The sequence below is a fragment of the Tasmannia lanceolata genome, unplaced genomic scaffold, assembly GCF_043159265.1.
Source record: "Tasmannia lanceolata isolate RefF3 unplaced genomic scaffold, GAP_Taslan_0.1 ptg000019l, whole genome shotgun sequence".
NCBI classification, from domain to species: domain Eukaryota; kingdom Viridiplantae; phylum Streptophyta; class Magnoliopsida; order Canellales; family Winteraceae; genus Tasmannia; species Tasmannia lanceolata.
This window is the reverse complement of record NW_027518696.1, coordinates 9,597,611-9,718,746: the sequence shown is the minus strand read 5'-3', so window position 1 is coordinate 9,718,746 and position 121,136 is coordinate 9,597,611. Positions and strand designations below refer to the sequence as shown.

Genomic DNA, 121,136 nt, shown 5'->3' with positions numbered 1-121,136 from the left:
ATGTTTTGAAGAATATTCTGCCAAGACATCCTCGTGCACAAGGGACCTATAGTGGGATACATTTTCTATAGTTGAAATTTGCTGGTAATCCTTACCACTAGTCAGAGAAAAAGACCTTGCAAATCTTTTATTTTTAAAGGGAAATGATTTCAGCGCTCCATTGTTTTGATAAACATGCGCTCACTTATTTGTCATGTAGTATTTAAGGGGCTTTAAGAGCTTTTTGAGAACCGTAATATCCTCTGACATCCCTTTAAATGCTACACGACAAACAAGTGGAGCGCATGTTTATCAAAACACTGGAGCGCATAAATCATTTCCCTTTTTAAATTATATTGTTTTTTATGTATTTGTTTAAATTAGTTTTTGAACAGGCAAAAAAATTTAGAAAATAACTAAAATGTCTTAAAAGGGCGTACTTTTTTAATGTGAAAAATCGGCAACTATCGGCATAATAAGTGTGTCCTCTCTCTTCCCAGGAAAAAAAAACTAAGGCAGAATTCCTTATTAAAAATAATATATGATAAAATGTATTTGAAATTGAAACATGTCGAGTTCGGGTTCATCACCATTGAAACATGGACTCTTCACACGGTTGGGGGCGTTTGGGCCAGACCCACTAGCTAATTGGACCCAAAACTTCTAAGCGAGCTGGACCCGATCCAATATATTCATTTTATGGTGGCCGTTTTGAGTTGGCCCCATTGGCAACCCGAAAAGCTTATACGATATGTAGTTATATGTCAGCCAATTTATTTACGTCATAAGGTTGTGTAACACTTGATTGGACGCATAAGAAAACATTTTTTGTCATCATATATTTATCACACGAGGAATGATAGATGCAAGGGCCCTCTTTATGCAAGGGCTGAAGAAGGGCCCTTGAATAGATCCACGCCGTTAAGTGTAACAGAATTCAGTTTATCAACCGACTTTAAAAATGACGTGGATATCTATTCAAGGGCCCTTCTCCGGGCCGTGCATAAAGAGGGCCCCTGCATCTATCATTCATCTTATCACACACACGCATGCAAAATATAATATGAAACAAATATCTATGAAAATTTAATTATTTACTTAATTTTTGCATGCCTGCAGTAAGAAAAAAAAAATCCCATGAAAAACATATTTGCTCTCTATTGTATCATTTTATATTTTGAATGGTTATAACAAAAAAAGAGCAGAATACAAAACATTTAATGGTGTCCAATGAGGCTCAAAAATAAAAGATTTATGCGGAATACAACCATATTTTCCTTGGTTTTTAACTAATTTGTGGACATTAATATTTTGTTTTATGAATCGTAATAAATTTATTCTTATGGGAGGAGGTAGAGAAAAAAAGGAATAGAAATCTGTCACGTAAAGGAACATTAAAATGCCTTCTTCTTATTCTAGTATAGCTATAAAGTTATTCGTTGTCACATTTTCTATACAAAGAGACGTGAAGAATCGCTTATAAATGAATTAATAAACAAGGGATAGCTGGCATGTGCTATGCACGTCCAAAGAAGAGATTATGGGGATAGGCAAATCCCCGGTAATTAATTAGGGTCTAATAGTTTTTGCAAATACTGTGCTAGGCGAGGGGCGTACTGAGGATTAATGTAAGAAAAGTATGCAGTGGGGTTCATTAAGAAAAATATGTAGTGGGGTTCCAATCGATGATCTGAACCATCCAATTGTTGGGGACCAACACAAATAGGTCGGGCCCAAAAATGATCTCCATAGAAGGTCCTTAAGCTCCGAGATGTCTGAGAGGGATGGCGCATTAAAGAACCCCTGAGGTCTATTCACGTTGGAGCCCGGCAAATGAATGATCTGGATTATCGAATGGTGTGGGTCCCATTCTATTTTTTTTTAAATAGTAAGTGCATGTGCATGACCGTGAGGACTATATAAAATTCATGATGTAGACATGGTGAAAGTTAGCAATCAATTAGAAGGTTCGTCTCGGATTATGATAACCGATGGTGAGCCCAATACCGAGGACTGTAATCGGTTTGGAGGCTCGGCGTTGGTTGCCATAATCTCAAACGAAAAGGGTCTAAGTAAATTGAGATAGTAGATATCCGTATTTTTTGGACAGACATGACCCACTATCATGTGAACGATCTCGTCCGTCGATCTTAAAATCAGGCATTCATTGCAAATCCAATCCATTCTAGCAAGTCCCAACGCGATTGATGATGCTTGAATCCGGCAAAGTGTTCGGACGGCTGCGATGGTGTGATCCCGCCCAGGGGCAGAGCCAGGAATTTACACTTTGAGGGCCGGACTAATTTACACTTTGCCTACATTGGTCTTGGCGGACTGGTCGCTGTTAACGCCGGTAAGACTCGTTTGTGATGTAGTGGATACAAGGGATTTTGCAACTCATTGGGATGGGGGGCGTGGCCCCCCTACCCTATATGCGGCTCTGCCGCTGATTCCGCCTGCAGTCAGCTTAACCTGCAACATGCGCCCGCAGAAAAAAGGTTTTGAACCGCCCGGTGTCTGAACTCCGAGGGAACCCTCCAACTCTTAAGTCAATTAAGGGATCAGAGAGCTCGACACAGGAAGATAGCGTGTTACCTCGGAGTAGTGATTTTGGTCTATGGGGAGCCGATACCCCTTTCTTGATCGAGGGGAGGGTTCCCCTTTTTAAGAGGAACGGGAGCGATGTGACAACAGTAAGGTGCCTTATATATCACTGGAGGGATCTTCGAGATATGATGAAGTATGATGGGTCAATGGTGGTGTGATAAGGTCTGCCACTGGTGGCGTAGGTGATGGCAATGGATAGGGTACGGACCGTCAACGGCTCTAACTTTTTCTCATTCAAAGGAGCTTGTTGGTCTAGGTGTGCATAGGGTGTGAGTGGCGGGCCCAAGTGCCCTCATCCGGTGGATTACTCAAGTTTTTACGCCCATCAATGATCAAATGATCTTCGCACCCCAAACCAAGAAGTGATTAACCAAGAAATTTGAAGTTTTGTTTACCTAATTGGAGTTGGTTAAGGGGGGTGGTTTTTATTTATCATGGGACTTAAAAGAATAGTATCACCCAATGGTGGACCATCAAACGAGTGCTCTAATCATCCAATATGTACTGTGTGTAATATGGATTAGAGTTGTTCTAAACTGAAGGGCGCCCCCATCGGCTGCTAGGGACGGCTGTGCATTTAATGCACTTTGCCTTTCAATGGGGTGCCCTTTCACCCCATTCCTACAAGGGCGCCCATCAGTTTAGAATGCCTCTATGGGTTATGATCATTTAAATTAATTTGGTCGTTTAGGCTGCATTGTTTAAAAAAATCTGGAGACTGGAGTTCCCCACCCCAGCCCATTCCACCATCTCTCCAAATCTTCGTCGAGAAGTAGCTTATGGCAGTATGGCACTGTTTAAACAATCTGTTTCCTTAGAACGAAACAGAGTCTGTATGCGTGATTCTGTTATGCCCGCGCCGCTCCGAAAAGTATAAATGGCGAAGCATTGAAGAAATTGGCCACCCTTTTCTAGCATTTCACCCATGACTTTACTTTCAAAAAAATAAAATAAAAAATTAAACAAAATGGGGAAGAAATGTAGTCATTATAAAGAAAAGACAGAAAAAGGGTGAAAATGCTAGAAAAGGGTGGAAATATTATTTCTTTTTTTTTTGTTTTTGAAAGATAATGTTTCAGGTTAAACAGACAGCAAGCGGGGTGACACCATCGCAGCCGTCCGATCGCTTTGCCGGATTCGAGCATCATCAATCGCGTTGAGACTTGCTAGAATGGATTGGATTTGCAGGAAATATTATTTCATGTACCTAATAATCAGATTCTTCGGCGATATTAGTAATTTGATAAGCTTCTTACTGAGAAGTGAGCGCTAGCATTCAGCAAGTAGATGCTTAAGAATGGTTAGGCTTTTTTTTTTCATTAGAGTAATTCCCAATAAATGCCATCTAAAGTCGGGATCCTTTGAAGGATCCAAGTCATGCTGATGTTATGTAGGGTGGATCGCGACCAAAGTTTCATCATGTGCATCTCTCTTAGAAGCTACTCATTCAGTCTGCCATTCAATCTGCCTTTTTTTTTTTTTTTTTTTTGGGGGGGGGGGGGGGCACTCCCACGCTATATGTGGCTCCGTCCCTGCTACCTTAATAATAAAATCCAGTGATATTAGATAAAAGAGAGTACATTCTTAAGAAAAGTTGTTCAAAGTACATATAGGTAAGCGCTAATACTGCTTAATGCATGTGCTCTATGTACTTCATGTAGGTACAGAGAAAACATTTTTTAGTCTCTTCGGTGAGATCCATGTTGTGATGGTCCCAGTAGCTATGAATTTTCTCGCCGGATATATAGATAGATAGATAGAAAACATGGTGCACCAGGAATGTGGGTAGGGCAATAACAAAGAGTTGGACAAAGGTGGCGCGACTTTCCTAGAGATAAAGGGCGGGAGGCGAAGTACAATATATATCTCATTATTAATACTCTTTAATATACATTATATAAAATGCGCCCACCGGCAATAATAATTATTGGGGTCCCAATTGTACTTCATGCATGCAATACAAGTCATGCCAGAGATAGAAGGGGAAAATGCTAGTGAAATGCTATTTCAATACGCCAACAATGTTGACATGTGCGTGCGCATTAGATCCATCTCAAGCATGTCGTGGTATCATGGTTTGCCACACTATTTGCACAAACCATGACAATGCCTCGGAGACCCTCGATATGGATTCCTCGCCCCAATCGCATTTCTCAAAATACAAATTGTGTAGCGGTATGTTATGAATAAATAATACAAAGAGGTAAAGGCCATGTTTGGCAACCAAGAATTTTTTTCCATGGGATAATAGTTTACTCAATGGTGAGTGTTAGGCCTAAAATCGGTAACAGGTTATGGTAGGACTGGGTGGTACGGGCTAACGAGCCACGGCTGAATAGCTGGTTGAGTCCTGCGCTGCACAGAGTACAGACAAGAAAGAAAAGGGTCAGAGGACCAACCCGGAGTGATACTCCGGACGGGTGCTTCGACACTCAAGTCAGTATGAGCAGGAGTGTAGAGCAATGTCAGAGCAAAAAGCTTAGAGTTTTGGTTCTCAGATTTTCAGGACCCTCACCTTAGAACAAGTGAAGGCTATTTATAGTGATTCTGAGCCACCTGTCTAAGACAGGTGGTAGTTGTGAGCCAGGTGGTGGCCTCTGTATGGACCAGGTTTCATACCTAAGGAGGGCAGGTGGAGGTCCCTGATTGGTCCAGGTGTCACACCTAGGGGAGACAGGTGTTGGCCTTCCAACGGTCCTTGTGAGGGCCACATGCCAGAAGCTAATTGGATGCTGAGTTCGGACCCCTCAGTGCTGAGTCCGGATTGCTGAGTCCGGATCCCCTCAGTGCTGAGTTCGGACCCTATCAGTTGCCCCCTGGTTCTTCAAGCCATGAAAGTGGCTAGAAGAAGCAAAGAGAAGGTAAAGACAGCGTCGGGCCGGCCTTAAGACCTCCAGGCAGCTGAGGCCGGGCTCAGACTCAGCTAGGAGAAATAGTGGCTGGACGGGAGACTCCTGCGCCCTGGCCTGGCCTTGGCGTTTAGCCTGAAGGAGTACGGCCGGGCAGAAGGCATTCGACTATCCAGCATGGCTGAATTTTTGACCAGGGGCCTGGGCGGCCAGGGGTCCTGGACATCCTTGGTTCAGGAAGTCATGGGGTCCTGCTCGGCTAAGGCTGTGAACGGCCAGCCGGGCAGGTCTTTGCTGGTGAAACTTTTTGTCGCCTAGCGCTTTTGTCGTCTAGCGAACGCGCCATATCCTGTCCGGACAGCCGGACAGGTCTCTTGTCTTTTGAATTATCCTGTCCGGACAGCCGGACAGGTCTTTGTCCTCTTGAATCATCCTGTCCGGACAGCCGGACAGGTCTTTTGTCGCCTAGCGCTTTTGTCGCCTAGCGAACGTGTCATATCCTGTCCGGACAGCCGGACTGGTCTTTTATCTTTTGAATTATCCTGTCCGGACAGCCGGACAGGTCTTTGTCCTCTTGAATCATCCTGTCCGGACAGCCGGACAGGTCTTTTGTCGCCTAGCGCTTTTGTCGCCTAACGAACGTGTCATATCCTGTCCGGACAGCCGGACAGGTCTTTTGTCGTCTAGCGCTTTTGTCGCCTAGCGAACGCGTCATATCCTGTCCGGACAGCCGGACAGGTCTTTTGTCGTCTAGCGCTTTTGTCGTCTAGCGAACGCGCCATATCCTGTCCGGACAGCCGGACAGGTCTCTTGTCGTCTAGCGCTTTTGTCGTCTAGCGAACGCGCCATATCCTGTCCGGACAGCCGGACAGGTCTTTTATCTTTTGAATTATCCTGTCCGGACAGCTGGACAGGTCTTTGTCCTCTTGAATCATCCTGTCCGGACAGCCGGACAGGTCTTTTGTCGCCTAGCGCTTTTGTCGCCTAGCGAACGCGTCATATCGAGTCCGGACAGCCGGACAGGTCTTTTGTCGTCTAGCGCTTTTGTCGTCTAGCGAACGCGCCATATCCAGTCCGGACAGCCGGACAGGTCTTTTGCCTTTCGAATGCCCCATATCCTGTCCGGACAGCCGAACAGGTCTTTGTCTTTCGAATGCCCCATATCCTGTCCGGACAGCCGGACAGGTCTTTGTCTTTCGAATGCCCCATATCCTGTCCGGACAGCCGGACAGGTCTTTGTCTTTCGAATGCCCCATATCCTGTCCGGACAGCCGGACAGGTCTTTGTCTTTCGAATGCCCCATATCCTGTCCGGCTGTCCGGACAGGTCTTTTGTCTTCTGGCGCTTTGGGACCTGTGCCTTGTATTTAATGCAGGCGGCGCATTTAATGCGAGCGGCGCATTTAATGCGAGCGGCGCATTTAATGCGGAAGGCGACGTGGCGCACTCCGGCTGGCGGAAATGGGCGGGATTTTTCCCGCTCTTCCCAGCTTCTCTATAAATACAGGAGTTTACTCTTCATTTCTTACTTTTCATCTTTTACTCTCCTCCTCTTCTGTTCGGCTGCTCAAGTTTTCTGCCCGCTTCGGATCAGTGAGCCCGGAGGTCCTCGTCCAACACTCCAGTTCGGTAATCTTTTTTAGCTTTTAGCCTTTCTTTCTTTTTTTTTGCTTTTTATGTCTAGCACTAGTTCGGAGACGGACTCCAGTTCAAGGGAGTCCGGTTCGACCAGTACCGCATCGGGGTCCGAGGCATCAGAGAGGGCGGTTCCGGCCTCACCTATAGTGGAGGCCGGTGTTGAGGGCGAAGAGCTAGTGATCATAATAGACGAGGAGAGCGGTGAGGAAATGAGTGTGGACTTAGACACAATCCCGGCCTGTGGGGACGGACCGGATCGGGTAGAAACCAGCGACGATGATGAGGACGTCGAAGCGGCAGTCCCTCAATCGTCGCGCATGCCAGTCGAGGTGATAGCGGAGGCACAGATGGAAGCCAACCCGCAGTATAACATCGGGGCCCTATACGAGGTGAACCATCTGTGGCCGAACAGGCTTCAGATCGTCAGGGACAAATACTGTATTCCTAGCCGGTACATTCTGAGGGCGGCTGTCGAAGGGGATCGGGCCAGCAACGATAGCGCAGACCTCTGCGTGTATGAGGAGGCCTTCCGGGCCGGGCTTAGGCTCCCCTTCCACCCCTTCTTTGCGGATGCACTGAATTACTACGGGCTGGCAGTTACACAGGTCGTCCCGAACTCTTGGAGGACACTGATCGGCTTCTTGTACCTTCTTGAAGTCCGGCTCCGTAGGAACCCCACCGTGCCCGTCTTCAGGATGTGTGCGCACCTGAAGAGGCATAAGGACGGCGGCTGGATCTACATTAGCCAGAGGCCTGAAATGAAAATGATCACTGGGATACCTTCTTCCATTCACACATGGAAGAACAGGTTCTTCTATGTAAAGGACACCGCGCCGGGCTCGCAGTGGCCGTTCTCATTACAATGGAGAACGCCAGACACTCGCCGCCTTAGTAAAAAACCAGCTCTCGAAGACTATGACCATATGACCTTCGCTCTGATCAAAGAAGAGCTCAAGCGAGGTCCAGTTCACTGCTCAGAGTTCGAAGAGGAGGCCGAGCTGGTCGCACTCGGGGTCAGCCGTGCGACGCCGGCACGTACGTAGACACTATAGGATAGCATTTATTTTTCTGAAGTATTTTTCAACTTTCATATTGCTGACTGCGCTCCGTTCTCTTTTGCAGAAATGGTGAAGCAGATGTCCCTCTTGGACAGAATCAAGCAGTCTTCGGGCGCGTCTCCAGCGCAGGAGCAGCCCCAACCAAAGGGCAAGAAGAGGAAGGTGCCGGAGTCGACCCCGCCGATGGTCGCGCTGGCTAAGCCTCTTAAAAGCAGCCGGGCGACGCATAAGCTTGCCCTATCTAGCCGGGCAGACACCACGGGTCAGAGCTCCAAGTCCGGAGCGGCGACGGGGTCAAAGCACGGCGGGGCAGTACTGGGTATGCCGGCTACGGCAACGGTTGGAGGCGACAACGTCTTCCGCCCGAACTGGGCCGTGCAGAAAACGGACACCGGCCTGGGGGATACCCGGGTGGCCGCAGAGTTGATGTACAAGGGTGTCCTCGCCCGCGACCGGCTAGCAGTCGAAAAAGAGGTGCCGGAGACCTGCGAAGCGGCAATCAGCTGCGCCCTCTATCAACTCCAGGTGTACTCAAGGGATATGGCCAAGAAGCGATATCTCTTCTCTGAGACGATCACAAGGATCGAGTCCGAAAAGGCCCAGCTCCAGAAGGAGAACGGCGAGCTCAATGAAGCCGTCCAGATCAAAGAGGCCGAGCTCAACAGCTTACAGGACGAGCTGCAGAGGGTCAAAAACCAGGCCGTGCAGGATCTCCTGAGTGCGGCTGAGAGGGCCGGAAGGAAGGAAAAGGCGGCCGTGGAGGCGGCCGTGAAGGAAACTGAGGAGAGGAAGGATGCCCAGCACTTCGACTTAGGCCTCCAGGCCTACAGGGCGGGTTTCCTTCTCTGCTCCGAGCAGGTGAAGAGGATTCACCCCGGCATCTCCTTGGACGCGCTAACCATCCCGTATGCACCTCCAGAGGACGAGGAAGGTGAGGAGGAAGACGAACCGGACTCCTCCCGACCTATTGAGGTGGATGCGGAGGTGACTGTGGCCGCCGTCTCCTCGGCGGAGGGTGGCGAGCTCGCAGCCCTCACTCCCGAAGGGGTCGTCACCGAGGTGGTGGCCGACGAGGAGGCCTGAGCAGCAGCCTTCTTTCTTTTTTTGTTTGCACAGTCGGTAACGCCTATTCTTTGTAAGCCAGCTCGGCGAAGAGAGCAATTTTGTAATGCGAACATGAATACTGAATACAAATACATTTTTTGTTAAACTGTCTGTACAGCATTCTTATTTTTTTTTGTACGTATTATTTCTGTGCTTCATCGAGAACCGAGCTGGGAATATTTGAAGTTGGTTTCCACCACGGGCATCCTGGCTGGAACTGATCTCCAAGCCACTAGGACGAGCCGGAGTGCACCACTGCTGCTCGTCCTAAGTCTGCGAGAGCCGAGCTGGAAGCTTGGTACTCAAACACTTAGGAAATATTTGGAGGTGGTTTCCACTGCGGGCGTCCTGGCTGGAACTGATCTCCAAGCCACTAGGATGAGCCGGAGTGCACCACTGCTGCTCGTCCTAAGTCTGCGAGAGCCGAGCTGGAAGCTTGGTACTCAAACACTTAGGAAATATTTGGAGGTGGTTTCCACTGCGGGCGTCCTGGCTGGAACTGATCTCCAAGCCACTAGGATGAGCCGGAGTGCACCACTGCTGCTCGTCCTAAGTCTGCGAGAGCCGAGCTGGAAGCTTGGTACTCAAACACTTAGGAAATATTTGGAGGTGGTTTCCACTGCGGGCGTCCTGGCTGGAACTGATCTCCAAGCCACTAGGATGAGCCGGAGTGCACCACTGCTGCTCGTCCTAAGTCTGCGAGAGCCGAGCTGGAAGCTTGGTACTCAAACACTTAGGAAATATTTGGAGGTGGTTTCCACTGCGGGCGTCCTGGCTGGAACTGATCTCCAAGCCACTAGGATGAGCCGGAGTGCACCACTGCTGCTCGTCCTAAGTCTGCGAGAGCCGAGCTGGAAGCTTGGTACTCAAACACTTAGGAAATATTTGGAGGTGGTTTCCACTGCGGGCGTCCTGGCTGGAACTGATCTCCAAGCCACTAGGATGAGCCGGAGTGCACCACTGCTGCTCGTCCTAAGTCTGCGAGAGCCGAGCTGGAAGCTTGGTACTCAAACACTTAGGAAATATTTGGAGGTGGTTTCCACTGCGGGCGTCCTGGCTGGAACTGATCTCCAAGCCACTAGGATGAGCCGGAGTGCACCACTGCTGCTCGTCCTAAGTCTGCGAGAGCCGAGCTGGAAGCTTGGTACTCAAACACTTAGGAAATATTTGGAGGTGGTTTCCACTGCGGGCGTCCTGGCTGGAACTGATCTCCAAGCCACTAGGATGAGCCGGAGTGCACCACTGCTGCTCGTCCTAAGTCTGCGAGAGCCGAGCTGGAAGCTTGGTACTCAAACACTTAGGAAATATTTGGAGGTGGTTTCCACTGCGGGCGTCCTGGCTGGAACTGATCTCCAAGCCACTAGGATGAGCCGGAGTGCACCACTGCTGCTATATACTGATGGCTAAATGAGTTACTCAAAGAGGGACAATTATTTGGGAAACTTATTTTATTCATTGCAGAATGTGGATGATTACAGCAGTTCTTTACAAGCCTATGAAGGCAAACAAAATTACTGATAGTAGATCCGAAGATTTCTAGAATTCCAAGCATGTGGCAGCATCTGTTCGTCGAGGGACTCTAACCGATAGCTTCCTGGGCGGATGACTTCCTTGACTCGGTATGGTCCTTCCCAGGTCGGAGAGAGCTTACCCACGCTTCTTGGCTGGGAAACGGAGGCTTTCCTCAGGACTAGGTGGCCAGCGCGGAATTCTCTTGGTCGGATCTTGACGTCATGATATCTGGATACTTTCTGCTTATAGGCCGCCGACCTGATCTGAGATTCCTCACGGACTTCTTCAAGCAAGTCAAGGTTGGCACGGAGTCCGTCCCCGTTGAGCTGCTCACTGAAATGGACGATCCTTGGGGAGGGGACGCCGATGTCAACCGGGATCACTGCTTCTGTTCCGAAGGAGAGATTAAAAGGCGACTCGCCTGTGGCCGTACGCGGAGTAGTCCGATACGCCCAGAGCACATGATACAGTTCGTCTGCCCAACGCCCGGCCTTGCCATCCAATCTCTTCTTTATCCCCTGCAAGAGGGTCCTGTTCGTCACCTCTGTTTGCCCATTCGTCTGAGGATGTGCCACAGATGTGAATCTTTGCTCTATGTGCAGGTCAGAACAAAACTTTCGGAAATTCCTCGAGTCGAACTGCTTGCCATTGTCCGTTATGAGGACCCGGGGGATCCCGAACCTGCACACCACCGATTTCCAGAAGAAGTTCTGTACATTCTGCTCTGTGATCTTGGCCAGAGGCTCTGCTTCCACCCACTTGGTGAAATAATCAATTGCGACAACGACGAACTCACGGCCTCCTGAGGCCGGCGGAAAGGGGCCCAGAATATCCATCCCCCATACTGCGAAGGGAAGAGGACTGATGATCGGGGCCATCGGAACGGGTGGCTGGTGGACGGCTGGAGAGAACTTCTGGCACTTCTCACACTTTTTCACAAGGCTCAGCGCGTCCTTCCTCAGCGTAGGCCAGTACAGCCCTCTCAGGAGGATTTTGATGGCCAGGGCCTTGCCCCCGAGGTGCTCTCCACAGATTCCTTCATGGGTTTCCTGCAGGGCTAACAAGGCATCACTGGGGCGAAGACACTTCAGATACGGGAGGGTATACGACCTCTTGTATAGAGTCTCGCCATCCAGTGAAAACCTCGCTGCCCTCTGCATGACCTTACGGGCTTCCTTTCTCTCTCCCGGGAGCTCTCCGCTGCGCAGATACCTGATTATCTCGTCCATCCAGCACGGTTCATCGTCAATCTGCATCACCACGACGGACTGGGCGTCGATACTGGACCTCTTCAGGAACTCCATGCGAATTTCCCTGAGGGCGGTGTAACCTGAGGCTGCGAGCTTTGATAGCACATCTGCCTTTACATTCTCTGCTCGGGGGATTCTGACGACCTCAAAGCTCTTGAAATGAACGGCAAGACTGCGAACCCTCCCCAGGTACTTGATCATTCGCTCTTCACGGGCTTCATATACTCCCTGGATCTGACAGACGACGAGCTGTGAATCGCAGTACGCCTTTAGCCTCTGAGCACGGGTCTGCACAGCAAGATTCATCCCGGCGATGAGCGCTTCATATTCTGCTTCATTATTGGACGCACGGAAACCGAACCTCAAGGCATAGTTCAGGACGAAGTCCTCTGGTCCAGTGAGAACTAGCCCTGCACCACACCCTGTCTTGTTCGATGACCCGTCCACGTAAACTTCCCAGAGCGGCTCTTCATCAAAAACTGGGTGCGGGATGACGGTCTCAGGCCCGGGGGGCGGTGATGCTCTGGAAACGTCCCGAGGATCTGGCACGGCCAGCTCTGCTTCTAGAGATGGAAATGCTACCAGCCCGGGGTCTGGGTCCGGAACTGTGCACTCGGCTATGAAGTCAGCGAGAATCTGAGCTTTGATCGCCGGCCTGGGTAAATATTTGATATCAAACTCACTGAGCTCAACGGCCCACTTGACAAGTCGGCCCGAAGTGTCTGGCCGGTGGAGGATCTGTCTGAGAGGCTGTCCTGTCAAGACCTTGATTGTGTGCGCCTGGAAGTACGGCCTTAGCTTCCGGGCCGCCGTAATGAGGGCGCACACGAGCTTCTCTACTCTCTGATATCTGGTCTCTGCATCATGGAGGACCTTACTAACATAGTAGATCGGCTTTTGCTGATTAGATTCTTCTTTGACCAGTACTGCTGCAACCACCAAGGGTCCCGCTGAGAGGTACAGAATCAGCTCTTCTCCTGGCTCCGGCGTGGACAACAAGGGAGGGGAGGACAAATACTGCTTCAGCTCCTCGAACGCTGCTTGACATTCCGGAGTCCAGGGCGCGGTTTTTATACCTCTGATCGCATTGAAGAAAGGGAGGCATCTCTCGGCGGATTTTGAGATAAACCGCCCCAGAGCTGCCACCAGCCCGGTCAGCCGCTGTACTTCTCTGATAGTGCTGGGAGGAGTCAGCTCCATTACCGCTTTGATCTTCTCCGGGTTCGCCTCTATTCCTCTCTGGCTTACCATGAAGCCCAGGAACTTGCCCGCTCCGACGCCAAACGTACATTTGGTCGGATTAAGCTTCATGTTGTGTTCCCTCAAGACTTGGAAGGCCTCTTCGAGGTCGGAGACGTGGTTGGAAGCACTTCTGCTCTTCACTAGCATATCATCAACGTAGACCTCCATGTTCCGGCCAATCTGATTTCTGAACAGCTTGTTGACGAGACGCTGGTAAGTGGCTCCCGCATTCTTCAGTCCGAAAGGCATCACCCGATAGCAATACGTCCCCTGGTCGGTAACGAATGATGTCTTCGGGATGTCAGACTCGTACATTCTGATTTGATTGTATCCCGAGAAAGCATCCATGAAACTGAGCAGCTCGTGACCTGCTGTAGCGTCAATGAGCTGGTCTATTTTTGGAAGTGGGTAGCTGTCTTTTGGGCAGGCCTTGTTCAGGTCTGTGAAGTCTATACAGGTCCTCCACTTCCCGTTGGACTTTTTTACCATTACCACATTCGCGAGCCAGTCCGGATACTGGATCTCACGGATGAAATCGGCCTTCAATAGCCTCTCCACCTCTTCTCTGATGGCTCTCCGTCTCTCCGGTGCAAAGTGTCTACGCTTCTGCTTCACGGGCTTGCAGGTCTGATCGACACCGAGCTCGTGGGTGCTAATCGACGGGTCAATGCCGGGCATGTCTGAAGGAGTCCAGGCAAAGACATCTGCATTGGCCCTGAGGAACTGAACGAGATCCTGCTGCGCGGCTTCTGGCAGGGCAGAGCCGATCTGGACAACCCTCTGTTCGTCATCGATGTTCAATTGAATAGAGATGAGGTCCTCTGCGGGCTGGTTGACTGTGATCTGCGCTTCGTCTCTCAGATCGTACAGCTCGATTGGAAGAGACTCAGACGCATTCTTCCCTCTCAGTGCTGCCGCATAGCATTGTCTTGATTGGGGCTGATCCCCTCTGACTTCACCTACGCCTCCTGGCGTAATGAACTTCATCTTCTGGTGATAAGCGGAGGGAATCGCTCGGAGGAGGTTCTGGCCAGGGCGTCCTAGAATGGCGTTATAGGCCGACTTGGCCTTAACCACCAGGAAGGTCACCATTGCGAAGGACTGGCAGGGCGGCTCCCCGATCAGAACTGGAAGCTCAATCTGCCCTTCGACCTTGACAACTTCTCCCGAGAATCCGAACAGATCTGAGTTGGCCGGCTTCAGACGGTCAGCTCCGATCATCATCTGTTCGAAGGCGTGGTAGTAGAGGATGTCGGCGGAGCTCCCGTTGTCGACCAGGATCTTCTTCATTTCCCAGTTCGCCACTAGCATTGTGACGACCAGGGCATCATCGTGCGGGAGGATCAGACCGTCCAGATCTGCCTCCGAAAAGGATATCTCATTTTCTGGTTCGGCCCTCTTGCTGCAGGCATGGACGACGTTGACCTGCCGGGCATAGGTTCTGCGGGCCGATGAAGAGGTCCCTCCCGCGGTCGGCCCTCCTGAAATGGTACCAATAACACCATGAGGTTGGAGTTGAGGTTGAGGTACCTGAGGAGGGAGAACGGCCGGGGCTGGAGCCTGGATGCGGTCGCCCAGGGGTTGGGCGTCTCGAGGACTTCTGTCTCTGGGTCTCGGGTTGTCCTGGCGCTCCCTTCTATTGTCGTTATTTTTTAAGTACCTCCCGAGGTACCCTCTGCTTATCAGCTGCTCGATTTCCTCCTTGAGATGAATGCAGGCGTTGGTGTCGTGGCCGTGGCTCTTATGGAACCGGCAATACCTGGACATGTCTTGGGTGCCTGCCTCCGACGTCTGCTTCTTCGGCCACCGGATGAAGTCTTCTTTCCGGATGGCTGCCAAAATTTGAGCCCTAGACGCGGTGAGGGGCGTGTAGCGCTCCCTCGCCGGGGGGCTACTCTCCTTTCGAGGCCGGGGGGAGCTCCTTTCCTTCCGGGACGGACTGCTCTCCTTCCTCTGAGGTCTGTCATCCCTACGCTGCTTGGCGGGGTTCTTCTCCTCTGGTCTTCTCTTGCTGACGGAATCCAGGGCAGCGAGAGTCTCCTCGACGGAGATGTACTCTTCCGCCCCGGTCATCAGATCTGCCAAGGACTGCGGATTTCGCCGGGCGACTGCTCTTCGGAAGTCGGTGGACCGGGCTCCGGCCAGAAGAGCATTCGTTGCCGCGGAGGGATCCAGGTTGGGTACCTGAAGGGCCTCCCTGTTGAACCGGCCAACGAACGCTTTTAAGGCCTCACCGTCTTCCTGCCTCAGGGCCATTAGTGAAGCCGTCGTCTTTCGAGGCCTCCTGCTGCTCATGAAATGCCGGGCCAAGTCGTCCCCGAAGTCGTCGAAATTGTCAACGGACTTGGGCTTGAGCCGTGAGTACCAATCTCTTGCGGCTCCGGTTAATGTGGTGGGGAGTGCCCTGCAAAGTGTAGACACCCACATTTTGCTTTACTTTAACCAACAATAACCTAATATATGTTTTAGGTCATTAATATCTTGATCTGACTTTACGGATCATCAATCGGGACAAAATAAGATAGGGTCACTTCATAGCCCGAACCCTGATTCCATTCCGAGACCCGATTTCCGTAAATCGTTAGATCAATGGCAGATCTTGACCTGGGTCTAACCATCCAAAACCACCTAACCTCTCCTCTCATCCTAACCATCCAAACCTCACCTAACCTCACCTAACCTCTCCTCTCATCCTAACCATCCAAACCTCACCTAACCTCACCTAACCTCACCTAACCACCTAACCTCACCTAACCTTACCTAACCTCACCTAACCTCACCTAACCTCACCTAACCACCTAACCTCACCTAACCTTACCTAACCTCACCTAACCTCACCTAACCTCCTATCCCATTCTCCTATAAATACCCTCTCATCCCACCATCCAAAAAAGAGAAGAAAAAGAACCCCTCTCTTAGAAAATTCATCCCTCTCCCTCATCTCTTCAAGGGTTCGGCCATCCTTGCCGGATCGGGTGATTTTATACGTTGGGTGATATATATCAAAAGCAGTCATTATCAAGCAAGGAATCATCTTCAAGGAATTACCATCAAAGAAAAATCAAACACAAAGTGGGTTTCCAAAGAGGTAGGCATTTATTTCAATTCTATGTAGGGTCTGTTTTCATGCATATCTTTTACTTTAAAAGAAAAACCATGTTAGGAAGCATGTAGGGTCTGTTTTCCCCCTGGTTAGCCTCTGGTTAGACCCTGGTTGCACCCAGGTTCGCTGCTGGTTGCACCCAGGTTCGATGCTGGTTGCACCCTGGTTCCCTACTGATTCGCACCCTGGTTCCCCTGCTGGTTGCACCCTGGTTCCCTACTGGTTGCACCCTGGTTCCCTGCTGGTTGCACCCTGGTTCCCTACTGGTTCGCACCCTGGTTCGATATTGGTTCGCACCCTGGTTCCCTGCTGGTTCGCACTCTGGTTAGACCCTGGTTGCACCCAGGTTCGCTGCTGGTTGCACCCAGGTTCCCTCCTGGTTGCACCCTGGTTCCCCTGCTGGTTCGCACCCTGGTTCCCTGCTGGTTCGCACCCAGGTTCGCTGCTGGTTGCACCCAGGTTCCCTGCTGGTTGCACCCTGGTTCCCCTGCTGGTTCGCACCCTGGTTCCCTGCTGGTTCGCACCCTGGTGCACCCTGGTCCGCACCCTGGTTTGTACCCTGCTTCCTCCTGGTTAGACCATGGCTAGTCTCGGGTTTGCTCCTAACTTAGACCCGACTCACTAAACCCCATACCCATAAGCCTTAAACCCTATAACCATAGCCACACATCAACCCAAGCCATACCTTTGTCCACTCACTGAGGCACACCATTTATCCATAAATTTGGTTACATTAAATCTAACCCAGCCAGGCCACCTGCAGCTTAAGTCAAAACGCCCCAATACAATCCAACCAAGTGGGATCCCAACCCAGCTCAACTGAATCAACTCTAGCCAACCTCCCTAGTCGAGTTGACCCAACTCTCTAGTCGAGTATGCTCAACCTCTTTAACTAATTGGACTCTCCCCTTAGTTGACTCAATCCAATTCCTTAATCAACCCATCCCAATGCAACCGAGTCACATTCGACCAAGTTGCGGCCTTCCATGTCACAACCGAGTCATTCCCCTATTCTACTAATGCCCTTTTACACCTAATAGAACTTCCTCCCTTTTGCCTAACCAAGTCATATCCCAACACAATCTGAGTCGCATGTTTGAATCCATTTGGCCGAATCTCATAATCCCGCCCATTTTGAATTCCCAAAATTCAAACCCTTGATGATTCCTGTATGCTCAATTCTTTGATGCAAATTCCCAATTCCAAAATCTCATTGCTAAATCAATGTTTCTGAATCTCAAGTCCAATGCTCAAATACAAACCCGATTCCTGATCCAAATACCAATCTTGTTTTCCAAAATCCAAGCAACCTCCCCAGTGGAACTACGTGTGGCTTGATCCCCATCACGGGGTACGTAGGCAATTTGGCACTCCCAAGTTCAGTCGCACCTTTCTCTATCTTTCCCATTCCCTCACACTATTCATCATCTCGATTCATCTCGTGTCTCTCGGAACCATTGGATTATGGTTTCCGTCGTAAGGACCCTTAGAGCCCAATTTAGGAACACCGGTGTCGTGTCGTGTCCTAAGTTTTAGGGAGTCTTAGGTTTTAGGGAGTCCTAGAGTTAGGAGTCCAGCCTCATCACGGACGTTTGCTATGTATAGCAACCGTGCCATAGGTCTAGTTACACTAGTCACCCAATCTTTCCCTAGGACAAGCCTAGTAAACTAGGATGTAGGCAAACCTGCATTAGTCTAAGGGACCATTTGCATTTAGATGAGAATCATATAGCATCTTAGATGAAATCCTAAGATAATAAAATCCTCAACTTGAATTAAATAACTTCTCCTAAAACTGTTGAAACAGTCAATCCCGTCTAGGTCGGTGTCCTAGTTGAGTTAGGCATAAGTAGCTTAGCTTAGGTGCACCGAACTACGTCGACTCTGATCCCAGTGAGGCTTGGGTACGTAGGCAGCCTGGATGTCTGATGGCATACCACCCGCGAGTCGGCACCACAAACAAATTGTGGTGTTTTGTATATTAATTTTCTTGTAAATGCTTAATCAAATCACTTAGGATTTTCCATGAAATTAGAATTCTAGGAGAACTTTCACTTAGATTGAATCCAGACAAATTAATAAATCAAGATACACATCTAGGATTCACATTGAAATTAGATCATAGGATGCATGCCACTTAGTTCGCACATTAACATAGAGTTGAATGAGCCATTTAAAATAAATTTAAAAGAGTTAGCTTTTGGAATCGAAGACCGATTATCGGGCAGGAATGGTGCATGTGGTGGATAACTCCCCATACCTTCCATTCTCGTAACCAGGTAGCGAGTCTAGATTTCTGGTTAATTTCGGGTCCTAGATCCCACATCTAGGTGGCGACTCTGTCAGTCTCTTTCGTGTGGAATTCGGATTGCCTTAGTGATCCCAAGTTCACATGAAAGACGAATTCAAATCAATAATTAAATGCACACGCCAATCGCGTGGGTACGGGAGACCAAGAGAGAGAGCGCGGCGGCTCGCGCCCCACCCCTCTCGCGGGATCAGGTACCACAGTCTGGCGACTCTGCTGGGGACCACCTAACTTCATTAAAATTTCAAAAGATAATTCATTTGAATTTAATTTAACTGGCTCATAAAAACTCTATACTTGTTAGATTAGTTTGTCTTGTTTTATTTTCTCATCACATTTTACTCGAACTTAACCTAACAAAACCTGAGGGCATCATAGATTGCGCAAACATATTGCACACACTTACATCACTTGCATCTAAACTCTTGCATCTCACGTGCACACACGTCCTATTTTAGGAACCCGGAGTGTTATATAGCATGGTTGACTGGGATTTCATCACCTGGTGCCTCTGTGCTAGAGAAGCATTCCACCCTTAGCCTGGTACCTTTATGGTACGTAAACGGATCTCTTGTTCACGTACTGATACGCCGGACACTGGTACAGTATATCGAGCAGGGATTCGCGCTAAGGGAACTCTTGGCCTTACCCCTAGATTAACCCACACATGCATGTAGTATACGAACACATGTGCATCACGTGTGTGAGCCTAGTTTAGGATATCCTACCCATTGGTGTCTAGATTAGGCCGTGGTCCATCTTCCAATGGTCACGATCGGTCCTTATATACACGAACAAAGTCATGAGTCGAGATTCTCTCTCCACTCCGATAGATTAGGATTAGGGTTGATGCCTTCAGGTAACACTGATAAAATGTGAAAAAAAAATAAAAAAATTTCCCTTTGGGTTAGGATATAAATCCCATAATTTTCAAAGATCTCATAGGATTAGTCATTCATGATCTATCCGTTGAAAGCAATCTTATGCTATCTCATCTAATCTTTTGATCGTGCGTCTTTCGTTCTTCTGTCATACGATTCGATCGTATCTTCATGCCATCCCCTAACTGGCAGATGCAGAATCTCACAATCTTTCGATTATGCGTTCTCATGATCTGATCATGCCTGGTCCAGATAATCCAATCTTGCTTGTACCCCTGGTCTGTTCCTCCTCTAGGGGCTACCTTTTTCAAGATTATTTTGCTAAGTCCTTCAGAGTTCACTCTCAGAATCATTGAGCTAGGGGCATTTCCCTATGCGAATCAGTCATCATTGTCCAAAATTGAAAGTATCAGCCATGATGATGTTCAGAACGAACCAGCCTTCGCCGAGCCTTCAACGCCAAACAGTTGCAGCAGTTAAAGTTTTAGTCACTTACTATTTTATGTTGAGTCAGTCATCATGGTCAGTATAATTGTTGAGTCCGGTCTTACAGTTAAAGGTCAATGCCTAGTCCAGGCAAGTTATCTTCTGTTTCTCTTTCTTATTTAGAGTTGTGAATCGTGAGCATGTTCAGGATAGGTCGTCTGATGTAATAGCTTTTCTTTAAATAAAATTTCAGTCAGTTCCAAAAAGTTCACTTGTGTCTGTTCTTAAGTGTGCTTCTGATCTTAAAATAAGACTCCCTCCTCAAATGAGGACAAAATTGACGAAACTCCACTTGAGTCACAGCAATTACTTGAACGAGAGGAGGAGCGCCAATCCCAACCTTTCAAAGATGAAATTGAAATGATAAACACTGGCACTGAAACTTTGATTCAGTGAATGCCGATTGAAAATACATTACCCTCTAAAGAGTGTGAAGAATTGATAAAATTATTTCAAGAATAAGAAGATTGTCTAGAAAAGCTACAACCGATACCAGGGGCAAGACATAGATGGAAAGCTCAAAGAAAATGAAGAAAGTGAGAAGATATATGCTATACAAGGGGCATAGAGTGGAAACAACTTTCATATTTCCAATCAATGACCTTGGTTCTCAAATTCATAAAGCCAACAAATTCAAGATGAAAAGTTCAAAAGCAAACAATGAAAAGTGATCATCAGATATCGAGAGTACGAATCCATAGATGGAGGATGTCAAAGAACAAGTTTCGCTCTATGAAAGTCAAAAGCACGTATTAGAATCTTGAAAGAAGAAGATCCATTATCTCTTACCTGGAAATGCCGTCAAACTCCGCGAAAAAAAAAAAAAACAAAAGAGAAAAAAAAAATAATCAGTACCAGAGGGACTCTAGTAACCTAGATCGATTCCCAATCTGAACATCGAAAGGCCTCCTTTGGCCGATTAAATCCCAAAATCAAAACCCAATGTCAAAAGAATACCGATTTGCAAACCCTTCGAGCCTAAATCAAATTTTCTTGAAAACCCATCAAACTTGGGGCATTTCCCCGAACTACGCGAGACCTGATCCCTACATTGGGGTACGTAGGCAGCTCGGTTAAACCGAGTTCGGACGATTCAAAGAAAAAAAGAAAAGAAATTCAATCGTTTCAGAAAAAAAGAAGAGGGACAAGTTCCAACAGAAGAGAAGTCAATCATTCCAGAAAGAACGAAAAAAAGGAAAAATCAATTAACCTTCAAACAATTTATCTTCAAACTAGGGGCATTCGCCCTGAATTACACACGACCTGATTCCTACATGGGGATATGTAGGCAACCTGTTCATAGGTTCGGTCGAAATCTTTGTCGAGCCTTAAGCCATTCTTTGTAAAGCCATATCCTACCTATGAAGTCCTCCCGATGTTCAGAACTAATGATCTAGGTCTCGAGACACGATAAGAAAAAAAAATGATGAATAAGAAAAAGAACGGAGTTTGAAGATCTGCTAGACTGAAAACCTGAAAAGGCGGTTTAGGCAAAATTTAAGATCATTCCCCTGCTAAGTTGAAAACCCGAAAGGACGGCTTAGGCAAAAGCTAAGGGGACAGCCTGCTGAATCGAAAACCTAGAAAGGCGATTCAGGCAAAAGTTAAGGCTAGCACGGTCCGCCAAGTTAAAAACCCCAAAAAGGTGACTTGGTCACGGTAAGAGAATCATTATAAGAAGGCCACATCCGATATCAAGACTGAAGATTAACTGAAGTTCAAACAAATTCAAGTAACATCCTCAAAACTGGGGGCATTGAAGCTAAGCAATCTTAGGGGTCGTAATTAAATCCTTGAGGCATTACTGTTTTAAGGAAAAGGTCCAGTGTTTACCAATTGAAAAACTATTCCTCGGAAGGATAGACTTACCAAACAAAATATTAACTAAGTCAGAAGCATCACTGTGTTTGTCAGTATAGTCAGTCAATCTTTGTTATTCTAAGTTCACTCCTTCAGGGCTGCTCAATCCTTTGAGTAGTGCCTTTCATCTAAGTTTTCTCTTTAGAAAGAGTCAATCGTCGTTCCTATGTCCAAATGATGTAACTGTCTTGGTGAAGGAGGCCCGGCCTAGGCAGCTCCCTGCAATTATACCTGAAAGGGTTCGAGAATCTAGTCAAACAGCTACATTTCAAAGAAGATCAACTCAGAAGAGTTCAGAAGTAGAAACATCAGAAAGCCCAGCTTCCGTAAAAAGATCATACCCCAGGAAGGCACCTTAAGCTTGGAAGAGCCCCAGATGCAATGGTGGTTGAGCCAATTTCTCAGAAAGATGAACCATTAAAATTCAGAATTTCCTTCCGGTTAGTTAAATACTATCCTGGTCAAGAAATGTTCATCTAAGCACCTGTCAAAAAACAGATCCCGCTTTTCCATGTTAGAGAGCCGTTGTTCTAAATTACCAATTTCAAGTATCTTGTTCAAGGTTTCAGTTATCAAAATCCCCAGAAGACAAGACCAACAGTCTCATTGAGAAAAATCTTGTTGAAGTTTCATAAAAGTGTTCCTAATCCATTCTTGTTACTAATGGTTCTTCGTTCATAAGGTTGGTCGTCTCATCATTCGTCAAAGTCTTGGTTTCCAATATCTTTACTGGGCACGATCTATAATGTCCCCGATTTCATTGAGTTCAAAAAAAAAAAAAAAAAAAAAAAAAAATCCAAAATTCATCAAATCCAATCCCCGATTCAAACAAATCCAATCTTACGTCAAATTCAAGTTCATGAAAAATCTCATGTCCTCTTTGAGCCCTTTTGTGAAAGGTGCCTCATTTCTCGAGTCCATTTGTGAATGGTCTCGTCTTCTCCTTGAACCCGTTTGTGAACGGTGTCTCATTCTCTGAGTCCATTTGTGAATGGTCTCATCTTCTCCTTGAGCCCGTTTGTGAACGGTGCCTCATTTTCTGAGTCCATTTGTGAATGGTCTCGTGTCCTCTTTGAGCCCGTTTGTGAACGGTGCCTCATTTCTCGAGTCCATTTGTGAATGGTCTTGTCTTCTCCTTGAGCCCGTTTGTGAACGGTGCCTCATTTCTCGAATCCATTTGTGAATGGTCTCGTCTTCTCCTTGAGCCCGTTTGTGAATGGTGCCTCATTTCTCGAGTCCATTTGTGAATGGTCTTGTCTTATCCTTGAGCCCATTTGTGAATGGCGCCTCTTTTCTCGAATCCATTTGTGAATGGTATCGTCCTCCTTGAGCCCGTTTGTGAATGGTGCCTCATTTCTCGAGTCCATTTGTGAATGGTCTTGTCTTCTCCTTGAGCCCGTTTGTGAACGGTGCCTCTTTTCTTCGAGTCCATACAACTATGGTCTCTTATCCTCTTTGAACATCATACATCTATGATGTCTCATTTCCTTGGAATCCGTACAAATACGGTATTTCATTCTCTTCGAGTCCATACAACTATGGTCTCTTATCCCCTTTGAACATCATACAACTATGATGTCTCATTTCCTTGGAATCCTTACAAATACGGTATTTCATTCTCTTCGAGTCCATACAACTATGGTCTCTTATACCCTTTGAACATCATACAACTATGATGTCTCATTTCCTTGGAATCCGTACAAATACGGTATTTCATTCTCTTCGAGTCCATACAACTATGGTCTCTTATCCCCTTTGAACATCATACAACTATGATGTCTCATTTCCTTGGAATCCGTACAAATACGGTATTTCATTCTCTTCAAGTCCATACAACTATGGTCTCTTATCCTCTTTGAACATCATACAACTATGATGTCTCATTTCCTTGGAATCCGTACAAATACGGTATTTCATTCTCTTCGAGTCCATACAACTATGGTCTCTTATACCCTTTGAACATCATACAACTATGATGTCTCATTTCCTTGGAATCCGTACAAATACGGTATTTCATTCTCTTCGAGTCCATACAACTATGGTCTCTTATCCCCTTTGAACATCATACAACTATGATGTCTCATTTCCTTGGAATCCGTACAAATACGGTATTTCATTCTCTTCGAGTCCATACAACTATGGTCTCTTATCCCCTTTGAACATCATACAACTATGATGTCTCATTTCCTTGGAATCCGTACAAATACGGTATTTCATTCTCTTCAAGTCCATACAACAATGATCTCTTATACCCTTTGAACATCATACAACTATGATGTCTCATTTCCTTGGAATCCGTACAAATACGGTATTTCATTCTCTTCGAGTCCATACAACTATGGTCTCTTATCCCCTTTGAACATCATACAACTATGATGTCTCATTTCCTTGGAATCCGTACAAATACGGTATTTCATTCTCTTCAAGTCCATACAACTATGGTCTCTTATCCTCTTTGAACATCATACAACTATGATGTCTCATTTCCTTGGAATCCGTACAAATACGGTATTTCATTCTCTTCGAGTCCATACAACTTTGATCTCTTATCCCCTTTGAACATCATACAACTATGATGTCTCATTTCCTTGGAATCCTTACAAATACGGTATTTCATTCTCTTCGAGTCCATACAACTATGGTCTCTTATACCCTTTGAACATCATACAACTATGATGTCTCATTTCCTTGGAATCCGTACAAATACGGTATTTCATTCTCTTCGAGTCCATACAACTATGGTCTCTTATCCCCTTTGAACATCATACAACTATGATGTCTCATTTCCTTGGAATCCGTACAAATACGGTATTTCATTCTCTTCAAGTCCATACAACTATGGTCTCTTATCCTCTTTGAACATCATACAACTATGATGTCTCATTTCCTTGGAATCCGTACAAATACGGTATTTCATTCTCTTCGAGTCCATACAACTATGGTCTCTTATACCCTTTGAACATCATACAACTATGATGTCTCATTTCCTTGGAATCCGTACAAATACGGTATTTCATTCTCTTCGAGTCCATACAACTATGGTCTCTTATCCCCTTTGAACATCATACAACTATGATGTCTCATTTCCTTGGAATCCGTACAAATACGGTATTTCATTCTCTTCAAGTCCATACAACAATGATCTCTTATACCCTTTGAACATCATACAACTATGATGTCTCATTTCCTTGGAATCCGTACAAATACGGTATTTCATTCTCTTCGAGTCCATACAACTATGGTCTCTTATCCCCTTTGAACATCATACAACTATGATGTCTCATTTCCTTGGAATCCGTACAAATACGGTATTTCATTCTCTTCAAGTCCATACAACTATGGTCTCTTATCCTCTTTGAACATCATACAACTATGATGTCTCATTTCCTTGGAATCCGTACAAATACGGTATTTCATTCTCTTCGAGTCCATACAACTTTGATCTCTTATCCCCTTTGAACATCATACAACTATGATGTCTCATTTCCTTGGAATCCTTACAAATACGGTATTTCATTCTCTTCGAGTCCATACAACTATGGTCTCTTATACCCTTTGAACATCATACAACTATGATGTCTCATTTCCTTGGAATCCGTACAAATACGGTATTTCATTCTCTTCGAGTCCATACAACTATGGTCTCTTATCCCCTTTGAACATCATACAACTATGATGTCTCATTTCCTTGGAATCCGTACAAATACGGTATTTCATTCTCTTCAAGTCCATACAACTATGGTCTCTTATCCTCTTTGAACATCATACAACTATGATGTCTCATTTCCTTGGAATCCGTACAAATACGGTATTTCATTCTCTTCGAGTCCATACAACTTTGATCTCTTATCCCCTTTGAACATCATACAACTATGATGTCTCATTTCCTTGGAATCCTTACAAATACGGTATTTCATTCTCTTCGAGTCCATACAACTATGGTCTCTTATACCCTTTGAACACCATACAACTATGATGTCTCATTTCCTTGGAATCCGTACAAATACGGTATTTCATTCTCTTCGAGTCCATACAACTATGGTCTCTTATACCCTTTGAACATCATACAACTATGATGTCTCATTTCCTTGGAATCCGTACAAATACGGTATTTCATTCTCTTCGAGTCCATACAACTATGGTCTCTTATCCCCTTTGAACATCATACAACTATGATGTCTCATTTCCTTGGAATCCGTACAAATACGGTATTTCATTCTCTTCAAGTCCATACAACAATGATCTCTTATACCCTTTGAACATCATACAACTATGATGTCTCATTTCCTTGGAATCCGTATAAATACGGTATTTTATCTTGCCCAAGCCCATTCAAAAATGATGCTGCATTTTCATTAAGAATCTTTCAAAAGTCATCCATTATTCTCTCTGAGACCATTTGAAAATGACGTCTCATTTCCTCTGAAGCTGTTCAAAAGCGATATTCCTTTCCCTCCGAAAATCCATTTGAAAATGGTATCCCATTTCTCTCGTTGCCAGCGGCACCGCAGCGGGTTTGTTTTATTGCATTCCAATTCTAGGATTTCATCTAAGGTCTTGCATTATATTAGGTTGCATTGTGTTTAGGGGGTTCCTTTGTCGATTAAAGTTACGCAAAATGGTTCTGTCATTTTAACTTTGGTATTCGATGACTACGTCGTCTCTACCAAAGAGGGGCATCTGTAGACACCCACATTTTGCTTTACTTTAACCAACAATAACCTAATATATGTTTTAGGTCATTAATATCTTGATCTGACTTTACGGATCATCAATCGGGACAAAATAAGATAGGGTCACTTCATAGCCCGAACCCTGATTCCATTCCGAGACCCGATTTCCGTAAATCGTTAGATCAATGGCAGATCTTGACCTGGGTCTAACCATCCAAAACCACCTAACCTCTCCTCTCATCCTAACCATCCAAACCTCACCTAACCTCACCTAACCTCTCCTCTCATCCTAACCATCCAAACCTCACCTAACCTCACCTAACCTCACCTAACCACCTAACCTCACCTAACCTTACCTAACCTCACCTAACCTCACCTAACCTCACCTAACCACCTAACCTCACCTAACCTTACCTAACCTCACCTAACCTCACCTAACCTCCTATCCCATTCTCCTATAAATACCCTCTCATCCCACCATCCAAAAAAGAGAAGAAAAAGAACCCCTCTCTTAGAAAATTCATCCCTCTCCCTCATCTCTTCAAGGGTTCGGCCATCCTTGCCGGATCGGGTGATTTTATACGTTGGGTGATATATATCAAAAGCAGTCATTATCAAGCAAGGAATCATCTTCAAGGAATTACCATCAAAGAAAAATCAAACACAAAGTGGGTTTCCAAAGAGGTAGGCATTTATTTCAATTCTATGTAGGGTCTGTTTTCATGCATATCTTTTACTTTAAAAGAAAAACCATGTTAGGAAGCATGTAGGGTCTGTTTTCCCCCTGGTTAGCCTCTGGTTAGACCCTGGTTGCACCCAGGTTCGCTGCTGGTTGCACCCAGGTTCGATGCTGGTTGCACCCTGGTTCCCTACTGATTCGCACCCTGGTTCCCCTGCTGGTTGCACCCTGGTTCCCTACTGGTTGCACCCTGGTTCCCTGCTGGTTGCACCCTGGTTCCCTACTGGTTCGCACCCTGGTTCGATATTGGTTCGCACCCTGGTTCCCTGCTGGTTCGCACTCTGGTTAGACCCTGGTTGCACCCAGGTTCGCTGCTGGTTGCACCCAGGTTCCCTCCTGGTTGCACCCTGGTTCCCCTGCTGGTTCGCACCCTGGTTCCCTGCTGGTTCGCACCCAGGTTCGCTGCTGGTTGCACCCAGGTTCCCTGCTGGTTGCACCCTGGTTCCCCTGCTGGTTCGCACCCTGGTTCCCTGCTGGTTCGCACCCTGGTGCACCCTGGTCCGCACCCTGGTTTGTACCCTGCTTCCTCCTGGTTAGACCATGGCTAGTCTCGGGTTTGCTCCTAACTTAGACCCGACTCACTAAACCCCATACCCATAAGCCTTAAACCCTATAACCATAGCCACACATCAACCCAAGCCATACCTTTGTCCACTCACTGAGGCACACCATTTATCCATAAATTTGGTTACATTAAATCTAACCCAGCCAGGCCACCTGCAGCTTAAGTCAAAACGCCCCAATACAATCCAACCAAGTGGGATCCCAACCCAGCTCAACTGAATCAACTCTAGCCAACCTCCCTAGTCGAGTTGACCCAACTCTCTAGTCGAGTATGCTCAACCTCTTTAACTAATTGGACTCTCCCCTTAGTTGACTCAATCCAATTCCTTAATCAACCCATCCCAATGCAACCGAGTCACATTCGACCAAGTTGCGGCCTTCCATGTCACAACCGAGTCATTCCCCTATTCTACTAATGCCCTTTTACACCTAATAGAACTTCCTCCCTTTTGCCTAACCAAGTCATATCCCAACACAATCTGAGTCGCATGTTTGAATCCATTTGGCCGAATCTCATAATCCCGCCCATTTTGAATTCCCAAAATTCAAACCCTTGATGATTCCTGTATGCTCAATTCTTTGATGCAAATTCCCAATTCCAAAATCTCATTGCTAAATCAATGTTTCTGAATCTCAAGTCCAATGCTCAAATACAAACCCGATTCCTGATCCAAATACCAATCTTGTTTTCCAAAATCCAAGCAACCTCCCCAGTGGAACTACGTGTGGCTTGATCCCCATCACGGGGTACGTAGGCAATTTGGCACTCCCAAGTTCAGTCGCACCTTTCTCTATCTTTCCCATTCCCTCACACTATTCATCATCTCGATTCATCTCGTGTCTCTCGGAACCATTGGATTATGGTTTCCGTCGTAAGGACCCTTAGAGCCCAATTTAGGAACACCGGTGTCGTGTCGTGTCCTAAGTTTTAGGGAGTCTTAGGTTTTAGGGAGTCCTAGAGTTAGGAGTCCAGCCTCATCACGGACGTTTGCTATGTATAGCAACCGTGCCATAGGTCTAGTTACACTAGTCACCCAATCTTTCCCTAGGACAAGCCTAGTAAACTAGGATGTAGGCAAACCTGCATTAGTCTAAGGGACCATTTGCATTTAGATGAGAATCATATAGCATCTTAGATGAAATCCTAAGATAATAAAATCCTCAACTTGAATTAAATAACTTCTCCTAAAACTGTTGAAACAGTCAATCCCGTCTAGGTCGGTGTCCTAGTTGAGTTAGGCATAAGTAGCTTAGCTTAGGTGCACCGAACTACGTCGACTCTGATCCCAGTGAGGCTTGGGTACGTAGGCAGCCTGGATGTCTGATGGCATACCACCCGCGAGTCGGCACCACAAACAAATTGTGGTGTTTTGTATATTAATTTTCTTGTAAATGCTTAATCAAATCACTTAGGATTTTCCATGAAATTAGAATTCTAGGAGAACTTTCACTTAGATTGAATCCAGACAAATTAATAAATCAAGATACACATCTAGGATTCACATTGAAATTAGATCATAGGATGCATGCCACTTAGTTCGCACATTAACATAGAGTTGAATGAGCCATTTAAAATAAATTTAAAAGAGTTAGCTTTTGGAATCGAAGACCGATTATCGGGCAGGAATGGTGCATGTGGTGGATAACTCCCCATACCTTCCATTCTCGTAACCAGGTAGCGAGTCTAGATTTCTGGTTAATTTCGGGTCCTAGATCCCACATCTAGGTGGCGACTCTGTCAGTCTCTTTCGTGTGGAATTCGGATTGCCTTAGTGATCCCAAGTTCACATGAAAGACGAATTCAAATCAATAATTAAATGCACACGCCAATCGCGTGGGTACGGGAGACCAAGAGAGAGAGCGCGGCGGCTCGCGCCCCACCCCTCTCGCGGGATCAGGTACCACACAAAGGAACCCGTCCGACGCCCCTTGGAGAAGCATCGTGGTCCTGAAGGTCTGCAGATGATCCACGGGGTCGGTGGTCCCATCATACTGCGGGATCTGTGGCATCTTGAAGCCCAAAGGGACTGCCGCACCGAGTACCCGATCTGTGAAAGGGGGATTGCTACTAAAGATCCTTGAAGCAGGGCGGCCATGATCTCTAGCCAGCTCCTCGATTCTGTTATCGATCTTCTGGATTCTTAGCAACATCGGATCATCCCTCTGTTCGGCCAGACGGGCAGGTCTACTTCTTACGGCTGATGGGCTCCTTGCGGATCCGGACTGGCTGAGGGGACTCCTTCGCCGGTGCCGCGATCCCTCTCCGTGCATAGGGTCTCTCTTGCTGCCCCGCTTCTGCACGGAAGGAGATCGTGACCGGCGATGCTGTCGACGAGGCTCAGGACGCACGCTCCTGTCCCGCGAGTGGTGGTTTCTTCGAGTGGAGTGACGAGTTTGGTCGCGGGGTGGAGACGCGCGTTCTCTGCGGGAGCTTTCTCCCCTCTGAACAGGTCGAGAAACCTCGACGGGGTGTTGCTGGAGTGCGGGAGCCGCATTCCTGAACTGCGCAACTACAGCGGTCATTTCCTGAAAAAGGGCCCTCATCTCCCTCGGGGTCGGGGTGGGGTCTGAACGGTCCGAGTGGGGCGAAGTCCGCTCCACGGCCGCCCCGACCTCCACTTGTGAGGCCAGACGCTCACTTCGTCCTTCACGGGGGGCCGTAGCCCGGGTAGCCCGAGAAGTCGGAGGTGCTCGCTTGCCGGTCTGTCCTACCATTTTTATCTGGGTGAGATTTTCGAACAGCTTTTTGTTGCGAGGTCCCACGGATGGCGCCAAATCTGTTAGGCCTAAAATCGGTAACAGGTTATGGTAGGACTGGGTGGTACGGGCTAACGAGCCACGGCTGAATAGCTGGTTGAGTCCTGCGCTGCACAGAGTACAGACAAGAAAGAAAAGGGTCAGAGGACCAACCCGGAGTGATACTCCGGACGGGTGCTTCGACACTCAAGTCAGTATGAGCAGGAGTGTAGAGCAATGTCAGAGCAAAAAGCTTAGAGTTTTGGTTCTCAGATTTTCAGGACCCTCACCTTAGAACAAGTGAAGGCTATTTATAGTGATTCTGAGCCACCTGTCTAAGACAGGTGGTAGTTGTGAGCCAGGTGGTGGCCTCTGTATGGACCAGGTTTCATACCTAAGGAGGGCAGGTGGAGGTCCCTGATTGGTCCAGGTGTCACACCTAGGGGAGACAGGTGTTGGCCTTCCAACGGTCCTTGTGAGGGCCACATGCCAGAAGCTAATTGGATGCTGAGTTCGGACCCCTCAGTGCTGAGTCCGGATTGCTGAGTCCGGATCCCCTCAGTGCTGAGTTCGGACCCTATCAGTGAGTGAGGGCATGAGAGGAAGAGACCTGTTAGGGCGTGAATGATTGTGAGGTGAGAAAGGCTGAAAATTAAGCAGGGAAAAAAAACTCCACTCAATACGATTTATTTTTCCCTAATTTTAACCCTTTTCTCATCAATTCCTCACCCTTGCCCTCTCAAGTCTCTTATTCTCCCACCCTCCTTACGCTTCTCTCACAACATTATAAACTGATATTTTCCATGGAAAAAAAGTCATGGCTGCCGAACATGGCCTTAGAAAATTACAACGGGGTATATGTTTTGTATGCAATGTTTAATTTTGAGAAGAATAATGATATACTAACCGAGTCGGAACCGAACAAATAGCCTTTTCACACGTAAGCAATCCTAGTTCCTAGAAGAGTATTGCTCATGGGTAGATGCTTGTTGCCATAGAAAAAGAAAATGAGCATTTAAACTATACTTATCAGTGATATATTATAGACAATGGGGTCTATAATATATTATACTAGCATCTATGGGAGATGCATAGTGAGCCTAATGGCCAAAAAAACGAAGCCCTCACGTATACTATCCAATAATCTATTAGTAGAGCTACTACAATGGAAGGCCCGACGCCCAAAAAATAATGGGATAAATGAATGAATTAGTGAAGCTTACAAAGAGGGTCTAATGGATCCCAAATGTATACTAATCAATTATAGAGGGCCAAGATCAACCCTCTAATATTCAGTCCCTTTATTGATCGGAGGGTTATGATCAACCTATGGAAATGATTTTTGGGGCACAACCTATTTAGGCTGTGGCCCATCTAATGGACGGTTTGGATCATCCTATGGTGCGGGCCATACTGTACTTTCCCAAATTAAAGTGAGGAGTGCGATCATCAAAATACGGTAGAGTTGATATCATTTCCCAAATTAAATTGAGCTATAATGCTGAATCTGTGAACAAAGACAATGCGGTCTGTCGAGTTCTTTCATCATTTAAACTAGAAAAGCTATTCGTCATTCTAACTTCTAGTGTGTGAATTCAGGTACGACCTGACACATTTGCAACATGTTGTAGGGTTTCTAGGTAAGCAGAAGGCTAAATGAAGGGGGTGTTATTGCAGACAAGGAGTGAGAAAAGAGTAGTTGTTTGATGATGTGAATCCTTTCTCCGAAGTAAAATGACCCAATTGCCGTTTCTGATGAAAGGTGGTAGATATTGATGTATTTGATCCTATAAACTATACTGCGAGTTAATTTTTCCTACTTCAACATTTTTATTGATCGATGATCATTCGAAGGAAGCTTTTCTTTTCTAATAAAGAAGAAATATAAAATGTCTCATGAGTCGAGTCTCAACAATCCACGCCAATTCGGGTACAAATATTGATTAACTCAATAAATTTGTATCGGCATTTCTACTCTTACTCAGCCTTTTCTTTTATATGGCTACCCTGGTAATAAACTTACACCTCAAAATTTGATGATGTTATCGTCTCATACATTTATCAATAATCTTTTTTATTTCAAATAACGCCGTTTTGAACCCTCAAAATGGCGTTTTGCAAATGGAGAGGGGGAGGTCCGTTTGCAAAACGCCTTTTTGAACGGAGTTTTTGGGCTATGGGTTTTTACGTGTCTGCCCTCACCAAAACCCATTTTTACACCTTTTTTTTTTACCTTAAACCCCCCTCTCTCTTTGCAACTTCCCTAAAACAATGCCCTTTTTGGTCATTTTACCACTAAAACTCCGTTTTGGGGCATTTGCAACAAAACACACAATACCTCCATTTGCCATTTAAAACGCTATTTTGATCTGGCCAACCAAACATGAAGACGCCGTTTGGCAAAACGCCGTTTTTTCAAACGCTATTTCAGACGGTACGCCAAATAGGGGTGGACATGGTTCCTGTTCGAACCGAGGAACCGAACCGAACCAGCACATATGGTTCGGTTCGGTTCCATATTTATATGGTTCGGTTCCGGTTCTGATATCTTGGAACCAATGGAAATTCGGTTCGGTTCTGGGTTTGGGATCCCGGAACCAAAAACCGAACCGAGAACCGACCCTCACCTTAAAATCCAATGCCTCATCGCTTGATAACATCACCCCACCCCCCTTTTAATTCACCCCTCTTTAACGTGTTGCTTTGCCTTTAAAATTTTAATTCACCCCCCCAAATTTGTGCTTGATTATTCCAAATTTGTGTATGTTTGTAGGTCATATATAATTTTTGCATTGGCCAAATTTGTGCAAATTTGTACCTGATTATTCCAAATTCATGCATGTTAGTCTTTGTAGTTCATATATAAACAGGACCGAACCGATTATAAATACGATTAGGCAAAATATCTACATTTGATGAAGGTTGGGTAAACCCATAACCGAACCGAACTGAACCGATTATATATGGTTCTGGTTCGGTTCGGTTCCAAACATATATGGTTCGGTTCTGGTTCCAATTTCAGGGAACCGATTATATATGGTTCGGTTCTGGGTATACCCCAAAACCGAACCGAACCGAACCATGTCCACCCCTAACGCCAAACACACCCTTTGACCGTTCATCTTGTGAGCGCTAACATCTCTCTCAGGTGTTGCTAGAGCTTCTTATAGATTCTTGATCAAATGGTTATGATAATTCAATGTCTATCTTTTAGCTTATTGTATTCTGTATGGGCTCCGTCAAATAAACAATCATGATCTTGCTAAAAGTAAGATTGGCGGGCTCAATCACATGACTAGCTGTATCTCATGCTGTATTTCCAACAAAAATCATCGGAGAACATTACGAATATGGACGCGAAGATTTCCCAAACCTCCAACTTAGTAGTAACTTTCTATGAATAATAGAATAATTCTTGAAAAAATCTCAAAATTTTAATTCCCATTTGAAACTTAAAAATATGTTGAATAATTAAAACAAAAGCCTTGCATTTCTTGAATTAAATGCAAATCGTATAAGTTGAAGCCAAACATATATTATGATTTAAACACGAATTTAACTAATAGTTATTTAATTTCCCTATATATATATATATATATATATATATATATATATATATATATATATATATATAATTTGTAATCATCGCAAGAAACCCAAAACAAAACTGAATTCATGCCCTAATCTAGCAAAAACTCATACTGCAATCTATTAAAACAGAACTTATCATTTCAGCCTGCTCTGTCTTTTCTTGAGACTGGCTTTATTTTCATGAAAAATACATAAAAAAAAAGAGGGCATGTGTTGTTATTTCTAGGAAAAGACAAACAAAAGGGGTGGAAATATCATTTCCTACACTGGAAAGGGTCAGTTGGTTTGCCTAACTTGCGACTTTAATATTAGCCTTTCGTATCTCCGAGGAAGCTTGTTGCCACCCACTTCTTTGGGTATTTCCCACCCTGCAGTTGGAAAATAACAAAAGAAAGTGGGTAACTTACCATATCACTGTCTTCCATCTTGTATCTAAGCTGCTGCATGGAAGGTGTGCCCTGGTCGTGCAAATTGGGTGTTGAGGCCCAACCCGAGTTAGCATTACCTCAATCCTAACTCAACCCTACCCAAGTCTCGGGCGAGGAGGGTCAACCCGAACCCAACCAGCCTCTAAATCTCTCAACCCAGGATTTTACAAATTGGACTGGGTTGAGTCGGGCTGGCCCCATTCAACCCCAACCCAACCTAATCCGAGCCTCGGGTTGAGGAGGGTCAACCCTAACCCAATCAACCTCTAAATCTCTCAACCTTATCCCAAACGGTCTAACCCGATTTACGCTGGCCTAGGCGAAAACAAAATAGTACCCAAAAAAAAAAAAAAAATACAGTCATAGCCTTGAGATTTTGAAAATCGCGATAAAATTAGGGGGACGAGTTCAGATTGGGGTCGGGTCGAGTTGCCCAAGGTCGCAACCCTAACCCAAGCCGAAATTAAATTGGGTTTGTCGAGCCAAACTCCAGGAGTTCTCTATGATGCACCATCCTAACAATTTGATTGCTGGAGACTGAACGTGGACAGTTGGATTTTAATTTTCCACGCAAGTGGGCTGATCAAGATCTTGATTCTGGTTTGGAACTTTGGATTATCAAGTTATGTAACCCTGCCTTGAGCGTTGGCCTCCAAATATTTGCACTTATTAATCAAGTCATGCTAGCCGTCGGATTAGAGGACTGCAGATTAATAATTAAGAAAGAACTTCACCAATCATCTCCAATCAATTGATCAAAGTCCTCTAATTGGATGGGCAGGAAACGTGATTGTTATGGCTCTAAGGCTATGGCCCATTAGTGTGGCAGGGCCCACAGGATGAACGGTTTGGATCTGCAAGACGCTACTACCAAAGGAAACACGAGAGCTCTGATAAGGTAAGATCGTTTTAAACTTGGGAGATGAGTTTTTCGCTCCCCCCTAAGGATAATACACCACCCTTCTAAGGTGAATCGTGGCAGACTTTAACGCTTTTTGACGTCAAAATCACGTTAAACGGGAGTGTATTAGGGCGAAAAAAAATCATCTCCCTTTAAACTTTACTCATACACTTTTGATTCCATTTCCCCCGGTTTTCTGCGGAAACACCGGTTTTTTTTCCGCGGAAACCTCGTTTTTGTGTGTTATTTTTAGTTTCTGTGGAAATTTTTTGAAATTACGTGGAAAAGAAAAATAAATACGTGGAAAATACCTTTCCCCGACTTTGATCGAGGTTCGTTTCCGAGCACTAATATCGGAAACCCCTCTTTTCCTTCACCTTCCCCCGACTCTTGCTGTGCGTAAAAAACAAACAGGCGACTTCGTCTTCAACCTCCGAACGCTTGTCTCCACGCATCCTCGTCATCTCCACCGTCTCCAAGCTTCTTACAAGGTACGAATCTCTCTCTCTATTTCTCTTCTTTCTTCTCAATGTTTTTTTTTTCCTTTTTTCATCTGCTAAAATCTCAGAAAATAGGGTTTATAAAAACCTGAACTAGGGATTGTTCTTGTTGTGTTTTTTATTGGGTTGATTTTGTGGTTCTCATGCTCTGATGGGTTTTCATATAACTCTTTGATTCGATCGGTTTCTTCAATACCCATTTGTGGATTGTTGCTGTTTGTGGATTGTAGGGTTTATCATTTTCGTTTTTAGAGTGGGTTTCGGGTATCATTTTCGTTTTTAGGGTTGGGGTTTCTGTGAACAGACTAGTGGGTTTTTATGGGTGAGATTCTCGGGTCACGATTTCGTGTTTAGGGTTTTGAGTATCTTTTTCGCGTTTAATGCTCAACAGTAATTGTAAGCAAATAGATATTTTTTTTTTGTTGGTCAATTTTTGGGAGAAATTTGCTATTGTGTTTCTCATCTCTGAAATTTGGTGAGATTCTTGGGTTTTTGTTATTGTTATTGTTAACTCATGATTACTGTTTTAATTGGGTTTTGACCGTTCATATTTTAATTGTTATTGTTAACTCATGATTTGTTTCAGAACTATCCACTTGTTGTTAGATGGACGATAGGAGACTTAGAACCGAGGATGGTCGCCCCACAAAGCGGGCAAAGTGTGGCAACTCTATATTTGTGACAATTTGATTGGCATTATTATTGTTCAACTTCTGTTTGTCATGGTTTTCTTATTTTGATCGACTTCAGAGGGTTGGACCCACTTATTTTAGACTAGATTCTATGTTGGGATCATTCTGCGTATCAGTTTGTCACAGTTTCTATTTAACAGGTTTCTATTGAGTTTCCCTGCAACGAAACGCATATTTCTGTAGTTTCTGTGAGGTTTCTGTGCAACGAAACGCTCATCTGACATGTTTCTGCCAGGTTTCTTTTCATTCACTTTCCTTTCTGCCACATCAGTTTACTTCCCTTCACTTCCCTTTCCTTTCTTTTCCCGACGAGAGAACAGAGCATTAGGTCTTTGTTGTGTTCAGCAACGATTCTAATTCTCAAAATCAGAATCCGCCAAAGCAGCTTTGCCAAGCTTCGAAGAAGGGGCCGGAAATCCGATTCTTTGCGGATCGTGTTTGCTCAATAAAACCCTAGATTCTTATAGTTTTTTAAGATCATGTCAGAAGATTTGTTGGGGTTTTTAGTATTGTTTGCTTTGTGGATTTGGTATGGATTTTTTTTGTTAATTTTATTCCTGAATTCATTTTTTGGTTTAGGTTATTATGATGTGGTTTTAGTCTGGGTTGATCACTAAATATAATCCAAGCCTTGGTTATCTTCCTATTTGTTCACAGATTCTCTCAGGTTGAAGCATATATAAATCCAGGTTATTCTAGAATTAGAAATGGCAGGTGATGGAGGATCCTTTCCATCAGATATCACTGTATTTTTTTCAAGTGAAACCATTGGTTCATAAGAAACAAAACAATCGAAGATATGTAAATCAAGGCTAGAGTAAAAGTCGTCCCCAGTGATTGGGGTTGCCTTTCTCTTATGGAAATTCATTACAATCATTCTAGTGCAATGCACATTGTAGCAAACCCAATGTTTCATGGGAGGAAAAACACTTTGCAGTAAATTTTAACTTTATTAGCTAAGAGGTGGCTGATGGCTTGAAACAAGTACCATTTTTCAATACTTTAATAGTTAAATCAAGTAGCTGATTTTTTCTAGAAACCAGCTGGACAAGGTCATTTCAATATATATCAAAAATATTGGCATGATCAATATCCATCCTCGAAAAAATTGGCACGATCAATATACATCCTCAATTTTCGATGGATCTTTGAGATTTGAGTCTTGAGACATATTTGCACATCCTGGAGGCCTTTTGATCATTTACTGCACACTTCTTTGGTTTGTAGGTGTACCAAATACCAATCACAGGGATAAATAGACGTTTTTTTTTTTCAGGTTTTTTTACTTAGAAATTACAATATCTTTTGCTGGCAATTAGTGAGCAAGTGTTCCAAACAAAGCTTCCCAATTGGAAGTTTTTTTGGATGAAATAGGAACTGTTTCCTGTCTTCTTGAATTTACATCAATATATTGTTCGTCATATCATGAATTCATTATGTGATGGGTAGTGTATCTAATACAATCTGGCCTGTCACTCTCACACTGTCTTAGATAATATGAAGTTTTGAAAATTAACTGCCTGCTAACTTGATATAATTGAGATGGAGTTCAAAATTTAATATATGTCAACTAGAAAGCTTAGAGAATGACCACTTAGCTAAAAACTAGTCATGGTTATCTATTGGTCTCCTTATTCATTTGAGAATCCTTCCCTTCTTGTATCTTTGAATAAGCAATTTTTATAATCTTCTTGATTATCATTGTTTTCCTCTACAAGTCTTATTAATTACGCGAGTTGAATTTCATGCTGTCATGGAGAAGACAGATAAGGTGACATATATACCTCAATCAGGGTATATATGTCAATCACACCATCTTGTCTAAAAATTTATCTATATCAATCATGCCCATCTTGTCTAAAAAATTATCTTATATGAGGAAACTCAGGGTTGCCCTTGCAAAAATCAGATGAAAGGGTGCCCCAATTGGTTGAATATCACCAAAGTGCATTTAATGTTATTTGATTTTTATATGTTATAAATGCAGTTTGGTCATGTTCTACCAATGTGCCTTTCATCCGATTTTTGCAAGGCACCCTTGAGTTCAGCATTCATCATCTTATATTTATCACCTATTTTGTAAGAACATCAACCAACTGGTCTTCAGTCATTACATAAGGGAGACATACTTCTTGTGGACCCCCTACTCGCTGACAAACTTTCAGTCCACTTCAATATACTTTATTCGCTCATTTTGAACTGGATTGTGAGAGATGGTTATGACTACTTTAATATAAAAATAAATCTCCATAGGACTGTCCATCTTTATATTCAATTCCACAACAAGATCTCCAACCAAATAATCCTTGCAATTCCATGAGTCATAGCCCTGTAGTCTGCTTCTCCACCAACCAATTAATCCTTGCAATTCCATGAGTTATAGCCCTGTATTCTGCTTATCCACTGGACATGGCCACCACAAACTATGATGGGGACCATCAGTCACGAAAACCATATCTTTTTCTTTTTTTTCTCACTTTGTTGTGTTTATTTATGCTGTAAAACTGTAATATTATGTTGAGACAATTATGAGATGCCATGTTTCAATCTCTGTTTAAAAGAGAGAGCCCAAAGTAGTTATATCCTACAAAAACTATCATTTGTCATGTGTCATTCTCTCTTTCAAAGAGAGTCATGAGTAGCTATGTAACTACCAAAACCTCCCATCTCTTAAAAGAGAAAGCTTTGTACATTTTGAAGTAGCGTGGAATGAATAAAAAAATTTTGAAGATTTTGCTCTTGCGTGGATGTGACTTTCATTGCTCTTAGACATGGTGTGATGCCTTTAGTTCGTTAGTAGTGTGATGTCCCAACTCCTATCCTTTTTTTTTAAGTTTTAATTTTCTTCTTCAAATCACAATTTCTCTGTGATTATTCCCTTTTGAGAATGTCTGTGATCGGCACACTCTTTCTTTGAGGCTTCTTACTGCATGTTGTGATAGAAAAATATGAATTAGTAATTGGTGAGCAATAGAGAATTAGAAGGCTATCAAGAAATAGGGCATAGACAAGATGTTCTCTACTACTTATTTCTGTTACTAACCAAGATATTTTTCATGCGACAAATTTTTGATGTTGTAAATGATAGATTCATGTTTTTGACTATATAATTATAAAATATATAATGCCATGTTGTATTTGGTATGTGCCAATTTCACTCATTGCAGTATTGTCATGTTGCAGGTGAACTAATAAGTATGCTTTTGGCATTTTGTTTGAAGTAAAGGCGTTGGGAGTATTTTGAGGGTTAAGACGTTGGGAATATTGAGTGGTGTTTAATGACTTCTCCTGTGGTAACGCCCGAAGATGTGCTAGAATCTTTAATGAATGATGGCACTATTGATGCCATCAGATTGAAGATAATCAATCAGCTAAAAGCTAATGTAAGTGCATCAATACCCAACCATGTTTTGCGTTATTTTCTAGTGTTAATTTGTAAGGCCATATAGAGATTCAAATGGTTGCTTCTTTTCCATGGCACCTGCTTTGGATAACATCCTGAAACAACTTAATCTGTGTCAGATGATTCTTTGTTGTCAACGACTTAATGGACAATCTATGTGAATAGATGTTTTTTGTTAATTCTTGAAGGGTTAGTATGCAACATGGTTTGCGCATGATCATGAACTACATGTATTGCAAGTTATTACTGTTGGTCCTGTTGATGGCTGGTTAGCGTAATTTCAGAACTGAATATTATGATGCTGGCATAGTCTTGGGTCAGAGTCTCAGTTTAGTTTGGTGGCTTCCAAAGTATTGGTTTTTGAACGATAGCTTGCCAATTCTAAATTGAAGAACTGTTTTTTATTTTGCCATGTAATTGTAAGTATGACGTATGGTTGCCTAGTCCACTTCTATTGGGTTTGATCCTCACAATTTGTTTTCTAAAATTGAACAGAAATGCAGTTAGGTTTTTTCTTCCATCTATGACAGTGCCGTTAATAACATCAATACGGTCTTTGAGGCATTCCCTATCTCATTATTCCACTCTTTTCGAATACATTATTTGGGAACAAATAGATTAATTGGGAACTTTCAGAAATTGCCCATCAGTAGACTTTACGGCGTGGTCTTGGATCAGAGTCATACACTAATTTTAGTTTGGTGACTTAAGAGTATTGGCTCTTTAACTGTAGTTTGCCTATGCTAAATTATAGAAACTGTTTGTTTCTTGTTCCATGTAATTCTAAGTTTGACTACTTGTTGTGTGGTTCACTTCTATCTTGTCTATTCCATGGTTTGTTTTTTGAAGTTGAACAAAAATGGAGTTTTTTTTTTTTCTTCCATGTAAAGTAGATGCCTTTAGGAACATCAATATAAGGTCTGCAATGGAGACTCACCATTTGACTACTCCACTCTTCTCAAATACATCATTGGGGAACAAATAGTTCAATTATGAACCTTGGAACAACCAGTGCCCCTCGAAACTCCAAGATGACCACAATCATATCACATTAGTGTTGTCTCTGCAAGTAATGGAAAAATCTTCCATGAAAGGGTCCCAAATCTGCTTGTCAAATGAAGGGTCTTAATATATAACTATAAACCAATATGTGTGTGTGCATGTGTGTGTGCGTGTGCGTGTGGGCAAATGAAACAGGCACAACCATATTTTATTAATTGGCACGAACTCAACTTGTCGCATATGATTTAACCAGCTATCAAAGCCTGCTGACAGATTTTTGGTTGTAAGAGCTGGTTAAGCATATAGGACAAGGTGAGTTCGTGCCTATTATAAAAACATGTTATATATAGAAGGAACTGGTATTAGCACTCTGCTCTTTTTGAATACATCGCTGGGGAACAAATAGGTCATCATCTTCCGATATGGCATCCATCGCTTCATCACCATGGACAATGGGAAGCCTTTCAAGAACAGCTTGATGAATCAGCTCTGCCTGAAATTCGGATTCAAAACAAGGTACTCCACCATGTACAATGCACCTGCCAACGGCTTGGCAGAAGCATTCAACAAGACCCTCTGGAAGTTGCTTGAGAAGGTTGTCTCCAAGTCCAAGAGGGACTGGCACGAGCGGATCGACGAAGCACTATGGGCATACCGCACCTCATGCTGGACTGCCACGGGGTTTACACCTTACTCTTTGGTGTACGGGGGCCGTAGTATGCTTTTTAAGAAGATCCTTCCCAGTGTGCCAAGCCAGTTCTCCCCCTCCCAACGGTCTCAGTCCAGTCTCGGTTCAATCAGTACGCTATCAGTCCAGTACCGTGAACCTTGGGAACATCCATTGCCCCTCGAAACTCCAAGATGACCACAATTAGATCACATAAGTGGCATCTCTCTAAATAACAGAAAAATCTTCCATGAAAGATCCCAAATCTACTTGTTGAATGAAGGGTGTCAATCTATAGCAATGAGAGAGAGAGCTATTATATCTTCCTCAAATAGTAAGCACATAAACCTAGGGAAAAGACTCCTATGTATAAACTGACCAAAAAAATTCCGCCCAAGCAAGTTTCAAACTTGGAGCTGCTACCTGATCTCGATGAGCAACTTGTGACAGGCTGACAGGCTTATAAGCCTGAAACGCAGGCAAGTATAACTGCCAAGCACATCTAAGTCTATGACAAACTGCTACAATGCTACATTATTGACTGATTCTAACTGCCAAACATGTCCAAGTCTATAATGCATTTGTTGTCAATAGGATGAGAAGGATTATTTTCTTTGATCTGATATCATTCCATTATGGCTTTGGGGTGCAGGAAGAGCTGAAGAATAACACAATCACAATGGTAGAGCAGAGTAATGTTCTTAATACCCCTGGTGCCGAGAGAAAAACCAAGAGGGAGCTGTTTGATGCACTTCGGCGAGAGCTCGAGTAAGTAATGGTGCTTTTGCTAATATTTATTGTTTCTTTTCCTGATAAGTGGTAATTCATTAAGCAAGATTCATAACTTACACTCGGGACAAAGATGTCCAATACATATTTTGTGTATATAGACTCTTGCTAGAGAATCTGATTCAAATTGGCCTACTGTAATGCCATTCATCAAGTCTAGTGCCTTGTAAATGATGCAAGCAGCGTTAACAACTAGGACTTGGAACCGTCTCAAAAAAAACAACAACTAGGACTTGGACAAAAACTGGGCAAGGTAAAACCATATCGACTCGAGCAATTCAATGATTGATGCGGTCAATTTTTCATTAATTCAGGCAAACTTGGATCCAGACGAGAGTTAGGCCATGGTAAAACTGAGTCAAATCTAATGAGTTGATGATTGATTTGGTGAGCTTTTAAACAATGGATGCGATCAGAATTCCACAGATCCGAAACTCTTCAATGCCCAGGCAATTGCATTTATGGCATTCTCTTCAACTTTTAATTTCCCACTTAATCTTTTGCAAAAACCCTAAACCTTCCGGCAATGCTCAAGCCTCGGCTTTGTTGGAGTGTTTCATTCTTAGGCGCCCGAGACACTACTTCGCATCCCCTTAATTAAGCCACTTCCATCTTTTGATCTGCAAATCTCTGGCCCTGAGTTGCCTGTCAAATCCCATTAAAGTTGAGCTTAATAGCATCAACAAGGGTGCTTCCATCTTGTAACTACCAGTTTTCTTATCCTCCTTCAATCACTTCCAACTATGAGTTAGGGCTTTTACTTAATGCTCCAATATTCTTCTCTCCAATGTTTGCTTATTTATGACCATGCTCCTAATCATGTGCTTGGCACTCGTACCACTTTACCTTGAATTTTCAATTGTTCTTACCTTGTGGCACAGCATTCTAAAAGAAGTCATTGATATGCACCCATGGACACAAAAGGTCCACCGAACCACTCCTCTGACCTTTTGGGAGGATTCAGTTCACCTCGAGAAGACTTGAGTAAAATATGCCATACCCGCATAGCCTATGAGAAATGAATGAGGTGGTCAACAGACGGTTCCACCTTTCTACACAAGAAGCGCATTCCTGCCGTCTGGATCTTTCTGTCCCTTATGTGACATCACACATTTGCCAAGCTACCGGGCAATGAAAGTTTCAGAATAGTTTTAAGACTTCTTTTTCGTTAAAGTCCAGTATGGTTACACAACCGTTTCCGGCTTACCAAGTTTGAATTTTTAACTGATGCCATGTGTGGTTAGAAAGTCGTTCTGTTCTCTTTACAACGATAACTAACTCTTCAGGGGTTATTGTAAACTTATTTATATCTACTTACTTTATCTAACCATAAAGATATTGAATGTCAACTCATTTTAGTTTTTCTAATATATTTACCTATTGCGATCATTGTATATTATCTCTTGGGGACCTTTTGATCATTTGGAAACCCAATATTACTTCGGAACTCTGGAAAAATCTATGTAGATCCTTCCCTCGAAATCAGGCTATTCTCCTAAACATCCAAAATTGTACATGGTTGCAATGTCGTCACGTGGTGAAACGACATATTCTAGTCCCTTTAAAATACATGGTTTGGTTTAGAAGTAGTTTATATGAACTTATATCATGCTTTTGTGTTGCAGAACCCCGGTGCTTGAAAAGGCATCAAAATCAGTCTGGGAATTGATTCTAGACAATGACGGGTTGGGCAAGGAGATAAGTGAAATGGTTGAGAAAGTTTACTGTCGACTGAGTGGCCATGAGCCGCCGCTCTTGCCTTCTTCGAATGGTGATGTCCAGATAGAGACGGGAAAAGAGAAGGGAAAGGAGAAAGAGAATTTGGCCTCTTCTTCAGCAGGAAAGGAGCAAGAGAATTCAGCAGGAAAGGAGAAAGAGAATTGGGCCTCTTCTTCAGCAGCAAAGGAGAAAGAGAATTCAGCGGGAAAGGAGAAAGACAGTTTGGCCTCTTCATCGAAGAAGAGGACCATCAGTGAGATGAACATGGAAGGAGCAGGTGAAATTGTAGATGGATCCACCGCCCCGTCTGTCATATCTGAAGATTCTGCCACAGTGCCTTCTTCCAAACTGAAAGCATGAAATCATTTTGAATAATTTCATCTTGACCAACAGCCAACTATTTTTACTCATCAGGTAGACATAAGAAAATAACTAGGACCCATCAAAGAGAGAATTTAGAAAGGTAATGTTTACGTTAATTCTCCTAATGACCATGTATTTTAGTAGATTACCCAGCTTACTTAATGTTGAATGGTTATTGTAATACTGGAACAAAGGAACTAAATGTATCAGCCAAGTTTACATTCTATCCACTGTTATTAGTAGCTTGACTGCTTATTAGGTGAGCTGTATTAGGGATCTTATATAATAAAGGGCTCAACTTATTATCCTCATGCCGTGTTTGTTTGGGATTATAACAATCGATAGCCACCCCCCAAATCTGATCACATTAATTTTGAGTCCAATAATCGGATTTGGGGTGGCCATCAGTTGCAACAATCTCAAACGAACAGGGTGCTAAAATCTACACCCAATTACATATTAAGGCAGTCCAAGGACTTAAATTATGGATGGAGTTTTTATACGGTGTCCAGGTGTATCTGTGCATATAATGCCCCCGTACACAATGTATTTTAACAGGCAGGTAAAAGTACAGTAGAGATCACTTTTTGTTGAATCATTCTGACAATGCTAGCCTAGTCGGTGGCTGCACATCAAGAATCCAAGTTCAATGGGAAAAAAATCTGTTGATTCAAGTCACTAAAACTAGATAAACAGTTAGATCTCATTAAAAATGGAGTGTTTATGGTCCATACGATATAAAATTCATCTTGTAATATCTGACCAAATCCCATTTCTACCTTGATGGCTAAATTAACTTAAACTGGCCTCAGTTCGACCTCTATGAAATTTTCTAAAAGAGCTCTTCAAAACCAGGCACCCATAATCTTCTTTTTGTTGGACACCCTCTCCATTTTGCATTTCAAAGGGTGAATTGCAAACATCAGAAGTTTCCTACCTATCATCGACTTGGGAGGTGCAACTCCAAGGTCACATACATTTTAACAGAATTTCTATCCAAATCAGAAGAGGGAAAAAGAAGCTGACAGGAGACATTCATCATTTGGCTTCTATCATTGTGGCGAGCTTGTCAAGGGGGGCAGAGAAGTTGCTCAATGTTGTTTGACATAGGATTATCATGCATCAATGAAGTGGATATCGAAGGTATTGGGATGGATCTGCCACACATTCAGTGCTGCATACTCCTCTAAGCACTCCTTCAACTGAGCTTCACTATATCCCTGTTCACATGCCAAAAACAAGTTTAGCTTATGAAGTTTATAACCAAAGAGATGAATATATAAATACATAAAGCTACATTGTAATTTCATCCCCCTCTTTATTTTACACTTGTCTGTTAAACTATCAACAGGTCAGTGTGTGTGAAGAGTTGATTTCAAAGACAGCTGACCTTTCTGGAGATCCAGTTAAGAGCTTGAGCGTATCTCACATCCATGCTGTTAGTCCTTGATGCTTCGTCTCGCAAGATTGAATAGATGTCAGAGATAGCATCCAAACCAGATTTCTGGCGATCATCTGAGTATAGAGAGAATTTAGACATCTGCATCAACCTTAGCGCCTCATCGACATCGCTCTGAGCCACAGATTCCGAGAACCGGAGCCTTGCTAGTGCCTGTAATAAATCACTTGACTGGTTTTCACTTACCCTTAACAGATACATTTGATCTTTGAAATCACAAAACAATAGAATAAAATGCATATGTAGGCTTATGCCGTTCCATTTTGATATATGTGGAAGAACTAGCCAGTGTAGAATAACACCATGATATTTGGAAAAAAAAACAAAGGGTGATAGAAACTTACGATTGATATGCGGAGAATGCTGAGTAGCGTTCGCACAGTTGTGTAAGAATGTGGTGTATTCGATCTAGCTTCATCTTGCCTAATGCTGCAATATGCACTTGCAACATACTCTTCTAGCTCCCTTGGAACTGAAGGGAATACCCTTCTGGCAGCTGAAATATATGCTCTGGTATGGAAGGAAAAAAAACTAGAATGATCAGATAGATTGAAGAAAGTTTATGGATGGCATACATCCATAATGCTTTCTGTGCCTAAATCACATGAAATCGTAAGTATGATCATAGTTTTCTATGCATCTTTGACACTTGACAGAAGGAACTGTACAGGTTTCAGAAATTGTTGAACATGGAAAAACATAAGGAAATATTTAGGAATGCAGCTAAAAACAAATTGGTGTAATATAATGTCTGTTTTGAAAGATTGAGGCTAATGTATCATCCCAACTATTCTTCCACTTTGAAATGATAGAGGACTGAACAGAAAGCATATTTTGATACAGGACAATGCGACACAAGTACATTTTCCCTGAAAGAAGTGTTGTGGTCACAGTTGCTCCTGCCTACAAATACATAATAGAATACACATTTCAGTGTTCAGGATGCATGTTTATGTATAGAAACAATTGAACAAAGAATACAACAAAGAGTGCTTTTATCACAAGAAGGGAGTGCAATATCACATCGCTATTTTTTTCAGTTTTTATTGAATTTTATCTGCAAAGGAACAGTGGATAATGATCATTAACTATCACACAACTCTGTGACCAAGTTGTAAGAGAAAGTAGAATTAAATTTCCTCAGAAACTGGGATTGAATCATTTGAATAGATTAGTTAGGAGGAATTACCGAAGAACAGGCGGTTCAAGTGGCGTGAAGCCAAGGGCAGGAGATTCAAGATTCTGGTGTACATAGACAACATGCCTAGCCATCTCAAGGTCACTATCCATGTCCGCTCGATCTAGGATCAACCACAAGAGATCAAAACGTGATAACAGAGCTGGAGGAAGATTGATGTTTTCTGCCGGAGTTCTCCGGAGATCATATCGTCCCCTTCAAAATGGATAAAGAAAGAAAGAGATCTTGTCAATAATTGGAACTGCAGGATAAGAATTAACAAATAGTGAGGATTTGGACAACTTTAGAAAAGATCACGAGCTCCCAGTCATTCATAACATGTTGGCCTCCATGGACTTTGACCAAAACTTGCTTGAATGCTACATAGGATTCCTTTTATTTCAAACTATAGAACAGAAATGACTAGAAAAATCCCATCACTGTTAGCGACTGACACCTGATGATAACTGATAAGAGTGCTCTGTCATAAGGAAACATAAGTGTTAAAATTTTCAACTTGTACCAGGCAGGATTTGCTGCCGCAAGAAGAGCAGTTCTTGCATTGAGAGAGGTGGTGATTCCAGCCTTGGCAATGCTGACGGTTTGCTGTTCCATCACTTCATGGATTGCAGTTCGATCCGATTCATCCATCTTGTCAAACTCATCAATCGCACATATACCCATATCTGCAAGCACCTACAGGATATCGGGAAGGGTAACAACCAATCAAAGTTTTTTAAAATAAAGGCAGTGTGTGTATCTAAAAAAAACCATCCACAAGGGTGCCCAAGTGTGCATGCATGTACGAATATCATTATGCAGTTGCATCCGTCTGAATCCACTTGCATAAATTAATGGATGGCATGCTGCCAGAAAAGAGTCAAAAGACTTACTAGAGCTCCCCCTTCAAGAACCATCTCATTTGTGACAGGATCCTTCTGGACTGCAGCAGTTAGACCAACCCCACTGCTTCCTCTGCCTGTGGTGTATACTCCCCTTGGCGCTACATTGACTATGTGCTTAAGAAGCTGACTTTTTGCAACTCCGGGATCGCCCATCAAACAAATATGTAGGTCTCCTCTTATCTGATCTCAACCCAAAACATAATGACATTAGAGTCAGACTTGCTGAAAATGATGAAAAATGTATTGGATGTTCACAGATTGGGAAATAGAGAAAACTAAAACAAAACCCACTGCTTCAGATTCTTATTTTGTGAAAGCCTATGAATCTAAGATTTATTTAAAATGAATACCTAACTCTGGATTGTGACACCACTAGACCAGGGTTTTTTCTTTTTTAATCGATAAGAAACTAGGATTTGAAATAAGACATTAAGTAGTCTGGCATTATTGTTCTCTTCTTACAATTGTTAAAGGAGAATTTTAATTTCCATCAATGGGATGCCAAGGTAAACCATCCACATGCATTTGATGTATTTACCTTCATTCCATCTTTCAGTTTCCGGTGAGGAGCACCCACTAGGAGAAGCAGCAAAGCCTTTTTTATATCATCATGACCGAAAATCTCAGGTGCTAATGATCTTGCCAACTTATTATAAATATCACCATCTTCAGCAAGGCGATCAATTTGCTCTTGCTCATCTCCATTAAGTTCATATCTGTAAAAGAGAGCAACAAGTTAACAATAGAGAGAAATTATACCTATGAAATATCATATTTTCTTTCAATTTCATTTCTGTCCCAATCAGCCTTCAAGATGTAGATTTTTTTAGCTCTGCCCAATTAGAGCCTTCAAGATGCAGAGTTTTAGTAAATAAAAAAGTTCTTTATTATTTAGTAGAATGTTACGGTCTTGAGTGAAGGGCCTTGCCTAACGCATTCCATCAGCTCTAGAGCTTTTGGCGTATTGGTAAGCTACCTAACATTTGGTATCAGAGCAGCCACCACGTCTCGTGTTGGTATCACGGAAGGGCCGACCTATGGAAAGTGCTACCTGGAAAAAAAGGCCATAGTAAAAGCCGTCACAGAGTAGGTCGCCGAGAAAGGCAGATGCAGAAGCGTGGTGGAATGTTATGGTCCTGAATGGGGGCCCGCTAGGTATGGGACTGGGTCCCACCTAGCCTGGTATAGGGTAGCTTTAAAGGGCCTTGCCTAACGTATTCCATCAGCTCTGGAGCTTTTGGTGTATTGGTAAGGTACCTAACATTGAAAGCCGTCACAGAGTGGGCCGCCGAGGACGGCGGATGCGGAGCATGGTGGCATGTTATGGTCCTGAGCGAGGGCCCGCCTAGGTATGGGACTAGGTGGGACCCAGCCTGGTATCAGAGCAGACACCACGTCCTCTGTTCGAGTCATGAACGGGGCGACTTGTGGAAAGGGCTACCTGAAAAAAAATGCCAGAGTGAAAGCCATCACAAAGTGGGTAGTCGAGGATGGCGGATGTGGAAGCATGGTGGAATGTTACGATCCTGAGTGGGGGCCCGCCTAGGTATGGGACTAGGTGGGACCCAGCGTGGTATTAGAGCAGACACCACATCCTGTGTTCAAGTCACAAAAGGGGCGACCCATGGAAAGGGCTACCTGGAAAAAAAAGGCTTGAGTGAAAGCCGTCAAAGAGTGGGCTGCCTAGGACTGGATGCGTAGGCATGGTGGAATTTTAAGGTCCAGAGTGAGGGCCTGCCTAGGTATGGGACTAGGTGGGACCCAGCCGAACATAGCCTTTAAAATTCATCAAAAGTTCCTAACCAAGAAGACTTTCAAACAATTTTCCTCTAAAGGCATTACAAATCAACAATTTGAATGAAGAAAAAAATGATTTCTGTGACTTCAGTAAAAATGAGCTCAATAAATCTACCTCCTGAAAAATAATCTAGCATGTAACTTCGAGATTTTTATTCTAGCAACAAAAGCTAGCCCCATCGTCTAGATTTTGAAGAAGACTCCTTTTGATGGTGCTATGATTCTTAGCAACGTACGAAGAAGAAAAAACTTGAACTCTTGTTGATGCCTTATGTAAGGAGCAAGGACATTTATGTCATTTCAATGTGCAAGGCCATTTAGTAATTAAATGTTGGAAATATGGCATACTCTTCATATTTTTTCTTGAAATGGGTTAGGGACATGGCCTCTAGGTACGTGTCCGCAACCAAGCCTGCACGCATTGCTCTGAATCCTGTGTAAGGCATTGGGAGAAAAATCCCTGATATTTCCACAATGTCACCCGGAGCAACCTGCATGAATTCATTAAACAAAGCATGAGCAGTTTAGAAGAGGCATTGCATACAAATAGAAAACAACAAATGATAACCTTTCATAGGCAAAAACTCTTTCTAAACTTTAGCTATGTCGAGTTATCCACTTGAATTCAGTAAACAGCATGAGGCATTACATCCAAATAGAAAACAACAAACGAAAACCTTTTCGTAGGCAAGAACTCTTTCTAAACTTTAGCTGTGTTGAGTTATCCACTTGAATTCAGTAAACAGAGCATGAAGAGTTAAAAAGAGGCACTCCACACAGATAGAAAACAAAAAATGAATACCTTTCATAGCCAATAACTCTTTCTAATTTTTAGCCTTGTTGAGTTATCTACTTGAAAGTTTGTATTGTTATTACCTTTTTTTGTTTATAGCTGATTGATGAAATATATACCAGTTCTTGTCCAAAAAGCAAAAAATCATGCATATACAGAATACGTTGACTCCTACAATGGAGTAACTGGGTAATAAAATGGTTTTATTGAACATTCTTAAATTATGAAACCATTTAAATTTTCAATGTAAACAGCAATCGTAGTATTTTGAGAAACTTTGTCAGTTTCTTGTTTCATTGATAATTTTCCTTCAAAAAATCCACAAAAACCACATAGAAGATACAAACCCACCTTCCTAGTGAGTTCACCTCTGATATGAATGGTCATCGATCGTGGAATATGACCTTTTGGAACATGTTCTGCCAGTTCCTGGATCTTTGCCTGCAAATAAACCAGTTTACAAAATTACAATTACTCAAAATGAAATACAATTACTACAAAGTTACCTAGTTTGATAAGCTCAAAAGGAAATGCAATCACTACAATGTGAGAGTGGAGAAGATACCTCTTGAAACTTCAAAAACTTAGAAGCTCTAAGCTGAAGGATGAGATTTCCCTTCGCGTTGTTTACTTTGCAGCGAGTTGATGGGCACTCAAACAGGGGCATGAACACTCGAGCAGTAACTTCCTGATTTTGTCATATTAAAAGAAAAATAATTAAGTAGGAGAAAAAATGATTCAGTTTATAGATTTGATAAATATAAGAAACACGGGCACTGCAAAACCTTGGACAACTGTGACTGAGGAGAGAAATAGGCAAATCTACATGAGGCCTAATCAGATTCGTATATGCAGCACAGGCCAAAAAAAGCTGTGTAACATACGCTATTAGTTTCATGGGCCAATGGGTATGTGGCAAGTGAAAATCAATACAAGGCCGTCAATCAACAGCCCATATCACATGGTCCATCCACTTATTATGTTCATGAGGCTGAAAAAATTCTTTCTCAGCTGTGAAACTAGAAAATTAATCATTAATCTTTCATTAAATAATAAAAAATAGGTTAGCATGTTTTTAAAATCCACAATCATGAAAATCTGAAGAAAATTACCAAGCTTAACAGATGTAGTGGTTTTCAATAATGTTTTCATAGTTAACAGAAAAGGTCCTCAACCTCAAGGGCGTATATTGGTAAGCACAAATGCATGTTATGAGGCTTGCGACATGAACACAAACTGATGACTATGCTACCTGGTAAATTTCGAAACCACATTCTTCGCATGTGTATACAGCAACCTGCATCAAGGGCTTCACATCTGAACAGCGCGTTATAATGCCAGAAATCTTCACAAGCTGGCCAATATGGGAAGCCTTAACCTCTCTTAGGGTACATGTCGTTCCCTTTGAAAATGCTTTTATGTAGACTTCGCTGCAATACACAGTGAAGCTTGTCAGATGAGAAGGGATTTGCAAGACAGGAAACATAGATTAATTGGAGTGCAAAATTTAATATGCATTTTCATGCAAGCAAGAAGTTCCTGATAAAACTCAACAACCCACAAACCATTGCAACCCTTGTAATGCACACACGGATGATGAATAAGAGCAGAGCCTAGAGATGCATAAAACAATAAGCCTTTAGATGTGAGTATTCAATTAACTTGTGGTACTTTTGGTACCGTAAGTTATCTTTCAAAGGATGAACTTATGTACTTCATTACACACAATAAAAAGACTTTTGTACACAAGCAAGTGGCACATGCACCATCACTAAGAGAATCGACAAAGTGCTTAGAAGCTTCAAAGGATCAATGACAAGGAGAAATTAAAGACAATGCAGCAAATCAACAATTAATGATCAAGTGAGGTCTTAGCAAACAAGAGTTTAAGGGGGGAAAAATCGATAAACAAATAGAGTGTGCAACCTTTTAGCATAGCATGCCAAACTGTTCACGGAATAGTGTTTAAAGCATTTCAAAAATAATTGCCCAGTTTAAACAATCACGCTGTAAGCATTTCAAAAAATAGACCCCATGTATCAAGATTGTGATCATGAATACTAATATGTTTAGTGAATAACAAGAGCATAGTGAACAGTGAATTCCTGATTTCTACTGTTGAAAGACAATTCATGAAAACAGAAAGGATTCGTTGGTGATTTTCAGAGAACACAAAAGTTACAATTTTTTTCTGAAAGGGCTGTGATTTTGGGTACATTTAAATTGTGAATCTCATCAACAGATTGGAGAGCAAAAAATGGAGACTTGAGTCATTGATAAACACCGCAAGATGGTTAATAATGGCAAATTTTCATTAAAATAAAATGCACAAGTGTTTGTAACTGGTCCAATTCTCCATCTAAAAGGTAAAATATTTCATTATGCAACATGCAGTTCACCTTCAAGACACCAAATATTAGTCTAAACAAGCAATTGACATTTCGGAGTTGATTCCCGATCTCTATTGCTGATATACAATTCATCACGACAGAAAGTCTTCTTTGGTTCAGAGAAACCCAAAAGTTGTAATTTTCGTTGAAACCCATTTCTCTTCAATTAGAGACAGTTAAAAGATGGAGACTTGAGATAGCAAAAAACGTTATATAACGGGTTATAATGGTCAAATTCTCAATAAAACTCAGTGCAAAGTGGTTGTGACTTGTGACTGCTCCAATTCTCCACCTACAACACCCATTTTTGCATTACTTAACCTGTAGTCCTACAAACTAAACATCAATCTAAAAGAGCAATTTCACTTACTAGAAACGATTAGACACAGTTACAAGGTGGAAACTTGGGATAGCAACAAAACCCACAAGACTGGTTATAAGAGTCAAATTCTCAATAAAACTCAGTGCAAACTGTTTGTTACTGCTCCAATTCTCCACTTAAAACACCCATTTTTGCATTATGTAACTTGTAGTCCTACAAACTAAACATCAATCTAAAAGAGCAATTTCACTTACTAGAAACGCTTAATCTCGGGAGGCATTCTCTGAAGCGGATCACCACTCTCGGTATTCTCCGTACCTTCTCCCATCCTCTGTGTCATTAGAATATCATGATCATCCTCCACAGGAAAAGCCTCAGTAGGTTCAGGCATGAGCTCATCAATTGCTTCCGCAAATACACTGAGATACCGGCGAGTGTTCTCCGTAACGTGTTGGAGAAACTCCTCATCCAAATCCTTATACTAAAACAAAAACCAAATTAGGGTTTAGCTAAAATAAACCCAAATTAGGGTTTGGGATAGAGAGACAGATGGATGAGAAGAGATTTACATTAAAGAGATCGTCGAGTTCAATCTGGACGGACCGGATCTTGCGATTGGCGACATCTTGCTGAAATTGAAGGAGATGAGGGAATGTAAGGAATTTTGATCAGAAAATTAGGGTTTTTTTTTAATGATGATCAGAAAATTAGAGTTTCTTTTTCTTTTTTCTTTTGAAGATTGCGATTGGCAGCATCTTGCTGAAATCGAAGGAGACGAGTGAATGTAAGGAATTTTGATCAGAAAATTAGGGTTTTTTTTTTTTTTTTTTTGCTTTTGAAGAGAGAGACTTACGAGGATGTTGAGGTATTTGGGTTCGCCATGGTCATCGGCGAAGTTGGAGAGGAAATCCTTGGCGAGCTCTGCAAAAAAACTAGGGTTGCTAAAGAAAAGAGAGGAAACAGATAAATAGAGAAAGGGGAACCGTTGGATGAGATGAGGTCGGCGGCTTACGTTTGTCGGCAGTGAAATTGAGATCCTTCATGTTTGGTCTGTGACTTGTGAGGGGAGAATGAGAGAGAGGAGAGATGGGCAAGAGAGAGATGTTGAGGTCTTTTGGCGGGAAATGAAACGCGGGAATGGAATGGTTGTTTTTTGGGCGGGAAATTAGGATAGAAGATACTAACTTGCGCATGCTGCGCACTGCGCACTGCGCACTGTTGAGAATGCGTATTTTAGCGAAGAGAACGTCTAGGCAGAAAGTCACTTTCACGTTAAATGATAGAAGCCAAGTTTTGGGTCCCATAAGGGAGCATTTATGTGAAATCAAGACCGTTGATCTTGAACGACCTACATGATATCATTCGATCAATGGCATTTGGTCATCGGATTTATAGTTTTTGTTCGGATCAACGGACTAGATCAATAATAGATCTTTTTCTACAAATTCTAGACAGAGAGAGAGAGAGATCCTAACCCTCCATTTTCTTGAGAGGATGTGGATCTTTGAACAAGGTGGGCCCCACATGGGATAAAATCACCGAAGTGTAAAAAAAGGGTGTTGCTGCTGGAATTCGAGCCCAGGTCTCTACGGCCACAACCTAGATTTCTTACCACTAAACTACAGCCACAAGCTTTGTCTACTTAATTCAGTTGTAATATTAAACATCTTACATTACATCGATGCACAAGTTGAATGTAATCCTAGCCGTTGAAATATCAATATATTCATTCGGGTCTTCTGATATATTCAGGTGTAAAATGGATGGTGAATAAAGCTCAGAAAATGAAATTATAGGAGCCCTAAAAAATCAAAGGGTTAAGATCATATTATCGAAAAGATTTCTAGAGAAAGACCAATCTACGGCCAGGGAGAATCCAAATAGATGGGCCCTACTGTACTCCTGTACTTTGTCTCCACGGTAGTAAAACTTCTTTTTATATAGTGTTCACAGTTGGGCCAACGTTATTTGGATGATCCAAACCGTTCATTTGTTGGGCCCCAACTTAAGTGGGAGATGCAATGAAAATCAGGTCGAAAATTGGGTCAATAAGATAATATCTTGCCACCACTAAATAATTGGTTGAGGCTTAATAATCCTTCGTGTCAAAAATATTTCATTGAATATTTCTGGGGCCTGTTGTGATTGGTGGGCTTATCGCCTTCATGTGGATTTACTTAGTCTAAAACCCATTAGAATGCATTAATTCCATTACAGATCTCATGACTTTTAGCAACCTATTCACAAAAATGTTTGGAATTTCTTTTTATATGAAGTGGGATTAGTTTCAATTTCCTCTAAAATCATAAAGTACACCTCGCCTAGATGAACTTACTCACTTGGACTTCTAATGATCCTACAGCTACGAATGTATTAATAGGCTTCATAGTCGGCCGTAACATAAATAAACAAAAATAAAAGAGAGAAAATATGGGGGAAATGGTTGATTCGAGGCAACCAGACCTCTTAGTGGTTCAAATCGAGAGGAACTATGACTCTCCAATAACCAAGTTTCCCTTGTTTGTAAAATTTCTCTTCTCTTCTCCTTTCATTGAAATACATAAACTTAAATACAAGTACAATGAGAATGCCACATCATCAACCCACTTACCACTAACATGACACATTTTAAAAACCAACACCCATGACTCTAAACCACGTACCCACGAACCTAAAGTGCAAATCCCTACAATAACTACCTTGCAACTCCTCCCACACACCATAACATATACGTATCAGACACTTTTATGGAAGGTAGTTCCATTAGCTATGACATATTAAATTGGAAATTGATCAGATTTAACTTAATATCGTTTTGGGTTTCTTACTATTAGCTACATATGCAAGTTGTGTTTCTTACTAGTGATTGCCTATTTCTTTGCTAAAGCTCTTAAGAATCTTATATCCTTGTGAATCTCCTCTTACCCCCACCCATCATTTGCTTGAGATACCAATGAAAAGAGGCCTAAAACATTCTTTCGTTGTGATGTATTGAGCTAATGGAATGAACTCTTCTCCTCACATTAGTCAACCTAGGGGAAAATAGTGTATTCTTATAATAATTCTTGAAGTCAAATAATTCTTGAATTTTGTTTCCAACTAATTTCCTCTCTCCTTATAATGTTTTCCTACTCCAACTTTCAAATGATCAATGTGCTATAGCTTGCTCTGCCCTCTTTCTCCAAATGATCAATTTCTAGCTTGCTTAGGATTTCACCTTTCCTTTCTGTATGGAGTCTCCCATAATTTTTACTTCATTCTTTTATTTTGAGTTTAATTGGTTTTAATCTCCTGTAAAAACTGAAGTCCTTCCACTCCTCAACATGTGTTTCCTCTCATCATTTCTTGACTTCCTTGACAAAATCTGACACTTCAAACCAAGCTAAATCCATTTTCAATGGCAGATTTTGCAGAAAATGCTTTTAATAACCTGCAAATCACCCTCTTCATTTTCAATTAATTGATTTTAATTTAGAAACATATGAATCTCCTATCTGTGTTTAACCTACACTTTAAATTCTCAACAGTATTTATGATTTAGAGTTCTTTTACTTGGAGTATAAAACAATATTTTCTAAGTCTGTTAGGCAAGATAACCTTATATATCTCTCGTATTCAAAATTATAGGCAGGGGTTTTTGGAAGGAAATATGGAAAATTTATTTGAGACTCTTAAGAAATCACAAATGGTTGTCCAAGTCTAAGCAGGAACTTGGCGAGTATGTTTTCTCTTTTATGTCAGAACCTTGAAATGTTTGCTTGGATTTCCTTTTGTTTTGCAGAGCAGAGTTGGACAGTCTTCTGGAATTCACGATTGAAACAGTAACTTTGTTAAGGACGAGTTGTGCTGAGGCTGAGGATTCAAAGAACATTCCAAATTATAACCATGCTATATTTTCTCTCTGCAAGTTTGCATGACCCTATGCTCTGTTGAGTATCTGTTGGACAGGTGGAGCTCAAATATTTTGAATTGAGCATGGTGATTCTCTTCCTTTCCTACATCGGAGCTAAAATATTATGAATCATGAGGACAGTTACTGTAATTAAACATCGTGGGCAGAATTGTGACAGGAAACAATCAAGCCTAACATTTCTATCTTCAATAATTGTCGTGCAGTTCTTTTGTTGTTAAGATACTAGAGAAAATAAAATTAATCCCAAAAAGATTAATTATGCTTGGTTTTCTGAAATGAGCAAAACTCCAAGCTAGCTAACCATGGAATCAGAAAAATTGGAATTGAGAACAAGATTTCATTTGACAAGGCCCTGTTTGGATTGCAGGAATTTTGTGGAAAAGTTCGGAAAGGAAAAATACATCTAAAATTCCCTACTTTTTTTACACATGAAAAAAGATAACATGAACCGACCCTATTCAATTGTTATTTGGAGGGGCCTTTAATCTATGAAGATATCCCTCTAAATTAACAATAATCATATCATTTACCTATAAATCATGATTTTTTTGAGAAAATGTTTTCTGTCGAAATGTTTTTCTCTATCCAAACAGGACCTTAGAAGTTGGCAACTTTGATAATAGTTTTTATTGGATCTGGTATTTTTTTTCCTAAGCAAAGAACGAATGTTAATTCTACGGAACAAGATATTTTCAGAATTACAAAACCATCTCGTAGAACACCTTAGTATTTTTTACTAATTTTATTAAAATGGCAATAACGGATTACACCGAACACCTTAGCTATAAATTGGCAAAAACACTCTAAACACCCTTTACCAATGTTGTACCAATCCCTTCTCAAAAAAGGCTCAAACCTTCCTCAACGAACAACCATCTTTGTGAAGGTAACCTGGTGAATCTCAGTGAACTGTGTGCATTTCCGCTTACCAACATATCGAGCTAGCTCCTCAATACAGCAATACCAACCAGCACACCCAGACTTTTTCTCGCAGCTCCGGATCTCGTAGTGCACATTGCCATGCCTCAAGTGGGCATCCAGCTAGCCGAATACAGTTGAAAACTGTTTACGCACATAACAGCAACATGACCTTGATGAAAAAAAACACCAATTTTATTCATTCTATGAAGTCCCATTTATTCACAATTTTGGATTTCCATAAGGGAAATCAAAAGGGACTTCAGCTTTTGTTTCTAATTCTGCCAATCAAAAAACAAGAAGCACGATGCAATAGATAAAAAAAGTTAATTTGTAGTTACCTCAAACAGGTCATCCCTTTCAGTTGGACGCAACATTGGGCTCATCTGCTAAATTTGTTATGAAGTGAAGGCATTCGAGGTGTCAATAACGTGTCTTCAGGCATCAAAATCTTCGACTTTGGGCCAAGAGGATACTGGCTGTATTCATCCGAATGTTGATGTGTCAAAAACGTGTCTTCATGCGTCAAAATCTTCAACTTTGGGCCAGGATACTGGTTGTATTCATCCAAAAGTTGATGTGTCAAAAAGGTGTCTTCAGGGGTCAAAATCTTCGACTTTGGGCCAAGATACTGGTTGTATTCATCCGAATGTTGGGATCTTCTCAAAATAAACGAGTTGTTTATACTCATCTGACCATATTGATCATACTCTCTACTGATGTTTTTCACTCTAAAATCTGGCTGTGACGGTGTGCCAAGGACAGAATGCATAGAACTCACATTTTTCATGATCTTATTCTCATCAGAACACACTGCCATGGGCGGTACATTTATTCCTTGTTTCATGAATTCATCAACTGTCAAATTGTCCCACGATCTATCAGAAAGTAATGGCGTTGATGAGATGTGTTGATGAAGGAAAGGAGTTTTCTGATCAATTGAGCACAATTCCTGAATTTGATATCCACCCGCATTGCCAATGCTTTTTTGATTTTTGAATCCCTCATCCAAAAACAAAGTCTTTGGATTTCCGAAATGAGCAAAAGTATTGTTCTCTTCGATCGGTGGGAAATCCATAACTGAAAGAGAACCGGTATAATTGATTAACAATCTTAAATACTTTCATACAAAAAACAAATGTGAAATGAGAGGTGAGGTACCTGAGTACGGCAAAGTTGAATCAATAGCAGCAATGGTTGATTCAAGAGTTTCAAATTTTGGAAACTGCTGAGTGACGATGGAACTTGTGATTCCAATGTGGGGAAACTGTGACAGATAACTGTCAGGAAGCGCATGACCAAATAAGGATGAAAATTCTGGTCCAGAATAATCTAGATACTCGTTGCAACTTGAGGGGATGTAAGGAGACCTATGAAATGGGAAAGGTCTCTGACTCAAAGCATACAACCGATTGTCGCATTGCATAAGCTTTTCGTAATGCTTCTCAAGGGTTCCTTTGGGGAATTGAAGATAGTGCCTCCTGAAAGAACATTAGATACAAGAATATGGTTAAATGCAAGCCACATAGAACCTAATAAACAAGAATATGGTTAAACCCATGTATCGTTTTGGAACTCGCTCATAGATAGATTCCTAAATCCCTATTTGTTTTGGATTTTTAGAACCAATTGTGAGTCCAAAACTGATTATTGGACTCTCCAAAACAAACAGGGCCCAAGTCATGCCGGTTGAATTTTGTGTAGAAGTAGATATGTGCTTTGAATACTTCTCTTCTTTTCTCGGCGGAAGAAATTTCTAGTGATACGTTCTTCAGTGTAGATAAATGTGCTACTGGCGAGTGCATGTCCCTAGGGAGAGTAGTGATGGCATCTTTTCATGCACCAAAGACATACAATGCTGATAAATGTTCTTAATATAATGATCAGAAATCAATTAAGCAAAGTAGACTTGAATTTGTAACTAAATAGTTTGATTGATTGAAACTCCTAACATATTCTTATAAGCAAGAAAATAATTGAGCTGAGGCCTTTGTATACCTATATTTGGATGCTTGACCTCCGGTAAAATCAGAAGTAGCTTGCCAGAGAGTGTGCTTTCTTGGTTGTGGAGTTGTTTCTCGAGAAAACATTGGAGCATGATTCAACTGTATAAGACAGCAATTTTCACTTTAGAAGAGAAATTCTGCAGTAAATAAATTAATATAAAGTTACAAAAAATTAATATAAAGTTACAAAAAAATTGATATCGAACCTCAATTTCAAGAACATCAGGTATATTTTCCCCAAATGTCGCTCTAATAGCAGAAATGTGAGACCATTCAAGCTCGATCTTACTCTTCAGTCCAGAATTCAGAATTTCCCATACCAGTTTACGCTTAGCATAGTAAACTTTAGCCACTAGGTCGCCTTCGTATCGAGAAGCTTGCTGCAAATTTGGAAACAAAAAGTTCTGAAAAGTGAAAAGTAACAAAGGGCTCTAAGGAAATGACAAATGTAGAGCAACCATACATGCATTACAGTCCCAAACCCAATATGCAATTTCACAAATTCTAATGCTGTTGTTTGTAGCATTCGGGTTACAGAAATGAAAAGTAAATAATACCTGCCATGAGCCAATTTGGATATATGATGCAGAGATATTTGAAGCCTTTAACTTTTCTCGATTGGGTTGAGAAATTGAGAAATTCGAAGCCTTCAAATTTTCAGAAATGGGCTGAGAATTTAAATTTTCACATCTCACTTCTGTCGCCTCAGACAATTTCATGTCAAGAAGCTCTAAAAAGGATGGAGTTTTCCTTAATTTCAAACCAAGAGGACTGAATTTCTCTGACAAATTTAAAGCTGCAAGAACCTGCAACAACAAAAATTAGAATGTGTGTGTGTGTGTGTGTGTGTGTTTGAAGATTAAAAACATACAAGCATCTATCTTTCTGGAACATGAAAAAATATAAAGGATATATGAAAGAAGAAGAACTTTGAGAAAATAAAGTGAAAAAAGAAATTTACAACTCGTGATTCCGTACCAAAAAAAAAAAAAAAAAAAAAAAAACATGATGGATTTAATACCATAACTTGTAGAAATCATTAAACAAAAATTATAAGAAATATTTTGTTCATCAGTTCTCATAAATGAAAAAGCCAAACTCACATCTGAAGAACCAACATCTAGTCCACAATCTTCCATCCATGGAGATGAGAAAAGTCAATTGTTTTATCAAAGCACTGGCAGAGGGAGAAGATTGGAATATTTTCAAGAAACAGTTGGTCCAGAAGCTCCAATGAATAGAGTTTCAAAATTCGCATCCCAAGAACCAGTGAGTGGTTTACAATCGTCCGTCAATGGAGCTCGCAAAGAGAGCACAAGTTTACCATGCAGTGGCAGTTGGAGAAGATGGGAACACTTTCAATGAACTGTTAGTTCAGTTTGTGAAGATAAAAATGCAAAACTCATATCCCAAGAGAAAACTGGCTCACAAGTTTCTACCGATGGAGCTTGAGAAAGGAGTACTGATTTAGAGTTCAATGGCAGTGGAAGGTGTGAAAATTACACAGAGGAGAACGATTTAGTTGATAATTTGAATCCCAACAGACAAATCAATTCACCTGTTGCGAATTCGCAAGCAGTGCCAAACCAAAATCTAAGTAGTGGTTTGCCAGCTTTCATTAATGGAAGTTGGAATCAAAGACCTGAAATAAAAGACACGCAGTCGGAGCAGGGCTGATATTATTGAAGAGGAAGAAGAACTATCACAGACAAATTTACCAGTTTCGATCTGTTGAGAAATAGAGAAGATCACATTCTCAAGATCCTGTTAAACTCTCAAAGCTCACTCAAGCTCCCTCCTCCATGTTCAGCAGTTGGAGGAGATGGGCAGAAATTGTAGAGAGAGAAGAAGCTTTAGCAAGTAATAAATTGAATCCCAGTTCTCATAATATCTCATCTTCAAAGCCCACCAAAGGTCTCTCCTCTGTCTTCAAAAATGGGAAAAGTTGGGCAGAGGAAGAAGAAGCTTTATCATGTGAGAATTTGAATTCCAGCTCAGAAACAGGTTCTCAAGAACAACTCACACTAGTGCCTAATGAAAAGCAGAAACACACATATGATATTTCAGTTTCTTTTACAGCTGAAAGTGAATGGGATGAGAAACTGACTGATAGAGACGCATTTTCCGATGAAAATTTGAATTCAAACATAATCAACAAATGCAATTCTCATCCCCAAAGCGTACGTAATATAATGGAAACTTTGCGGGGGAGGCTCGAGATGGTTGATCTGAATGGAGGATACAAGGCTACTCATTCAAAAACCAGTCTAAATTCATTGCCAGAATTCAAACGCAACCCGACGCACGAAGATCTCTATGCTTTGATGATCTCAAACAGAAGAAGGGCCTCACAGACTGCTCCCCAACATTACTGAAGAAGAGCTCCAAATTTGAGGATTACAGTTGTTTAGAGGCAGTGGGAAGTGGGTTGAATTGCACAACGGAAGCAAAGCCGAGTAAGTGAAGAAACAGGCTTCGAGTTTTTCAGAAGATCACTCTTCCAGATAGCCCCAGAGCTTGAAGTCATTAGTTTTATAATTTTTTTGTATTTGTTCTGAGGTCTGATACATGTTTCTTTTTGTAAGAGAAGATGCAGAGCTTTCTCATGAGATATGTATTTTTTAAGGTCCATGGGAACAGAAAAGCAGAACAAGATTATTTAGTTGGGTTTACAAAAAAATTATAAGAACTTCAAAACCAAAAAACAATGCTAAAATCAGTAAAACTAGAAAAACAGAATAGTACGCGTTGAATATTCTTTAAAATCTATCATATCAAACATCAAACACAAAAAATAAAAAAAACCATAAAATCGCAAAAATAAACAATAATCATAAACACAGAAAACCCAATGTAATTAAAAGCACAAAAAAAATAAAAAATAGTCACATACCTGTTGGTTCGAACCCATCAACTCATCTCCCTTCTCTTCTGTAAAACAAGAATCAGGCACAAACATAGGATTTTGAAATCCAGAAGAAGAAAATCCATGCAAAGCATTGTCTTTCTCGTTGTTCCAAACGACAATGTCTTGTGGCCCAAGTCCATGAACCATGATTCTGATATAAACAAGAGCTCAGAATTCTGGAGAAAAAAAAAAAGAGAGAAAAAATTGGCGCCAAAGAGAGGAGATGAGTATGAATGCTTTAAAACCCAATCATAAGAGAGCCTTGTTTGACTAAAAACGTATTTGGCTGGGTTTTGAGTAAGCCTTTTTTTTTGCTTTTTATTCCAATCCAAAATCGAAAAACTAGGAGGGCTAAGTGAGTCCTTGAAAAGCTGTTTTTTTAACTAGCCTAATGCTAACGTACGACTTGTACAAGCCAGAGGCACCCATAAGTCCACAATATGTTGTTAAATGTAGGAAAAATTACCAATGGGGGACACCAAAATAAGATAATTGCCAACGAGGGACACAATCTTGAAAAATTGTTAAGAGAAGGACGAAATGGGGGTTATCAAGTCTCTGAAAGGAGGTTATCAAACTCTCAAAAGGGGGTTATCAACCCTCTTTAACAATTTTTCAAAAGTGTGTCCCCCGTTGGCAATTCTAGTATTTTGGTGTCCCCCGTTGGCAATTTTTCCTAAAATGTATCTGCTACATCTCTGTCCTGCTTTAAAGGGAAATAATAAGTTATAGGGATATCATTATAAATCAAAGGTCTCTCTAAATAAAACTTGAACTTTTGAGGTTCAAGCCACTTTTTTTTCATGTGTAATCAAACAATGGAAAATCATGAAATTTTTGAAAAGTTTTTCTTTTCCAAACCTTTTTGAGAAATTCTTGCAATCCAAGCAGGGTGGAAATATTCTAAAAAGTCTAAAAAGAAAATGAAACAGTGGAAGGGCCTCCCTATTGAGGGACGAATCAAGTCACACATGAACTACAATAAAATTGGACAGAAAACCCATATGAGTATCACTATCAGGAACATTGCACTTCTATCATTCCCCATTTTTTCGAAGAAATAAAGAAGAAGAGAAATAACACCACCACCAAAACCTTTGAAGAAAAGTGATAATAAGGAGAGAGTATGGAAAAAAGAGAGGTATGGTGGTGGAAAAACAAGGAAGAAGAGATCTCTTGGTGGTAGAGAGGTTTTGTTGGAGACTTCAGGTATCACAATCATGTATAAGAAGTCTCATATGCTTTACATAATAAAAAGAAAAAAAAATACTAACCTTAGGTTTTAGAGTTCATATAGGAAGCTACTTCATATTCTTATCAAGATTAGAAGATAAATAGAGTTCATCAGCAAGAAGATTAGAAGATAAGAAAGAAGAGAGATAATAATAATAAAAAGAGTCAGGAGAATGATAGAGAAGTAGAGGGAGAGAGGGAGTCTTATTTACGTAGAGCCACGTCTCTTTCAAACGTAGGAGAAAAAAATAGAGTCCATTTTGAATAAAAGATAGATGAAAGGGGTGGAAATATTAAATAAGAGGGGGGGGGGGTGGCGCGAAATAGTAGGTGGCGGGAAATAGGACTCTGTTTTCTCATCCCTAAATCCATTGAATAGATCATTATCTTTTTGTTTGCAAACAAAGTAATTCGGATCCCTCTTCTGATCCACGTGTCGTTATCTCATTCGCTATCACACCTCACGTGTTTAAAGGAGTCGTTCGGCCAATACCCATCTTTTATGGGCGTGCCTCGGGTGGGCCCTTCTGGTGGTCTTTCTAACCAACAATACATCTAGGATGTTGATATTGGCAGTACCATGTTTTGATAATTGCACTAGCTCAGGTTGTCTTTCTTATTATTTAAACAGCTGTCAATGGTAATTACAATTCCCCAAAAGGCAAAAACTCTGAGAAGCTAATTAAAAAAAGAAAAGACAAGTTGAGTTTGTGCAATTATGAAAACATTGTAGTGCCAATATAAGTAGCCTACATGGGCTTTGGCAGAGATATAGATCCTCCTAATCTTAGCTACAACTTGTCATTTGTGATTTGTGGGACCCATGAAATGAATGGCTTGCATGTCACGTGTGTGGGTCCCACCCTAGGTCTATGATATCAACAGTTGTTCACGTCATCAGCTTGGAAGGAAAAAGTTTGGTGGGCTCTAATCAGGGATTGAACCTCTACCTCCAAGTAGAAGAACAAAACATGGTAGTGGAGTTCTTTGTGAATGGAAGATGATTGAGAGAGGAATGGAATGGCTTCCTCTCAATCAACCCTTGTGAGGATTGATGGGCATTACAAATAAAATGGCAACTAATACTCTCACTACCATGTTTTGATAATGAGACAAACTAACCTTGTCTTTTATTTTTTAACCAGCTGTGGAAAGCTATTACAATTCCCAAGAAGCTCTCTGTAGCCAATTAAAAGCCTTTTAATCAAGCTTTTATTCAAAGCCTTGATGCAAGATCACGAGAAGCCTAACCTAGACCCACTTGCAAGATATTGGTGTGATCTAGACTCTTCATTTGGTTAGCCCTGCGTAGGAGATGACGTGACTAGAAAATTGCAATATTATTGAAAGATTAGTAGTTTGCAAATGAGGAAATAATCCTGTCTCAAGTTTTTAACTAAAAGCTTCATTAGGATTGCTGGAATCAGTTTTGTTTCCAACAGAGTGATTTTCATGTTATGTCATCTCCAAGTCTCAGAAATCAGATGGAAGAATCCTGATGTCATGTGGGTGTGCCCAAATCACATATAAGTTATAATGGATATGCCACAAAATCATTTCTCTTTTGTTTTTAGTGCACTTTCCCACTAGTCTACAAACCTGTTCTAAGAGGATAAATCATCAGTCCTTTCTACTCATCTTCACATCATTCAAATTCTCACGTGGGTTTTCAATATCCAAGCAAATCAAAATGAGATTTGGGTCAGTTTTCACTTCCCTTTCATTGCTTTAAGCCCGCCCACATTCTCTTTTTGAGTTAAAAAAGAGAGTCAATCCCTATTGGGATTATGGAGTGATGTCCACATAGTTTCATCATCACCTAAAAAAATAAACTAAAATCAGTCTCTTTGAAGGTGGAAGGATGATCCAGATTAGGCCTGATCAATTTTTTTCATTAGAGTTCTTATAATTTCAACAATGAGGGCGATTTATGGGTCATGTGTGGTCAAAAAGTTTGTGACACATCCAGTAGAAATGTTTTTTGTGCACACTGAGGTTGATTGGTGCCATTGTTTAATTATGGTTTAGATGATTGTAGGAAGGAAATAAGAGCGAGTGATGATTCCTTGTAATGATTTAGATATCATGTCATTGGGTCACTTTCGAGGGAAATTATAATTTATCATGTAATGCATTTTTTAGTCATTGAAGGGGCTTTTGGAAGCGCAGGCAAAACCATAGTTTCAGTTTCAAAACTCCCCTGCATTTTCATCAACTAGCTCCAGTCAACTCCCTTTTACCTTGGACACATATTTCTAAGTGCCTGTATTTTTGGGTACAAAATGGAGATAATTGGATGATTTGACTGTTATAGAAAACAAAACAAAAAACATAAGCCTACGATTTTGAAAATCACGATAAAATTAAGGGAACGGAGTCAAGTGTGGTCAGGTTGCCCAAGGTGTCAACCCTAATCCAACAGAATTCAGGTCGGCTTTTTCTAGCCCTAACCCAACCCAACCCCAGAAAATGCCAACCCAACCTTACCCGGGTTCGGGTTTGAGTATGGCTATTAGTGTCAAGGGACCTAGACGGTCCGATGGACCATCCGAATATGACCTTAAACGGATAGGAGACACATCAACATGATTCCTCGACACATTACGGGACCCTATGATAGGTATTTTAATCACCATGATTCCCACGAGATGGTCATAAATCCGATTTTGTTATACTATTTTACGAAAATTCCCTCTAATTTTTTAAAACTATTAAGTATTATTTTTTTAAAACTATTAAGTATTATTTAAGGGTATTTTAATAAAAATAAGCCTCGTGCATTTTTTCGCTATTTTTAGTATTTTTTCATTCATCTCTCTCAAGTCTTAAGTCACCCTCTTCTCTTCCTTCTCTAACCGTTTGCCATTGATCCTAAGTCCCTAGCCCATTGGGATGCCACCTCTGCCGCTCACTCTCACATCTACCAATCATGTTTGCATTTGCCCTCTTCTAAGAATTTTAACTGTGAAAAATGCAAGTAGTACTGGGACTCTCCGATGGACAATATGATTTGAAATGGATCATGATCGAGACATACAATATGATTTGAAATGGATCATGATCGAGACATAGGAAGTATGATCCGAAATTCTGAAGAACACTCCGAATCCAAATTTGAATGGATCATGAATAAGACAGGTGGATCCTATCCGAAGTGGATCTGTTGACATCCCTAAGTACGGCGTTCTCGATAGGAATTGAGAGAATGACCTTACTCTTTTGACTACCGAAGTCACTCCCTCATCATTACCCTTGAAAACGATTTTATTCCACCCGAATGATCTGTATTTAAACCCGATAGATGTGACTTGAATGAACTTTATTACTTGTTTCCATCAAAATTATTTGAACTCTTAAACTTATTTGCAAAAGAATGAAAGAACAAAAAAGAATACCCAATATGGTATGGTTATTTACAAGATTTGACTAGTATTTTAACTTGCATTTTGATTGTTTTAAGGCTAACGAACTCTGATTTTTTATCTTTATAAAACATCATACGAGGGGGGAATTAGTAATGTTATACGAGGTGAAGATAAGCTCACAATAGCTTAGAGGTGAGTGCCACCAAAATTTCTTTCCTCGTGCTATCTTTCTTTGGCATCTTCATACCTTTCAATGTCGTCATTTTCACTTTTCTTCTCTACATCAACATGATTGGATTCAACTTTCAAGGGCCTCTGGGAGTGCAACTTTATACCCCATAAGATTCAACAACCCACTAAAATATGGGTCCCACCTTTTAAGAATTTCCATGTTCAACGGAGCTTTGAAAGCCGAAATCAGTGGGCCCAGCCTTTATTCATAGTTTGGGTTCTCTTTTTCTTTGTAGAACACTTTGATGGACTTTAGTCTCTCTCTCTCTCTCTCAAAAGACCACAAACCTCTTTTCTCAATCATTCTCACCGCCCATTTACCTCAGGCCTCAACCCTATCAAAACATGGTGTAAATAGTGGGACCAATCCTATGCATGGAGATGGTGGGCCCACTCATGGGTGTAAAATGGTGGGCCCTGCCATAATGCATGGGATTGTGTGGAGATGGTGGGCCTTACCAACAAATGGGAGGCCCCAGTCATGCCATGCGTAGGTGTAAACTGATTAGGCCTCACCTTATCAAAGCATGCCTTGTAAAATGATCGTTCCCACTCAGACTATAAATTAGATGTAAAAAATCCACCATAGAACAAATTCCAGTAAATTTTTTTTATGGAAATTGTTTTACAATAATTCCATGGAATGAAAATAAGGACAAAGGTAATAAACATATTATAAATATAATTTATCTAAGATGCACTGGTGGGTTTTTTTTTTTTTTTTTTTTTCAAATTTAAAAAAATTTAAAACTTAGATTATTGATCAAGGATATTCATCCTATGGCAGATGAACAATAAATCGGAACCTAAAAACCTTGTAATCTACATTGCAACCTATCCTAGAAAAGAGTAAAGAGGCTTCTTCCATAAAAATGTGCATTAGTCAAACTGAAAAACTCATCGTCCAACACAACTTTTTCCAAGAAATTTTTTATCCTAAATCTAAACACTCTATTGAAGTTGTTCAGCAATGTGATACAGTTGCTCCTGAGGTTAGCAGATGATGTGGGGAGTCCCTCTCCTTGCAATATCTATCTAGATCTACCTTTAAGCCAAATATAAGAAGCTCCCTCTCCTTGCAACTACATAGAAACCCAAAAACCCATCGGATTGCAAACCTGCAACACCATTTAAGCATGTCACCACTGCACACATGCTAGCCTTTTTACTGCCAAAATAATCCAACCTACTTACATTGCACATATGCTACCTTATTATTTCCAAAATGTTGCCACCACAGAATAGTTAACCCACAGCCTTATTCCCAAAATGCAACTATCTACAAAACAAATTTGCAACATCTCCATGCACTGCACACACTGTTTTAAGGATAAAATATAAAACACTGAAGCAAGTTTATTTGTAATTTATCCATAAAAATGTTTTCTGAGATCCCCAATACGATTACAATTGCAACAAGGGGGCGGTTTAAATTTTACATAAGCAGCAAAGGAGAAATTACTTGAGAAAACCTGAGGCAGTACTGCATGAATGAGAGACTCAGAGAAACAATGAAGAAACATGACTACAAAACTTGATGAGGGCTTCATAGCTCGCAAATGCTTTGGTCACTAATGACAATGATGGTCTCATTTCTCTGTTTCCTGGTTAGTGTTGAATGCCAAACCGAATATTTGACTGTAATCATCTACAAAATGGACTTCTAGGCCTTCTTTCACATTGGTGGCTAACTCATCAAAATCTCTTCTGTTAGCCGACGGGAATATAATGGACTTCACATCGCTCCTCCTTGCAGCAATCGTCTTTTCCTTAACCTATTTTATATAAAACATATGTCAAATTGCTCTATCAAGTAAGCTGGAAGAAGAACTATAAATTTAAACAGTAGTAGTGGCAGTAATAGGGGTGCAATTTGGGTCGGGTAAGATTGAGATTTTGCTAAAAAAAGAATCGGAATCAACCCGAACCAGACCAGATTTTATCGTAAAAGCTCAACCCGAATTCCCAAAAATCGACCCAAGTTGCACCTTTGGGCAGTATGGAGTACGGAACCATTAAACTAACAGAAAAAAGTGTTTTAGCTTACTTACGCCACCAATTGGAAGAATCCGTCCTGTTAATGTTACTTCCCCAGTCATGGCGAGGTCTTTCTTTACTGGATTTTTCATGGCCAATGACAGCATCGATGTGATCATGGTGCAACCAGCACTGGGTCCATCCTTTGGGGTAGCACCAGCGGGCACGTGAAGATGGAGCTTGGTATTTGCAAAGAATAGGTTATCTGGTTCTTTCTCAAGCAGTATTGCTCTGGCAACGGTATGGGCTATTTGGCCGCTCTCCTTCATAACATCTCCCAGTTGCCCGGTCATATTCAGAGCTCCTTTGCCTTCTCCTTGCTCCACCTGGGTCGTCTCTATATAAAGGGTTGAACCACCCATTGCAGTCCAGGCGAGGCCCATGACAACTCCAATTGGTGTCTGATCATATATACGGTCAGCATGGAAGACTGGTTTTCCAACAAACTTTGACAGGTTCGACTCGTCAATTACTACTTTCTCAGCCTCCTTACTCGCTTCCGTTTCAAGGACATCATTATTCCCTACATTTACCTGTGGAGGAGTTACATTTGAATCAAGGGGTTGATCAGCTACAGGGGTAATATTGTCTGAAGGAAGAGTCTCAATGGCCTGTTCATGTATGGTTGTTTCCTCTGGTTCAACAATGGTCTGCACATTAAGTACAGTTTCACTTGACTTCTCTTCTACTTCAGCAGATTCCACTGTGGATTCATTGGCTCCCACTGCTTGATCACTGGCATTTGAAGATGGTTCAGTAGATACTCCTTGTCGCACAAGTTGCAGAGCAATCTGTCAGGGATAAAGACATTATATCAAGAGAGGCGTAGTCACTCCCAGTTCAGAGTTCAAATTGAACACGCAAATCAGGGCTACTAAATCATGGTTTTATATCTATGATCATGGAGTTGAATTCAATATCCAATTTATATTGGCCCCCCCAGCCAAGTTATAACAAGAACATCAAAACCTATAAATTGAATAACACTGATACCCCAATATCAAGAACGTCGAGTTATTGAGAAGCATAAGAATAGCACAGTACAAAATTGCAACAGAAGCAGCAGCCGGGAAGTAATAGAGCATATAACGTTTAGCAACATGTGTTTAATGGTACATTCATTATATATTAAAAGAAATAATAGCTATATTATCTGATATGGATTTTGCTATCACTCGTATGTCCAGGAAAGGTAAGCTTGTTGGAGACAACTTGGTGAATTATGCATCCGGCATCAGCATAAACTCAGTTTTGTGGGATTGGGCCAGTCTACCTAAGGATTCTAGAGGAGCTGCTAGATGCGACCAGCTGTATAATCCTTATATACATGAGAAATAATTTTGTGTTTTTTTTTCCTTTTTTGTGTTAGAAGCAAGGTTCTCTCTGTCCTCTTGTATCTTTTATCTCTTATTAATAAAATTTAAGGTGCCTCCCCGGGTTCCTAGATAAATTCCGGGTTTAAAAAATGTGTTTAAGGGGAATGGCTTGATCAGTTCATGTAATGAACAGTAGATGGAAGAAGTGTCGTTGCCCATAAAAAATGCTACTATAGAATGAGTATGAGAGAAAGTAAATCATTATACAATGTCACATCAAGCTTTGTCCACAAGATTATGTTTTCTGCATGAAAAATACTAAAAGGATGGTGTCTGTTAGACAAAAGATCTTAACCTTTGTATACTTCTATTTTATTTTGTTAAGTCAGGTATCATAATAAGCTCCAAATACAACTGGATACAATGCTAATTTAATAGGAAAGGCAAACCTTGCGGTAAATCTTCTCAATGTGTTTCTGTAGATTCCGAACACCTGCTTCTCGGCAATAATTTTCTATCAGTGCAAGAAGAGCTGCATCGGTAACCTCCACCTGGAAACAACATTCTTTGGGTCTTTAGATTCACACATTAAAATATACGGTCATTTTATCATATCATTCGGATGTAATACTCTAAAATATCTGCCCCAGACATAAATGGCTACTAGCTTGTTGATCAATCATAACTCAAATATAAAGTTGTGAGGATGGGGGAAGGCCCGCGAGTTCTTTGAGCCACTAACCAACCAACCCAAGGAGAAGTTGTTTCAACATTCAAACCTAACTAGCTGGAAAAAGGAAATATGAATTAAGAGATTGCCTGTTATGTATGCATTTTCGATTGAAAAGTTGAATGTGAACAAGACAACTGGCACTTTGCTGCAAATTGCGACTAACAATAAAGATTTGAACCTCCAAAAGCCCACAACATAAGCATTTCAAAAGTGACCATAAAAAAAAAGGGGCGGCCTGGTGCACGAGGCTCCCGCCATTGCGGGGTCTGGGGAGGGCTAGATGTACGTGTACGCAGCCTTACCCCTGCTTTGCATAGAATTGTCATTTCATCTAAATTCCATAGAATTGTCATTTCTTCTTTAGAGCGCTGGAAAAAGAAATACAATTTAGTAATGCCCAACTTGAGCCATAACTGAGTCATAGTCCAATTGTAAAGGCTGGCACTATTAGAACCATTTTGTTTCAACGCAGGTTGCAAGAAATGGCACTTAGAACAACTAGATATGAAGAAAGTTTTTCTACATGGAGACTTAAAAGAAGAGGCTGCTGCATATATACATCTTCATTTTGAGGATCCTAAAATGATTCATAACATACGCAAATCAAGAAAGCGAGATACTAGTTAAAACAGGCCCATTTAGGTTAGGAAAGCATGGCTCGACAAATTCACCAAAGCATTTAAAGATGAGGTTTTTCAAGAAGTACAGCTGATTATTCTTTCTTCATCAAGAAGACTCCCACTGTTATGATTGCTCTTCTGCATCTATGTAGATTTTATATCATATCCATAAAGTGAAAAGTCATTGAAGCGTGCAAATACTTAAGAGCGATGTTTGAGAAGAGCGGTGGTTGTAGTCATAAATGGAGATGGCAAAATGAAGTCATGGCAGCCGGAGGCAGATGAAACAAAAGTAGAGAGCCCCACACATCAGAGTGCACAAGAGAGAAAGAGTCAGGGGGAGGTGAGTCAGAAGAGGAAAAGGGAAGAGTCCTTTGTTTAGCTAGATGGCAACTGGTGCGGAGGAAGGGGGAGGTAAATGAAGGGGGTTGGGTAAGAGCACAGAGTTGATGATTTGCTTGAAGCGAGCGAGAAAGTGACCAAACTTCCTTCACTGTGCTGACTAGGGGTCTACGGAGCGAGAAAAAAAACGGAAAAAAAAAATAAAAAAATATAGTAATGCCCAACTTGAGCCATAACTGAATCAATTTGAGCAAGTGCAGCCATTCTTTCTTCCTTTTTCTTCCTTTTAATTTAATTTTATCTTTTGGAGTAGAATAAGTTGGTATCGAATCTGCGACCTCAAGGTTGAAGGCAAAGCCTTTTCCAATTGACCTATAGGCTCAACCAAATCCAGCTTTAGCTGGAAGCCCAAACCAACAATAAAAGCTGCATGCAATGAAAGAATCAACATAAAAACCTCAAGTGAATACCAGTTCCAAAAAAAAACCCTCAAGTAAAAATCAAGCAGCTATACCTGTTCAGGCTTGATACCACAGGCTTCACGGGTAGTTTTCTCCAAATAATCCCTAGCAATATGCATTTTTTCATCGGTGATGTAACCAGCAAGGGTAATGACCTCCATTCTATCCATGAGAGGATTTGGTATCATATCCACAACGTTTGCCGTGCAAACAAATAAAACCTATAATGTGAAGGCCAGAGAACAAGGTCTCAGAATACATGTGAAAAGTGTATGAGAAATTGCACATTTTCTGGTTGACAGTGTGGGAATAACTTAAGAAACTATCTTTGCATATCCAATATTAAAAGTACTGCCTACAAAAAAATATTAAAAACACAACTAAAAGAATGCCTTTGAATGAAGGAACATCCATGACTTTGATAAACTTGTTAACTTACCAACTTCTCCAAAAGCTTAAGCTGTTGGAGAAAGGCGTTATTTTTCTTTTATACTTTAACACTCCTCCGCACATGTGGCCCACTTGGCAAACATGTGGTCCCACTTTGGGCCGACCATTGCATGTGGATTTTTGCTATCCGGGAGGTTTGAATTCGAGACCTTTGGCTCTGATACCATGTTAAACTACCAGTTACTCCAAAAGCTTAAGTTGTTGGAGAAAGGAGTTTTTAATCTTTTATACTTTATAACTTACCAACTTCTCCAAAAGCTTAAGCTGTTGGAGAAAGGCGTTATTTATCTTTTATACTTTAACCCTCCCCCGCACGTGTGCCCCACTTGGCAAACACGTGGCACATGTGGTCCCACTTTGGGCCGACCATCGCATGTGGATTTTTGCTATCCGGGAGGTTTGAACTCGAGACCTTTGGCTCTGATACCATGTTAACTTACCAACTTTTCCAAAAGCTTAAGTTGGTAAGTTAACATGGTATCAGAGCAAATGCCTGGGTTCAAACATCCTTGATAGCAAAAACCCAGATGAAATGGCCAAACCCAAAAGAGGGGCCACATGTGTGCCACGTGTAGGCCAACCCAAAGAAAGAGGGGCCGCACATGAGGGGGAGTGTTAAAGTATAAAAGATTAAAAACTCCTTTCTCCAACAGCTTAAGCTTTTGGAGTAACTGGTAGTTTAACAAAACTAAAACAGAGAATAAGGTAAAGGATAAGTTGAAATGCACTTGATGTTGGGGCATAATATAGAAAGGCAACAATCATAAAATAGAAAGGCAACAATAACTTGAAAAAAAAAATTACATTGCAAAGCATTGAATAACCTAGTATGTGTCTACAGGCAATATTTTGAATGAAAAATCAACTTCTAATCCTACACAAATACTCTGGTAAGTGTAACAAGCATGTCTAGATAGATATTCCTTGTAAATGAGATCTAGAAGGGTCAGTAGATATTCTTGGTAAATTTCTAGGTGATTCATGGAACGAGAAAACTTTGTAATCTTCAGTGTAATAGTTCATGAGTCATCCAACTGTTGTCAATGTCGCATCCTCAAACTTATCTAGAAATCTTTGTTTGATAGTCGACTTGGGGAATCTGGTCATGGAGAAAGTTGTTTGCATGCCTACTGTGCACTTCCAACAGAGCAATGTGTTGCATCTCACAACTAGGAACCACATTATTAAGCTCACATGTTAAGCGGAAGGACCAATTATTTGGAGATACATCTATGCCTTTGATAAATTTGATGCCTTCTACTTTCCTGCATAACCTAAAGACTTCAAATAAGCAGTAATTTAGTGTACCCAGGATGTTTGCCCATTGTTGTAATTTCATGGCTTCAAAATTCAAGCAATGAAGTTGACCATGTCTCTCCATAAAATCATAACATGTCATTTATTCAATCCATGCTCTAGATTTAGAGGAGATTCATCCCAATGTAGAATAATCTTACAATAAAGGGTATGATATGAAACCTCACATTTAACACATCTGCATTCTACAGGGACTTGCATTACCCACCCCATCCAGAACCTATCAATCCAAACGTACTTTGTTGAATGATAAGCAACAAGGCTACAATAGAAGACAAAATACTACATTGCTCTGTAATGTGCATTAAGGAGAAAATTAGATGTGACACAGCTAAACATGACCACTCGCGAATTGAAAAGATAATCAACAAGCCTACAATAGAAGACAAAAATATTACATTGAGAGAGTCCATAAAATTCAAAATCACCTTGGATACATCTATAGGAACGTCAAGGTAGTGGTCAAGAAAATTTGCATTTTGTTCAGGATCAAGAAGCTCTAACAAAGCACTTGCAGGGTCACCAGCATGCCCCCTCCCTAACTGTTTTGAAACACATTATCAGCCAAAAACTAAAGTCATAGGGTTATCATGGCAACACAAAACAATCTTTCAAAAAAAAATAATGTAACTAACCAGAAAGTAGACAAGAAAAGCCTTAAAGTAGACAAAAGGTAATAACATCACAACCAGTAAAATACCTTGTCAATCTCATCAATTAAAACAAGCGGATTAGCCGTTCCCACATTTTTCAGGCATTGTACCATCTTTCCTGGCATGGCTCCGATATATGTTCGACGATGCCCCTGGATATGACAATTTAGAGAAGCATCAGTATGAATTCTATTCAGATGGATTATCCAAATAGTGTATAGCTTTGAATATTGACGCAATAGTCCCATGATGAATTGTGTCAATAGAAAGGTTTTCTACAGTACCTTGATCTCAGCCACATCAGCTAAGCCTCCTACAGAAAACCTATAGAATTTCCGATTTAAGGCACGTGCAATTGAACGACCAATACTTGTTTTACCCACGCCAGGAGGACCAGAAAGGCAAATAATTTTGCCTGCAATTGGTATAAAACCAAGTAATAAGGTTGGTTGATGCTCTGAAGACAACAGAGTGCAGCAAAGCTAAGCCATTTTCAGAATGTGAAAGAAATATTGTAGGGATTAGACCATTGAAAGAACAAGCAGTCACCATCTTTTCATCAGGAAACTTTCAGATTTCCATGAAAACATCAAAGAGATCAAATGAAACACATAAATGAACTAGAGCGAAAAAACTTGGGCGACAAAAAAGCTCCCTCCCTAGGGCGTTGGCCTAGGGAGGGAGGCGGTTTCTCCCTCTCATCTTCCTCTCTCTCATCCCCTCTCTCTCCCTCTCGCTCGTCCCCCCCCCCCTCTCTCTCTCTCTCTCTAGCTCGTTTCCCTCTCTCCCCCATTGTTGACCCTCTTTTTACCGTCTCTCCCATTGTTGGCAAAAGATGAGCCGCGGAGGCCAAATCGGGAACCGTGGAGGTCAGATCTGGAACATGGCTTTTCCGTGGCGGCTAGATCTAGGGCTGTGGAGGTAGGTTCTCGGGTCGTGGAGGCTGGATCTGAAGCCATGGAGGCCGTGAAGCTGAATCTAGAGCCGGGGAAAACCGTGGAGGTTGCCGGTGGCCGTAAAAGGCTGTGGGGTGCTAGACCTGGAGCCGTGGAAGGCCAGCTATAGGCGGTGCGAGGCCGTGGATTATCGGATCCGGGGGTCATGTAAAGCCGGGGGCCATATATATGAATATATGGTGGCCAAATGTTGCCCGGCGAGGGGCCGATCTCACAGGAATTGCAGAGATGGTGGCTGAAGGGGAGGAATGGCCGGAGCTGGGCTCGAGAAGGTAGGATTTAATTGTGAAAGGGCTGGATCTAGTTAGGGTTGATGGAGAAAGTGGGTGGGGGAATCGTTGGAGGCTGTGGAAGGGGCCAATGTAAGGAAAAGGGTGTCCGGATTCAGGGGAAAATGAGGAGGTTGGATGTGGAGGTGAGAGCGGTTGTGGATAGCGACAATGAACCTTGTAGGAATAAGGTTCGAAGGAGGAGGAGGGGGAGGGGAGTATTAGAGTTGTTAGGGTTAGGGTTGAATGGGGAGGGAAGTGGGGAGTATTATAGTCTTTAGGGTTACGGTTTAGGGTTAGGGCTTGGAGTATACTTTCGGATCGGATGATTTTTGGGTTAGTGGAAGTAGGTTTTGGAGAGGATGGAGGAAGGATTTGATATATTTTTAATGGGGAGCCGTCGGTGTTTGGTTGTGGTTTGAGGTGGAGGCTGCCGGAGATCGGATGGTGATGTTGGGTGGTTGGCTATCGTGCACGATTAGGGGCGCACAATAGCTCTGGGCCTTAGAGCTAGATTTTTTAAAATCGAATTTGCCAGCGGAATGTAGTGGAGAAATCGGTGTGACGTGACAGGTCACGATCTTGACTTGGGGGGTCGCACAAATATGGCAACTTTTGCTGGATTCGATTCAATTGAGGCTATTGGGTAATGTACGGGGTAATGGGTGTTTCTTTTGGGCCAAGGAGAATGCTCCTGGGCAATTCATACTATGTAAATCTGGTGGGACTACTGGTCCCCATTGTAATTTTGCTGGTATGAATATATATGTCAATTTTCAAAAAAAAAAACACATAAATGAACAATTAGAAAACCTGGTGTTCTATCTATTAATTAACTTATGATGGATCATAAAAAAAAGGCACCCATGACACATACCTTATTAATAAAGAATCATATCCACTACTACAATAAACTTCCATTGGCCAGATACACTTGTGTACACAAGTAATTCTTTATAAATTTGGCCAAGGAAGGGAAAAAGATATTATGGCAGGCGGTGTTGCTGGCTACTATATGGGTTATTTGGAAGAGAAGAAATGACAGTATTTCTTGGCTTTGTCAAAAGATCATCCTTCATCTATATGAAGATCATCTCGCTAACCATAGCATGGGTGAAGATCCTTCCGTGTTTCAGGCTCCCTTCCTTCGACGATCTTTATCGGCATTGGAGAGAGATTGGCTTTAGTCATGAGCAAAGGAAGATTTCCTTTCCTAGTTGGGCCCCGCCCAAACCTGGCTTGTTGAAACTTAACTTTGATGGTTCAAGTTTAGGAAATCTGAGACCTGCGAGGGTTGGGGGAGTCCTTTGGGATGAGTTGGATAATACGAGAAGGGCTTTTTCTGGCCCCATTGGGGTCACGGACTCCAATGAGGCGGAGGTGAGGGTTGTTCTCCGGGGTATTAGGATCTCCGACCCGTTTTTTTTTCTAGACTAATTGTGGAGGGTGATTCGCTAAATGTGATTAGGGATGGTAGCCACCCTTTTCCCTGGAGATTCGTGCACATGATTGATGAGATTCAGGATAGAGTGACGAATTTCAAGTGATTTTCCAGCATGTCAGGAGATCGGCAAATGTTGATGCTAACTGTCTTGCCAGGATGGGAGTCAGGAGGGTGGTCCTAGAGACCTATGATTTTCTTCCCCTGTGAGGCCTTGAGTTTTTTGAGAGATTTGTTGTATATCTTTTAGTGGCTTTTCTTTTTGTCTCCTTTGTATCCGCCTTGTTTTGACTTCCTTGGTCGAGAGGCTTTTCTCTTTTTCTATTAATATCCTTTAACCATTTGCCATTCAAGAAATAATAAAAAATAAAAACAATAGGCAAAGCATTAGCTATGACATTTCTGAAAAGAAACGGCATCAATTATCCCAATATTCCATGGCACCATTCACCAGTGCTCAAACTAGAACATGTGACATAAGAACCAGGTCATGTTATTCTTAAGATACATTTTTTTGAAATGGAATTCTCGAGATATATTATCCCAAAATTCTTAACCCTGAAACAATTAAAGCAGAAGTCAGATGATGAGTTAAATGGCAAAGTTGTTGCTTCATTCAATGATCTTATTGACCACATATGCATGTCTGTGTACGGGTACCCTCCCTTTCTTTGTACTTAAATCGATAGTGTTGATGCTCAAAGAAGACTTGTATGTTATTGTTATCTACATTTCATAAAGTGGAAAACTGACAGTCCATGGAGGCCTCATGTGAAGAAATTAAAGGGGCTGGCATGTATCAATTGATGTTACAGGTCCAGCCTAAGAGCTAAGAGAGTGCACAAAGTACATTTAATACATTAAAAGGCCAGGTTATTATGGTATAGTGATTTAAGTGTATATTGTGCTGACGGTAAAATTCTGCAGGTATTCCAACTTCGAGTTAGGATATACCTTTTCCTAACATAGTAAATTGGATAATATTTGTGAAACTCCAGATTTTTTTATTTTTATTTTTTGAATGGTAACTTGGTGATTATGGTATATAGTGATTTAAGTGTATATTCTGCTGATGGTAGAATTCTGCAGGTATTCCAACTTCGAGTTAGGATATAGCTTTTCCTAACATAGTAAATTGGATAATATTTGTGAAACTCCAGACTATATTTTTTTCTGAATAGTACCTCCATACTATATTTGTTTGCTAGATTTTCTAACTTCCAGCCAAAAGGGAATAGGTTCTTTATCACTGATAATAATAATGAATAGCATTGAACCCAAAGTAGTCAAAGCTTGGTCGCCTCCAGCTCATGGAATCCTAAAGTTGATCTTTGATGGATCTAGTATGGGAAGTCCTGGACCCTCTGGTATTGGAGACCTATTGAGGAAAGAAGAGGGGGAGGTGATTTGGGCTTTTAGAAGCCCCATTGGAGTAGCAGATGCGAACGAGGTAGAAGTGATGTAATCCATCAGGGCATTAAGACGCTCCATAATGTTGATTTAAACAAAGTGGTGGTGGAAGGGGGTTCACTAAATGTCATTAGATGGCTTCATCGATCAAAAGTGTCACCTTGGTGATTTGCAGCCTATTTTGATGAAATTCAGGATAGAGTTGGGGCGGCATCGATCTCATTTATGCATGTTAGTAGGTCTGCCAATTCTGAAGCGGATAGACTAGCAAGAGAAAGGGTGCACAAAGAAAGTCTAGAGCTATTTGATTTTCTTCCTCCCTAGTTTATTTTGTACATTTTCTCACGCATATCGGGTTGTAAAGCATTACTTTCCACAGGGACCTCCTCGGACTCTGTTGATTTAATGAAATATATTTGCCATTCAGAAAAGAAATAATGAAGAGGGAATGAAATATGGAAACAAAAGAATTCAAACTCTCATAAACACAAGTTAAACCAATATTTTGGTCTTTCCTTTACATACTTTGATTTCCAAGTGAAGGAATGAAGGATAGGAAAAAACCAATAAAAATGTTGAGAATGAAAAGGGCAAGAGCAATCTTAGTGACCCTGATTTGTTCATTATCATAGAACTCATCAATTGGTTAAACAATTTAACAATATAAACATCATACTCATAGGCTCATAGAACAGATGGCTCCTAGAGGAATTTAGGGTTAATCTATGTCACTTTCAACATCCTGATGCATGAAATATTTCAGACTGAATGAATAAAGAGTGGTTAGATACGGTATCAGTTGCATTTAAAAGTAAACGTCTTTCTATTGGATTTATTCAGAAATTCTGTACAAAACCAGGAATTACATAACTTGAAGAAGTGGACATGTCCACGTTGGACATGAACATAAGCTGTTACAGATGGCAATTTCATAAAATCTACTACACCTGACTTGCAAGTTTAAATATAAAAATATCAGTGGAAATACAGGTACAAAGAAATTTTTGGTACGTAGAATGCGAAGCTCAAGCTTAGATTTTATGTTTAAACTCCAGTGTCATGTTTCCGCATGGCTATCTAACAGGGATTAGCAATAAAACAGATCTTACTGACCTTGTGAGGTTCCTCTGAGTTTTCCAACGGCTATAAATTCCAAAATCCTCTCCTTCACATCAGATAAACCATAATGGTCTTCATCTAGTATTACTTGAGCATGATGGACGTCAAAGTTTTCGTCACTGCATTCAATGAACTAAAACATCACCAAAAAAATAATCTCAAGTGGAAGTATTAGAGTTTATGATTAAAAGCATACAAATAAGAACATTCTAGGCATTTAAGGCTCATGTATTTAGTTCTATAAACAATGTATCTAAGGCAAGTAACAACATAACCCTTAAGATTAAAAGTAGAAACTGGACCAAAAAAATTAAAAATAATCCGTGCATGCGTGGGTTGTGTGTGTGTGTGTGTGTGTGAACAACATTGAAGTAAGTAATAAAAAAAGGCACATATTAGATATTCTATAAACCACAGTTACCAGGGTGGGAAACGAAATGTGAAACGAGAAAAGCATGAAAAAAAATACTGGGGAAACGGGAAACGAGAAACAATAGAAAATCGTACGAGAAACGTCTTAGAAAATGATGTGTTTTTTCCAAAATGATTTTTGTAAGTTCCACACATGTTTCCTACACGTTTCATATGTAGGGGTGGTTATTCGGTTAAAACCGAACCGAATAGACCGAAATTTGGAAACCGAAATAATTTCGGTTCCAAATTTCGGTAACCGAAACCGAACCGAAATTTGCCAAAAACCGAACCGAAACCGAACCGAAATTTTATTCGGTTATTCGGTTATAACCGAATAACCGAATTGTGGGAGAAAAGAGGGAAAAAAATCAAAATCTCGGTTTGGATCGGAGGGCTAGGATCATCCGATCGAAATGATTTTTTGAGCATAACCTAATTAAGTTGTGATCAATCAAATTGACGGTTTTGATCATCCTACGGAGTACACATATAGCACTTTTTTTGGGGAAAAAATGGTTTTCATCCATTATTTCGGTTAATTCGGTTAACCGAATTTTTTTTTTATAAAACCGAAACCGAAACCGAATAACCGAATTTCCGAAAAAAAAAACCGAAACCGAACCGAAAAGAAAAAAACCGAACCGAATCAGCCAATTCGGTTCGGTTCGGTTCGGTTATTCGGTTTTAACCGAATAATGCTCACCCCTATTCATATGCACTTTCTACGAGTGTTGCATACGTTTATCACGCGTTTACACATTATTTACATAAGTTTTGCGTATGTTTCCCATCTGTTTCAAAAACATTTCTCCAATTTTGTATCATATTTTGGAAATGTTTCCAAAACGTGTTTCCCTCATTTTAGGGGAAACGAGTTTCCCAACCACGAGAAACGCGTTTTATGGGAAACAGGTTTCCCACCTGCCCAAGGAGTTTCCAGCAACTATGCTATAACTACATGTAAATTGGAAGCCAGGTCTCATGAGCCATATTAAGCTAGATTAAGTTCACACAAAATTGACCGGAAAAGATGCAAATAAAATAACAAAATGCAATGGATGAGGAATCGATTGTCCACTATCTCAAGGGACCTTCCAGAAGACCAAAAAAGCAGTGACCACCTGCCACCATATCATCCTCCACTGGCATGATAAGCAAGTGTGTGTGAGGGTTTCACAAAATTAAGCAAAATATGAAGTAAAAAAACCATGCCGAGCTCCAGTTTGGTTCTCATCCTGATCAGCTTATTTTTCGAAGTGAAACATTTTTAATGTAAGCAAACAACAAGAATTTTACAACATAGTATATAAGATTTTCATGTTGTAGAAACCAAGAAGCAGCATGTGCATAAGATGAGTGTAGTGGAGAGGCGAATGCTTAGATGGATGTGCGGCCACACAAGGTTAGATAGAATTAAAAATGAAGACATCCGTAAAAAGGTGGGGTGGCACCAATTGAGGAGAAGATGAGAGAGCACCGCTTAAGATGGTTTGGGCATATCCAACGTAGGCCATTGGATGTTCCAGTGAGAAGAAGTGACTCATGCCAAGTTGATGGAGTATAAAGAGGTAGGGGCAAACCGAAAACAACTTGGGTAGAAACAGTGAGGAAAGACTTGACGGCTAGGAACATAACAGAGAACATGACCTTGCATAGGAGAGAATGGAAGAAAATGATCCATGTAGATGAACTCAACTAATGTCAGGATTAGACTTAGTCAATTTGAGCTGGGTAGATTCTTTCACCTTCTTCATGAAAATTTTCTAAAGGATTCATTAGCCGACCCCGACTAGTTTGGGATGAAAGCTTAGTTGAGTTGAGTTGAGTTGAGTTGATACTAGTTTGAGGACATACGTGTTAGGACCTGTATAAATTTTGAATCATAGTTGAAATTATATCAACAAAACTAAAAACAACTTCATGCTTACACAATTACAACCATGCTGCACCTTTCATGCCAACCCTATAACAATGCTAACCCCATACCAAATTCAAAAATCATGATGACATGCATAAAAGAATCACAAAAAAGAAACAGCAGAACAAATATCATTAAAGAGCACACCGTCACAAATCTTAGCACACTTGTTCATTTTCTAAAACTTCTAAAACAAGTTTCCAGCCACACCCTTTGATTACTCCAATACAGAAACATGGAAAATTAAAATAAAACGATCATATATAGGACATGTGTCCCCTTAAATATTAGCTACCTCTACCTTCCCATATTAAGACTGAACCTAACTCAAGAAATGAGATCCCAATTTAAGAGTTGAAGTATAATCTGGCGGCACAAACGTACAAAGTATTTATAGTACATCAGAGGTTCCCACAAATTAAAATCATTAATATGATATAACTTGTTTAGGTTACATAACGTTTTTTTTTTTTTGAATGGCAGGTTAGATAACAATGTTCCATCAAGAAATCAGAGATTTTTAAGCATCTTGGGGCAAAAAATGGAGAAAAATATAACAGTTCTCATTGGACAGAAGATTAAAAATCAGTCGACTAGAATTAAAACAAGTCCAACAAAAACCTATAGTTTCCCCAAGGCAATGCAGTGAGCCAATCAAGATAGTTACGAGTTACATTGAACTCGCTTGAACTGGCCTCTAACAGCTGCAGCTTAGTGAGCTCTTCTTCTATAACTTGCAAAACATGAGGTGGGCATTTGTCTTTGTTTGGTTCGAGCCTTTCCCTGAACTTTGCTGCAACAATGATAAAAAAACAAGGAACTTATAGCACCCACGTGCTTGTATAAAAACCATCCTAATTAATGTTTAGATTATTATTCGCAGAAGTGAAAGAGGTCACAGAACTAACAAGAAACTGCTGTTTTGTCATCTGTCTCCAAACCCAGCTCCTGGATCAAGAGAAATGAACTTAAATTTCAGCAGGCATAAACTCTAAATTATTGATGAAGAAAACTATCCAACAAAATCCTGAAAAAAGCATATTGGTTCCCATTTCCGAGTCAATGAGTATTCCAGGCATGTATTTCCTTAGTGAAGTAATGGCAATAGGCCACGGCGCACAATTATATAGAGAAGGAAATCAGAAATTATGACTTACAACAAAGCACCCACCTTTTTTATTGCTTTAAGCTGCTCATTTAACAAGTAACGACGTTGCTCACCACTTATCTTTTCTTCAATTGCTTTTGCAATTGATTCCTAACACATGGCCCACAAAAAGTAAGATAGAGTAGGCATTAAACTAATCCTCGTCAACTTTCAACACAAAGTAGAAGGTTTGAAACTAAACTTAAATAGAAAACACCATGGAGAAGTACCTGTATCTTGCTGATCTCCATCTCTTTCTTTACTAATTCCAAAGTCAATTTTAAGCGTTTATACACCTGAATCAGAAAAACTTAACAAAATGACAAGGGGATTCTGGATGAAACAGGTTGATTTGCAACAGAAGTATGACAGCTCAATATTTGATTCAAAAGAGATAAGTCTAAATTCCATTTCTGACAATTAAGCAAGAGATGTTAACTTATTTTGTTACAAGAAAAGTAGAAAACCCACTGAAAATTGAAGAACAGTAACAAGAATAAAGTAAAAGATCACAATAAATAAATGGTACCCCGCCTGACCAAAATAAGATAACACCTGACCAAACAAAGAAAATAATATATGAAGCAGCTACCGGGCTAAAGGCGACGATATAGGTTAGTATGATGCACCATGGATTTAAATTTTGGTTTCGGACCGACACACACGCATGCGCACACACACACACACACACACACACACACACACACACATGTGAGGAAAGTGTCTCTAGTCAGTCGACTAGAGAACCTTCTCTAGTCCGCAGACCAAAAACATAGTGGGCCCACGTTGTTTGGAGGATGATCCAAAGCATTCATTTGATGGGCTCTGACATAGATAGGGTGTCCCCAAAAAATCTTCTCCATAGGATCATCCCAACCCTTCGATTTATGGAGGTTAAAATGGACAAATTTGTGGAGGTTTATACGCGTCCATTTTAACCTCCACAAATCGAAGAGTTAGGATGATCCTATGGAGAAGATTTTTTGGGCACACCCTATCTATGTCAGGGCCCATCCAATGAATGCTTTGGATCATCCAAACAACATGGGCCCACTGTGTTTTTAACTTCACATATTCTTCTGAATCACTCACATATTCTTCTGAATTATATGTACCCGCAGGATTAATTTGGAAAACTGGTAGAGATACGCAAGAACAAACCATATTTATTGGAAACATTCCTCTAATGAATTCCTTGGGAACCTCTATAGTAAATGGAATATACAGAATTGTGATCAATCAAATATTGCAAAGTCATTTTTAACCTGCACATATCGAAGGGTTAGGATGATCCTATGGAGATGATTTTTTGGGCACACCCTATCTATGTTAGGGCCCATCAAATGAATGCTTTGGATCATCCAAACAACGTGGGCCCACTGTGTTTTGGGTCAGCGGACTAGAGAAGGTTCTCTAGAGACACCTCTCTCTCTCTCTCTCTCTCTCTCTCTCTCTCTATATATATATATATATATATATATATATATTGCAAATTTCAGTCATTTCAGACGAAATTGTAAGCAAAATTGACCTAATTTTGGGCGAAATGGAAACCAAAATCCGAAATTTATTGATTTCGGACCCAACCGGATTTCGGATTTCGCCCAAAATTTTAAACAATGGTTGCCACAACATCATGAAGTGCGTAGGCAGTACAAGTATGCAAGTAGGTAGAGTTTCTTACAATATGAAATAGGGAAATGGATTTCACTTGTAAGATATAATTTCAAACTAATATGTACATACCGTTAAAATCCGATGAACTAAAGGAAGAAATTAGCAAGAAACTTGACCTAAATCCGTTTGGTTCAGTAGTTTCATCCAACAATTCCACAATGAAGATGACTGGTATAGCATTGCATTCTCTGTTGACAAACTATTGAATCCCTTTAGAAAAATGATTGCCTTCCTCTCTTTCAACGCCCTCCAAAGAACTGAAGAAACTCAAACTCACAGATTTAGGGGGAGCTAGCCCAAGTGGGCCTATGGACTTGGGGAGATAACAAAAGCTACACATAGTCCTCTTATACAATTTTTTATTAGGTTCAATCCATCAAGGTATGGAAAGGGAATGTGGAAAATCACATAGCATCAACTTTCATGCCCAATTCTAACTTAAAAATCAGCTATGATTTGGCCGACACTTCGAATCTATTGCCAACTCACGTGTCCTGCCGTGTCCGACACGACACTCGTGTCCACACGTGTCGACACTCCTTTGGACACTTTTACTTGTATTGCTGGAAGTGTTAGACTTAATGTGGGTGTGTGGACATGTTTTTGTACCGTGTAAAGTGTGACATTATGTTTTTTTATTGAATATTGTGTTTACCTCATTTAGACAACTCGTATCAATGTCGAAAATGGACACATGAATCCATATCCACAAATCATGATCACATATACTTTCTATTTTAGACGTGTCCCCGTTTCTAAAGTTTGGGGGTTTGCCGTGTCCGACACTCCATGTCCGTATCGACACGCGACACTCGTGTCTGTGTCCACAAATCATAGAAAATCAGCCAAACAAGGCATATCAAAAGAAAACAATGACTAGGGGGTCCAACCCGAACCCGACGGGTTCAACCCATTTTTTGGGCAGGTTGGGTTTACTTTTTCAGGTTGGGTTCATGTTGGGATTTCAACCCGAATGAAAATCAGGTTGGGTTGGGGTATCGGGCAAGCCGAGAAATTTCAAAATATGTCTAAATTTATATTGATTTTATTTTTTAATTTTAGAATTTATTGCTTATTTACTTAACATTCCCTTTTTCCTTTCCTTAACGGCTTAACTTTTATTAATTCATTTCCTTAACTTTTATTAATTCATTTCCTTAACTTTTATTAATATCGGGTAGTAGACTAAAATAGGGGTCTTTTCGCTTTTCAGTTTTCTACTTTTCTTCTCCAATCTAAAAAGTAAAAACCCTAAGTTCCCTAACCCCAATCGTTTTCTTCTCGCCTCCTGGCACTCTGGGGGCAGAAACTGCAAAGAAGCAGTGAAGCACACGGTACACCTCTCACTCTCTCTCTCTCTACATGTATATATATGGCCGTATTTCTTTTTTTCTTTCTCCATCTCATTCTAAAAGCATGCGATCATAGGGTTTTGTTGTTTTTTTTGGTGTTTTTGGGTTATTTGTAAGCAATCTGCATGTGTATTATGCCTTGGGTTTGTATTATTTGTAAGCAATCTCTCTTTTTTTTTGGTGATTAGGGTTTCTCAAAGCATGCGGTTAGGTTTTTATTTTCCCAAAGTATGCGATTAGGCTTCCTACAGTTTGGATTTCTAAAATAGGGTTAGGGCTGATGATTGCACTTTCTTCTATGAAATAGAAATACCCAAATGAAGATTTGATTTTGACATTTCTGTTATATTTCTAATCTACCAGTTCAGGTTGGGTCGGGTCAGGTTTGGGTTGGCGAAAAACAAATTCGGGTTGGGTTGGGTTAATCAAACATTTACACTTGATAGTTGCTAACATTCTATTCATACAAAAAAAGTAAATAAGGTTCTACAGGAAATATCAAATATCAAAACTTGATCTCCTAATTCTAGGTTAAATATGCAGGTCTTTTACATCAAGTTCATGCCCAAGTCTAACTTAAAAATCAGCCGAATGAAAAGAAAACAATGAAAAGCATGTACATTATACAAAAACAAATGACAAACATGTATACTTGCTACCATTCTATTCGTACAAAAAACTAAATATCAAAACTTGATCTCATTCCTGATTAAATATGAATGTCCCTCACATCAAGTTCTTCAAGCACTTGCTGGCAAAGCAACTTGTTAGCCCCAGAAATAGCAGCTCCAAAATCTGCTAATCTTGGAAAATTAAAATCACCTATATGCTGCAGTCATCAACAAAAAAACAGATCAGTATAGAATTATATATCCAGACTTATCATGTTGATCATAGTCAACAACAATCAAAATACAGACATTGAATCCCGTTTTATTTAAGTTCCTTATTAAGTTTATGCTAGGGTTATTTTTGTCATTTTGTTAATCATATTAACAAACATATTGGGCATGAAGCTCCCGAAAAATGTCGTAACCCCTAGGAATACAAGCTCAGCCTATCCAAATGTGCATGGCGAGGCGAAAGGACTTTGAAAGGGGTCCCACTACTTCATCCATTAGAGTCCCCGTGGCTAGTTGTTACAACCACACACTCTTTTCTAAGATCACTGGCATAAGACCGCTAGTAGATGAAACAAGCATGTGTCATGGACTTCTAAGATTCAAATCGCAAAATATAACCTCCAAATATTTCAAATGTGATGAACTTAGTCACGGATCGTCTGATTGTCCACGCGTAACATTCGATTCTCTAACGAACCTAGCAAAACCAATAAATGATGATGATAGAATTGACCTTAGAGGAGGAAATGGGCCTCATGATGAACATGCCCTATATAAGCGGACAAATGAGCAATCTCATTAGGACGAGTACGACTATACCGTATTTGATGGGGATCATGTGTGGACAATTTATGTAGGCCAGTGCAAGATAAGTCAGTCTATTAAATGTCAAATTCTGAACATTGTCATGTATTCCACTATAGTCAAAATCAAGACTGCTAGAAGATTTGAGTCCATCATTGTTATTGTCGAAAGGTTCTCTGATGTGTCTCATTTTATGTCGAATGTGTAGCTAGGTTCCCGGATGTCTCTCATTTCTTGAGAATTCTATGGAGTAAAATAGGAATTTTTATTTCAATTTAATAGTACATACTAATCCCGATCAAATGGGCGGACATTTGTGGAAGTGCTTAGCTGGTGAGGGATATCATAGATGAAACTTCATTTTATCCATGACAGAGTTTACATACTATAGTTCTTTCCTTTGATAGCATTTGTGGCCTTCCCAACCCACATCAAGATCGTATCTCTATATTCTGTCTTGGAAAAGGAATTACCGAGGCCGATGCCTTCGTTCATTATATTGAAGAGGTACATTGAGAGGTACAAGAGAGTTTGCGACTGAGTATCCGGTAGTGGTGGTGGTGTGGGTTTTTTTTTTTTTGGGGCGATTTGGGGGGGGGGTTGCAACATGGGGGTCCTATTGATGACATTCGCTAGGTACTTTTGATTTGTGATTGGAGCAGGTCATCATCAGCACCTTGGAGACTTGCCAAAGCTTACTATAATTGATTTGTCACCGTTTAGAGTTTAAGATATAGATGTTCGGTCGACAGAGTTCTACCATGGATTTCACTAGAGGTACATCGTTCTTTTGCGAGGGCATTATCTGCTCGAGTGTCCGTGGTTGGATGCGACGAAATCATGAGGAGATATTTCAACATGTTGTCAACTTTGGTTTTTTTTTTTTTTTTTTTTTTGAGAGAGAGAGAGAGGCAACATGGGGGTCCTATTGATGACATTCGCTAGGTACTTTTGATTTGTGATTGGAGCAGGTCATCATCATCACCTTGGAGACTTGCTAAAGCTTACTATAATTGATTTGCACTGTTTAGAGTTTAAGATATAGATGTTCGGTGGACAGAGTTCTACCATGGATTTCACTAGAGGTACATCGTTCTTTTGCGAGGGCATTATCTGCTCGAGTGTCCGTGGTTGGATGCGACGAAATCATGAGGAGATGTTTCAACATGTTGTCGACTTCTACCAGACAGAGTCGAGTTCTTCCCACATGAGAGGAACTAATCTCACTTAGGAGCCCCGTGATTAGGCTTTTATCTTACTGATATGGGAAATGTCATATTACTTTTATTTAAGATTTATTTTAATATTTTTTATAGCATTTTAGTTAGCCTAGATGTGGGGGGATGTCGACATCACTATGTGGCCCATTACTTATTACTCATGACATTGTTCTGTAGATGGCTTGTATTTTGGTAGTGATACAACTCCTTGAGGGACTCATGTGCACGATGTTGGGGTGCATGGGGTAACGAGCCCCTAGTGGGCTTTATCAGGCCCCATAGGGTTTAAAGACTCCAATGAAGCAGAAGTGAGGGCTATTCTTCAAGGTATTAGATTGGTGTCAGAAAGAGAAAAGGAAAACTTAATAGTGGAAGGAGACTCTAAATGTCATTAGTTGGTTGGGAGGCTGATCCCCTCACCCATGGATATTTTCTGAACTTCTTGATGAGATCTTGGATAGGGTTGACGGTCATCCGGTATACTATCATCATGTTTGGAGGTCGGCGAACAAAGAGTCGGATCGTCTTGCTCGCTCTGGGGTGGCAAGGTTTGAGTTAGAGTTCTTCGATTTTCGTCCTCCTTGAGATCATGTTTTTGTTTCTTTGTCTTTTTTGTCCTGTTTTTGAGTTTGGGGCCATGACTAAATTGGTCATGGCCGCCATTCAGTAATAAAGATCCCCCAGTTCAAAAAAAAAAGTACCCCTAATAGGGTGTCCAAGGCAACACCCCAGAAGGAAAATTAAATTTTCGGTTTTGCACTAAAGGGTATTTCAGTAATTTCTCAATATAGTGGCATTGATCTATAAGCCACATATTGAGGTTACGGGTGGAGAGGTTTTCTTGGCTGAGGAGGAGAGTTTGCAACCCTATACTGAAATAGTGAAACTCTTCCCCCATGGATGGAGGCACATTGCCAAACCATGTAAATCTTTTGTTCTTGCCTTTGTGTGATTGTGTTTCTCTCATCTTATCTTGACGTTTTGTTGCACATTGAGCACGATCCTATTTGAGAAGGTGTTTCTCGGTTTTCTACCGATCCATTTCCCAAGGCAACCCCATGTTATTCCTCCCCCCCCCCCCACCACCAAAACACACACACACACACGCACACGACATCTCTCTCTCTCTCTCTCTCTCTCTCTCTCTCTCTCTCTCTCTCTCTCTCTCTCTCTCTCTCTCGTTTGTCCTTTTCTCCTCTCACCTTTCATACCTCTTCCCAATGCTTCTCCCTTCACACATCTTTTTCATTTCTTCTCCCCTCCTCTCTGTAAGTCCCTCCCCCACGGCTAGATTCATAAGCCGCCCCTCCTATCCATATCTTTCTCCTTTCTTGATATGGATTTCTTGATCTTGATTCTCTATTATTTTCTCTCTTTATCTTGATTGTGAATAACTCTTCTTTCATTCTCTCCAGTATGCTCTCTCCCCCCTCTCGGACATTGCATGAGGTGGATGATCAAGGCATGAAACCCAGCATGCCCTCCCAAGTACTGATTCCAATTCTCATTTACTTTCTATAACCTTATATCCCCCACAATCTCACCCTTTGAACATTCCCCTTCCTTTTCCGCATAGTCAACCCTTTTCTCATCAATTTTAACCCAGTCCGCTCTACCCTTGCTACTCACACCCTACTTTGACCACCCTCTCCCCCTTTTTCCTTACCATATTTGTCTTGTTTGGACCTTAGTTAGGTATCTTCTTTACAGAGCTAATTTCCTATTTTTTGTTTTTTGTTTTTTTTTATTTTTCTTATTGGGGGAGGGGGGTTGGGGGTGGGTGTGTGTGTGGAATGCGACGTGGCATACCCGAAGGGGGGGAGGTATGGAACATGATTTGGATGAATTTTCCTTAATCTTAGCATTTTTTTATTTTTGAAAAACCTTGTTGTGTTTGATTATTTATGCTTGGTTTACGCAAGTGTTTCAAAATGCGGATACGGGTCAAAACGCGGTCGAAGAAAATCCTGGTCAACTTGGCACGACGCGGTCGAGTATTAGGTTGATGCAGCTGAGTACTATGTTGACGCGGTCATAACTCGCGAGAGTCAAAGGAGTTTTTATTGACTTCATTGGGCAAAACACTAAACACGGAGGCAAAACGCGGAACGCAGCCAAGGGAAAAGGGAGTCAACTCGAGGGAGTACACGATGGCGCGGGAGAGTTTTAAAACTATGGTTAGCACGGATTTGGGGATTCATGTTGCCGTTTTATTGAGTTAAAATCCATATATTGCTCATAAATTATCAGAAAGTCATCGACAAATCTATAAGTTTGCACCAATATGATAGATGGGGTCATGAATAAACTTCCTGAGAGAGAGAGAGAGAGAGAGAGATTACTTTCCACCACCATTGGCGGTTGGGGTGTTATTATATGGAACGTAATTTGGATGAATTTTCTTTGATGGTTAAACTCTTAAGCTTGCCTTTTTTTTTTTTTTGAAGAACCTTACTGGATTTGATTACTTATGATCTGTTTATGCGGATTTGGGGCTGCATGTTGCTGTTTTGTTGAGTTAAAACTCACATGTTGCTCCTGAATTTTTGGAAAGCCATTGGCAAACCTATAGGTTTGCATCAATATGATAATTGATAGATGAAGTCATGAATAGACTTTCTAAGTACGCGAGTGTTTCAAAACGCGGTCGAAGAAAATCCAAGTCAACTTGTCATGACGCGGTCGAGTATTCGGTTGATGCAACTGAGTACTCTGATGACTCAGTCATAACTCGGGAGAGTCAAAAAGGAGTTTTTATAGACTTCGTAGGGCAAAATGTGAAACACGGCAGCAAAATGCGGAACGCAGCAAAGGGAAAGGGGAGTCGACTCGAGGGAGTCCACGATGACGCGGGGGAGTTTTAAAACTATGGTTTACGCGGATTTGGGGCTTCATGTTGCTGATTTGTTGAGTTAAAACCTATATATTGCTCATAAATTCTCAGAAAGTCATCGGCAAACCTATAGGTTAGCACCAATATGATAGATGAGGTCATGAATAGACTTTCAGAGAGAGATATTACTTTCCACCACTTTTGGGCGTTGGGTGTGTTATTATATGGAACATGATTTAGATGAATTTTCTTTGATGGTCAAACTCTTAAGCTTGGAATTTGTTTAAAAAACTTGTTGTATTTGATTACTTATGATCTGTTTATGCGGATTCGGGGCTGCATGTTGCTATTTTGTTGAGTTAAAACTCACATCACTTGTTTTTTTTTTGGGGAATGGTAAGAATAAATTCCATTAAAAGAAAAGGACCAAGGGGTCTCAATAATGAAACAAGAAACATAGGAAAAAGAGAGAACAACCCCAGTAGGGGCAAGATACATATGAACCCAAAGGAGACAAGACTCAAGGGGGTAGAAAATTAAACAACTCCCACAGACAAAACTCACATCACATGTTCCTCCAGAATTTTCGGAAAGTCATCGGCAAACCTATAGGTTTGCATCAATGTGATATTTGATAGATAAAGTCATGAATAGATTTTCTGAGAGAGATATTACTTTCCACCACCTTTGGGGTTGGCCAAAGAGGTAGCAGATGAGCTTACCAAGGATGGTGTGCAGCGACCATCCTTGGTAAGCTCAAAATGAAATCAAAATTATCATAAATAATAGTGGTTTTGTTTGTATGAATTTCTAAACATTGATAATAACTCATTCTATTTTGCGTCTCTTTCCATGCGAGATTGACCGCAAATCATTCTATTTACATAAAAAAGAACGCATTCAACAAGCCAAGTAGTGTTATAAGACCATATAACAATTAACGTTCATTGTGTTATATTGTAAATAGGTCACTGTTCTGTTGCATGGAAGTAGAACTGTCATAAGGATAGCAGGTAAAAGAAGCTGTCAACCGTAGCTGACACCAGTGATAGTTGTCAGTGCTGCCAATGTGAGCTTATGCATAAACATAATCCCTAAAAAATGTAAGATAGACTCCACAGCCAAGAGCCTATTTGTTCAGATGAAAACAAGTATTTTATCTCGACTGTTTGAAAGAATGCACCTGAGTATATGTTTGAACATGATCTCTCCAAAGGGAACTCGTCTTCAAAACATCTCGTAAGGTCGCTATAACTTCAAAAGAGGTTGCCTTTATAACATCATCTTCCTTGTTATACGGTTTATCCTGCAAAACAACCATCAATCTGATGAGACATTTAGAAATTCAAGCAATATCTTATGACTATGAAATCATCAAACTAAGTGTGTCATTATATATAGTTACATTTTCCAGTATTACACATGAAATCTAACTCGTCAGAAGCAACTAAGAGTGCGGACAAGGATAAAACAGAACAGGCAATACAAACAGAGCATTTCAGATGACATTGCAATGAAGAGCAAAATGAATCCAGGAGTAAATAGTGTGGACTATAAAAAAAAACCTATATGATCCTCCCAATGATATTAGAAGTAAATTGTCTCTCAAGAAAAACAATGATCAGAGTTTAAAGTTCTATCCAATATTGAGATGTAGAGTTCAAATCCAATATTGAGATGTATCGTTCCGATACGTATCAGATTTTCAGGTAGACAATGCACACATTGACAAATGTATATACTGTTCAATAGATTGCCCATCCGAAAGAACAGTTTGTATTGGTTGAGAAACAAGACATATTGATATTGGACGATACATTGAGATAAATATGGATTCCGTGGTTCCAATACACACGACACTTCCAATGCGTTAAGCCACACTAATGATAAATAACAGAATACAATTGCACTTAGCCGGTAGAACAACTGGTGCATGTAATTTAAACAATTCACAAAATACTAATTCGTAAGACAGGAAGTGGACAACATAACGTTACGCCTAAACAAACAATATGAATGTGGCCAGGTAGAGAAGAAAATAAGAAAGAATAATAACATACCTTGAGATGATCAACTTTCACGGTAAGAGGATCCTCGTCAATCTGTACAAAGGTAGTTCTTTATGGAAAATGAATTTTGTCAAATATAAGGAAAAATTTAATAGGTCTGCCACCTCTTGAAGAGCCAACGTACCAACTCAGTTATTCGAAGCCGCCGATGGCCAATAAGCACAACCTGATCCCCTTGTATACTGGTTATCTGATATAGGCAGATTAAAGATAGCATAAATGTTTATAAATACCAGAAAAATAAATATAAAAAGACGATCATTCAACTGATCTTTTAGCACATTTAACTATTGGAAATGTTACACCTTTGGGCACAAGAGACAAACCTGTGCCAAGGTACCGACTTCATGAAGACGCTTAAACAATTCTTTCCCTTTAAGATCATATATGTTTTTCTCCGTCTCTGAACCAGATGAAAGGCTAGGATCAGTCCCCGGCTCATCTTTCAGAAGAAAAGCACCTGCATATGGGGCTGATCTTTTACGGTTTTCCACCAAAGCAGCCAACAATTTAGGATCCTGCAGTAAAATTCGAACCTGTCTGAGAATATTTTACTTGAATATGTCTCTACGTGAAGGTGTCGCTACCAGTTTAGGTCAGAACTCAGCACAAAAATAAAATCATTCCTAACATATCAATTTTTAGGTTTTTCCTTTTTAAGTCATATTCCCTAATATACTCATTATTGAAAGAAAAAAATTAAGAATGTCAGAATACAAACAAGCAGTTGCAAAATTCCTAGTTGTATATGCCTCGTATCTATCTCTCTCGGTAAAGGAGAGCACCCGGGTAAGTATCTCTCATCTTCTTTTGACATGTGTCACCTAAGTAAATATACCCATCTCTCATCTTCTCGTCATGCATCACTCAGGTAGTTATACAAATCTCTCCTCTTCTCTTACCATGTGTCACCGTAGTAGTCATACACATCTCTCCCCTTCTCTTATAAGAGGATCCTTTGTACATTATTTTGGCACTGAATGTTGGAATGAATTAAAAAAATTAAAGCCTTGTACAAGGGAAAGTTATTTCCTTCCTTCTTGATAGTAGATGTTGTTGAGAATGGTCATGTTATACATCTCTAGTATAGAGGGGTATTTCTGTCTTTCTATGTAACACGCATATACATATGTATATCAGTGTGCGTGAGAGATTTCCAACTCTCTCATTCACGCATTCTCCTCTCCATCTTTTCTCCTCTCTCTTGTCCACTCTCTATACTTCAATGTAGATTCTAACATGGTATCAGAGCGAAAGATTGAAGATCGAGATTGGAGATCCCTAACCCTAACCTTAAACCCAGAAAAACCCTAAAACCATAACCCAAATCAGTATTGTTCGACCTTCCCTAACCCTAACCCCATCCCTAACCCTAACCGCACCCCTGCTTGTCCATTCTCCTATTGTCACACCACCCTTAAATCATCTTTCTTTTTTTTTGGTTTTCCTTCCCCCCAAGCCACTCATACCCCACCACTACCACCCAAACAGTGCAGTAGCACTCCAAAACCATTTTTCTTTTTGTGGATTGCTGCCCCCCAACCACTCGCACCCCACCTTTTCTACCCTTAGGGTGCGTTTGGATACAAGGAATCAAGAATGGGTATAGAAATCAAATTCCATTCCTATTCCATTTCCCATGGTAAAGGGAATGTGGATTCCAATTCTTGTGTTTGGCTACCCATTATAATAAAGAATCGTTATTAACGAAAGATTTTCCAAAAAAATAGCACGTTTAGGGTCTCGTGTTTGAGAATAAGCATTTGCCGTGGGGGGGGGGGGGAGAGAGAGAGAGAGAGAGAGAGAGAGAGAGAGAGAGAGAGTTTTTCTCTCTTAAATCATGGAGACTTTTTCTCTCTAATTTTGTCCACCAAATCGAGTAATTTTGTGTTGGGAATCAGAATACCACCTACCTAGGGCGGTATCAAAGTCCACCCAAGATTCAGCCTAAAATTCTGGTTGGGCATTCCCTTTGCACTGAGTAAGATCACCCAAACACAAGAATTGTGGAGATAGAATCAAACACGGATTCTTTATTTCCGATTCTATCAATCCAAACGCGCCATTAGTGTGTCGTACCATGATTAAAACCTCTTTTAACCTCTGAATCCTAACCCTAACCCATTACTCTCTACAAATCAGTCCCTAAACTTGCTTTAATCTACTTCCATCTCTTTGTCTTGATGTTCTAAACAGCGATTCTTTGATCTTTCTCATCTCGTGGTTGGTTTTGTGCAATTGTTTAGTGATTTTCTCATGTTGGTGGTGTATGTTCATGGTGGTGTTGCCCCTTTCTATCCATGAACTGAGCGTTAATGTGTGAGATAGCATCTGTAGATGCCTTTGTTGGTAGCTTGTTCGCGATTTGATGGTAATCAGTTGGTGGTGGTGCTTGTCGTCGGTTTGGTGTTGGTTTTTTGTGATGTTAGTGGTCGTTTGTTGGTGGCTAGCTTTTTTTGTGCTCTTCGTAGTTGCTATTCGTTGGTGGTGGATGTTACTCAGATTGGTTTGTCTGCGATTGTTCATGTGGTGGTTCATTGGTTTGTGATTGTCCATTTTCCGATTATTGCCATTCGTTGGTGTTGATAAGTGCACACCAACTGTTTGATGAAATGTCGGAGAGAATTTTTTGTTGGCTTTGCTGGCTGTTAAGATATGTGGATCTAACTGTTGGATTGCATGGTGGCGGATTGGGTAGTTGGGTTAGATTAGGTAGCTTGATTAGATTAGGATGATCATATCAAATCTTATCTTTATCTTTTATCTTTCAATGTTTATCTATAATTGCTTTATTTAAGCACCAGTTACAATCAAGGAAAATCAATCAGAAATTAGTGAATTCTGAAATTTAACATGGTATCAGAGCACACGATCTGCTGACCACAACTGGTGAAATCTAGTTCTCCGGCGAACGGCCAGATTGGTCGTTCGTCCAGTCGCCATTTTGTGTCCGCTGTTAGCTGCCCGTCAAGCTGCCATTGATCCCCGCACCCGCTGCAAATCAATCCACAACACAAGCAGTCTTTCTGTTTCCACCACTATCAATTTGTCCGAGGGTTTGGTTTTCGTCAATCTCAGTGACGAGTCATGGGCCATGTCGTGTATTTCAGTATGGACTTAGCCACCCAATCGCAAGGACTTTGTACGCAGGAATGAGCATTTCCAAGAAATGGTTAAGCCCAAAATCTCCTTGTCACTGATGTGCCTTGGAAGAAGGAAAACAAAATGGGGATAAAGCAAGTTACTGGTTGGGAAAGTTCACTTTTAGGAGAATCTTATTTCTCATTTGTTTTCTTTGAAAGCTAAAGTGGCAGTAATACACTGCCATTCCAGATATCCTCAACTACTTGCTTTCTTTCCTTTTGATCCCCTCTTCTTCTTCTTCACACCTCTCTATTTTGTCCTTCCAAAATACCTACCCCAAAGTATTGATAATGACACCCCATCTCTGTTTCCTTTTGGTAAAGTCACTTGATATTACCCACCGAGGCGTTGGCTCTTCGGCATAAAGTCATGGGTTTGCTCCCTATTGATGAGTGTTCGAATCCCGCCCCCGACTTACCTGATACCCGTGGTGAGTGGGTCGTTGCGTGTATCCGTAGGGACTAGTCCTACTCCCGAAGGGGGTGGGGACATCCTACATCATCAAAAAAAGAAAGTCACTTGATATCGCTAATGGCACTCCTTGGTCTTCACCCAAATATCCAACTCCATTTTGATATATGCACCCCTCCTTTGTACACACTAATTTCTTTTTACAAGGTTTCGAATGATTTTATGTTTGCCAATAATCATTGTATTAAGCCGCTAGTTGCCGTTTTTTATCTCATTTTTTTTATTTCAGTTGAGGTGCATGCCTGAAATAGATAAAGTTGCTCTACTCAGTTGAGGTGCCTGACAAAGTCATGTCTACCTGTGGTGTCTTGCCCAGAGAAGCAGGATTCGTACCTGGAGTTGGGGATTCGCGAATCCCCGAATCGCGAATCCGAACCGTGATTCGATTCGAATCCCCGATTCTGGGGAACCCCGATTCCCAATTTTGGGAACCCCGATTCCCAATTTATGAAAACCCCGATTCCCACTTTATAGGAACCCCGATTCCCTGCGAATCCCCATCGAATCCCAACTCCCCAGCGACTCTCAGCGATTCCCCGACGATTCCCCGACGACTCTCTGGCAAACCCACGATTCCCGCTTCCAACCATCCCAGGAGCCTTGGATTCCCGCTTTCGAATCCCGAATCGAATCCCGCTTTCGATTCCCGCCTTGGCAACCTTGGTCTTGCCATCGAGGCTCATTCTCGCCAATTTTGGCATTGGTCCATAGTGACCCATTTTATGTAGACTCACCCATCGAGGCCTTGAGTCTCATTTAGCCCATTGTTGCTTCCTTTCGGCAACGTGGCAAGAAGCAATAAATCAATGTTAACGGGCCTTCTTCATCAACATGGTGTGCATTACACTAGAAGATTCGGCAATATGCCGCTAAGTGCGTTGGGGACATTTTATTGTAATCAATTTGGGAATATATAGATTTTCAATCAATATACGTTTGAAGGGAAGTGTTAAGATATGTGGATCTAACCGTTGGATTGCATGGTGGCGGATTGGGTAGTTGGATTAGATTAGGTAGCTTGATTAGATTAGGATGATCATACCAAATCTTATCTTTATCTTTTATCTTTCAATGTTTATCTATAATTGCTTTATTTAAGCACCGGATACAGTCAGTGAAAATCAATCAGAAATTAGTGAATTCTGAAATTTAACAGTGTTGATCGGTTGTTCCTCGTTACTCGGTAGATGTTGGGTGCATCGTTACTTGTGTTGTTGAGGGTGATTGGGTTGTAGTTGTTATTGGCGGTGGTGCGCTTCAGTCGTGGTGACCTCCTGTGGATCTATGTTGATCTGTTGTTAGTGATTTGATTTTATGGTCTTGGTGGCGATTTGGTGGTTGTTGTGGCTGAGATTTCAATTGATGGTGCCTTGAGTGCTTCCATCGATTCATTTATGTGGCATTGTCGTCTTGGTCTACCTCTAGCGGATCGCATGCAGCACTCATATCCTATTTGTTCCTTTCGGTGTGAGTCGTGTGAGTATGGAAAAAACCATCTCGTTTCCTTTCCGTCCAGGTCACCTAGTCATGTGTCTAGTCCTTTTGACCTTGTTCATTATGATATTTGGGTTCCCTGTAGAACTCCTTCTATATTTGGATCAGTGTTTAAAAACTCCTTGACTCGACAAGGAACTCGCCCAAGTCGCCTCTTTTTTACCTTGGCCGCATTTGGTGTTGGACCCATAGTTACCAGGGTGGGAAACGGGAAACGAAAACGGGAAACGCATGAAAAAAAATATAGGGGAAACGAGGAACGTAAAACAATAGAAAATGATACGAAAAACGTCTTAGGAAATGTGTGTTTTTTCCAAAATGATTTTCGTAAGTTCCACACATGTTTCCTACACGTTTCATATGTGTTTTCTCCGAATGTTTCATACGTTTATCACGAGTTTACACATTATTTACATAAGTTTTCTATATGTTTCCCATGTGTTTTGGAAATATTTCTCCAATTTTGTATCATATTTTGGAAACGTTTCTGAAACGTGTTTCCCTCATTTTAGAGGAAACGAGTTTCCCAACCGTGAGAAACGCATTTTAGGGGAAACAGGTTTCCCACCCGCCCAAGGAGTTTCTGGCAACTATGGTTGGACCGCATCCGCATTTCGTGTGTTGCCCTACAGAGTCAATAAACTCCTTTAACTCTCCCGAGTTATGACTGCGTCAACCACGTTCTTGGCTACGTCAACACCGAGTCGACAAGGATTTTTCTTGGCCGCATTCCACGTCACATCCGCGTTTTTAAACACTGATTTGGATATCGTTATTTTATTGTATTTGTTAACGACTTTTCTAGGATATCTTGGTTATATGTAATAAAAGATCGTTCAAAAGTATTTGATGTGTTACGTTCCTTTTATGCTAAAGTTTCTACCCGATATTCATGTTATATTAAATGCTTGCGCACTAATAATGCACGTGAATATTTTTCTGTTTCTAATGGGTTTCAGCAGTTCCTCTCTAGTCATGGCATTATTCATCAGTCATCGTGCGCCCATACCTCTCAGCAAAAAGGTGTGGCTGAGAGGAAACTTCGATACCATGTCGATATGGCACGCACTCTTTTAGTTTAGATGCATGTTCCAAAAACCTTTTGGGCTGATGCAGTTCTCACTTCTTGTTTTCTGGCGAACCGTCTTCCTTCGTTTGTCCTACAGAATAGGTCGCCTTTCTCAGTATTACATCCGTCTGGAAATCCCTTTCTTTTACTTCCTAGAGTTTTTTTACCGCACTTGCTTTGTTCATAATCTTACTCCTGGTCTAGATAAGCTTGATCCATGCGCCATTAAATGTGTCTTCCTAGGCTACTGTCGCACTCAGAAGGGATATGTGTTATAGGCCGCAGCTTCATCATGTTTGTGTCTCTGCAGATGTTACCTTCTTCGATGATGCATCTTACTTTACTGAGTCTATTCCTACACTCTCACCTGACCCTCCACTTCCACCACATGTACTAGTTCCTCAAGTATCTTCATCACTTCCGCTACCGGTACTAGTTCCTTCTGAGGTGAAGGTTTATTCGGGTGGTCCTCGACAGGTTTTATTACCCACATGTGCAGACGGCCCCTCATGCGCACCGCCTCCTCCTCAGCCTATTGGTCCACCCACTGTGTGTCATCCCGTACACGTTCTTATTCTACTCATCATCCCATATCTTATGTGGTTTCTTATGCTCGTATGTCACACTCTTATAGTTCATTTTTATCATCTGTGTCCTCTGTCTCTATTCCTCGTTCTGTTGAGGCTTTGGCTCATCCAGGTTGGCGAGCAGTAATGGATGCAGAGATGTGTGCTATGAAGTCAAATCATACATGGCATTTGGTTCCTCTTCCTCTAGGGGCGCATGGAGTCAGCTGTAAGTGGGTGTTCAAATTAAAATACCTACCAGATGCGAAAGTAGAAAGATTGATGACTCGATTGGTTGCAAAGGGGTACACATTGGTTACACGAAAACTTTTTCTCCTGTAGTGAAAATTCCTTCAGTGCGAGTTTTGATATCTCTTGCAATGAATATGACATGGCCACTCTATCAGTTAGATGTCAAGAATGCCTTCTTGCATGTCATCTGCAGGAAGAGGCATACATGGAGCAACGTCATAGGTGTGTTGCTCAGGGGGAGATGAAGCATGATGTTTGTAAGTTATAGAAGGCCATATGGTCTTAAGCAGTCTCCTCGTGCCTGGTTTGGAAGATTTAGTGAGGCGGAGATATGTTTTAGAATGAAACAGTGTGTTATCGATCATTCAGTGTTCAGATCTCAAGGATCTTCTTAATTGTTTATTTTGATGATATCATCATTACGGAGAGTGATAGTGTAGGTATACAGAGACTGATGGATTTTCTTCAGAAAGAATAATGTACCAAAGATCTTGATCGTCTGTGATACTTTCACGTGGAGGGCCATCTTTATCAAAAAGAAAGTACGCACTGGATATATTGAAGGATACTGGTCTTCTAGGAGCGAAGCCGGCAAAGACACCCATGGACCCAAACATCAAGCGTTCCCCTGATTAGGAGGAGTTACTAGAGGATCCAAGAAGATATAAACGTTTAGTTGGGAAGTTAATTTACCTCACTGTCACATGTCCAGACATCTCTTACGCAGTCGGCATGGTTAGTCAGTATATGAGGGCACCACGAACACCTCATTGGTCAGTAGTTATCCTGATAGTAAAATATATGAAGAAAGCTCTTGGTAAAGGAGTCCTCTTCAGAAAACATAGTCACATGAGAATTGAGGGATGTTCAGACGCAGATTGGGCAGGATCTCGTACAGATAGGTCTACAAATGGCTATTGTACTTTTGTTGGAGGCAACTCGGTGTCTTGGAAGAGCAAGAAACAAGAGGTTGTATCAAGGTCAAGTGCAGAAGCAGAGTATAAAGCCATGGCATATACATGCTGTGAGTTGATCTAGTTGAGGTCGTTTATGTCAGAGATTGGGTTTCCGTACTCGTCACCTGCTTCGCTCCACTGTGACAACAAGTCTGCCATTCATATAGCCAGGAATCAAGTGTTTCATGAGAGGACAAAACACATAGAGGTGGATTGTCACTTTATTCACCATAGGATTCAAAAAGGGGAAATTTGCGTGTTCACAAGGTCAAACGACCAGATAGCAGATATGTTTACAAAACACCTTCAGAGGGCTAGATTGAATGATTTGTGTAACAAGCTAGAATGTATGAAATAAATACTCCAGCTTTAGGCAGAGTGTTGAGAATGGTCATGTTATACATCTCTCGTATAGAGGGGTATTTCTGTCTTTCTATGTAACACGCATATATATATATATATATATATATATATATATATATATATATATATATATATACCAGTGTGCGTGAGAGACTTTTAACTCTCTCATTCACACATTCTCCTCTCCATCTTTTCTCTCCTCTCTTCTCCACTCAGAATACTTCAATGTAGATTCTAACATATGTGATGCCTTAGATCTAACCTTAGACTGATTCCTTAACACCTAATGGTGTGATGCCCTAGTATCTATTCATATCCTAAGTATGATCATATTTCTCTCTTTAATATCCTTATTTTATCTTCTACTTTTCTTCTTTTCTTAAATCCCAATTTCCACTTTCTTGAATTTGTGAATTGAAACCCTAATTTTGGATCAATTTCAACCAATCATTCTAGTTTCAAGTTTTCAACACCCTTGGTAGTGATTCCTAAAGAATGAACCCAAGATCTAGTCCTTAGATCAGTCTCAATCCCTTTGCTTCTTCAACCCCACTCCAACCCACCCACTAGGTTGTCCTGCATCACATATATAATGGGACATTTTGGGTGAATAAAAGCACATATTTTTGTATGAATAGTGTTCATGCATAGCATGTGCCATTTTCTTTTCTTTTTTCTAAGGATAAATTTATTAATAATAAAGCAAACAAATATACATAATTAGGGAAGAGCTGCCCATAATATAATTATGCACGTCTAACCCATGATTTTCCTCTGTAAAATCTCTCAATGTTTCTCTAGTCTCGCTCACATTTTGCCCAAGACTCCATGGCATCACCTTGTCTCTGCTTATCCAACTTATGGCATCACCCTCTACAAGAAGTCTTCCGCTAAATTTTTGTCCTAAACAATCCTATTACCGTTAGAAGCACTCTAACTTTCCCCTCCAATGAACCGTTCAACCAGTTGAACCCAAATAGGACAAAACCAAGGTTGCCAGAGCAGGAAGTGAAAGCGGGAAGCGAATGCTCCAGGGATGGTGGGAAGCAGGAAGCATGAAAGGTCGGGGGAATCGCCGGGGAAGTGTGAAGCGCCGGAGAATCGTCGGGGAAGCGTGAAGGGGAGCGCCGGGGAAGCGTGTTTCCCATTTTGGGGAAGCGTGTTTCCCATTTTGGGGAAGCGTGATTCTCACTTTTTTGAGAAGCGCCAAGATTTCCGATTCGGAATCATGTTCTGGGGAATCGTGATGCCCCAATGTAGGGGAAGATTCCTGCTTCCTTGGAAAAAACTACCTCCCCATTAGCATCCCTAAACACCCCCAATAGCACAGCCATGGTCAACCATAAAGCAACATTATCAATATTCAGCTTAGTGGCGCTTGGGGAGAGGGGGGAGGCATGTTGTCGGGTGGGGTTTTTTTAGTTTTTTTGAAAAGGTGGGGTGTTACGAAAGGCTGCCAATGAGCTCCACTAACACAAGAGACAATAATGCTACAACTTTGCAGTGTACCAAAAGATCACCTGAAGATTCTTCCTCCTTGCACATGACACACATGTTCGCCAAGTAGAATTTTCTTTTCTTTATCACGTCCAAAGTGTTTATTTTCTGCAACTTTACCATTTCCATGTTTAAATAAAATGACAATTAGCTATATCTCCATTTTAATTTTCTTGTTTTAACATGTGACGATGCTCATCGTTATAAGCCTATTATAACACCTCATTCACTTTGGGCTTTTAGTAGCTTTTAGAGCAAGCAGGCAAACAAGGTTGATTTTTTATTGGTAATAATAACATAAATACACACCATCTCAAAAATAACATAAATACACACGAAAAGTAGAATTGCAAATAAGGGTGATTGACAACTCAAGAAGAACCCAGTAGGTTACATCTCACCGGTTGCCACAATACAAACCTTCACACTTAGCAAGCAAATTTGGTTGGCAACCACCACATCTCATTAAACAAGAAATTACGATGTCTTATGTTGAACAAACATCAATTTCTATCATTGATTTGCATAAGCAAGATGAATCACTTTCAACCAAAAATTAACTGAAAATGTAGGTTAAATTTTCTTTTATGGAGCAAACATAAATTCCAAAGTCCACCAAAATGCACTGCATACCTTCACATAGATTGGCATGTAGAAACCTGGAAATAAAGGTCTATGTGGCAAGGGCAATGCAAGAACCTGACGCAAAAAGCACAAAAAGAAGAAACCAAGGTAAGTGATGTTACATAATTAAAAAAATGAACTTTGAGAACCCTTTTCCTCGACATGCAAAAAAACAGCTACGAAAAACATAATTGAGTTGCAACGAAGGATTGAATGCCAATGCTTGAGAACATATCTCACTGAGATGAATGATTGAAGAGCATAATGGAAAAAATGGCAAGCTTTTGAAACAAATGGGTGATATTAAATATTAGTCGCATATGAATTTCTTTTCCAATTAATGGAAAGAAGTAAGACAGATGTAAACCACTGTACAAAATATAAATCATATTTCATGTTTGTTTGGTTTCTACTAAACATAGTGAATTGAGCATTAAGAAAAATAATGGATACTTCTCTATTGCATTCTTAGCGAGTGATTACAAGCATAGACACCCAATGCTCTTTGGTGAAAGCATGGGCTTGCATGTGGTAGACCATGAGAAATAAGAACCTCATGGATGATTGGCTCAAGAAAAAAACACAATGACTGGATTTTTTGTGATGAGTAATGGAAGATGGATATTCCTCGATCACTTCAATGCCATCCTATGTGGACCAACAGGTATCCCATATAATTTCAAAAGGCACCTCACTTCAGATTAAAATCAACCCAAAAACTTATTGCTTCAAGAGGCACCTCACTTCATATTAAAAGCAAAGAAAAAACTTATTGCATTTATTTAGCTATCTAGCTATATATATTTAAATCAGCCTAGATGCTATCCCATATAAGAGGCACCTCACTTCATATTAAAAGCAACCAAGAACTTATTGCTTCAAGAGGCACCTCAATCCATATTAAAAGCAACCCAAGAACTTATTGCATTTATTTAGCGATCTGGCCATATATATTGAAATCAGCTTAGATGCCCAATGCTTTTTGGTGAAAGCATGGTCTACAAAATTGCCGTTGCAGGCTGGCTTGCATGTGGTTGGCCATGAGAAATAAGAATCTCTTGGATGATTGGCTCAAGAAAGAAACACTATGACTGATTTTTTGTGATAAGAAGACGGATATTCATCTATCACGCAATGCCATTCTATGTGGACCAACATGCATCCCATAAAACTTCAAGAGGCACCTCACTTCATGTTAAAAGCAACCCAAAAGCTTATTGCATTTATTTAGCTATCTAGCCATCTATTTTGAAATCAACTCAACACTTATTACACTTAGATACGGATATGAATACTTATGATACTTAGATACAGATATGAATACAAACAAGGGCATGAGGAGTTTTATGACTCAATATTTTCCAAGATGCAGGACATGGATAATGATATGGGTATCCCACGACACGACAAGAGATAAGGCACCAGACATTTATACATAAAATATCATGAAACTTAAAGACAATAGAATTAACAATAAACTTTAAATAGTATTTGAAGATTTATATAAATATTATAATTGCAAATATAAAACATTAGAAAGTAAAAAACATGATGGTTAAGAGAGGCATAGATTTGAAAGAAAACAATTATTTGACCAACAGAATTACCCATGAAATATCCATGAAGTAATCGGGTGTCCGGATGTGTCGGACATGTGGTATGTTGCGCCTCAACAAGTATCCGAGTATCATAGCTCGTGACAAGACTGAATATTTAAGAGGAGCTTCCATAAGAACAACTGATACCATCAATCTTCCACAAAGTAACGATCACCAATTCCCTTGTCACAATGTGGGAATCCCACATACTAATCCCCCGCCCTTACACCATGATCTGAAACTCTTCCAGATAATAAGTTCAATAAGGTCTGTGAGCACGAATTGCACTGAGCAATGACGCAGGAACTCCTAACCTGACCCGAAACTCTTACAGATAAACAAGTTCAACAAGGTCTATAGGCTTAAATTATGATCCTTAGCACCAAGCAATGGTGCTGGAAGAACTCCTAAAGCTTCATGAATAAATATTCAAAATAACCATTTAAAATCCATCACTGCATAGTTACAAGACTTGGACCTCTACCACTTCTCCAGTTCTCCTGATATATTATGGTCTACGGTCATAATGAATAGATGTCGCTCCTCGCTGGCTCCCACTTTTTGCCTTGTGTCTTGATAGCCCATTTCCAAAATGTTGCCTTGATAGCCCTGTTAGACTTTTATTGCCATTTCTCAAAAACAAAAAAACGCCCATTTAGACTTTCCACTGCATCACATCAGTCCAGAAACAACAATTCCCCATTTCCACAGCCAACATATCTAGAGCCTTCACAGAAGTAACAACACCTCCCAACACAATCCTTCAAAGTCGAACAATTATCAATATCTTCTAGGCTAAATCTAGTTAAGTTTTATGGCATTTTATTTGTATATGCCTTGTGTCTTATCCCATGGTATAAGTTACATACTTACATGTATCCATACGTGTGCCCTACATTTTGGAAAATATCTAGTCGTAGACGTTCGTGTCTATGATACTATCCACATTCGTACCCGGGAATCAAAGACTGGGAATTGTGGTCAGGAATGACATATGGGTGGGTCCAGAGAGAGATCATTATGTCATGATATGTATGTCTACGAAGGTTTACATTTGAGTACCAGCTTAAGATATGCACCAAAACTAAATTAAACTCACCATAGGAAAGAATCTCTATTCAGTATTACAAATACACATACATTGTAGAAAAATCACAAGATAATGCGCATTGCTGTGTTGAAGTACCAAACAGTTGTGCCTGTATATGGTAAGCAATCTAAATTATAATACCCCTGCAACATAACAGCCCCCTTGTGGAGCAAGTAATTTGGACAGAAACTCTTAGGGCGTGTTTGGTTCGCCGGATTCGGAAACAGGTATCGGTATCATATTCCTCTAGGGCTGATTAGGATGTTTGATTCAAAATAGGTATAGGAATAAGGGATCCAGGGAGGAATTTCTTCCGGAATTTTGGGCGGATATCATTACCTGCCCAAGAGGAGGTACTCCCTAAAATATCGCTCTCTGTTCAATCTCAATTTTCATTTCATCCTTCCTAAAATATCTCTCAATCTTGATTTTCATTTCATCCTCCCTAAAATATCTCTCCTCATTCTCGATTTTCATTTCATCCGTCCGAAAATCTCTTTTCCACCGATTTTGTCTTGCCATCCATGATTCCCACAAATGCTCCCCAAACATCTGAAATGGAATATAGATTCCCTTTGAAAGGGCAATCGGAATAGGAAAGGAATCTCATCAGCATTCCAATTCCTGATTCAGGCAATCCATCGCACCCTTAGTTTAAGTGCATTGACCAATCCACATTTGGATCAATAAAGCCACCACAAACGTTCTTCTTTTTTTTCTTTTTTCTTTTTAAGATACAATTAATAAAATCAGAGAAGATAGCAAATGCACTTCTGGGGGGGAGAATGCCCCATATACAAGTAAGCTCTAGAAGCTCCCGGTTTGGTAAGGCAATCAGCCAAATCGTTGGCACTCCTAGGAATAAAACAAAAACAATCACCAAGTAGACATAGATCCACCCAATAGGTTGGCAAGTCTCCACGGACCAGTGCTATTCCCTTCCACCCACAACATAGAGCCACCACAAACATGTGTTGAGAAGAAATGCTACATTCAAGTAGAATGGCATAAAAATAGAATCCTTTTTTTTTTTAATAGTTGTTATAAAATAGAATCCTCCCGGTGTTCTTCCAAAAACTAGAAATTTAACATGTTAGTACAAACTTTTAGTAAATACTCAGGTTACAACAATCCACATTGATATCAATGCAACCAAAACATCAATTCAAATCTAGATAAATCAAGCCACCACAAACAGGTGTTGAGAAGAAATATTACGTTTGAGTAGAAAGGTATAAAAAAACAGAATCCTTCCCACGTTCTTCGAAAGATCATAAAAACGCATGCGCCCCCCTTTTAACGTGATTTACGTCAAAAGGCGTTAAAAGTTGCCCACTGTTCGCGCCAAATCATGTTATAATGGGGGCACATGCGTACTGCAGGGGGGGTGAAAATATCATCTCCCTAAATTTAACATGATAGTACAAACCTCTAATAAAGACTCAGGTTACAACACTCCACATTAACATCGACGCGGCCAAAACACTACATCAAACAGACCTAAAAACTAAAAAAAAAAAAAGGTAATGACAATCAAAGAGTACAATTATAGTAAAGGAAGAAAATAACCAATCTAAACCAGTACATAAAATTCCATCAAAAAATAAAACCAAATAAAAAAGAACAAGTGTAACCTAATGCCAAAATTTTCAATTAAAATAAAAGCATCACCAAAAGGCCAAAAAATCAAAAAAAATTTTACCGTGAGATAATCCTCAGGCCGAGGATTTGTGGGGACGATTGCGGAAGAGGATTTCGAATCGATTTCCTCTGCGTTCTCGGCCGCGACCTCGGCTTCAGGAACCGCCTTGGCATCAACGGGATTCGAACCATCACCAGATTCTGAGCAAAAACGAGCTCTTCCAAAAGGAACAAAAGTTCTTGGATTAGAACCTGTTAAAGATCTCAAAACCCTAAGCAATGGAGCTCTCGATTCTCCCCCGTGGGAGAAATTCACAGGAAATTTCAAAGACAAAAGCTTCAACATTGATGAAGGATTGTCGAAACCCTAGAAAGATTTCGATTTCTAGGTTTCAAAGTTCGCAAATCTCTACATGTACTATTTGTGCAGGACCCCCATTGAGAAGAACATTAAAAGGTGAGATTTTTGAGGATCCTCGCCAAAACCCTTCTAAAACCCTCGCCTCTATGAAGTGAAAGTGACGGAAGTCTCCTTTTCTTAGAGCAAAAGTACAGAAGTGTCCCAACTTGCAACTTCAGAGGTGGGGAGATTGTTGTACAAACGAGTATTTGTATGGATAGTTTTGTAATTTGATTTTTGCATTTGTTCAAAGATATAGATAGGGATTCATCTTTCCTTCTTTCTTGAATCCCAAGTTTTGTTGTGTGCTCGAGCTCGAATATACTTATCTTGCCATTTGTACACGCCAATTACCAAATTTGCCATGTGTGAGTAATATTTTCATTTTCACATAGAAAATTGGGAAGTACCAAATAAATGACTACTGGAATCGGGGTTTTAGGCATAAAGATTCCACTAACCTGTAAAAAGTCCCGGGCGGATCCGACCCAAAAATAACTAGAGTTGAGCTTAGAAATCATAAAACCCTAGACAATCTTTGGTCGGGTCGGGTTTTGTTTTAGAAAAAACAAAACCCGACCCGACTCTTATAGGTATACTACAATGCCCTTTACGATATAATTGTTTTCATCGAGGTGATCAGGTTTGTAATGTGAAAATAGCTTCCCTTTTAATATTATGCCTTGATTGACTTAAATTTAGAGATTTTTAGTGTGAGATGTAGAGATCAATGTCCCTCTCTTACATTGGATAAACATATCCCATAATTTTTCCACGGTTGCCAAACATACCCCTCTTACAGAATTTGTTCCCAAAAAAAAATTTCCCATTTCCACAATTTAAAAGGAAATGATATGGTTGGCTTATTTAGAGGGATATTATTGTAAATTTGAAGGTCTATCGATATAAAAAGTTGAATTGTGATGTATCATATTACTTTTTTCATATGTAATTAAACAATGAAAAAGCGAGAAATTCTGTAAAAGCGTTTCTTTTTCCAAAAAAAATTCCTTGCAATCCAAATTACCGAACCTCAAAGAGAAACATTAGACCAATAGTTTTTCTAATGAAGGAATGAGAAAAAAATTATCACTAACCTCTTAGGGTGCGTTTAGAGGGCGAGCCTTGGCCCAACGGTAAGGTTGCTCCATTGTGACATGATGGTCACGGGTTTAAGTCACGGAAACAGCCTCTCTGCAAAGCAAGGGTAAGGTTGTGTACATCTAGCCCTTCCCAGACCTCGCAATGGCGAGAGCCTCGTTCACTGTTCACTGGGCCGCCATTTTTTTCTTAGGGTGTGTCTGGATTGCTAGAATCGAGAATTGGAATTGCGATCGCATTCCATTCCTATTCTTATTCTCTTTAAACAGAATCTTAATTCTGATTCTAATGTTTGGTTAAACATTAGGAATCAGAATCCTTATCTAGCGATTAGGGTTCCAGATTTTCTCCAAAGCTTCTGGTAATTGGATGCTAATAATAGGCTTTTTTGGGTTGCCTATGGTTCTCTTGAAGAAACATGTATTCTGAAGAAATGCTACGAGCGAAAACTGAGCCTTCAAAAATGAAATCCGCACAACAATATGTCGGACAATCTCTCCGAAACCCAAATAAATCTCTCCCAAAGAACGCTCGTAGAAATCTAGGAAGAAAACATATAAAAATCCCAAAATATTAATGAAGAGATAATAAAGGAACGAAATCTCTCCAATAAATGGAAAAATGAAACGTTATGAAGAAAACCCAGAAATCTTTTTTTTTTTGGGGGGGGGGGAGAGATTTTAGGGAGACGGTGTTGGATTGGAGAGAGAAAGATCTCAAGATCTTTGTCTCCATTTGAAGAAGAAAATTCATGTCCAAAATATTGCATTTGAAGAGGGAGAGATTTTGAGAGATCTCGAGATTTCTCTCTGCATTTGAGATTTCCCTCTATATTTGAAGAAGAAAATCCAAGTCCATGTCACCTGCCTAATTGGTCGTAACACAAATAAAGAAAGAAAAAAATAGAAGAAAAGGAGAGAGGTTGATTTGAGGCAACCGGACCTCCTAACGTTTTCAGTTTGAGAGAAACCATAACTATGATGAAACATAAGTTTCTATTTCGGTTGCAAAATCTCTTCTTCCTTTTTTATTGAATTACTATTACTTAAATATAAGCAAAAGGTACTGCCACATCACAAGCCCATCTACCCGTCTACAGGACAAATCACCAATAACTACTCTCATCCCACAACCCTAAAACACATAACCATAACTACATAATGACTACATTACAACTTCTCATAAACATGATAATATTATGCACATATTATCCCCCCCCCCTCTCTCTAAAAATGACCTTGTCCTTGAGGTTGAATTAGTGGAGAAAATATTGTATCCAATCAGAATCCCATATCATATTTGGCAAATTTTTGTTAAGCAAGACAATTCGGGATGAGTGTTGCGTCTGTCTTATCTTCCCCTAAGATCTATTGTATTGAAAGGCTATCTCTCGAATCCGAGCAACGAAACGAGGAAGTTGGTGAACCGTATAGACCTTCATTTTCTCCAAAACAACGATCACGATCTCTTTAAAATTCTCTACCGTCAAAGTTGGAAAAAAATAAATTTTCTTACGAAGGCACATTGAAATGATGGAATAATTGAATGATTCGATAAAATCGATGTGATCCTTGGCAATGTCTTCAATTAAGTCACCGTTGTCATCATCAATTTTTGCATTTTTCTAAATAAAGAAAAATATAGAAGAAGAGAAGGAGAAAGGTTCATTCGAGGCAATTGTACCTCCTAGTGGTTCAATTCGAGAGGAAGCAAATCTCTATTGAAACATAAGTTTTTGTTTGGTTGCAAATTCTTTTCCTTTTTATTAAGATATAACTTCTTAAATACAAGCACAGAGGATTGTTGCATCAATATCCTACTAACCCACTTACACGACACATATGCAATAAATAACATCCATAACACTAAAACGCATACCCATAACTATATAATAACTACATAATAACTAACCCGTATACACCACTACTACGCATTTATCATTCCTTCCCCCTTAGAAACAACATTGTCCTCAAGGCTGAATTGTTGGAGAGATGCTTTATTCCTCTGTGGTCCCAATTTCTACATGACACAATTTTGTTGAACAACGTAATTGACATCATACCATTAAAAAAAAACATAATTCACATCACGCCTTAATGTTCTTCACAAATAATGATCACTATCTTTCGAATTTCACTTTCAAAATCTGTTATGATCAAAGGTGGAGGACAATACAGTTTTTCATAGCAACGCATCGAAGAGATGGAATGATCGAATCGGTCGACAAAATCAAGATGATCCTTGGAATGATGTTCAACTAAATCATCCTCGTCGGCATCAATTTTTGCACTTTTCTCTACTCGAACATATTTTAAGATTTATTTTTCCTTCATCTTCACCCATTTTCTCGATCGCTATGCTGATTTTGTTCATGCCTTCCGTAAATCGTCAGTTCTCCTCTATTATTTTTGAAACAAGTACATTGATCTTGCAAAAGTTATTATGAATGGAATTCGAAATCTCCCAAGAGGTAGCAATAGCGCAGGATTGACCGCTCTGATACCACTTGTTACATGCCAATTGGCCGTAACACAATTAAATAAAGAAAAAGAGAGAAGAAGGTGAGGAGAGAAGTCGAATCGAGGCAACCGGAACTCATAACGGTCCAATTCGAGAGGAACCATAACTCTCTTAAAACATAAGTTTCTGTTTTGGTCGCAACTTCTCTTCCTCTTTATTAAAATATAACTTCTTAAGTTAAATACAATCAGGAAGGATTGCTACATCACTTCCCTACTAACCCACTTACATTACACAAACAATAACTAACACCAATAACTCTAAAATGCATACCCACAACTACATAATAATTACATACAAACTCACCCCATATACACCACTAACGTGCACTTATTAGTCATAAAATCTTGCATTTGGACACACACACACACACACACACACACACACACACACACACACAGAGAGAGAGAGAGAGATCTACATTCGAAGAAGGAAATCCTCGTCCCAACTCCTGCATTTGAAGAGAGGGGGGGGGGGGGGGGGGTCAAGAATACTACTCCGGGTGGTATCAAAATCTGCCCGATAATTCGGCTTTTTTTCCCCTGTCCTTACCGTTTATGCCAATAAAATTTAACCAAACACATGAATCGACATAAGATGAAATTGACACCGAATCTTAATTCCCGATTCCCACAGGGCGCATTTGGATTGCGGGGACTCGAGAATCAAGAATCGGAGTCAGGTTCCATCTCCCCCAATTCAAACGTTTGGTTCAATTTAGAGGGCGGAGTGGAATTTGCAAAGCGTCAGGGGGGGTTCTCGGGCGAATTTTCATCGTCGCCCGAGAAGGGGGTACTCTCGATCCCTCCCTCTTTCTATCATCACAAGCAAATGCTCTCACGAGAAGGTGTTACTGCCCGGGTCTAATTCCATCTCCCCTGATTCAGACGTGTGGTTCGATTTAGAGGGCGGAGTAGAATATGCAAAGCAGAAAAATGTGGGAATCTAGGGCATATTTTGTTACTGCTCGAAAAGGTGGTACTCTCGATTCTCCCCATTCCCTCTCTCATCACATGTAAATGCTCTCCCAAAAATCTCTCCCTCTCTCTCTCTCTCTCTCTCTCAAAAATCTATCAAACATCTCTCTCCCCAAGATCTCTGTCTATCTCTCTGCCACAGAACCCTATAGATCAATTTTTATTCTCATTTTGTTTTCTCTATCAGAGCGGCCATTGAAGTAGGGGTGCAACTCGGGTTTGGTTCAACCTGATTTTTGGGCGGGTTGGGTTGAATTTTTTCGGGTTGGTTTGGGTTACGGGTTGGGAATTTATAAACCGAATGAAAATCGGGTCGGGGTATCGGGCAACCCGACCTTAATTGTAACCCGGCCATTTTCAGCTAAATTTTTTTATTTTTTCAAATTTTAGTAATATTTACGGTTTTAGACTTTCAGTCTCTTACTTTTGGACTTTTAATGATTGATACTTGGTGCATTATATATATTTATATACACACATACTGACCTGTGTACTTTTTCTAAATTTTAAATTACATAATGCCATTTGCACTCTCGGTAGTGTTCAATCTACAATGTTGCAGCTAATTTATGACTTTCTATATTGGATCCACTAGTGTCTTAATTAGATGAATTATATGACATCCGTGCATATTTTATGAGGAAAGATACTGGCAGCAGCAGTACAAGTGTGGCCAACATATTAAGATGGTCTAGTTGGAAATCAGGTTGTGTCAAGTTGAGTTAATTGTACCTCGGGTTGGATTGGGTTGAACCCAGCCGGGTTGGGTTGGAAAATGGATTCCTCGGGTTGGGTAGGGTTGGCCTCAACCCGACCCAACCCGACCCGAGGTGCACCCCTATATTGAAGAGAGCAGTGACAACTAGCGTTTTGGAGTGAAGCTCCATGGATTCCATTAATGGAGGTTGTGGCCTTCTCAAGCCCTCTCCACTGAATATCCGTCTATCCTTGAAGAAGAATCTCGCTAATATTTCGATGATGAACCATTCTCGGGATGTGGTTTCACAAAAAATGAAAAAGAACTATTTGTGTGTATATGGAATTTGTTCACGATTGATGTATGGAAGAACTTGTTCTCCACTTGAATTTAGAACTTTTGCTTGTGTAGGAAGACAAATTTCTTATCCATGCAATGCATTTTCATTTTTTCTTTTTATTCCCCTTCTGTAATCTTGGCTGACTTATCAAGAAATGATCATATCTTGTGACTCCTTTGATGAACACTAGTGCTTATCCAAACACTAGAATGGGAAAGGAAATTCTGTTACCGGATGGGAATTGGAATAGGAATGGAGTGTGATACATATTTCGATTCCTTATCCCGACAATCCAAATGCACTCTGAGGAGCTGTTTGGATACGTGGATTTTAGAATCCAGGCTTTAGTTTGAAAGCGGTGAAAAATTTTTAATTTTACAACCCACTATCCTAGATTTTAAGTAAGAAATCCGGGTTTTAGAAACCTCTCGCCCATTTAGGGATTTCTTAAACCTGGAAACATGGGATGATCTCCTACTCTCTTACTCAACGGTAAGAAAGGCGACGAATGGTCCCCTTCTTCTTGCGTCTCCCATACAGGATTTTGAGGAAATCCAATATTCTAAAATTCGTGTATCCCGACGGCCGCTTATTGTTAGACTCTTTCCAACATGAGATTGCATTTACTATACACACAGCTTTGCTGAGGTCTCATGGAATTGCTAGAAGGACCATATGGAACGGTTTGCAAAACTGAAGCGATCATTGAATTGGTTCGCTTTTCCTTATTATGATATATTTAAATTTAGGTGGGATAGGAAACGGAGGCTTTATATATTGTGCATGTGCAGGTGACGTCCAATGATTTTTTTTTAAATTTTCATAAATATATTACATGGGTAACACAAACCAAAGGTTGCTTCTAGAAAATGATTTTTTTCTTCTAAAACAAATGTAACTTTTGTCCTAAACCTGAAGCAAAACCATATAAGCATTAGATTTATAATTTAAAAAACATGGAAGGATCTCTTTCTCTTCACTTTGATCTTACCATATTGATGGCATCGAGATCTGCTCCCTTGATCCAAGACTTGGTAGAGCTCCAATATGTGATCTACGCTCACAGAGAAAGCATCAGGGTCCCAGGGCCTTGGCTCTGGGAAGCCATTCCGATGCTTAAGTCAGAAATCGATACCGCAAGAAAAGGCCAAGCAACTAGAATGACGAGCAAGCAAGAGAGAAAAACTCATCTTAGGTTTTCCGAGCTTTTAGCTGTGCTCTTTTTTTTTTTTGGGGGGGGGGGGGGGGGAGGGGAGATTTATCCTTGGTAAAGGTGCTTTTGTCGGTCGAGGCCACGTGTAATGCGACGTTGTTTTCATTCCCAACACATACCTTACTCTTATTTAACCATTTCATGGTAGATATTTTTGCATGTTAAATTTTAAATGTATAACGTTTGATTGCAACTTTTCTTATATTGATTTTATCTTTCCTTTTTTTTGCGAGTAGAAATGGGGAAACTATAAAAAAGAAAAGAAATGGAAAACAAATGAGGAAGGCTATTAGGGTTTAGGTTGCATATGGTAACCATCACCAGGAGTGATTTTAAATGGTGCAAATTTTAACAGCATACATCGTTAGGAAAAACTAGAAAAAACACTAGGGAGGGCTTCAAATTTAGGACCAATTACCAATGGGGGACAAACATCAGGCAAAATTATCAACAGGACCCATGCTTTTCAAAAATTATCAACGGGGGACAAAAGAGGTCTTGTCAGTAAAAGCTGAACGAAAATACCCTTTGGCATTTACAACACGTTTTGACCTCGTTTTCTCCTTCTTTCCTCTTCTTTTACTTTTCCATTATCACTTTTTTTATTTTTTACCCTACTAGTCATCTTCCTCCTTGTTCAACCACCATTGTTGCTGGCAAATCTTGAAAACTTGATTGTTGAGTTCTTACCATCTATCTCTTTGTATTTAGGTTTTTTTTTTTTTTTTTTTAGGGTTTTGCTCTATTTTCATTCCTTTGTTTCTGATTTATCTTGTTTAGGGTTTAAGCGATTTATTTTTTAGGGTGAGTTATGGAGATAATGCATGGATGGCTTCACTCACTTTTTTGGAAGACAAGTGGTTGTATAAGAAAAAGTTGATGTAATACATGAATGGATGGCTACACATTTTTTTATTTACTTAAATTTTTTATTTTGTAATACACAAATTGGGATGTAATACATGAAGCACGTTTAATGAAAACAACATCCGTTTCTTTTGTTATTTCTATCATGAGCAGAATGATAATGCCATTATAAGAGTTGCTATAGGCAGGGGGTTTTATAGTAGAAGAGGTTTATCAACTCTCTGGAAGGGTGATAGTAACTCTCAAAAGTAGGGTTACCAATTTTCGAATGGGCTTATCAAGTGCTTGAAAATTGGCCGAGGGTACTGGAGTTTTGGAAGAGGGTTTTCAAGTCTCTAGGATTGGGGTTATCTAGTATAAAAAAATGGGGTCACCAATTTCCGAATGGGCTTATCAAGTCCCTTATGAATACGTTTTTACTTCCTGTTTTTTTTTCACTCGTTCATTTTCATATTTTTTCTTTCTACCGTACGATTTATCTTCCTCATCCTCCATTGAAAGGGAGAAGGAGAAATGCAAAACCCTAAAACAATGAAAAACAAAACCTAAATATTGAAAGAGAGATGGGAATGAACTCACGTTTCAAATTTTCGAGTTTTCCCGCCTCCAATGGTGGCTAAATGATGAAGAAGATGACTGGTAAGGTGAAAAAAAACAAAGTTGAAAATGAAAAAGTAAAAAAAAAAAAGAGGGAAAGAAGAGAGAAGAGGGAAAAGTAGAAAAGCAAAACGTGTTGCTTAAGAAAAGGGCATTTTCGTCTAGCTTTTAATGACAGGACCTCTTTTGTCCTTTGTTAATAATTTATGAAAAGCATGGGTCTTGTTGATAATTCCACCTAATTTTTGTCCCCCATTGGTAATTGATCATCAAATTTAAGACTCCATTAGAAACATGGAGTAATGAATAGCTTGGCATAAGTTATCTCAAGATATTTGGGTACATTGTGCTGGGACAAATTGGTATAATGAGTGATCAAATGGTGGAGGCGCAAATAATTACAGTAAGAAACACTTAGATCTGAGAAGACAAAGAAGGCAAAGGTGAAAAATGTATCCTCATCGGTTATGATGCCACAACAAAAACCTATAATTAAGCTATATAACATAGACAATACAAAGATGACTCCATAAATTTTATTAGATGGCTACAAGCAGGACTAAGGGACATATAGTGCGGAGGTGCCCCCCAATGACTTGCAAAATCCCTTTTATACTACAGCAAAAAAATGGTTTTACTACCGATAAAAAAAGAAGGTTTTACCGGGGTTCAAGAATGCCGCTAAAAGGAAGGAAGAATGTACACCGATGTCATATTTACTGCCGTTCTAGAACGCAGGTAATATGCGTTGCAGAAAGTTAGCAAGAGCGTGCAGGCAAAGTGTAAATAGTCCATCCCCCCACGTGTAAATTCCTGGCTCCACCCTTGGCTACAAACCTACAAGGATCTGGTTCTTATCTTTAGGGATTTACGCAATGGATAGATGAGATCCAAGATCGGGTAGCGGGTAGCGGGATTGTCTATCCCCTTTAAGCATGTCAGAAGATCAGCAAACTCTAATGTTGATAGGCTTGCAAGAGTAGGTGTCACCTAGGATAGGCTAGAGATATCTGACTTTCTACCCTTTGAGGCATTTGTTTTCAGGGGAGATCCTAGAAAGACATGAAGTTTGCAAGAGATTTATGATTAGAACATAGAGGTATCTTAGAAGATCCATTCAAGGACTGATACAACTAGTCTGCTCATTGCTTTAATTACACAGATTAATGGAGGATCTACGTACATGGTTGATGTAAAATCAACCTTTTTACAAGTCTATATTGAAGAGAAGTCTATCTTAAGAAATTAAGGACATGAACATCAGGCCTACATACTGAAGAAGACTCCATTCAAATCATTCATCAATGGGTCCATAGCGTCCTCCCTAATTTTTGAGCCGTCTATTTTACATCATACAATAATAATGTTTAGAATCGGCTATTTGAGTAGATTTTGGGGTACGACGTATCTACCATGGGCCCAACAAATGAATAGCTTGGATCATTGGAAAGGCGGTCCCACTAGTACTTTTACTCTCTTATTTATCTTTAGTTTTCGGGGGAGAGGAATAGGCCCATACACCATATAATTTCACATGGAATTGGGAGGTAACTTACTCCAAAATTCCAAAAGATGAAAGCATAGCAGCCAATCTACTGCCCAAATGGGGGAATACTTTAGAAATTCATATTCACTGTGCTAGTATTCATTGAATATGCCTTCATATTTTTCTAGGGTTCTTCCCCTTCTACTATTTATTTGACTAACCAACCAATCTTCCCAGAAAAAAAAACCCACCTCAGACAAAGAAAAAGTCTCTTTCTTGGCGAGAAAGGGGAGGTAAGGTAGCACTTATATTGCAACATTTCCATTAAAGAAAAAGGGAACACTGAGGAAGAGCTTTGCCCCATCTTTTTACAAAACCAATCCTCAATTCAACATCCTTATAGCAGTTTTCGTAGTCATCACCAAGTTTTGTCTCCTCATTTTCTACCCCCAAAGCTAAATTTATCCTAGGTGTTATAAAAGTTTAAAAATTTGTCCTAGGTCTTATAAAAGATTAAATAACCATCTCCAATAGCTTACGCTTTAGGAGTAATTGGTTGTTTCACGTGGTATCAGAGCAATTAGCTGGGTTCAAAACTCTTTGATATTAAAAATCCACATGTAATGGGCAACCCAAAAGAGGGGCCACATGTGCCACGTGTAGGCCCACCCTAAAAAAAGGGACCACAAATGAAGGGGAGTGTTAAAATATAAAAAAATTAAATAGCACCATCTCCAATAGGCTAAGCTTTTGAAGTAATTGGTTGTTTCACACGAGCCAATCAAATTTCATAACCTAGAAGACTTCAAACCTCTCTATTGCATTTTATTATTATTCCATGAAGAGATAAAGGAGAGTGATGTCTTTCTCATTGCTTTTTAAATATAGGTATGGTGTGACACTTACAATGCATGTGCCCCCTTCATTTCTAA

At 40.8% G+C, this 121,136-nt stretch overlaps 4 protein-coding genes across 7 annotated transcripts; 1 reads left to right on the top strand and 3 right to left on the bottom strand.

The window, feature by feature from the left end:
• The first annotated feature begins 35,747 nt into the window (after positions 1 to 35,747).
• Positions 35,748 to 44,885, top strand: LOC143852686 (antigenic heat-stable protein). The gene is made up of 4 exons (XM_077362223.1): positions 35,748 to 35,999; positions 39,884 to 40,083; positions 42,425 to 42,540; positions 44,187 to 44,885. The coding sequence occupies exons 2-4, from the start codon at positions 39,979 to 39,981 to the stop codon at positions 44,638 to 44,640; spliced, it is 675 nt and encodes a 224-aa protein (XP_077218338.1). The 5' UTR covers positions 35,748 to 35,999; positions 39,884 to 39,978; the 3' UTR covers positions 44,641 to 44,885.
• A 408-nt stretch (positions 44,886 to 45,293) lies between these two features.
• Positions 45,294 to 54,624, bottom strand: PRL (Minichromosome maintenance (MCM2/3/5) family protein). Its single transcript, XM_077362222.1, has 15 exons — positions 54,499 to 54,624; positions 54,340 to 54,407; positions 54,056 to 54,115; positions 53,741 to 53,967; positions 52,027 to 52,204; positions 51,340 to 51,462; positions 51,126 to 51,215; positions 50,330 to 50,472; positions 48,723 to 48,900; positions 48,173 to 48,364; positions 47,803 to 47,975; positions 47,292 to 47,495; positions 46,447 to 46,612; positions 46,034 to 46,255; positions 45,294 to 45,863 (listed from the first exon to the last, which is right to left on the bottom strand). The coding sequence occupies exons 1-15, from the start codon at positions 54,527 to 54,529 to the stop codon at positions 45,759 to 45,761; spliced, it is 2,160 nt and encodes a 719-aa protein (XP_077218337.1). The 5' UTR covers positions 54,530 to 54,624; the 3' UTR covers positions 45,294 to 45,758.
• Positions 54,625 to 58,110: 3,486 nt separating this feature from the next.
• LOC143852919 (uncharacterized) lies at positions 58,111 to 64,679 on the bottom strand. Of its 3 annotated transcripts, none has more exons than XM_077362572.1 (8): positions 64,506 to 64,679; positions 63,217 to 63,407; positions 60,881 to 61,129; positions 60,530 to 60,703; positions 60,316 to 60,422; positions 59,479 to 59,798; positions 58,659 to 59,397; positions 58,111 to 58,461 (listed from the first exon to the last, which is right to left on the bottom strand). In XM_077362572.1, exons 2-7 carry the CDS (start codon positions 63,376 to 63,378, stop codon positions 58,700 to 58,702), a joined length of 1,710 nt encoding a protein of 569 aa, XP_077218687.1. In that variant the 5' UTR covers positions 63,379 to 63,407; positions 64,506 to 64,679; the 3' UTR covers positions 58,111 to 58,461; positions 58,659 to 58,699. The 3 variants fall into 3 exon arrangements, with proteins under 3 accessions (XP_077218687.1, XP_077218689.1, XP_077218688.1); XM_077362574.1 differs by having other exon boundaries at positions 63,217 to 63,382; XM_077362573.1 differs by lacking the exon at positions 64,506 to 64,679 and having other exon boundaries at positions 58,111 to 58,489; positions 63,217 to 64,424.
• Positions 64,680 to 69,398: 4,719 nt separating this feature from the next.
• LOC143852255 (lon protease homolog, mitochondrial-like) lies at positions 69,399 to 110,621 on the bottom strand. 2 transcript variants are annotated; one of them, XM_077361658.1, is made up of 19 exons: positions 110,068 to 110,614; positions 105,687 to 105,752; positions 95,568 to 95,759; positions 95,366 to 95,431; positions 95,233 to 95,274; positions 94,356 to 94,478; positions 88,423 to 88,521; positions 84,894 to 84,959; positions 84,688 to 84,774; positions 84,425 to 84,464; positions 84,138 to 84,309; positions 81,179 to 81,303; positions 76,274 to 76,404; positions 76,037 to 76,141; positions 75,765 to 75,878; positions 73,623 to 73,790; positions 71,863 to 71,964; positions 70,112 to 70,888; positions 69,399 to 69,835 (listed from the first exon to the last, which is right to left on the bottom strand). In XM_077361658.1, the coding sequence occupies exons 1-19, from the start codon at positions 110,350 to 110,352 to the stop codon at positions 69,650 to 69,652; spliced, it is 2,946 nt and encodes a 981-aa protein (XP_077217773.1). In that variant the 5' UTR covers positions 110,353 to 110,614; the 3' UTR covers positions 69,399 to 69,649. The 2 variants fall into 2 exon arrangements, with proteins under 2 accessions (XP_077217773.1, XP_077217774.1); XM_077361659.1 differs by having other exon boundaries at positions 69,697 to 69,835; positions 70,108 to 70,888; positions 110,068 to 110,621.
• Between the last annotated feature and the right edge of the window lie 10,515 nt (positions 110,622 to 121,136).

Excerpts from the sequence above, each read along its gene's own strand:
- LOC143852686 (XM_077362223.1), top strand. The coding sequence starts at position 39,979 with ATGACTTCTCCTGTGGTAACGCCCGAAGATGTGCTAGAATCTTTAATG. Across the intron at positions 40,084-42,424 it reads TCAATCAGCTAAAAGCTAAT|GAAGAGCTGAAGAATAACAC; the intron begins GTAAGTGCATCA and ends TTTGGGGTGCAG. Across the intron at positions 42,541-44,186 it reads GCACTTCGGCGAGAGCTCGA|AACCCCGGTGCTTGAAAAGG; the intron begins GTAAGTAATGGT and ends TTTGTGTTGCAG.
- PRL (XM_077362222.1), bottom strand. The coding sequence starts at position 54,529 with ATGAAGGATCTCAATTTCACTGCCGACAAAC. Across the intron at positions 52,205-53,740 it reads CCCGAGATTAAGCGTTTCTA|CGAAGTCTACATAAAAGCAT; the intron begins GTAAGTGAAATT and ends TGTGTATTGCAG. Across the intron at positions 46,613-47,291 it reads CTTGAACCGCCTGTTCTTCG|AGCATATATTTCAGCTGCCA; the intron begins GTAATTCCTCCT and ends CTTCCATACCAG.
- LOC143852919 (XM_077362572.1), bottom strand. The coding sequence starts at position 63,378 with ATGGTTCATGGACTTGGGCCACAAGACATTGTCGTTTGGAACAACGAG. Across the intron at positions 60,423-60,529 it reads CTGATGTTCTTGAAATTGAG|TTGAATCATGCTCCAATGTT; the intron begins GTTCGATATCAA and ends TGTCTTATACAG. Across the intron at positions 59,398-59,478 it reads TTCAACTTTGCCGTACTCAG|TTATGGATTTCCCACCGATC; the intron begins GTACCTCACCTC and ends GTTCTCTTTCAG.
- LOC143852255 (XM_077361658.1), bottom strand. The coding sequence starts at position 110,352 with ATGTTGAAGCTTTTGTCTTTGAAATTTCCTGTGAATTTCTCCCACGGG. Across the intron at positions 95,760-105,686 it reads ACATGCCAATCTATGTGAAG|GATCCTAAATTGTTGGCTGC; the intron begins GTATGCAGTGCA and ends ATTTTACTGCAG. Across the intron at positions 88,522-94,355 it reads ATGTTCAAACATATACTCAG|CATATAGGTGATTTTAATTT; the intron begins GTGCATTCTTTC and ends TGATGACTGCAG.